This window comes from Bacillus rossius, chromosome 3 (genome assembly GCF_032445375.1).
Source record: "Bacillus rossius redtenbacheri isolate Brsri chromosome 3, Brsri_v3, whole genome shotgun sequence".
NCBI lineage: Eukaryota > Metazoa > Arthropoda > Insecta > Phasmatodea > Bacillidae > Bacillus > Bacillus rossius.
Genome location: NC_086332.1, coordinates 46,588,227 through 46,713,220, shown reverse-complemented (window position 1 = coordinate 46,713,220; position 124,994 = coordinate 46,588,227). Strand labels below are relative to the sequence as shown.

At 37.4% G+C, this 124,994-nt stretch overlaps 4 protein-coding genes across 15 annotated transcripts; 3 read left to right on the top strand and 1 right to left on the bottom strand.

The window, feature by feature from the left end:
• Positions 1 to 2,895: 2,895 nt before the first annotated feature.
• LOC134530610 (large ribosomal subunit protein mL51) lies at positions 2,896 to 23,940 on the bottom strand. Of its 2 annotated transcripts, none has more exons than XM_063365603.1 (2): positions 23,823 to 23,940; positions 2,896 to 3,531 (listed from the first exon to the last, which is right to left on the bottom strand). In XM_063365603.1, the coding sequence occupies exon 2, from the start codon at positions 3,522 to 3,524 to the stop codon at positions 3,027 to 3,029; it is 498 nt and encodes a 165-aa protein (XP_063221673.1). In that variant the 5' UTR covers positions 3,525 to 3,531; positions 23,823 to 23,940; the 3' UTR covers positions 2,896 to 3,026. The 2 variants fall into 2 exon arrangements, with proteins under 2 accessions (XP_063221673.1, XP_063221672.1); XM_063365602.1 differs by lacking the exon at positions 23,823 to 23,940 and adding an exon at positions 23,664 to 23,764.
• A 4,897-nt stretch (positions 23,941 to 28,837) lies between these two features.
• Positions 28,838 to 50,221, top strand: LOC134531434 (serine protease snake-like). 3 transcript variants are annotated; one of them, XM_063367138.1, is made up of 7 exons: positions 28,838 to 28,912; positions 36,129 to 36,260; positions 37,511 to 37,680; positions 38,728 to 38,843; positions 43,082 to 43,341; positions 45,115 to 45,293; positions 48,549 to 50,221. In XM_063367138.1, exons 1-7 carry the CDS (start codon positions 28,852 to 28,854, stop codon positions 48,570 to 48,572), a joined length of 942 nt encoding a protein of 313 aa, XP_063223208.1. In that variant the 5' UTR covers positions 28,838 to 28,851; the 3' UTR covers positions 48,573 to 50,221. The 3 variants fall into 3 exon arrangements, with proteins under 3 accessions (XP_063223208.1, XP_063223207.1, XP_063223205.1); XM_063367137.1 differs by having other exon boundaries at positions 48,098 to 50,218; XM_063367135.1 differs by lacking the exon at positions 48,549 to 50,221 and adding an exon at positions 46,839 to 47,328 and having other exon boundaries at positions 28,840 to 28,912.
• A 13,833-nt stretch (positions 50,222 to 64,054) lies between these two features.
• On the top strand, positions 64,055 to 78,765 carry LOC134530607 (uncharacterized). Of its 8 annotated transcripts, none has more exons than XM_063365596.1 (6): positions 64,055 to 64,157; positions 68,154 to 68,249; positions 71,671 to 71,934; positions 73,753 to 73,938; positions 74,131 to 75,069; positions 77,004 to 78,765. In XM_063365596.1, exons 2-6 carry the CDS (start codon positions 68,171 to 68,173, stop codon positions 77,396 to 77,398), a joined length of 1,863 nt encoding a protein of 620 aa, XP_063221666.1. In that variant the 5' UTR covers positions 64,055 to 64,157; positions 68,154 to 68,170; the 3' UTR covers positions 77,399 to 78,765. The 8 variants fall into 8 exon arrangements, 6 of the variants coding, with proteins under 6 accessions (XP_063221666.1, XP_063221668.1, XP_063221665.1 ...); XR_010074844.1 differs by having other exon boundaries at positions 64,060 to 64,157; positions 71,704 to 71,934; XR_010074843.1 differs by having other exon boundaries at positions 64,066 to 64,428; positions 71,704 to 71,934.
• A 5,032-nt stretch (positions 78,766 to 83,797) lies between these two features.
• On the top strand, positions 83,798 to 122,681 carry LOC134530608 (protein arginine N-methyltransferase 9-like). Of its 2 annotated transcripts, none has more exons than XM_063365600.1 (9): positions 83,798 to 83,972; positions 88,249 to 88,424; positions 90,727 to 90,853; positions 95,357 to 95,593; positions 100,424 to 100,591; positions 101,706 to 101,987; positions 102,584 to 103,396; positions 114,941 to 115,094; positions 122,153 to 122,681. In XM_063365600.1, exons 2-9 carry the CDS (start codon positions 88,259 to 88,261, stop codon positions 122,540 to 122,542), a joined length of 2,337 nt encoding a protein of 778 aa, XP_063221670.1. In that variant the 5' UTR covers positions 83,798 to 83,972; positions 88,249 to 88,258; the 3' UTR covers positions 122,543 to 122,681. The 2 variants fall into 2 exon arrangements, with proteins under 2 accessions (XP_063221670.1, XP_063221669.1); XM_063365599.1 differs by having other exon boundaries at positions 83,798 to 84,161.
• The last annotated feature ends 2,313 nt before the right edge of the window (positions 122,682 to 124,994 follow it).

Genomic DNA, 124,994 nt, shown 5'->3' with positions numbered 1-124,994 from the left:
CTGATGCATACTTATTACCATTGTGCAGAAGTACGCCTTTAAAACTTCTCTTTGACGAGTCAAGGAAAAGACGCCATTCATTGCTATTATACTCAATATTAAACATACCCATTAACGCTGTTATATTATGGCAGTAAACCAGTTCCTCATGCTGAGTGAAGAATGGAGTGAAATGTTTTTCACGGTTTCTGTACCAGTAGAAAGAAGTACCTGGAGCTAATAAATTTTTTTCTTTCAGTCGAGAAGATAGCAACTCAGCAGATTCTTTAGATAAACTTAAATCCCTGATCAAATCGTTCAATTCACATTGGGAAAACAGTTGAGGTTCACTTTGAGGTATATAGAATTCTTCATCACCTGAAACAGTGATTTCTTCTTCAGATGTTTCTGGTAGTGATATATCATCTAATGACTTTGGAGCAACGGGTACTGGAATATCTGGACCATGGGGAACAGGACGCATAGCACTCTGAATATTTGGATAAAAAATCTGTTTCTTATTAATCAAATTGTAACCTTGAATATCGCAAGAACAAAAATAGCAATCATCTGAATGATTACGAGGCTCTCTCCAGATCATGGGGATTCCAAATCGAAAAGATTTTTTCTTACCTTGGGTCCACTGACGAAGTTCTTCTACACAAATAGAACACACTTTATGTGGTGCCCACGATTTGTCTTGGTCCCCTAGCTTCATACCAAAATAGGCAAAATACGCTGTTTTCACAAAATCAGTAATATTTCTCTGTTGTTTTTTCACAATAAAACTTCCACAAATATAACAAAACTTATCAGGAGAAACACGACATCCTCTGGAGGTCATTTTATAAATAAATAAATAAGTCAGTGGTCAAAAAAACAAAAAACACACACAAACAAAACCAAGAGCAAATTAGATTTTATACGACTGTAAGACCACGTTAACTGTGTCAACACCAAGGGAACCTTCTTCTTCTACCTTGATAGTTATGGCCTTGGGGGGTACCCGTTCAGCCAGAAATGAGCGTGTCCTTATACGAAGCTTTTTTTTCTTTTATCATATCTTATCAATAAAATCTCTGTACAATTCGTCCATATTCGAATCATTATCATGCCCTAATCAATCAATTTGTAGCTTGTAAATAACACCCATGCCTTACCCGGGACTCGAACCCAGAACCCCTCGCACCGTAAGCCGGTGTGCATCCGACTACGCTACGGAGGTCGGCACACTAAGGGAAGAATGATAGAAGGAAAGTAAGAAGTGCTATGAACGAGAAGGACAGAACATGAAAAATCCTGTTAGAACCTGATTGAACATGTTCTTGGCTGTCTGGCGGCCAAGAACCTCTTCACCCTGGCTGCTCTCATTCCTCTACCGAAAGTCATCTTTATCACCTGCTCTTGAACTTTAATGCTTTTATACCAGAAATCTTTAAAACAATTAAAACTAATTAGACCCCGCAATTATAATTATAAATATACAAAATCAGAAAACATTAGTGTATGCATTTACTCCTGAGGGGAAAATTGTAATATAACAATTGTACGGTAAGTATATTTTGTAAAAAAACTGTACGTGATGGACTTTTTAAAATATTTTTCCTGAATTGAGCACACTAAAATACTTAAGAATCACCCTTTAAATTCCAAACAATTTTTTCATCGCAGGCCTGTGTAATTAATTAACAATAAATATTACTCACTGTTAAAATAAGCACACCATAAAATGTTATATTAAGATTTCAGAACCCCTGCTACAGCATGAAAACAATTCTAACTACAATTTATACACGTTTTAAAAAATAAATCAAATTTGATAAATTTTATTCTCAACCACATTTATAATATTACCCAGTATCACTCAGCAAAACCATTTATACAATTTAATAATAAGATAAAACAGCACAGGGTTTTTTGGCTTTCATTTCTTTTTTAAGTATTTAAGAATCCTAACTTTCTGGTATTTAATCGAAATTTGAATAAATAGAAATAAATAAATGAATGAATTAACAAAACTATTGCTCACAATAACAGCTCAAGCTATCAATAATTATTGATCAATATTAACAATTAATATTACTCTCTGTTGCAATACAACATATAGAAAATTTGTTTATTACATATCAAAGCTAGGATTGAGTATAATAAACTAGTTTTGCAACAATAATAAACTAGTTTTTAATTTTATTTTATATGATGTAGGACTATCGGTTAGACGTTATCAAGCATTCTACTAGACTGATTTTGTAGTTCTGCAAATACCACCTTATCATTGCATTATAGTGCAACAGATTCTGCCAATAGGCTACATAGACATAATGCAATGCTTTCATAGGCAATGATAATGTTCTGTCATTGAATGAATGAACAATGACAACATGTACACTGCTTCGCGACCGAATATCAAAACGGCACGGACTTACCTAATTCTTTACATTATAACCATATTGCCACAAAGTGAAAACAAAAATAATATTCCATGCACTGTATTTATTTAAACATTTTTTAAACTAGCATGGCAGGGTTAAACGCAAGGGAACGGGGTCCAACAGGTTTATGCACCGTCCGCAACCTATTAGTGCCAGAAATCGTTTCAAGGCAATGTTTCACGAAAAAGTTGCATTAAAATTCGGCCTTGAAATTTTACTCTCATCGCACCCAAAGAAGTTACACTTCAAAAATGTATCTAAGACTAAGAGTTAATGTGGCCATAACTGCAAATGTGATCTGGAAAAATTGCATAATTGTAGGTAAGCTTTCCAAATAATTTTAATACCAATTGATACATAATTGATGTCCTACCGGGTAAACACAAGAATAAAAAAAATTTGGAACTAGGGCCCCTGGGATTTTGCCACACTGTCCCTGCCCCTCAATGGCTCTGGGTTGACATACAATTAATAAAACCAGTAATTTTTATGGTAGCTAATCTTCAAACAAATCTTTCTTTTAATCTTTATTTTTAATTTTATTACAAACAAAGTTACACAATAGCTAAACATGGAACTCACTTGTTCTGAGAAAGTAAGTTAAGTACAACTAACTCACAGATGCTTGGAAAAACCAGTTTTTGTATGTCTGTTGAGGAAACGGTACAAGTATTCTATCCTCTTTGTGATTTCCTTCCACTTTGCGGGCCGTGCGATGGGAACTATGCCATGACGAAGCATCTTCCTCTTGCGCAACAACACTTGATACTCGTTGCCCTTCACGCCCCTCAGCCACGACGGAATGGTGTACAGGATCCTCGTGGGGTGTAGCGACTCGTTGCCGAGGATGTCGATGTAGTCGTTCTGGCCGAACAGGGCGCGTTTCTCGTTCCAGGCGTTTTTGGGTTTGTAGTCGGGCATGGGCAGTTTCTTGTCGCTCTCTACATGAGGCAGCAAACCACCCTGGAATATTGTTTCCTCGTACCCGTAGCGTCTCTGCAGCGGCCCTCGCTTGATCTTGTCGGCGTGGTAGCGGTACCTCACACACGACACCTGGGGAGTCCTCGCACACTGCAGCAACTGCCTCCAGCACCCCGCCACCGCTCCCGTCATGGCGAACCTGGCGCAGGGGAACAATCATGCACCCACAATTATCAGTTGTAAAATAGTACCCTTTAGAGTAGTTGCTCTTCTGAAAGCATACAAATTACAAAATTTGTATTTTTACATACTTCTTGCCTTGAAAAATGCTGTGAAGAATTTCTAATGTTGCAAACCCAGTCATTTTAAATGTAGCTGACTTAACCTAACCAACTGTTCAAATGATTATACAGTATATTAAATGTATCTAAGCTAACCTAACCAGCTGTTCAAAATGGTAAACTACTCAAAATATTACAATGCAGTGTAACAGAATTATGAAATATAATGAGAGAAATGCAAAAATACTACTCTCAAAATTTTTTCTTTTCACAAGAGCACTGACTCTAGAAAATTACAAAGCTCTCCTTCAGAAGTAACTTATCAGAATTAAGTAATAAAATTTTCAGATGGTAAAATTTTTTTGTATGAAGCCACACTTATTCAGTAAAAAACACAGATCCCGCTCCCTGGCTTTTCTATCTGTCACTTACTCAGCAGCAGGGCCATCGGGGGTGCGGCGTTTGTCCTAAAATCGTTTGTCCTAAAGCGTTTATCCTAATTTCGATTGTCCTAAAAATTAGGACAAACGACTTTAGGACAAACGACGTTAGGACAAACGACTTTAGGACAAACGACTTTAGGACAAACGAATTTTAGGACAAACGACGGAACAGCTTCAAAATATTTTTACTCTGAGTTTTAGGACAAACGACTTTAGGACAAACGACATTAGGACAAACGACTTTAGGACAAACGACTTTAGGACAAACGACTTTTAGGACAAACGACGGTTCCAGTATCGATAAATCCTTACTCTGAGTTTTAGGACAAACGACTTTAGGACAAACGACATTAGGACAAACGACTTTAGGACAAACGACATTAGGATAAACGACTTTAGGACAAACGACATTAGGACAAACGACTTTAGGACAAACGACATTAGGACAAACGACTTTAGGACAAACGACTTTAGGACAAACGACTTTTAGGACAAATGATTTTAGGACAAACGACATTATGAAAAACCAAGTTAGGACAAATGACTTTAGGACAAAAAACTTTGAGTCAAACTATTTTATTTAAAAAACACAGAGCATGTGAGAACTTACAGTAAAAGAAAACGTTTGAAAAAATAATGTTATATACTGGGGAAATACTTTACATTCTATGTAAAAAAAAATTCAGCGTTTACGATCGTTACAATTTTTAGACATCTAGGAATAAACGACTACGGTTTCAACGACCTAAATCTGTTTTTTTTTTGCCATATTGGATCCGCCATATTTAAATAGAGCGCCCCACTCATTATGATGAAATTTTCGTCATGACCGCCATATTGAATTTTTCTGTTCCACTGGAGTCCGCCATATTGGATGCCGTCGACTTTGTTTCTGTTCTTTGTTCCTAGATAGCGCCAGCAACGCTCTTGATTTTTTTTGTTCTTCTGGAGGCCGCCATCTTGGATACCGTTGACTTTGTTTCTGCTGTTTGTTCCTAGAGAGCGCCAGCCTAGCTCGTTATTTTATTTCTTTTTGTTCTTCTGGAGGTCACCATCTTGGATACCAAGGACTTTATTTCTGCTGTTTGTTCATAGAGAGCGGCAGCGTCGCTCTGATTCATCACATAAGGTCGATGTTCCATTACCTACCATAGCTATTATGGTCCTTATCGACATAATAAATTTAAATTTTTTAACAAAATATATTGGAAGCGCTGTGATTCGAACCATTGCAGCTCTGATCTCTAGGTTGAAAAATATAGTTTAAAAAACTAAAAAACATGCTTTTAAAGAATATCAAACTAAAAAGTAAAAAATAATTTTAAAATTAAATTTATGACAATAGTATATAAGCAATACTAGTATAAATGAGAAAAAAGCTTGAGGCGCTTTGTGCCATATTTTTTGAATATTAAGCGCCCCATGCTTTTTTCTCATTTATACTAATATTGCTTATATACTATTGTCATAAATTTAATTTTAAAATTATTTTTTACTTTTTAGTTTGATATTCTTTAAAAGCATGTTTTTTAGTTTTTTAAACTATATTTATTTTTAACTTTTTAGTTTGATATTCTTTAAAATCATGTTTTTTTAGTTTTTTAAACTATATTTATGTATAATTATCATAGGGAAATGAGTTACCGACACTACCTATTACCATCTGAGATAACTATTTGGAGTTGCAACGTCACAAATAAATGGTAAAGTCTCTACGAATCATTTGCAGTTAGATGTATGGATATAATATTAGAATTTACCGGGGAAAAAAAAAACGTATTTTTTCGGCGTGGCCGGGAGTAGAACCCACGATCGCTGAATCCGAAAGATGACGTCACAAAAGTCGCGCGCCTTAGACCGCTCGGCTAACGAACGTAATGAAATTGGTAGCACATTTTACTGTGATAAGCCACTCACTCTTAGTCGAAAGAGTTACAGACGGACAGACAAACAAACATACAGGTGAAGCTAATATAAAGCATGTAAAAACATACGCCTTTAACCGCACGGCTATCGAGACATTTACCAAACTGAGAATAAAATAAGGTATATATAAAAATAACATGCATATTCGGACTTGTAATTTCTTTGATTTGAAGTAATAATAGCACCACCTGTTCGAGACAGAACCACCATCATGTATTAAGACGTAACTGTAACAATTATCGTTACGGTCACAATTTTGAATATCCGTAATTGTTTTGTTAGAAAATAGGGAAAAAATTTAAAAATCATTAAAAAATTAATCAATCCAATTAAATAATAAAAATCTTAAAAAACACCGTTGCACTTTTCGTTATGGTCGCTATCTTGAAAAAACATAATTTTAATGCTAGAGATTCGAAAAAAAAATTTCTTATTAAAATACTGATTAATTAATTCGATTCCTGTCCTTGCTTCGAAACTATTAGAGCAAAAAAAACAGATCCTTCCTCCACGAAGCCACCTACAGACTGATCTCCGCCACCAATAGCAAGATATATATATCGTCATCTGGTATTACGACATGTCCGCCATCTTGTCTTTATCCGCTGGAGACCACCATCTTGTTTTCGTCTGCTAGAGTGTGCTGATACCATGTTAGTATAATATTATGTTCACCATAACTTTGTCCTCAACTGTTGGCATTGAACTTTGATTTTGACCTTGAAATTTGACCTTGACAGTGAAATTTTACTTTGACCTTGAAATACGATTTTACCTAGACGACCATCATGGATCTGCCATTTTGCGTTCAGTACATGCTACCAGGAGCTACCACCTGCTAGAGGTCATTGCCACCATCTTGTTTTCGTCTGCTGGAGGACACCATCTTGTGCGTGTACTCGTCTTATAGAGTATATTACCATCATACTTGTCTAAGTTTTACCCGCTAGAGTGCAGTAATCATTTATTATTACTGAAGTGCCTGCCATCTTGAAATTTGGGCGCCATCTTGGAATCGTGTAATTATTTAGCTAGAAATTCTCGATAAAATTACAAAATTTTTCAAAAAATTCACTTATTAAAGTAATGATTGATTATATCAATTCCTGTTCTTGGTTCGATCCTTGGATGATGCAAAAAAATAATTTTATGGAAAAAATAATTATTATAATAAATTATTATCCAAGTCCTAAAAGAGACTTAAAATCATCTATTACCATCATCCTTTAAACCATTACGACCGCCATTTTAGATATTTGTATTTATTGACTTATTAGTTCCGGAAAAATTCCAAAATTCACCGAAAAAATCACACATTATTTTACATATTGAATCGAAACTTTCTTCGATCTATGAACGAAGCAGAAAATAAATTTAATTTAAATACCAGAAAAATGTCAGCTTCGAGAAATAAAACACCGCAAGTTCTTTTACAAACATAATATTTATTACATTATTTCTATCCTACTAAAGGATCACTTGCGAAAGCCAGCAATTATATAAACATTTAGCCCTGCATAGACGTAAAACGACTAATTCTTAGCTCCAACAGCACCAAAAGCTCCAAATGCTCTAACAGCTCCAACAGCTCCAGAGGCTCCAAATGCTCCAAATGCTCCAACAGCTCCAAATGCTACAAAGGCTCCAAATGCACCAAATGCTCCAAATGCTCCAACAGCTCCAAATGCTTCAAATGCTCCGAATGCTCCAACAGCTCCAAATGCTCCAACTGATTTCAATTACATTTTACTATCGAACTTGACATGATTACATGCATGACTTTATTAATATACATTTTGGATGTCAGTGGTGACTTTTTTACAACTTCTAGTTATAAATTTATTTAGATATGAGCTTTCGAGAAATGATAAAATACATTTTTAAAAAAACTTAATTTTTCTTCAAGTTTATACACATGCAATTAATGGAAACCATTATTTTATGTAGCTAGCTTCCCTCAGTTCTTTAAGTATGAAGGATGTTTCTTTGATGCTCGAATAGTTTCCTGCACAAAGCGAACCATTAGAAGTCTTAGCCTGTCAACCAATATGTTAGGATCTTCCCATGAGGTATAATCAATCTCTCTGCTACGTTCATCTTCCGTGTATGTTTATAATAAAAATGATTATCCCTGGTGTCTTCTGTTTCAACACCAACCACCAGGTCACTTTCGTCATCGACCAGTGATTATCACAAGCTTGATTAGGATAATTAATTTGGGCCGGAAATTAGGCATTTCGTCACCTTTTTTTTATTTTTCTAAAATTTTAAATTTTTTTCTGGAAATCTAATTTTTTTAAATTTATCTGGTTGTTAAGGGGGTGATTTACTCTTTGTTAGGCCGCTGTACGCCACGTGTTTAAACTTTGTGCCAGTGGACCGAAGACCCTTTTCCCAGCGGGCCTATCTGATATTTTGCTGTCAAATGTGGACGTGGGCAGCCCAGTTGAAATTTCTCTCGCCTGCAGTCACGTCCTGAGTTTGTAATTTTATTTCTCTTCATGACCAAAATTGCATAGACTGGCTTCTGGGCTGCAAACTGCTTCTTCTTAGAGGCCTGCTGAGAATAGCAAGTCTCGTCACGAATGGGTCTCCAGTGGACCTTAGTGGCTATTTCTGTCCCCCCTTCCTCTCACTCCACCTCACATTTGTTCTGAGAAATCAAGTCGGGAGCAGTGACCTGATGTGAACTTAGCCAAGACGATGGGCTAATTAAAGGACTTTCTCCCTGGTCTTACAGAGACGTCCACGACATCTAGCGGCAGAAAAAGTAACCGCGGGCCTGGTCGCCAGCGTACAGAGCTCACCCTCGTGACACCTGGTGGCAAGTCAGCACACCGCCTCAATTATTTCCCCTTTACGCCGCTAGAAAGCAGCACCGCGGCGCCATAAGGCACTATGTTTCTTCTCGCGGCCTGTAGAAGTCGATTGTTTGTTGCCTTCTGTACTTGCCGGTAGAGAGTGCGCATGTCTGTGTTCTTGTCACGACCGCCTCGGACTCCTTCGCATAATTTCGGCCATGAGCCGAACCTTCCCCCTCTTTTTTCCTAGGGCTGACCACCCGATTTAATTAGTAGCTTTGACCATCATCGCCGGGACTCAGTAATCTGACCTCGGCTGCTGACCACGTCTTCTCGGCGTCCTCTGCGCTAAGAGGCTTTTCGCGGGAACGGCGATTTTCGGTTGCATAAAAGATGTAGTCAGTTGCTTAAGGGATGTGATCCCATTTGTACAGTAGCCAGGCAGATGTAGTTTTTAGAAAAAGTCATGTGTAGTTAAAATTTTTATTTTTTTTTATTCTTTAAAAATTAGTTTTCCTAACGCGCATCTTCTTTTTCTCGGTGCACGTCATCCTGAAGTCGGCGCGAGACACCTCGGAGGCCCTGTTTCCACACCCTGTTTGGTGAGTAATCCGTTTTTTCCCCCTCCCCATATTCCCGTTTGTTGGCCTTTCGCGCCGAATGTGTATGACTGTCTGGAAGCAGGTCTAATTCGTTTTGAATTTGACTTGTGTTTCAGACAGGGTCCAAGTTTCTGAGGAGAGAAATTGCTTCCCGCATGATCTTCGGGACCTCCAGCTGATTTCCCCCTTTAGAAGAGTTTTCCTCTCGGTCCGACGTCATCCTGGGAAGACCCGGGTTATATGAGCTATATATATTTTCCGCTTGCATGGAAGGAACTAAATTCATTAAAAAGATACCAGCGAGCAGTGCTTTAAGAACGTAATCCTAAAGAACATGTAAATCAAGGAAACTAATATATATATATGTAATCGTTGGGAGAATCAAATTTTGGTGCTATACTTGAAATTTTGTTAATGTAATAATTTGTTTGTTAAGGTGTAATATGTATTGTTTAAAATAATGTAGGGGCTCCCCCTTAAATTTGTTAATTACTAAGATCTTTATTATCATGTCGAAGTAATGCTAAAACAAAACTTCTTAATGATAAACCAGGAAAACCTATAGACCAAATTATTTATATAGTGTATTTATTTATCATATACCTTCTTCTACATAACGATCCACGAACTCCCAAGTTACTAGGGTGCAGGGAGTGTAAATTTTGTCGTGTTCACCGCCTCGTGTCCCCTCTGGTAATTAACTTTAATTTTCTTAATATTTTGCCCAGCAGTTTCCAAGGAGTTTTTAATTAATTTAAAATAATATATATTTTTTGGGCACGAGGGGCGTTACAATTTTATTACATCATTTCCATCGTTTTGATCTCAAGCCACCATCACTGTCTTCGCTCTTGACCGCTTTAGGTGCTTCAGCACAGTACTCAATTATGTCAGCATCACAAGCTTGATCAGAAAATTAATTTTATTACGTCGTTTCCATCGTTTTGGTCTCAAGCCACCATCACAGTCTTCGCTCTTGCATGATTTAGGTGCTTCAGCACAGTACTCATTCATGTCAGCCTTAGATTTGTCAGCACAGTCATCGATCATGTCAGCCTCAGATGTGTCACCACAATCTTCAATAATGTCAGCTTCAGATGTTTCATCACAGTCTTCGGTCTTGTCAGCTTTAGGTGGTTCTCCATCTTTCACATTTTCATGGAGATGACTAGATATTGATGTAAATATATTTTCATTTCTAATGAGGTTTCTACTTTCTTCGTTTTTTTTTTTAATTATTGTCTTGATATATATCAGTATTTTTAGCATTAGCTTTTTTACATTCTTCATAATCATTATTATCGTCTAATATACTGCCTTCGTTCCTCTTCCACGATGTTGGAGCACAGTCTTCGTTATCTTTATTCATCTTAGTTGTACAGTTCTTGAAATGTCTATCCAAGTAATATCTTCAACCAAAGGATTTATGACACTGACTGCAATTATATGGTTTTTGACAAGGACCCAAATTAAACTCCTTCTCTCATGTCGTTTAGCATTCTTTCTCAAGGTAAACATCTTGCTGCAGTATCTACAGTGATGTCGTTTTGATACAGCTACAGGCAACGAATCAGGGTACATGTTAGATTCTGCGACTAATGGCAGATGCAAACTAAGAGTTTTAAATTAAAACCATTACTTAAATAGAATTATTTAAATATTTCGCCAGCGAGAGTTAAATTATCTCATGCAAAAGTACTGGTTGTAAGTAGTTATGCTTTTCAACAACAGATGATGCCATTTGTTGCTGCAGGTAAATAATATTTATTTCTTTTATGCGGGATGCGGATGTTCACTAACGATCGCAAAAGAAGGATGGCTTTGCTAGACTCAAAGGAGAAGGAAGTTTGTTCATCCAGTTAGTGTTTCTCAGATTTCTCAGGGCATATTATTATTTGACTGAATAATGATATTTTTAAATTCCACCTGATAAAAATATTGCAAGTGGTGATTTAGTAGCAGAAATTCACTAATTAAATTTAACTTTGAATATAATGACATGTCTCATTAAAAGTAAAACTCCTTCATGGAGATTTCGGTTTCTCAGAAATAACCAGAAGCACTTGGAGAAACCATAGGAATGATCGCAAGCACACTGAAAAAAACCATCAAAATATTGACAAGAATAATTAGCAGCACATGGAGAAAACCATCATAATATTGACATGGATAATCGGGAGCACACGGAGAAAACCACCACACATTTTCTTTGATAAATTACAAAAAAAAATTAAACAAAAATTACAAAATATAAAAAAACTGATTCTGCTAGCTTATGAAATTCTCATTATTGAGCAAAGATAGAGTTCTAGTCCAAGCCAGAATCAGTTTTTATATGTTTTGTAATTTTTGTTCAATAGTATTAATTTTTTTTTGTAATTTATGAAAGAAAATGTGTGGTGGTTTTCTCTGTGTGCTCCCGATTATCGTAGTCAATATTTTGATGGTGTTCACCGTGTGCTCCTAATTATTCTTGTCAATATTGTGATGGTTTTTTCCGTGTGCTTGCGATCATTCCTGTGGTTTCTCAAAGGGATTCTGGTTATTTATGAGAAACCGATCTCTCCATGAAGGAGTTTTACTCTTAATGAGACGTGTCATTATATTCAAGGTTAAATTTAATAAGTGAATTTCTGCTACTAAATCACCACTTGCAATATTTTTATCAGGTGGAATTTAAAAAAAAAATCATTATTCAGTCAAATAATAATATGCCCTGAGAAATCTGAGAAACACTAACTGGATGAACAAACTTCCTTCTCCTTTGAGTCTAGCAAAGCCATCCTTCTTTTGCGATCGTTAGTGAACATCCGCATCCCGCATAAAAGAAATAAATATTATTTACCTGCAGCAACACGTGGCATCATCTGTTGTTGAAAAGCATAACTACTTACAACCAGTACTTTTGCATGAGATAATTTAACTCTCGCTGACGAAATATTTAAAAAATTCTATTTAAGTAATAGTTTTAATTTAAAACTCTTAGTTTGCATCTGCCATTAGTCGCAGAATATAACATGTACCCTGGTTCGTTGCCTGTAGCTGTATCAAAACGACATCACTGTAGATACTGCAGCAAGGTGTTTACCTTGAGAAAGAATGCTAAACGACATGAGAGAAGGAGTTTAATTTGGGTCCTTGTCAAAAACCATATACTTGCAGTCAGTGTCATAAATCCTTTGGTTAAAGATATTACTTGGATAGACATTGCAAGAACTGTATAACAAAGATGAATAAAGATAACGAAGACTGTGCTTCAACATCGTGGAAGAGGAACGAAGGCAGATTATTAGACGACAATAATGATTATGAACAATGTAAAAAAGCTAATGCTATAATCACTGATATAGATCAAGACAATAATTATAAAAAAAAAAAAAACGAAGAAACTAGAAACCTCATTAGAAATGAAAATATATTTACATCAATAAATAGTCGTCTCCATGAAAATGTGAAAGATGGAGAACCACAGCTGACAAGACCGTAGACTGTGATGAAACATCTGAAGCTGACATGATTGAAGATTGTGGTGACATATCTGAGGCTGACATGATCGATGACTGTGCTGACAAATCTAAGGCTGACATGATTGAGTACTGTGCTGAAGCACCTAAAGTGGTCAAGATCGAAGACTGTGATGGTGGCCTGAGACAAAAACGATGGAAACGTCGTAATAAAATAAATTATCCTGATCAAGCTTGTGATGCTGACATGAATGAGTACTGTGCTGAAGCACCTAAATCATGCAAGAGCGAAGAAAGTGATGGTGGATTGAGACCAAAACGATGGAAACGACGTAATAAAATTAATTTCTTGATCAAGCTTGTGATGCTGACATAATTGAGTACTGTGCTGAAGCACCTAAAGCGGTCAAGAGCGAAGACAGTGATGGTGGCTTGAGATCAAAACGATGGAAATGACGTAATAAAATTGTAACGCCCCTCGTGCCCAAAAAATATATATTATTTTAAATTAATTAAAAACACCTTGGAAACTGCTGGGCAAAATATTAAGAAAATTAAAGTTAATTACCAGAGGGGACACGAGGCGGTGAACACGACAAAATTTACACTCCCTGCACTCTAGTAACTTGGGAGTTCGTGGATCGTTATGTATAAGAAGGTATATGATAAATAAATACACTATATAAATAATTTGGTCTATAGGTTTTCCTGGTTTATCATTAAGAAGTTTTGTTTTAGCATTACTTCGACATGATAATAAAGATCTTAGTAATTAACAAATTTAAGGGGGAGCCCCTACATTATTTTAAACAATACATATTACACCTTAACAAACAAATTATTACATTTACAAAATTTCAAGTATAGCACCAAAATTTGATTCTCCCAACGATTACATATATATTTGTTTCCTTGATTTTATATGTTCTTTAGGATTACGTTCTTAAAGCACTGCTCGCTGGTATCTTTTTAATGAATTTAGTTCCTTCCATGCAAGCGGAAAATATATATAGCTCATATCACCCGGGTCTTCCCAGGATGACGTCGGACCGAGAGGAAAACTCTTCTAAAGGGGGAAATCAGCTGGAGGTCCCGAAGATCAAGTGGGGAGCAATTTCTCTCCCCAGAAACTTGGACCCTGTCTGAAACACAAGTCAAATTCAAAACGAATTAGACCTGCTTCCAGACAGTCATAAACAGTCGGCGCGAAAGGCCAACAAACGGGAATATGGGGAGGGGGAAAAAACGGATTACTCACCAAACAGGGTGTGGAAACAGGGCCTCCGAGGTGTCTCGCGCCAACTTCAGGATGACGTGCACCGAGAAAAAGCGGATGCGCGTTAGGAAAACTATTTTTAAAGAATAAAAAAAAAATTTAACTACACATGCCTTTTTCTAAAAACTACATCTGCCTGGCTACTGTACAAATGGGATCCAATCCCTTAAGCAACTGACTACATCTTTTATGCAACCGAAAATCGCCGTTCCCGCGAAAAGCCTCTTAGCGCAGAGGACGCTGAGAAGATGTGGTCAGCAACCGAGGTCAGATTACTGAGTCCTGGCGATGACGGTCAAAGCTACTAATTAAATCGGGTGGTCAGCCCTAGGAAAAAAGAGGGGGAAGGTTCGGCTCATGGCCGAAATTATGCGAAGGAGTCCGAGGCGGTCGTGACAAGAACACAGACATGCGCACTCTCTACCGGCAAGTACAGAAGGCAACAAACAATCGACTTCTACAGGCCGCGAGAAGAAACATAGTGCCTTATGGCGCCGCGGTGCTGCTTTCTAGCGGCGTAAAGGGGAAATAATTGAGGCGGTGTGCTGACTTGCCACCAGGTGTCACGAGGGTGAGCTCTGTACGCTGGCGACCAGGCCCGCGGTTACTTTTTCTGCCGCTAGATGTCGTGGACGTCTCTGTAAGACCAGGGAGAAAGTCCTTTAATTAGCCCATCGTCTTGGCTAAGTTCACATCAGTTCACTGCTCCCGACTTGATTTCTCAGAACAAATGTGAGGTGGAGTGAGAGGAAGGGGGGACAGAAATAGCCACTAAGGTAGTAACACAGGTCGACTGGAGACCCATTCGTGACGAGACTTGCTATTCTCAGCAGGCCTCTAAGAAGAAGCAGTTTGCAGCCCAGAAGCCAGTCTATGCAATTTTGGTCATGAAGAGAAATAAAATTACAAACTCAGGACGTGACTGCAGGCGAGAGAAATTTCAACTGGGCTGCCCACGTCCACATTTGACAGCAAAATATCAGATAGGCCCGCTGGGAAAAGGGTCTTCGGTCCACTGGCACAAAGTTTAAACACGTGGCGTACAGCGGCCTAACAAAGAGTAAATCACCCCCTTAACAACCAGATAAATTTAAAAAAATTAGATTTCCAGAAAAAAATTTAAAATTTTAGAAAAATAAAAAAAAGGTGACGAAATGCCTAATTTCCGGCCCAAATTAATTATCCTAATCAAGCTTGTGATAATAACTGGTCGATGACGAAAGTGACCTGGTGGTTGGTGTTGAAACAGAAGACACCAGGGATAATCATTTTTATTATAAACATACACGGAAGATGAACGTAGCAGAGAGATTGATTATACCTCATGGGAAGATCCTAACATATTGGTTGACAGGCTAAGACTTCTAATGGTTCGCTTTGTGCAGGAAACTATTCGAGCATCAAAGAAATATCCTTCATACTTAAAGAACTGAGGGAAGCTAGCTACATAAAATAATGGTTTCCATTAATTGCATGTGTATAAACTTGAAGAAAAATTAAGATTTGTTAAAAATGTACTTTATCATTTCTCGAAAGCTCATTTCTAAATAAATTTATAACAAAAAGGTGTAAAAAAGTCACCACTGACATCCAAAATGTATACTAATAAAGTCATGCATGTAATCATGTCAAGTTCGATAAAAAAAAGTAATTGAATTAGTTGGAGCATTTGGAGTATTTGGAGCTGTTGGTGTAATTGGAGCTGTTGGAGCATTTGAAGCATTTGGAGCTGTTGGAGCATTTGGAGCCTTTGGAGCTGTTGGAGCAGTTGGAGCATTTGTAGCATTTGGAGCATTTGGAGCTGTTGGTGCATTTGGAGCATATGGGGCATTTTGAGCTGTTGGAGCATTTGGAGCTGTTGGAGCATTTGGAGCATTTGGTGCATTTGGAGCCTTTGTAACATTTGGAGCTGTTGGAGCATTTGGAGCTGTTGGAGCAGTTGGAGCTGTTATAGCATTTGGAGGAGTTGGAGCTGTTGGAGCTAAGAATTAGTCTTTTCACGTCTATGCAGGGCTAAATGTTTATAATATTGCTGGCTTTCGCAAGTGATCATTTAGTAGGATAGAAATTATGTAATAAATATTATGTTTGTAAAAGAACTTGCGGTGTTTTATTTCTCGAACCTGACAATTTTCTGGTATTTAAATTAAATTTATTTTCAGCTTCGTGCATAGATCAAAGAAAGTTTCGATTCAATATGTAAAATAATGTGTGATTTTTTCGGTGAATTTTGGAATTTTTCTGGAACTAATAAGTCAATAAATACAAATATCTAAAATGGCGGTCATAATGGTTTAAAGGATGATGGTAATAGATGATTTTAAGTCTCTTTTAGGACTTTGATAATAATTTATTATAATAATTATTTTTTCCATTAAATTATTGTTTTGCATCATCCAAGGATCGAACCAAGTACAGGAATTGATATAATCAATAATTTCTTTAATAAGTGAATTTTTTGTTGAATTTTGGAATTTTTTCCAGAATTTCTAGCTAAATAATTACACGATTCCAAGATGGCGCCCAAATTTCAAGATGGCAGGCACTTCAGTAATAATAAATGATTACTGCACTCTAGCGGGTAAAACTTAGACAAGTATGATGGTAATATACTCTATAAGACGAGTACACGCACAAGATGGTGTCCTCCAGCAGACGAAAACAAGATGGTGGCAATGACCTCTAGCAGGTGGTAGCTCCTGGTAGCATGTACTGAACGCAAAATGGCGGATCCATGATGGTCGTTAAGGTAAAATAAAATTTCAAGGTTCAAGGTCAAATTTCAAGGTCAAGGTCAAATTTCAAGGTCAAGGTCAAATGTCAAGGTTAAGGTCAAATTTCAAGTTCAAAGTCAATGTTCAATGCCAACAGTTGAGGACAAAGTTATGGTGAACATAATATTATACTAACATGGTATCAGCACACTCTAGCAGACGAAATCAAGATGGTTTTCTCCAGCGGATGAAGACAAGATGGTGGACATGTCGTCATACTAGCTGACTATATATATATATACCTTGCTATTGGTGGCGGAGATCAATATGTAGGTGGTTTCTGTGGAGGAAGGATCTGTTTTTTTTTTTCCTCGAATAGTTTCTAATCAAGGACAGGAATCGAACTAAGTAATCAGTATTCTAATAAGTAACTTTTTTTTCTCGAATCTCTAGCATTAAAATTATGTATTTTCAAGATGGCGACCGTAACGAAAAGTGCAAAGGTGTTTTTTAAGATTTTTATTATTTAATTCGATTGATTAATTTTTTAATGATTTTTAAATTTTTTCCCGATTTTCTAACAAAACAATTACGGATATTCAAGATCGTGATCGTAACGATAATTGTTACAGTTACGTCTTCATACATGATGGTGGTTCTGTCTCGAACAGGTGGTGCTATTATTACTTCAAATCAAAAAAATTACAAGTCCGAATATGCATGTTATTTTTATGTATATACCTTATTTTATCCTCAGTTTGGTAAATGTCTCGATGGCCGTGCGGTTAAAGGCGTATGTTTTTCAACCTAGAGATCAGAGCTGCAATGGTTCGAATCACAGCGCTTCCAATGTATTTGTTAAAAAATTTAAATTTAATATGTCGATAAGGACCATAATAGCTATGGTAGGTAATGGAACATCGACCTTATGTGATGAATCAGAGCGACGCTGCCGCTCTCTATGAACAAACAGCAGAAATAAAGTCCTTGGTATCCAAGATGGTGACCTCCAGAAGAACAAAAAGAAATAAAATAAAGAGCTAGGCTGGCGCTCTCTAGGAACAAACAGCAGAAACAAAGTCAACGGTATCCAAGATGGCGGCCTCCAGAAGAACAAAAAAAAATCAAGAGCGTTGCTGGCGCTATCTAGGAACAAAGAACAGAAACAAAGTCGACGGCATCCAATATGGCGGACTCCAGTGGAACAGAAAAATTCAATATGGCGGTCATGACGAAAATTTCATCATAATGAGCGGGGCGCTCTATTTAAATATGGCGGATCCAAGATGGCAAAAAAAAAAAAACAGATTTAGGTCGTTGAAACCGTAGTCGTTTATTCCTAGATGTCTAAAAATTGTAACGATCGTAAACGCTGAATTTTTTTTACATAGAATGTAAAGTATTTCCCCAGTATATAACATTATTTTTTCAAACGTTTTCTTTTACTGTAAGTTCTCACATGCTCTGTGTTTTTTAAATAAAATAGTTTGACTCAAAGTTTTTTGTCCTAAAGTCATTTGTCCTAACTTGGTTTTTCATAATGTCGTTTGTCCTAAAATCATTTGTCCTAAAAGTCGTTTGTCCTAAAGTCGTTTGTCCTAAACTCGTTTGTCCTAATGTTGTTTGTCCTAAAGTCGTTTGTCCTAATGTCGTTTGTCCTAAAGTCGTTTATCCAAATGTCGTTTGTCCTAAAGTCGTTTGTCCTAATGTCGTTTGTCCTAAAGTCGTTTGTCCTAATGTCGTTTGTCCTAAAGTCGTTTGTCCTAAAACTCAGAGTAAGGATTTATCGATACTGGAACCGTCGTTTGTCCTAAAAGTCGTTTGTCCTAAAGTCGTTTGTCCTAAAGTCGTTTGTCCTAATGTCGTTTGTCCTAAAGTCGTTTGTCCTAAAACTCAAAGTAATAATATTTTGAAGCTGTTCCGTCGTTTGTCCTAAAATTCGTTTGTCCTAAAGTCGTTTGTCCTAAAGTCGTTTGTCCTAACGTCGTTTGTCCTAAAGTCGTTTGTCCTAATTTTTAGGACAAACGAAATTAGGATAAACGCTTTAGGACAAACGATTTTAGGACAAACGACGTGTACCCGGGCCATCTAGAAAGTATGGGTAATGGAAAGGGGGAAGGGAGCAAAATCCCTGGGACCCAGACACCAGGAGGGTCCAGTTACATTTCAAGAGTTTTTAATGCATGGATTTACCCTGATAGCAAGACAAAAATTACAAGTCTGGAAACCTTAAGTTATGCAATATGCACATATAATGTTTACAGTAGTGGCCACAGTAACTCACAGTAACTTTGTACCAGAAAATCTGCCAGAAAGAAAGTTATGATAACAGACTACAATGAGAGACAAAAGATATATCTATTTAGATATTTTGTTTTGTGGTAGATAAAGAAAAATCTACCGGCCACAACAGGTGGATGTTGCGTGAGGGAAATGTTATTTCAAGATAATGAGCGGGACAGCTTCTGTTGCAGCCAGCAACTCAGATTTATTTGTGCTCCTCGATTTGTCTACCGTGTTCATTCAGTTTTAGCATGTTACAGTAAGCACAACACACACATACAGTAGGCGAAGCATAATCATGTTATATATGTGTGTATTTTTTTTTTCAATCTAATTGTCTCCAGCTTGCTTGAATTATTAATTAAATGACCTGTAAGTACAAAGATCTGAAATCTCAACATGCAACAGCAGTGTCATCACTGAACATGCAGATAATAATTAGGGTAGCATAAAAAAATATTTGTTACATGAAATATTAAGTATACATTTGAAGTTAGAAATACAAGAGCAGATTTTTAAGCTCATCAATACGTGCCACTTTTTATTTTATCTACTATTTATTAACAATGCAAGTCACATAAAATATGATATGCTAAATTTTTCCCAGAAATTATGGAATATCATCATAAATTAGGTGCTCAAAAGCAGAAAGAAAAGGATCAAAAAGAAGAAAAGGCTAAAGCCAAAGCTACGCTATGTTCGCTATGTTTGTGATGTTCACTATGCCAGGTGGCCAGACAGATCAGTCTAGTTTGCGATGTTGGAAAAACGCATCCAGTGGGATTCAAGTGATGATAATATTCTGCTGACTCTCACTGTATGTAAACTTAAAAATAAATGGGTTCATGAAGTTAATCTAGAAACAAAAGAATTTTAACAATTTCATCATTTCATGAAGCAGCTGCTTGTGAGCATGCAACCAAATTTATGGATCTTCAGAATAAATACAACTCAGTTTGATAGTATTCATTTGGAATTAAATCCCAGGCATTGTCCTGCATATCCTGCATAAAAATATTCTGCCATCAATTTATTCAATAAACACAGATATTTTTGTAATCCTTCAATGAGCTTTGCAGTTGACATGACTGTTTAAGAACAATACTGAGAAAAATTAAACGTTATAAAAAGCAAATGCATAAGTATGGTATAATTCAGAGCAAAAACATATGTTTTTGCTTATCTACGCATGCGCAAAGTCAGCGACATTTATAAAAAATAGCAGATAACCAAACACCCGGCAATGTCACCAACATAGCGAACGTAGCGAACACTGCTTGGTGTGGCCAGTGACACATGAGATGCCGCTCATACATAGTGAACATTGCAAGCATAATGCCCTGTGTGGCCGTTGCTTAACAAAGGTCAAACCAATTTATTTAATATTGGGCTTGTGTCATCTATTGCAGACGAAAAACTAATTAAGGAGGCAAATAATTTGTTTCAAATTTCTCATTGTTTTTTTTAGATTCACAAGACTCACATTTCTAAATATACCTTGCAGCCTCTAAAATTGCTGAACAAATTAACAGAACTCAACATCGCTGATTTATTTCTGAATGTGAGTTTTGCACTGAGCACTTTCTGTGTACTTCCTGTTTCTGTTGCTCAAGTAGAAAGATCTTTCAGTGTGCTTAGCAGAATAAAGAATTTCCTGAGCTTAACAATGGGTCAACAAAGACTTATTGATCTAAGAACATAATGCATTGAACAAGACTTGCACGGACATTGAATTTTTAACCTATTATTGAAACTTTCATTGATAAGAAAGCGCGAAAAACTAATTTTAAATGATTATTGACTTGAAAGTTGCTCCATATTTAGTATGTTATAAATTTAAGTTCTTCAGTATTATGTTATAAAAATAAATATTTTGTCAAATTTTTTGCAAAGGTATAAAAGGAAAAAATAATGTTTTCTTGAGGGAAACATTTAAAAATTTTTCTTAAGATGCTGTTAAAAATAACTAGTGTAGGCCCATTTATACAACAATATAATCTCTTTAAGTTGTACAGTCTTTTAATTTTTTAAATAGTGTAGGTTTGAAGAGTTGTGTAAAAAAGTACTTCAGAGGGGGCCTGACAATATTATTTCTCTCGACGGCCCTGCTCAGCAGCATGCCCCACCCAAGGTCTCATGGTCTGCATCCAACACAGATGGGCCGTGCATCTTCCCCCACCTCTCCTTCAGGCACACGTTCACAACATTCCCCTCAACTTCTTTACTACACTTTCTCCACATCATTTTCCTCTATCAACAATACAAAATCATTTTGACAATTTTAGTTTAGCGGTATTTGCGGAAAAGAAAATGTTAAAAATCTGAATATACTTTTATTATATGCTCTTTAACTTCCTCTTTTCATTAAACCCGGCGGAGATTAGAAATTCCAAATAATTTAGGAGATATCGAATTTTTTAATTTTCATAGTTGGGTGATGTTTGTTAAAAAAAATTTTAAAAATTCCGAAAATACTTTTATTCTATGCTCTTTAACTTTTTTTTTTTCATTAAATTCGGCGGAGATAAGAAATTCCAAATACTTCAGGAGATATCAAATTTTTTTTAATGTTCATCACAATACCTGTGCATTCATGCGGCATTAAACATTGTTCCTTGTTTACGAGTTGGAATTTTTTTTACGCGATGTAGGTGAATGACTACATCATTTTCTACTAATGGCAAAGGAATTGTACCCGCCTCTAACTTAGGTGAGTTTTTAACGTTTCAAATTTTTTAATGTTTTATTTGTTATTTGGATATTGTTGTGCAAGTAAACAGTAAAAAAAAAAATTACGTGAGTTCCTACTATTCATCCTTTGTCCCGGTTTGTTTGGTCAGGTCAGTTTTATTATAAATATTTTAAAACTAAACAACCATTAAAATGAATTCACATTAGGTATTTTTAATGTCCTCTTAGTTTGAAAGTATTTATAATGTAACTGACCTGACTTAATTGACCATTTAAATTTATTAGGCATTCACGAACACACGAGGTTTGGTTGACTCGAGGTCTCTTTTTGACCTGTCAACTCTCGGGGCGCCCTTTTCCGGAAGCAGTATGGCGGATGGTCGTTTTACTCGCGGGGGCAAGTTGCTCTCAGGTCACTCAGGTCATGCTCTCGATGCTCCTCCTCTCGAGGAAGAGTTGTGAGGGCAAGTCGTCTGCTGGTTGTTTTGGCGCGACTTTGACGATGGAGTCAATATGTTATCAAGCTACATTTGGTGATGACAGTAATATTTTAATAGATGACGACATTTAAGCGGAAAAACATTTCAATATACCTAACTTATTTGGCGTATTTTATTTAACAATCACAAGATTTGCAATTTTTTCCTAGTACAGGTTAGCTTATGCATACCACAAGCGGTTTAAAGTCAAAAAGCAATATTTATATTTTTTACCTTCATCAAGCTCTCTCATAATTTGTAGTCCAATATATGGCAAATCAATAGCAGCTTCATCTTCAAATGAATCTTCATTTCCAAACAAATTTCTCATGATGTCTACTATATTTTCCGCCATCATTGTTTTACAACAAATAGCGTTTTCTTTGTGTATTAAAAGTTACAGACTCTTTTTGCCCTTAGGTCAACTTGCTCCCAACTCTTTCAACTCCCGAGGAGCACGAGAGACCTCGAGTCAAACAAACCTACGGCAAAATAAAAAATGTTGGCGGTCGAATGATTGCACAGGTCTTGTATTGCAAAATAAGAACGGCAATATCTCCTAAAGTATTTGGAATTTCTTATCTCCGCCGGGTTTAATGAAAAGAGGAAGTTAAAGAGCACATAATAAAAGTATTTTCGGATTTTTAACATTTTGTTTCGCAAATACCGCTAAACTACATATTTACCAATAAATACGTTCCTCTATTTACAAAGAAAAGTGTTTCAAAATTGGTACTGGTTTCTGAGAAAGTACCGTTTATGGATAGCCCGTGCAATGACGCAGCGGTCGCGATGTTGTGCTTTATTTATTGTTAGCGTAGCCCAGATTGTTTAAACGAGAAATTGCCGTCGCGGCCCTACTGTTTACTTGATTCTGTGTTTTTCTATAGTGTAGCCGCGGCGGTTTTCTAAAAGACGGGATGTTTAAAAGTTACGGCCGGGTACAAAACTGTTTGCCACTCTAACTGTAACTGTACAAGAAATTGAAGAATGTATCTTGAGCCTTTGTAAGTACAACATTAAATTTTCTACTTAAATTAATGTGTTTAGCTCATAACCATTACCCTTGTCTGCTCTATGAAGCATGAATGTAAAGTTCAATAATTGTGACTGTATTGATAGTTCATAGTGTATAAAATGATGCAAGTGAGTGAATTTCAACTATGATGTGAACTACAGTGACATGTGAATAGGACTAGAAATAGACGGATTGATTTAATTGAACTAATATTCAACAAACTCTGCTCATTAAAAATTATTTTAATTGTTTAACATAATATCCATTATTAGACATTTGTAATATAACTTTAATGTTAGATAATGCATATATAATACATATATTATAAATAGTGTATGTAATCATATACCTACATGTATTTCATAAATTTTGTAACCATGTTGACAAGCCCTATATTCAGAGAGCCACTGCTCATCAACTGAGTCTATTGGGTGCTAAGAAAATAAATAAATAAACAGTGCCTAAAGCTGTGCCTCATTAGGATGGAAAACATACTAAGGCATTACACTTACCTTTTAATTTCTAAATGTTTCGCTGTTTATATTCCTTTAAAATTCAACACTTTGATCATCACATTAAAAATAATTAAAAAAAAATAAAATGTAAACCCGTAATGTAAACATACTTATTATTTAACAAGCGTCTCTGATATACTCATACAGCCAGCTAATCTTCAATACTTTCAATATTCCTGATATGTAAATTTAGGAAAGTTCTCTCAACCATTATCATTTTAAAAAATTAATTTCTATTGCGATATTATTTATTTTAACTGGACTATAAAACGATGTAGGATTGTCAGAACGACAACAAAATAATATTTTATTATGGATCTGTCCCGACGACACAGTGTTATTTTTGATAACAATCTAATTTTTATAGTTAATCGTATTATCTTCTACTATACAGTATACTAATATATATTATTTACTAAAATTTTTAAAGGGCTTTTTTAAAAGCGTCGATGGGCTGAAGGTTTATTTTGATGGTTTAGAGGCATAGGTAGGCCGAAAGTTGATTTTGTTGGTTTTGGAGCGGGAATGGGCTGAAAGTTGATTTTGAAAGTTCCGTGGTTCGGGTGGGCGGAAGATGATTTTGTTGGTTTTAGAGCATAAGTGAAACAAATATTGGTTTTGTTGGTTTCGAGGCATAGGTGAGACAAAGTTTGATTATGTTGGTTTAGGGGTATAGGTGGGCCGAAGGTTGGTTTTGTTGGTTTCGATGTGTGAATGGGCTGAAGGTTACTTTTGTTGGTTTGTGGGTTTGTTTGCTCGCTGCAGATAAAGAAAAATTTTGTTACTGGCATGCCCAGTTAAGTAAATTCCTCGCGGAGGAAATCTGGATCTGTTTCCGCGAGTACTCCGCGGATGACGAATTATTCTAGTATCTTTCTAGCTGGCACAACAAACTGTACTCATAGCATAATGTATGTACCTGTAGCCTTATGGGTGGTGTGATATTGAGAGATTGTACCTATTTGGCACACAAATGGTGTTTTTGTCACAGTTATGCACTGATCAAGCGAGTGACATCCGGCTGTAGAGCTCTCGCTTGAGGACTGGATAAGTCTTCGCTGCCATCAGATACCTACTATAAGCTGTTTTATATAAACCATTTTAGCAGCCTGTGGCTGGCCCATGCCCTGTGCCCAGTGCCTCTTATCAAGTGTTTCGGGTTTAGGTGGCTGCTGGGTTCTGATTGGGGTGTGTGCATGTTTGCATGCATTTTCAGTTATTTCTGGTTCCTAACAAGGAGAAGAGCTCGCTTCACCCACTGACCATACCCCGGGACTAGTTAGCACAGAGGTTTCTGAACCTCGAGTGGCTACATGCGGTTTTACTCCTATGAAGTGTGTGGTAAAATTCTTCTATCCTCTTCTTGCCTCTTTAGGTCATGCAGGTGGTACTCCATGGAGCTCTAACAAAAGCTAAAGAGCTAACCTCTACAAATTTTCTGCTGATACATAATTTGCCATCCAGGCCATTTAGTGTGAGCGAGGCCAGAAACCGAGATTTCTATAACATGCTGACGTCGACCCAAGTGTCGCCTCGGCTCCTTCAGGCCATTATGCCTCGTCAACGTCCTCTCTTGCAATACCAGTGCAACCTAACTGCAGTGCTACGAGCAGGAACGCACCCGCGTGCGCCCTGGTACGTCAGCAGACGTCACAGTGTTTAATAGTTATGTTTTTATGCCTTTTCTTTAAGTGACCACGAGTCTCCACGAGTGTGTAAATGTTGTGTAAATACTTCTTTTGTATTAATTCTTTAACTCATCCAAGTGCTGTATCATATCATGTAGATCGGCAAGCCTGGCCCGCCGCGCGAGTCGCGTCTTCCCCGCCGTCCCGTTTCCCCTTCCTCCCCTCCGCAGCACACGCGGGCGGGCGGCGGAGCGTCAGTCAGTTGCCAACTGGGAGTCGCACGGAGCGGACCTCCTTCGCTCCGCTCCGCGAGAGGTAGTATGGTGTCCGGGTCGCAGCGTGGATGAAACGTTCGTCTACCGACGTGGTCGTCCAGGCTGTGACAGGATTCCTCGCGATAAGCCTCGTTAACAAGATCGCGTCTTCGTAACTCCGCAACTCATTCCGCTCGAGACGCACGCAGTGCTCGTCTGTCTTTTCTACGCCACGCCCCTTCCGCCTGTCACGCGAGCCATCTTGGAAGCGACGCCGCCGCCTGCTGCCGCGCGCACCACTGAAGGTGCCACGCCCCTTCCGCCTGTCACGCGGGCCACCTTGGAAGCGACGCCGCCTGCTGCCGCGCGCGCCGCTGAAGGTGCCACGTCCCTTCTGTCCATCATGCGGGCCACCTTGGACGCGACGCCGCCTGCTGCCACGCGCGCCGCTGAAGGTGCCACGCCCCTTCTGTCCGTCACGCGGGCCACCTTGGAAGCGATGCCGCCGCCTGCAACCGAGCGCACCGCTGAAGGTGCCACGCCCCTTCTGTCCATCACGTGGGCCACCTTGGATGCGACGCCGCCTGCTGCCGCGCGCGCCACTGAAGGTGCCACGCCCCTTCTGTCCGCCACGTGTGCCACCTTGGACGCGACGCCGCCTGCTGCCGCGCACGCTGCTGAAGGTGCCACGCCCCTTCCGCCTGTCACGCGGGCCACCTTGGACGCGACGCCGCCTGCTGCCGCGCGCGCCGCTGAAGGTGCCACTGGCATGATGTTTAATGTAAGTGAGGATTAGAGGCTTGTACGTGTGCTGAAATTTGAAGTGTCCTAAATAATCTCGGGTGAGGCATGTAGTGTAAAGCTGTGCGATCCTTTCCAACGAAAACCTTTAGAATATAGAAATTTCTCTCTCAAGGGGTAGCTAGTAGACCTGGAATATAAAATATTTACAATTTAATGTTATTTCTTGTATTTTGTGCTGTGCCATGCGATGTGTATGCTGCTGGCGACACAAAAGAATGGCAGAGAATTTTTTTTTTTTATCAGGTGAGCACCAAATATCACACTATTTCAGGGTGGTCCCATTCACACTTCTGTGGGCCCTCTGGCATACATGTTAGTAGCTATGTTCGGTTGGAGTATGGATGCATTTCAGGGCAATAGGTATATGTTTTAAGTCATAGATTTTATTGTAAAAAGGTTGCATGCATGATGCATCGCAACTGCAGCAGGGTTGTCTGGTGCCATGGCTGCAATTTTGGCCATGGGCACATCCAGAAGTAGGAAGAGTCAGATTGAAGGGCACAGGAAAACCAACAGACATGTAGAGAGTGTTGGCAAAACCTGTGCAAAAGTTGCGAGTGGAAAATATGTAATATAATTATTGGAGCAGGGTTTGGAAACAGTATGTTATGTTAGTGAACAAACGAAACTACAGCTTTGTGAGGGTTATACAGGATTAGGTATATGAAATGAGTCGGGGCCCTGCTGGTTTGTAACCAGGGTCGCAATAGTGGTGGTTTACAGAACTGAGCCACCCACCCGACAGATACCAGCTATCTCTCTGAAATGCAGAAAATAAGGTTAGCATTACAGGCACTTATAAAAAATATGAAGAGAGAAATTAAATAAATAAGTACCTATATGTGGGTTACAGCACTGAGGGCATAATATGCTCCCTTGATTGTTTGTTCATGGAGTGTGTAGGTGTAGGTGTTCGCATGCACTAAAGAAACAGGTCACTTCCAGCCAGGACAGAGCTGCAGATTGACATCCCTCCTTTTACTTGATCATGTGAAATATAATTCCCCTAGTACTATATAATATTATTGACAAAGTGGGCATTTAAATATGCCTAATTTAGTAATTTGTAATTTTTACAAAAGTAAAGAAAATATTAGCAGGGCTGAGAATATTTAAACCATTTGTTAAAATTTTGAAATATCCATTAGCGAAGGGTACTAAATATTATTTCACATTTTTAACTTGTAATACTGCCATAGGTATAAATAATGTTTTCATAAACCTGAAAATATTTTTTGTGCAATCACCTGATATAAAGTTTAGCTACGTAGCAACACACATGCAGCTGTAACTGGCTTACCCGCATATCGAACTTAGCACCTCATGTCTAGGAAGGCGGGTGTCCAGCGACCCAAGAAAGCATTGTGCACTCGCGACCAAGTTGCTGGCACTGGAACATGGTTTAAGTAGCGACCCCAGAATAGCGACGGCTGGAGCCCCAAGGATTCACAGCCAGCCGCGGATAAAAGCTAAATTCACAGGCTACATGGAGCCCTTTTGAACTAGCTTGAACCTTTTCGGTTTTAGGACTATTTTAGCCATCTCCTGCAATGTCGAATGTTTCTAAAGCATTCAGTTAGGTCCTTTTGAACCATTGTGAATTTTTCCTACTTTTTTTTTTAGCTGTTTCCTGCAATGTTGACTGTTTTGGGATGCTGCAGTTGGGCCCATATGGAGCAGGTTTGGATATTTATTTAACATTTTGTCTGCTTTTTGTTTTTTCACAACTTCATATGATAGTACCAATAGTTTCACGAGCATGCAATTATTAAATTTGTGACAAACCTTGAACTATTTGTACTTTTGAGATCTTGTTTTCTTTATGCATGACTTATTGCAAGACCAACTGCTTCGCGAACACATGGTTAGGTATTTTTGGTCTAATATTAGTTTTTTCTAATTTTTGTCTGTTTTAGCAACTTCTTACTGTGAAAAATTGTCATTATATATTTTTAAAATTGTCTAAATGAAAAATGCAGTACAGAAAATATTCGGTGGAGTGAGTACCAACTACCTTTCCCCTTCCTCCAATCGCTCTCAACGTGTACCGACCTTGTATGCAGCTATGAAAGCTTTAGAATGACACAGTCCAATTCTGCCTCACTGTTCCCATCCGAAAGCAACACGGACACTGATTGGTTAGCTGCCCCATTTGTTGCCACACTAGTCGACAAGGCCGAACTACAAACAGGGTTTAGAAAAGTTCTTTGAGCATAATAGGCAAAGATGGTATTCAAAGTTACGGAGGAGAATGCTTCTCGCATAATTTAAGTGACGAGTGTTGGCAATGTATATGAAAGTCAAAGTAGGCAGGAGTTTGGTACCAGTTGGAAGAAGAAAATGCTGCTTCTTACCTTAATGTTTGCCACAGTCGTCTGCAGGACGTTAGCGCAGTTTGAAGGTAATTATAAATGCGTAAATTACATTGTAGGTACAGGTAATAAGTAGCTTCAACCTAGGGTCCAGAAAATAAGTCGTGGTTTTAAGTACAGTAAGTAAATTTTGAGATTAAAAAAATTAACTCATCAACTACATACCTGATGCCAACCATTAGTGCTCCTCGAATCCGCACAGACCGCTATGGCGCATCGCCGCCTCGCCCCGAGCGTGTGCGACGTGAACGCACCTGGGTGCAGGGTGGTGCAACGCCTCGAACATAAGCTGCCCCGCCTAATCAACTGTCGCCCGCGCGAAAGTCGACCACGGGGGTACTGTTAGGTGACCTGATTATCTGGACTTTGAAATTAACTTTCAGCACTCTTAAAAACAATATTAATTGAGTAATGGCTATGTTTAAATATTATTTGTAATTCTGGACTTTAGCGCGATCAGGCGGCGTGCATGGCCCGGGATTACTTTTGCACACGACACGTTTTCGCGGGAGTGAGGCTGGGGAGTCATGCGGATGTCACAGCCATCGCGAATTGATCACCGCCCTCCAAAGAGACTAGTCGCGAGTCGCCCGCGGAGCCTCTCGACCTACGCCCTTGCCATCTCTACCGGAATTGCGTGAGTTTTCAACCCGTCAGTTCCGAGCCTCACGGACAGTCCGGCTAGTCGATCCGAGTTCACCCCTTACTTAATTCGTGCTCATCACCGGAACCCCCCAGTGTTACTTAAATACTGTTTCAGGTTAGTGGAGTGCGAAGTGTGGACGGAACATTAGGGTAGCGCGGCACAAGCCCATCAGAAACATGTCCTGTAGAGCGCGGCTCCCAGTAAGCGGGTCATGCACGACGCAGCGCATGTATAGTGTGCCTGACAATAAATCACTTTAAATTGAGTCTCCGCGTATTTGTTACAACGCCCGTAGCATAGCGTCCCTGGTGGCTAAAACAGCCGGGGTAACTCTGACGGAACGACCCTTACTGCCTGCCGGCCACGTGGCGACGTCACGCCCTGAGTCAAGAGTCTCGGCTACGCACTAGCTCGTAGTTATTATTGCTAGTTGGCGCCCAAAAGCAACTCCACACCCTCAACATCACCTCGGCAGAAGGCAGAAGGCATCATACCATATACATGAATAAAATATTGTTAATAGTATGTATGGGCATATTTATGTATTCTTAATTTCTCTTTTTAATCCAATGACCTCGCATTGGTTTATAATCAAAATTTAATTATGTTAACTTTTTTATGATTTTTTTTAGATTTTTCCCATTAAAATCAGATAAAAATTACAGATTTTCAATATGGCAGACAAATGTCAAAATGGTGGTAGTAATTTGTTAAAATTTTATTAACTAATGTATTTATTAATTTTAATTTTTTCCATTAAAATCATATAATAACAACGGATTTTCAAGATGGTGGCCATTACGAAAATTGCAATGTTCGTGGGTTGTGATGCTCGATTCCAAGATGGTGATATTCAAGATTATGTCTGAGTTTTCAGATCAAGGTCAATATAAAATATCAAGTTCAAGGTCAAATGTAAAGGTCAAATTTAAGGTCGTGATGTCAAAATCCAAGATGGCGACCGTAACAACAAATGCAACGGTGACGTCATCATCCAACTGCCATCGTGACATCACAATCCAGGATTGAGGCCGAAACGAAAAGTGCAATGGTGATGTCATCATTCAAGATGGCTATCGTGACGTCAAGGCGGTCGGTCATAGACCGTCCCCCGGCTCCAGAACATGGAACCTGCCGCCGGACAGCCTCTCTTATACTACTCTTAGGTCGCATTTATTCTAACGATATAAGCCAATAAAGTATTGACGTAAAGAGTTTTAACAGTGGGCGATACAAATTTGGTTAGAAATCGCGGAACCTAAAAGTTTCGTTATGCAGACAGGATGCTGGATTAGTAAAAACGCACAGGCATACTGAAGATAAGGAAGCTTGCATGTGGCATGACATGTGACCTGAACTTTGTGAGAGAAGAGGCGATAAGCAAGGGTGGCCCTAGGCCGGACAAGCAGCTCCTAGAAGGTCCCCCACACAACAATTTCTTTTTTCATTTTTCTTGTTTTTATAGTTTTATGTAAATAATAAAGATAAAGCTAATTAATGGGAAAAATAACATTGTAATGGCAACTAGCATGTAATTTAAAGTGCTGGTCAATACCATTCAGTTTTATATTATAGCTCTTCATGTTATATTATTAGGGGGGGGGGGGGGGGGAAACGTTGAAAGATTTTATTCCGTCTTGCGATTTCAACAGAGTTTGATAGTTAGCATATTTTAAAAAATAACCTGTGTATAATTTATAAGGAACGAATATCTAAATTTCTTAAGACTTATTAGCAAAACCATAAACGAAATTTAAGTTCCAGCTTGACTTTAAAAAAATGTTTCAAACAGTTTAATTTTCAAATTTTGCAGGGGCTATTCCTTCCCCTCTGCCAGACCCCCATTCAGGCCCCTCCTGGTAAGATATCCGGGCCCCTCAGAAGGTGTAGGCCGCCACTGGCGATAAGTGTCGCGTGGCAGCGTCGAACCTCGATGAGGTAGAAGCAACGGTGCGTGGCGATGAAGTTCTCCGTAAGAGGTCATCCCTTTTCCATAGTGTCCTCTACAGGCCCCGATTTAAAAACGGGTAAGCCGGGCGTTTGCCCAGAGCGCCAGTTTTTGAGGGGCGGGAGAATTCGAGGTGCAAAAAAAAAATAGACAAACAAATTGAGAGAATGGTAAGATTTTACTGTCCAGGGGCAATTTGAGTTTATACTAACTATTTCAGTGTGCTTAAAAATATTAGTCAAGCCAATTACTTTAGAAATTGATTTAAAACTCTTTTAATAATATAGGTACTCATGTTTTATTACTTTAGTAATGCAGCCATCTAAAACTGCAACAACCATTTATTAAATATAAATAAGAAACAAGACAAACAACTTAGGTATGTCTTTTAAAAACGTTAGTATTTAGTTGCATAGTATGCTGTTTTAAAACTGATGATAAATAAGCTTGAATTTGTAAAATTGTATGATGTTGGTAGGAAACTGTAAAAGGAAATTTCCTTAAGGGGCGCTCAATCAGGGCATGGTCCTCTACGTTTCTAGATCGCGAATGATCCGGACTAGGGCCGGGCCGGGCCAGAGATCGCCACAAGTAAATACTTCTAAGTACTTGTCTCCGGAAGTGACATCACGTAGTGATCTGGAAGTGAAGTATGCAAATATGCATGTAAACGAATCTGTGTACTTCTCACGTACTTCTAGTTGAAGAAATATCGGCAAAAACTAAATTGTAGGTTATGTATTGTACTCAACATTCAAGTACCTACCTATTTAAAATTTTCAAATAATTCATTTAATATTTTACTAGTATTAATACAATGAATAAAAAAAATAATATTTCAATATGATTTTAAGAACTTTTCAACAATTACATGCTCATGCATACATACCGATTGTCACAATGAAACGAAGGTAGAAACATAAAGTAAATGGTCGTAAATTTGTTTCACACTAATGAAATGTTAAAAAAAATATTAAAAAATTACTTATTTCTATTAAACGATTGTTTTCAATAAAATTTATTTTTTATTTTTAAAAAATAATGTAATCAACCAGTTTCGTTTGATGAGACCAACAGTGAACCCGTCTGGATACGTCTAGTGCGTCACAAGGGTTGAAGTAGGTATGTAAAGTTGCAAGTACACAGCTGCCTACCTACTTTAATTTCGACATGGCCTAGGATCCGCCTGAGATCAGATGATTTTTGTTTCTTGTTATTACTCTTAGTTATCTGTAAATTTAACACAAATAATCTCTTGCATTTGTTGTTTTTTGTCACAAATATTTTCAACTGATTTTTAGTGAGTATTGTACCTTGCCCATGCCCTGAAGCCGCTCAATCAGTTGAATGTGTAGTTATTTCAGTCTACTTCAGGAGTTGCTTCTCGTGATGTTTTTGTTACTACTCCACGTGTTACTAGTGATGTCACGTGTCCAACAAGGAAAGTAGGTGCAACGGTAGCCTGTAAGCAGTCGGCAAGTCTGGTTCTGAGTGTGTTTAACGAACTCCTATTGAACGGGTGACGCATTGTATTTTCGTCACGTATGCGGAGAAACGAACTACATGCTTTGTGGATAGTGTTCGGATGGCACGTTCTTAAGAATGCATTCAAGTTTTGAGGTAAAAAAGTCTCTTTTGCAATAATACTTTTCATGTTTCTACGTTTTACAGACAAATTATGCGTTATACTAAAAAAAATATTAGTGTTTTAGTGCAATTTTTATTAATTTAATTATATTTATAAACACATATGTGAGTTTTCACATAATTTTGTACATAATAATTTCAAAATAAGTACTTGATAAAGCACGGAACACGACGACGTTGGTTGGAACGATTAAAGGTTGCTCTTTTATTCTGTACTGGTACAACGATTAACACGTGCGTTTCACACCCATTTCGCTTGTACTTCAAAATTAAACGATAGAAATTAGTACCACTTACTTTTCTTCTAAGCTAGATAGGAAGCCGAAGAAAAATTGAATAATTGTATATACTATTGAAAAAACAAAACATTGCTTGGTTTACGCTCGTTTAGAGTATCGTTTTTTTCAGACCATGACATCCAGAGGAATGAAAGTTACTGGCGTAGGGCACACAAAGATATATATATATATATATATATATATGTGTGTGTGTGTGTGTGTGTGTGTGTGTGTGTGCATTCAATTATTTGTGACGTAATCATTTTACTTCTTCTAGATTGTTCTGAGTTTTGTTTTATTCCCTATGAAAATTTAGTTTAGATGTAATGCTGCGATAATGATATAGGCCTTGGCATGGGCGTAGATCTGGCCGGGAAAGGGGGGGAGGGGCTAGGGATTCTCGCTTGCGCTTGCAAAATCGTGACTGTGAAACGGGTTTGATGTAAAAACTATGTTTTAAGGATAACCTTCTGTATATTTTTAAGTTTCTTGCTTATCACATGCATATAGGCCAACATAAGGACAATTACAGCATACAAGCACCCTATCCAGACATGATTTGTGTCGTTTAAAACCCACGCGCAAAACTCTCGGGTATTGCGAGTCCCCGCCTCCTCCCCCCTCCACCCTTTCCCCCACCAAAGAACACCCTTTGAATTTCCACGGGCCATCCTTTGCGAATTACACACATTTGCACTCCTGGGCCAAGGAAATGTACAGCTTAATTTCTTGGCAAGTTATTTTAATTTTTCTTAAAATTTGAGTTGTAGTTATACATTCAAAGTAAACGTCGATCCAAAAATTATACATTCAAAAGTATTTCTATCCTACACGAAAGCTTGCTTCCGCGACGTAGTTGGTTTCACGCGAGCTTTCGATGCAAGGTGAGTCTGTACCACTCCACTCAACCATACACACCATACAGACTCAGTGACCAGGAAAATTACTATACCAAAAAAAAAGCGGGATTGATGTTTGGCTCATTGATATTGTATTTAAAAAATATATATATTTTAAAAAATGAGACAGTTATTACTGAGTCTTAGACATATTAGCCACGAAGCGAAGCAAGTGTCTTTGGTTTGAACCAAAACCATTGGCATTACTCGAAATTATTTATGAGCACCGTCACATTTCGACAGCCCTTTCAGATCACAAACATGCAGTTCACAATACTACCATCCTGCCGGAGAATCTCCATCTCCTCACTCGTCCCTCGTGACTGCCATCTTGAGTGGTTCGCAGCCCACTGTGATGTCATAATTTCCGTCGCCGTATGCCTCTATGCATATCCGAGCGACGTAAAATTCCAACAAACAAAAAACCTTCTCCTTCCACCACTATTTTCTTATTTGGGAAACCTACAACCTACTAAGGTCACCCACAATGAAAATATCGTAAAATCGTGAAAATGTAAGAATTCGCGCAAAAAAAAAAAATATATTCCGACCGTTGAACGAACGAGCGGTGAATTTCTTTCGGGAATGATTTGTGCGGTTTGGGGGGGGGGGGGGGGGGGGGCAGGTGGTTTGTCAGTGAAACCTGGGCTTCCTTTCCCTGGTGCTGCTGGAGCCGAGTGGGTGGTAATTGTAGCCATCCACCACCAGGGATACAAACCCAAATGTGTATTAAAATAATTAAAAAAGAGGACCTGGTATCCAAGTGCCCCAACCTTCACGTTGAAGACTCTCTTATTCCCCGAACAACTCTTCATCCAGACCATCTTCTGACTCCTCAATTCTCATACATTAATGAATGCGGATTGCACTCCGCCTATCTGTGCCCAGGGTTTTTCTTGTGTCTATACAGATTTCACCTGGGCCAAACTTAACATAATTTTAATCTAGATTTAAGATCGCTAACATGGCTGGTCAATTTTCGCAAAAAGCACACGATGCACGTGACCCTCTACCTACATGGATAAACCACAACATGACTAGGCCTGAGACGCACCTAGGTTCATCACTAACACGACTCCTTCTAAAAATACACTTAAGGCGGTATTCCAAGACATTCGGGTCAGGTAGCGAATAAGCACTGCCTTGCTGGGATGCAACCTTAACCTAACTCGCGCGCCGTATTACAGAATATGTCCAAACCGAATCCCAGTAAGGAAACCGATCGGCAGCCGTTTTAAAAAAAAACTGTGCCCTGCGCGAGGTTAGAAACTGGTTCCAATGCATTCTAGCGGACGTTTCGCATCCATCGATACAATTGTTACGGCAAAAATCCTATTGATAGCAGCCCTATCACCAAAAATGGAACCACCTTTCTAATTTTCTCAAGTATTTAAGTTGCGATTATTTCTGGTTATGGTCATTTAAATGTTCAAAATGTATTCCAAGATAATTTCGCTATTACAAAGTTTTATTTAGCTCACCTATACATTTGGTATGTCCCCAGAAGTTCACTAATATAAATATATACGAGATAATGGCGTCGGACACGGGTCCACCATCTGAACCAAAGAAACAGAAAAGTGAGTTCTGCGCATGCGCGGAATTTGGGCAACAGGTCAGCAACGAATAGGACACCAATATCAGTGTCCTAAAAATAAGGGACTGGTAGTGTCCTATCGTGCACTTGGAACATGGTTAGGGTGGTACAGGAGTAGCATATTCGACACGTAAACCCTTATTTTTGTGTCTTGGAATACCGGTCTTAGTTTTAGTTAGGCTGGAGCAGTCCTGGGGGAAGGTGTGCGAGGGAGTGTCGCACTGTCGCAGGGACCGGCTGTCGCCTGCGGGTTCCCGGGGTCGGTGCTTGCCGCGGGCTGCGGCGATGCGGCGGAACGAGGCTGTGCGCCGGCCTAGAGCGCGGCGTCCCACGACCACCTCCGGGGACCACGAGCGCACGCAGTGAGTGCGGCCCCTCCTCCCCCCGAGAAACACAAAACAAAAACATAGCTTCATCCCCTGTGTACCTGTACCTCGGAGGCATTGGACACTATGTCACAAAAAAAATATATCTTTTTCAAAAGAGTAGTTTCAAGAATTATAAATAGTGCCACATACTTACATACCCAACTATTTTCTACCCAAAATATGTGCATTTTTGACACATCGTAGATCTTAGTATTGTATGCCAATAGAAATAAAGTGAAACTGTGGCCAAGTTTGTGGTTAAAAGTGGATTTTGCCCAAAAGTGGACATCATGTCTTATGCCTCTGAGGTACAGACATTTCAACAGGAATCCAACAGGGACGAATTCTATTTATTTATACATTCTTTGAATGATTATCGCGTCATGTAACTTGTCTCAAGTTTGAAAGTTATCAAATTTAGTGCAATAGGTCTACATATCTTTCTGTCTCTGTTGTTCTGTCAACAGTCATTGTAAAAAAAATCTTCACGTGGTTGTCAGCGTCCATAAATAAACATTACGGATACTTCGCAAGTAAGTGTTGGGAAATAGTTACCACCGGTGATATTTTTGAGAGTTTTCAAATTTGACACAAGTTATTTGACACAGACTTTACAAGGTCAGGTGGAACTCCCACACCCCACAAACCTTTAAATAGTAGAGTGTATTTAAGGTAGAGCGCGCAGTGATAAATCTATGGGCATAACACTGTACGACTTCTTTGCCAACGGAACTGAAAAAAAAGTCCTCCTAACGTTACATCAATAGGAACCCACGAGGAACAAAACTTAATTATTTATACAAAAATGTTTTATTGATGTTTTAGAGTATCATAGCCGATAGCATTCTTTCCTGAGTTTTCGCGACTATTATAATAAAATAATTACAACACAAAATATCAACTTAATATTTGTTAGTTCAAATACCGACAGGTGTACTTCTGAGAACCATATTAAACAAATCATTAGCTGATTGGAAAATCATAAGCCGATGATAGGATCCTACGTTCTTAGAAACTTCCAGTATCTTACCATCGTGTATCTAAATATTATCGTAATGAGTCTAGAAGTAGTGTGGAGGATGTAGAGTCTTAAATATTTGTATGTAATTATTCTCTACCTCTTATTAAAGTTTATAAAGGAAACAAAAGTACCTGAATGAACATGTGAACTGTGCAGTTTATTAGTTCATTTATTTGCAGAAAGCCACATTGACTTTTCTGTATGCGTGTTTTCGCGTGTCCAGTGTGCAGGGAGCACTCTCTGGCGGCGTGGCAGCGAGAAAAGTCACCGGTGCTGCTGTTGGACGACAGCGAAGAGGACGCCACCTACTACGCTCCCAAGTGTGGCCTTCAAGACACGAGCCCTCTCATCATCGGAGGCACTCAGGCTCAACTGAAGGAGTTTCCTCACATGGCGAGTGCCCCTCGTGGCTATGGAGTATTGAGTACCCCGATTAAGTACTGAAGGTGTAAATATACTGACCAGTTCAAGTTTAAAACAATGTAACCAAGACGGATGGGTTTACATCAAGAGATAATGACAACACTAACCGAAACAAATAACGATTGTAGCCCATAACACTTTGCTTCGAGGAAGGTCTAAAACTACGCATCTCCGTACTGAATGTTTTGGCCCAAAATAAAATAAATAAAACAAAACAATATAGTCGAGATCAGTTCGTCCTGAACCCATGCATGTAATGCTTATTGCTTGAAACTCTTTCCTAGACAGTGAGGGTAAATAAAATACACAATAGAAGTTAACACATATATTTCAACGAGAGAGGCGAAACAATTCTAAAATCTTAGACTGGCACTCAGGTTGACCATGTCTCGGTTTCCATTCCAACCACTATGATTTCAGTTTTCCTTGTTTGCCCTAAATCTCTTCAGAGTAATACTGGAATGATTCAAGTAATATCGGATGTGGACAAATGTTCCCCTCAGTTTCTACCACTGTCTATAAGAAATGTAATCAAAAAATAAAGTTAATATATTACTGTACGATCTAAATAACTATTTCCATTAATTTTAAAGATGAATATATGATAATTTAATAAATCTACCTATTTTAATAAATGTAGTTCATTATAATAAACTATGAATATACATTATATCAAAATTAAATGCCTGATTTCCCGAATAGCTCTTATAATCGCAAGTAACACAGTACAGTGTAGAAGGTATACATGAAAATATATTAACACATGAAATTTCATATTGCCTGAAAGACTAAAATCATATAAACTTATAAAAGAGAAGTATTTAAGTTAATATTGTAATATTTTAGTTTAAGTTCTCTACATCATGTTAAATAATCATAAATCAAATGATGTAAGTTCTGAAAAGGAGTTATAACAACAATTATATAGGTAGCCCTTTTCCCACTGTCTTAAAATCGACAAGTCTACCAATAATACTCAAATCGCCAGTTAAATTGTAATCTGCATTTTCATTTTAGGCTGCAGTTGGTTTTGGCGAGAAGAATGACTCAATAGCATGGGTATGTGGAGGCGCTCTAATCAGCGAGTGGTATGTCCTAACAGCTGGTCACTGTCTTCAAGATCCCAACGGGCCGTAAGTTCAAAATTGTAATTTTGCATGCACTAATTTAACTGTGCGGTAAATTGTGTTATTCTAATTTTATTAAGTACTTTTTATGTTGTATTTATTTCTGATTATGAACATTAAAGTGTACAAAATTTATTCCAGAATAGTTTCGCTACCATTAAGTTTATTTTGGCACACCAATACATTTGGTACATCCCCAAATATTTATGAAACTGAATATTTACGAGTTAATGGCACTAGATGCGAGTCCGCCATCTAGGCGAAACCAACGAAAAAGTGAGCTCTGCACATTGGGAAACAGCTCGGCAATAGATAGGACACTAAATCTGTGCCCTAAAAATAAGGGACTTGCTGTGTCCTATTGTGCACTTGGAATACTGTTATGGTGCAAATGTAACATACCCTTATTTTTGTGTCATTAAATACCGGCCTTAGAGATCGGTGTAAAATCTTCAATTATGCTCTACCAGTGAAAAGAAGGAAATAGTACTTCATTACGATATCTTCAGTTTCTAATACCATATCACCAACTTCAAGGAGTGGAATGAATAAAACTAGTCAGGGACGAACTTAGTATTGACTTCTGGGTGGGGCACCATTAGTCTGGACCTAGTAGAAAACCTGTTTATTACTTCAGAAGTCGTACTTTCCAGTGCATACTTTAACCCTGGACCCTTCTAAATCCACCATTGAAACTAGTGACTAGTAGTTACTACTAGATAATTTTAGCATCAAATCAAATCGGTGTGAATAGACAGAAGCTAAAACTAGGTAGTTATAACTATCCTGGAAATAGTGCCATCTAGAAATTCTGAAGATACAACTACCACTAGTTGTAACTAGATGGAAGCAGTAACTTGACTTAGTCATAACTGTTGTCATTTCGCTTCCTCCTCCCGCACAGGTGTCCCTGTGTCAGTTGTGTGTTGACTTCGCTAGTAACACGTGGCCGGTTAATAAGAATGTCTAAATCTTTTTAATTACACAGCATTTTATTGTTTTATTTTTGTTTATTCGGTAATCACGCCTTCTAGTGAATATTCTGACAATTTCATAGACAGGAAAAAAAAAATACCCTGAATCTTACAGAAATCTAGAGTACCCTAATTTTGACAGAGAAGAAAACACATTCTAGATCAAGTAGTTAATGGAATACAGTATTGCTATAATAATTAAAGTCACTCAGTCGAAAATGAATAAAACTTCAAAATATGAAAAATCACTTTAAAACAAAAACTGATACTTAGACTTCGGGAAATAAAATGATTAAGTTGAAGGAGTAGAAAAAGCAGCTGTTAGTTCTGGGGGCCCGAAGAAAATTCTGGTTTACCAAAGTTCAGGATCGTGTTGCGTTAGGTGTACCTCAAGTAAACCATGAATGTGAACTAAACCCCAGATCTGCATACAGGACCATTGAATACCAGCAACTTATGTCCTTAATACTCACATAACAGAAATTTCTAAACCAACACACAACAGAGTTATATTATGAGACCGGGTGTAAAACAGGTTGGCTTGTTACAAAAATTGATTATTGATTATTTTTTTAAAGAAAGGCGCGATAATTTGTTTAAGTACAGAAACTACATTCAAATGCATGCAGTTAAGTTATATACTACAATTTTTACAGAATAAAATTCAACACATCCTGTTGCTTCATTTTTCCTTGCAGCTTTGTTTGAGGACTCTAGTTTATTCTCTGTCCAACTTCATCATGTTCGTCTCCACTTCAATCTACTTCAGACACTTCGTCCTCGAAATGGTCATTCGGATGTTTGACCCAATTGTGATACACGGCACTGCTTTTTATCACTTTGGTTACCAAGTCTCTGTAATGGATACACTTACACAGTTATCCAATAAAGGGAACCTCTTTTTCAGCTGACCAAATACATTTTATTATAATTATTTTGTCACTTGCATGTTTTTTGTTGAATATACATTGAATGTTGTTTACTGCTGGCGTGAAAGGTGAAATTTGCTAGGGATATATGCTTTAATTTGATTCACAGTGCAAACAGCCTGAACCATCATATAATTATATGATGTCCTTAGTATCGTTTCGTCACCATATTCTTGCATTATGTACAGAGTTCGGACACAGCACAACCACTAGTGAAATCTTCTTGCGCACAGTGTGACATGCACATTGATATTTGGATAACCCTTTTGGTTGATATATTCTTCATCGTGTATTTATAGTTTCTTAATTTCAGCGTGCTTGCAGTCAAATGCACCTATGACAGTCGGCAAATTATAATGTGTTTGCCACAACAACATTGCATAGTTCATTTCTATCACTGAGTTAGGAAAATGAATCTATTTGTGAGTTCTTTCAAGTTTATTGTCTAAATCTGTGTTATAAGTTAATGCCGGTACCGCTTGTCCCCCGGTTGTCGTCAATGTGGGTTGGGGCTCGGCTCGATCTCAGGGGTAGGTTTGGGCCTTAGTGAAGGGGGGAAGGGGATGGCTTGGCTAATGAGGCTGTTTTCACCTTGTAGCTACTTCTCCCAGTATACGCGAGCCAGCTCTCTCAATGGCACCTCCACTCGTCCTCCAGACAGAGAGCTGCCCGAAGCTCTGCCTCTCGCAATTGCTCCTCTGGCCTCAGCACCCTGATGACCAGGGCGACGTCTCGCTCGGCGTGGGTGTAGTATTTGTCAGGGCTGCTCCAGTTGTCGGTCCACGCTCTCACCACTTGCTCTGGCACTTCCACTTACTGACTCTGGAGCCAGCGGGCGCACAGTGGCGGGCCCTTCCCTCCCTCCTATGCCAGAGGGGGTGGAACTACGACTGACGCACTCCACTGTTGCCGTGCGGCAGTCGAGGGAACCTAGTTGCCGCACCTTGTAAACAGACAATTGTCACTTGTCCGCACACACACACTGGGCCGCTGCACTGACACGCGCACTCGCTCACTCCCGGTGCACATGGACAAAAGGGACGGTGATGGTCAACAGCGACCTTAGCGAATGAGGAAGGTACGATGGATGTCGTCAAAGTCTTTATGTTATTCGTTCTACATCAAAGTCTGCTGCCACATTGATCTGAAGTCCTGTGTTAGCAATGTAACACAATAATATTGCCATCCGATTTCCCGAGTTTAGTGCTTTACCTCTTGTTTCATTACTTTTCGGCAAAAATTAATTAGTTAAAAATTTATACTATCACATTCAAAGCACACAAAGGTACTTTTTATTATCTATGCCTAACTCTCATCTATAACTATAAATTTTATTTTCCTCACATGCATAAACATGGCCAATGTGACGACAACTTACTTTCTAACAAAAACTTAGTAAGGTTCCTCTCATACTAGAAAATGGGCTAGTTACAAAAAGGTAAAAAAAAATCCTAGAAATCCAACATACAACTAGAGGGCATTAGTAGTATCTATTTTTATTCATTAAAATGAAGTCACTACTTGAAAATATTCTAGAGTTAGCTTTAACTACCTTATTCAAACTCCACTTAAGAGAATAACTGGTCAATTTTGAAGCGACTGCTATTATTCTAAGAGGCGCATTCACAAAGTAAGTTTCTCACTCTTCCTACAGCTAGCAAACCTTATATTGCGCGAAGCGACTGCACATTAATGTTGGAGAAATTACATAGAATGGGGCATGCTCTTGCCATACTCTCCGCACTCTCACAGTAGCATCGTTGAAGATTCAGATATGCCGACTGTGAAATGCAATCAGTGATAAAGTTTTTGAATCAACAAAGCATAGCATCGATCGAAATTCATCATCAGCTGTGCTGGGTCTATGGGCCTAAAGTGATGAGCAAGCAGAAAGTACATGGCTGGTCCAAAAATGTTCAGCAGTTTGAAAAAGTGTGCAGGATGGGAAGCGCAGTAGGAGGCCATCTATAAGTGATCTCAGTGATTTTCAAATTTTCCTATACTTCAAGAAATTTCTGTCCAGCAAATATCAGCATTTTGAGGATGAACAGAGAGGTGGAGATGATTGTCACTCAGTGGTTTCAATCCCAGGGGGGAAGTCTTCTATGACACAGGTATTCAAAAGTTGGTCCCACTGTATGATGACTGTTTCAATTATAGTAGTGAATATGTTCAAAAATAGCTTAACCTTGCTCTATCAGTTGCGTTTAATATTTCAATTTAATTGTGTTTTTTTTTCTGTAAATGGGTCTAGGGGAAAACCTACCATTTGGATGCGCCTTGTAATATCTCTACTGGTCTCCTTGCTCTTCGCAGTTCATCGTATTTGGATGTGTCGTAGGGAAGGCGCCAGATGGGTATTGCTTGGCGATCTCACCCTGGGTGGAGACAACCCTTCTACTAGTCGCCAACTGTTGGGCGTAGCTGAAAGAATCGCGCACCCTCAGTACCGACGCCCTGTCAAGTACCACGATATAGCCCTACTGCGGCTGGAGCAGGCAGCTCGCCTGAGCAACGACGTGAGGCCGGCTTGCCTGCAAACCAGGACCTTCATCAACGCCAGGAAAGTCATCGCCACTGGTTGGGGCAGGACCTCCGCTGGTGAGCCATTCAGTTTGGTTGGCGCGGGCCAGGGCTTTTTAAGATTTATGTATCATATTTTATATTTTAGTATATGGCTAGACATTATAATATTACACTGGCATCTTCAGGTACTCGCTTCGTTAATGCATTTCAGAAGCTCATGCATGAAGATGGATTAAATAAATGGTGATTCAATCACACAAGTACCGTATAAGAAACATATCGGTACGTGAATTATATGGTAGTCATTTATATTGTGAAATATTAGTATCTCTACACCAGTACTGTGTTTGTTTTATAATGGAAGCCAAGAGTGAGTTTATATTGGTAATATCATCGTTTTACATCTTTCGGCTAACGACTATGTTGAATTTTTAATATGGTATAATTATACAGGAATGGACTTAGGATCTCTGTTTTAAACGAATGTGATAATAATGGCTTGCCTGGATGGTTTTTATAAATCAAGGTTGCTTACCTAAAATTTCATAATGCAGAGACTGAACTTCTTTTAATACAAACATCAATAAATTTAAATAATTTTTGTCTTTAATGGTATATGATCAGTATACTTGACTTCTAGGCAAATGTCATGAACTCGAGGCATTAATGATTTTATAATTTTTTAAAGTGGGCCCTTCTTTTCTATCACTAAAACTCTTAACATTAGATCTACCTTACCTTAACTTAACCTATTTTTCTATGGCTCTTGGGGGCCCTGGGCATCCTACACATTTTATACCCATACATCATACTCTAAAACACAATGTGAGTCATGGCTGTTTATCCGACGTGTTACCGAAGCATGGTGTTTTAGTTTTCGTACCCGAGATTTTTTTAAGGGAAAGTCATCCCCACAACCAACACCCTTTCAGAAGAAATAAATAAGCCAGAGGTGCCCCCCCCCCCCCAAACACTATGACTCACCCCCCCTACTAATGATGCGCCCCCCCCCCCCCCCCCCGCGAAATTTTTATGCAATTTTCTCAATGATTTACTCAATTATTTTATAATATTATACTTTTTTAGTATAATATTTTATCACATTTTGCATTAATTAAAACTGATTTTCTAATAATAATAATAATTTTGGTCATATCAGGTAATATTTCCATCCTGAACCGACAGATGCCAAACTGCTTTTGTTGAGGAAAGTGTGGGGTTGCCAATTTGATTTACAAGATCCCTTTCAATTATCAAAGCACCAGAAACGTATTTTCACATTAGAAGCTATAATTATGTAAATAATATATACATTTTTCTCGTCTTTTAACCACCCCCCCCCCCCCTGAAATTTTAATGACCCAGTCTGCGTCGTTACCCCCCCCTTGTGGGCACCCCTGAATAAGCAATATTACTCCTCCATTAACCCGCTACCCAGACGACCACCAAGGTTGCCTTTCTCGATCTCAACGAATGTAGGTTATTAACAAACGTCAATGTGAAGGAGGTTGGGAGGGGGAATATGTGGTGAGTGGGCAGTAACTGATTGTGAAAAGTTAGTCTCCTGCAGTTGGAAACCAGGATAAGAGAAAGATACTTATTTCCTTATTTCCTGGATTAAAAAAAAAGTTTTATAAATCTCACACAGATATAATTGAGTGTTAGAAACATTTGCATTTTTATTACAATAAACAAAATAATTTACATAATTTCACAATCAAGCAATATTTACATTGCCAGGTAAGATTTGAGTTAGATATCTTAAATATGTATGCTAAATTTTAATTCCACTGTAATTTTGCTACCTAGTTTTTCGCCATTCATTCTAAGATATATTTTTGTTTACAGAGCAACCTATTAGTGAAGACTTAATGAAGGTGGATCTGACATTACAACCGACTTTGCAATGCCAAAAGGCATTTAATATCACTCTGACTCCAAGCCTGAGGACCACACTTCCAAAAGGAATCCTTGAGGAATCCATGCTGTGTGCTGGTGAAATGGCTGGAGGAAAAGACACATGTCAGGTTGGTAGCATACTTAAAAGTTATTGTACAACTGAATATATTTTAAAAATTGCGAATTTGTTGCACAAAACCTAGTAGATAAAAAAGCTGAAAAGAAAAAAAAAATTTAGGCAGTTACTTGAAATATGATGTTCCTTTCGTCCCCATTTCTCTACAATTATTATTAATGTTCTTTATAAAAATAATTTGGTATGTGCCACCATACATATTAACGTGAAAATTCACAGACAGGCATATAAGAATATTTATATTAGATACATTCAAAAGCTGTTGGTTAATGCGAAAGTATGTCCAATATAGTTATACATCAGTTCAATAATGGTGCTGGAGGCAATGCTACTGCAATACCTATGTTTTTTTCAGCAAGGTATACTTATTAGCTAAATGTGATATATAAATTTAAGATTCGGAGTGTTTATTGAAAGTATAAATACTAGTACATCACAAATACAGGTTACATGTAAGTTATGTAATAGAATATATATATATATATATATATATATATATATATATATATATATATACACATATACAGGATGATCATGAATATGTGTTACACATTGATAGGGATGGTAGATGTAGATGTGTGGAAAACATTTTATTAAGAAACCCATGTCCGGAAATGCATCCTTATACCTACAACTGCGCAACAAAGTAACAGGGGTAGGGTGGCAACTAGGCGACAACAAGCCAGTTAAAACATGTTGTGTTGTCTTACCTACTACCCGATTTGACGATCAGTGAACGCACGAGTCACCATGCATGTGTTAAACTCGCTATTGTCGCAGTTGCAGAGGCGACATGGATGGCTACACACTGGCAGAGCTAGCCGATATCCATTTAGTGTATGGTGCAGCTGACGGCAATGGAAGAGAGGCGCAGAGACAGTATCGTGAGAGGTTCCCTAACCGACGGCACCCTGCACACACAATGTTCGCACGCATTGACCGCCGTTTGCGGGAAACGGGTTCGCTGCGCATCACGAAGCCAGCAAGTGAAACGAGAAGGACAATACGGACACCTAGCTTTGAGGAATAGGTGCTGGAACGAATTCAGGACACACCATCAACCAGCACACGGGCGATTGCACATGCCATGCACACCTCCTGTCAATCTGTTGCACTGGTATTAAAGGAACAACTTCTGCGCCCGTATCATGTACAGAAGGTACAGACCTTACAAGAAGCTGATTTTCCTGCACGACATGCGTTTTGCCGATGGTTGCTGCAGTGCTGCGAAAACGTGCCACAGTTCCTACAGCATGTGCTGTTCACAGACGAGAGCTGCTTCACCAGGGATGGCTTGTACAATACCCGTAACACTCACGTTTGAGCTGAGCAACACAGCCACACGACGTATCCAACCCGCCACCAACAGCGATTTTCAGTGAACATCTGGGCTGGGATACTAAATGACAGTGTACCAGGGCCACACATTTTGCCACCATGTCTCAACGCTGCAGAGTATCTGCTGTTTCTGCGCGATGTTTTACCTGACATATTGGATGATGTCAGTCTTGATATTCGCGCGTCATTGTGGTTCCAGTGTGATGGAGCACCAGCTCACTACACCCTCTGTGTTCGTGACCACCTGAACAGAGCATTTGGACAGCGGTGGATAGGACGGGGTGGTCCCATTGCCTGGCCACTGCGTTCCCCCGACCTCTCGCCTTTGGACTTCTACCTTTGGGGCCATGTGAAGTCCCTTGTGTACGCCACTCCTGTACATACCAGGGATGAACTGGTGGGCAGGATACATGCTGTGTTTCAGACCATAGGAAACTACCAGCTGTCTTCGCCGATATGCGACACAACCTGTTACGGCGCTGCACGACATGTATTGGGTGTGGCGGAGGACATTTTGAGCAGCAAATGTAAAGCGTACGAATAAACCTGCATAAATACAGATACACATGTGTCGTTATTGACATCCGACGTCACCGTCCCTGCCAGGTTGCCTACCTACCCCTGTTACTTTGTTGCGCAGTTTTCAGGTATAAGGATGCATTTCCGGACATGGGTTTCTTAATAAAATGCTTTCCACACATCTACATCTACCATCCCTATCAATTTGTAACACAAATCATGGCCACCCTGTATATATATACTCCTTAAAATTCAGTTTATAGTAGTATTAAGAAGCTTCAGAATAATGTGTGTAATTTGCAACTGACGAATCAAGTCACAAGAGTTAGTTACACCTATTTGCTCAGTGTGGCCATAGAAGTGCAAATGAAACAAACGTGTTGACGAAAAACCTGCAAAGAATCTTAATCTCCTCTCACACTGACAACCTTTATTCATATTTAATTTCTCTAACCTAAATAATAATTAAGTGTGTTTGGGAGAGGTCTATGTTAGGGAGAGACTAAGTGCATCTCAGGCCGAAGCCTATAGGCTCTACTCATGCTGGATTTAAGCCATGCAGGAGATGTAGCATGCAACATGTGTAAGAAAGGGATTGGCCAGCAATGGCTGCGATTGGCATCATAACACCCCTCACTTCTTAACTCTAGACTTAAACTAGATAAGTTGGGCCCAGGTAATACCTGCATAGACACAATGAAAACCCTGGGCCTTACATGCGAGATGCAAAATTTTATGCATTGATTACAAGCAGTTTGGTTACAGGAAACAGAGGGATGGTTCAGGAAGAACAGTTTGACATTGGGTTCGGTGGGCGCTGGTTTGTTCGGGAGCGAATAATTGTCGTTTCCTGTCAGGCTGCCAGCCAGCCTATACTTAACTAGAAGGGGAAAGGTATTTGTGTACACCTAACCTTTAATCATATATCTTTATCTGTAGGGCGATTCTGGAGGCCCACTACAAGTGCCGATGGACAAACATCACTGTATGTACAGCATAGTGGGAGTTACGTCTTTTGGAAGATCATGCGCTCGGCCGAATCAACCTGCTGTCTACACTAGAGTATCATTTTATATACAATGGATAGAGAGTTTTGTTTGGAAATTATCACTGTAATGATTTTCTATTGAGAAAGTAACACTTCTTAGTTTAACATATTGAAATAAATTAAAATATTGATTAGTTTTTTATTTATTTTCTTCTTCCTTTTGTGATTGTTCACTAAATTTCTATTTAAAAAGAGTATTACTTCTATTCTAATCAGAAATTTCTGGAATTTTTTTTAATAAAACACTAACAATTGCAGACCTGCCCCCTTCTGCTGTTGGTAATGATAATGTTGATTGCATGGGACACTGCTCTGCTTGATGTGCTGCGCGGGCGTGCTCAGCACGCGCAAGGCTTCAGCCAGTGACCCGACTACTCCTGGACCATCGATGCCTTCTCTTCAGGACTTCGCTTCGGCTTCTCCTTCTGCATCTACTTCGACAGCACCGACCATGGACATGGACAGTTTCATCAGACCTACTAAGACTGCTCAGCGACCCAGGGTGTACCCAGGCCCCTCTGCTGACCCGACTGCACTGACCAATACATACGATTCCCTTTCCAGTCATCCCGACACTGACGCCGACGATGCCGACACAGCTGCCTCTCTGGCTTCCGCTCCATCTGGGAAAACCAAGAGATTCAAGGCCCACCGCCCATCTGCTGCCTACCTCGCCGCCTCAAAACTTCCGCCCATGCCTACCCCTGCTCCTCCTTCAGGCACTCCTGGTCCTGCTCCGGACCCTCCTCAACGCAAGTGCGCCCGCATGCCACCCATTGACTGCGAGTATGAGGCTTGTGATTCTCCCTTCCTATCCGCCAAGGACTATCAGTCTCTCCTCACCGGTCCCATGACTCCCACCTCCATCAACTGCAAAGTCAGTTTCTACACCTCCTCCGCCGCCGACCACCAGACCCTCTTCGAGTACCTCGACAGTATTGGGGCTTAACCCTTTACCTACTTAAGACCGGACGAGAAGACTAACAGGGTCGTCATCAAGCAACTCCCACTCCATGTGACTGCTGACCAGGTAAAGACGAGCTGCTCCCCCTTGGTTTTCCTGTATCCTCCATCACCAAGATGAGGGTCTCTGATACCACCACCACTCAACCTTTCCTTGTTTGCACCTCCAAGCTTGGTGACGCAGCATCCTTCTGCTGCCTCTGATCCCTCAGCTGCTAGGTGGTCAAGGTCGAGCCCTATCGGGGTTCCAGCCGTGTTCCCGAGTGCTACACCTGCCAAACTCGTGGTCACCCCTCCACCCACTGCCGACATGACCCGGTGTGCTTCAAGTGTGCCGGACCCCACCGATCCCATGAATGCACCTCCTAGACTATGTTATGATGCAACTGCAAGTGACCCCACTATGCGATCTCTCCCGACTGCCAGGTCCTTCAGGCCTACAGACGACGACATCCTCTCTGCACAGCCCCGCCTCGCTCCAATGCGCCACACCCCACTGTCCCACCTCTCGCTGATGCTCGCTCCTTCCCCCCTGACTTCCCCTGCCTGGTCCCACCTTGCCCCTCCTCGCGACCCACCCTCTTCTGCCGCCCCTCCAACTGATGCTTCTTCCGACCTTTCCTACTTAGTCTCCACGTTTAAGGAGCTCCTCCAGCTGCCCTAAAGCACCTCCCACTCACCCAACGTACCCTGACTTCTCTCTCCACTTCACGGACTTCTACTTACAAACTCTGTATCCTCATCCATGCGCTCATATCATTCTTTGACACTACTCCTTAGACTCCCTGATTTGCCTCCTTGACTTCCGTGCTGCCTTATCACCGGCACTGCACCCCTTTTACTACATTGACCTACTTCAGACTTGGCACACCGCCCTAACAAGTAGCTAGACACTCTAGGACTTGACTTCGGAGGGGTTTGGACATTGTACTTGTTGCCAACTAGGCCTTTTTGCCCATATACAGTGTAATTTGTTCCTTGTATTTTTTATATGTGTAATAAATGATGTATTTTTGTAGGGGTGTCGGCAAGGGTACTCCACCTTAAAAAAAGTATTTTTGAGCAAATCCTGTCTGCTAGTTAACAGAGTTGATGAGACTGATTCCTCGGGGTATGTTGTCACCATGTGGCTGGTAAACAAAGGGGATGGTCCAGCAGAAATACCTCCGGCTGTTATACGCTACCAGGGATACTACGATAATGGAGGTTGCTAGTTACGGAATTATCACTATGGTAATCCTTGTAAAAAAATTTTTATTATACATACATCTGGCGCTGCTCATGACATAGCCTATATACTCCAGAAGCTGTAGCTTGGCGCGATATAATTCAACTGGTCATGTGGTTGTGACTATGGGAAAGTAATTAAGCTGGAGTTAATTAAGGGTCATCTGGCCTCAGAGCAAATGCTAAATGCAAAGGTGTCTCTTGCACATTGCCTCGATATGAAAACACAACACAAAATGGTAAAATATACTTCGAGACCTTGATCATAGTATGCGGCCTGGTGGAATATACATACATTGCACTACCCTTATATGTAGCGGTCATACCCAAATAGTTACACTACAAATGAAAAACCCTTAAACACATACCTGTGGACATATTGACGTCGTCCGACCGAAGGCCACCCTAAAGCCCGACCTGCAACCGCCAGTAGCAACCCCGCTAACGGAACGCGCCCCTAGCCATGGCCCACCCGAGTCAGGCGAGCCACCAACAACTAAGGTAGAACCCGGCCTCCCCCAAATAAACAGACCGTCACTTCAATCAACCACGTATAAAAACAAACACTAATATTAAACTATATTACGTAGTAATTTAAAGTCGATTGACAGAAGTGCGACGTAGGAGTGCCCGGGCACTCACGTGTGCAACTACATAAATACGCGTGTGAGTGTTCCCCTGGCGGCCTTCTGCCTGAATCAATCAATCAGACCTTATGACATAATTATTCAAACCTTGTGTTGCGTAATTAACCACACCAAAACAATCTGACAAGAAACGAACAGTCGCTGGTGTGACGTAAAATTTCAAACACAATAATTCTTAAATATAATAACTTTCAATTCATAGAAGGGGCAAATGACCTTAATTCAGCCTTTATAATTTATATAAGAATTTAACATCATTAAATTCTCTTATTAACTTATCAGATCAGAAATTAACGTAATGAGGTCAACCCTGGCGCGAGGGCCACCGAGCCTCGGCCGGACGCCATGACATGACGCCAGTACAGCGCGACTCGTGGACCGGGGCGGACGCACGTCCCACGGAGAGACATCATCCTTTGTCCACACCGAGTTCACTTCTGGTAACTATAGTCATTCTTCAAAACCTTTTTAATAATCTCTCCGTGTGTACCCGGTCCAGCTTTTCGGTCCAGGACCTAATCCGGCCGCATAAATATCACACCCCCTCCCTGCACCACACTTGGTCCGCGGGGTAGGTGCATTATCTGGTACGGGCCGACTCCCGAGGACAGAACTTTTGTTAATCTCAGTCGCTCCGGCGCTGACACTCCCCGTAAGGGAACTCTTGAGCGAATTTAGTTGCGGTCCGCGCTCCACTGCCGTGGACGCGAGCACCGCCTCAATACGCAGATTTACGGGATTGGCCGCCTCCAATCACCCTCACCCCTCGTTGAGCAGTCAGGCTCAGAAACACCTAGGGACACGATAATACGGAACAACTACTGACGTTGTAACATTCTTTTATAAACTTGTGCAACGCAACCTCGTGTAACATTTCTTTTGTAAACTTGTGCAACGCACCCTCGTGTAACATTCTTTTGTAAACTTGTGCAATGCAACCTCGTGTAACATTTCTTTTGTAAACTTGTGCGACGCACCTCTCCACGTAACATTCGTAAACTTATATAACGCAACCTCGTGTAACATTCCTTTTGTAAACTTGTGCTACGGTAATTCAGTAACTCTCAGACTCAGTTGAGTGTAATTGTGTAATTTGTATCTTGTAACGTCACCTATTGTACGACGTGGCGTGTAACCGACAACGTTACACCAGAGCCACTGTCGACTGAATAAATGACACACGTCATTTATTAACTCACTCCAGCGTACGCTTCTTTAAACCTGCTATCCCCAACCACCGCCGAGTAGGGAATCTCTCAGACCCACGTAACACCGCCGACGGTCCTAGTGGGCCACGCAGGGCAATCGACCCCACGACCCAACTACCGACTAGCACCAGAACTAGTCTGGTGCCCACCCGGACTCATTACATTCGCAACAGCCACTCCCGCTAGGAACCGCACCGGGACTCGAGCCCGAGACCCCGGACGACGGCAATATAAATAAACCACATATGGGTGGATGCACAATTATGTGATTACCAGAAGTTAAGATGCGAGAGCCCTCAAACTAGCTATTCGCCATGTGGTTGGAACAAAGAGCAGGCCCCAAAAGTCCTAGAGCTGAATTATATTAATGAAAAGATCCCATTACACTTGTCGCCTAAATGCTAAACGTCTTGATGACTAGGGTCCATTACATGATGACTGGGATGCAACCCATGCTAGACTTAAAATTATTGATTTGAATATTAAAAATTATCTCCCTCAAGTGTGCACAAATTATTAAGTGATGCGGCTCGTGTGTTCATTCCATGGCATGTAGAGCTATTCGCAGAGATGATAAACAAGAATTAGCAACAAAAAAACACTTCACTATTTCTGCGAATGTAGTAAACAAAGGTTGAGGGGCTCCGTAGTGCGTAATGTGCCTAGTCTCGGCAAAGATGGAAGGAATTGGGAGAGGCCCTGGTCTCCGGGCATCATTAGAGGCCAGTTCTCCGCGAAAATTTTCTTAGCACAAGAGTAATTCAGGCCCTTTTTTGGCTTAGGTATGCTAATTCATAAATGATTGCATATTTAGTTAATGTCAGTTCCTTGATGCACATTGTCTAACAATTACTGATTTAATAATAAAGTAACACCTTATCACAAAGAAAAACTCTGGTCGATTGCAACTCGGGCGACAATCGACACACTGGCGCTTGCACTTACTGCACTGAATTTCTGAAGGAATGTTCTGGTCGTACACTACGGCGAACACGTTTTAGCGAACCGACGATGCACAATAGCAGTCTGTGTGGATTGAAGGAGCACTGATGAGTGTCATCAGAGTATATTTTTATTTAATTTAAAATGTACCCGAATATTGTTATTATCTCTAAATCCATATTTATCGCAGAAAATTTTCGAGTTTAAACAACACACCATATTGCTGAATTGTTTTGAAGGTGCCATCACCCGGCTTCTGTGGAAGGCCCGGGAAGTACCTGATGGGCGCTACGGGCATCGCGGTGCTGCTGTTGTCCGGGGGGAGGCCAGGCTAGTAGGACACTAGGCTGTTGGTGATGGGTCGCGGGTACTCTGCCCCCGTGTTCCCCGCCAGGCACATGGCTGGAAATCTACCCTGAAACTCCCTACTTGGCTGTGAGGCCGCTCGGCCGTGTGGAGGACGGAATGGTGAGGAATAATCGTAGACAACACAGTTTATATTAAATTGGCTTTTAATCCACGGACTTCTCCGGTGGTACACATGGGTACGCTGTACTCCCTACACATACACTACGCGGTGGCAGAACTGCTACAAAAGCTATGATAACGCACTATGCTGCATCTGAGCCATTGTACAATTACACTAACACATGCTGATTACAAAACAAAACACGACACTAACACAACACTGTAAATTTGCCGCCGCAGTCTTGCGGGGACGTGATTACTAGTTCGCTGGAGACGGCCAGCGCCGAAAGTTATCTGTCTTAGGAGGGCTCAATGAGCGTGATCCTAAATTATATTCTACACTTACGTGAGGTTGTAGCCGGCAGGCGTATGCGCGGCGATCTTAAGAGGCCACTCCAGTGTTTCAGGGGCACTACGCAACCCGCGTTAACCTCATAAGATTCAATGCAATTTTCATTCTGCTTATAACTAATTAACTAATATAAATTTCGAAATGATGCTTGCTTGATATGTAAGACAACGATGCTCTTATCAAAGCCCCTTTCTTGAAAAACGTGCATAAATTATGGTTTTATACTAATCTTTACTAATATGCATAAGTGTATTGTCTAAGTTTGAACGATCGGTGGAACAAAAATGAAGGCTTCTCGCGGACACACCTCTTGACCCGGTGCGGAGTGGTTGGAGACTGCCGAACATGGCCACCTCGCATGGAGGGAAACTTTCACCTCCTTTGTGAGTCGGCACCAAAAACTTATATCAACTTAATTTGCTCTATTATATGCTAAAAACACGTTCCAGGTAATTGTTTGCTTAAGGCTTAACAACTGTTTTATAGTATTTAATTATTTGAATTGTGGCATCAAGTTGGCGACTGTAAATATATTAACATATTGTGCCGTTTCAGTGCTAATTTCAGGCACAAATGTACGATTTACTTAATTTTACGAAATTTTTAATTTTTTTTACTTTATCTTCCATATGATGTCCCACTGCTTTTTTTTCCTCATCGAGATAAGTTCAGTCAAGTGTACCGACAGGTTAGTTTGTTTAGCAGTCAGGGGTGGATACAGGATTGACTTCTGTGGGGGGGGGGGGAGGGGGGCACTGGGATTCTGGATCCCCCCCCCCCAAAAAAAAAACCGGCGACTGGTGAAGCTCCAACAGAATTTTATTTTAATGTTAACGGGTAGCCATATAAATACAATTTACAGTTTTATAAAACTTATGTGTTTAATAAAAGGATAAGGACATCAATAAATTACACAAGAGTAGTTTAATTCTTACACAGTAATTTAATCTAGTCTTAGGGATAGTTTTCTTTAATGTGACGTCGTCCGACCGAAGGCCACCCTAAAGCCCGACCTGCAACCGCCAGTATTCACCCCGCTAACGAAACGCGCCCCTAGCCATGGCCCACCCGAGTCAGGCGAGCCACCAGCAATCAAGGTAGAATCCGGCCCCCCCCCCCCCCAAAAATAAACAGACCGTCATTAAAACCAGCCACGTTAAAAAACAAACACTAATTATTAAACAATATTACGTATTTAATTGAAGTTGGTCAACGAAAGTGCGACGTAGGAGTGCCCGGGCACTCACGTGTGTAACTACATAAATACGCGTATGAGTGTTTCCCTGGCGGCCTTCTGCCTGAATCAATCAATCAGACCTTATGACATAATTATTCAAACCTTGTGTTGCATCATTAACCACACCAGAACAATCTGACAAGAAACGAACAGTCGCTGGTGTGACGTAAAAATTCAAACACAATAATTCTTAAATATAATAACTTTCAATTCCTAGAAGGGACAAATGACCTTAATTCAGCCTTTATAATTTATATAAGAATTTAACATCATTAAATTCTCTTATTAACTTATCAGATCAGAAATTAACGTAATGAGGTCAACCCTGGCGCGAGGGCCACCGAGCCTCGGCCGGACGCCATGACATGACGCCAGTACAGCGCGACTCGTGGACCGGGGCGGACGCACGTCCCACGGAGAGACATCATCCTTTGTCCACACCGAGTTCACTTCTGGTAACTATAGTCATTCTTCAAAACCTTTTTAATAATCTCTCCGTGTGTACCCGGTCCAGCTTTTTCGGTCCAGGACCTAATCCGGCCGCATAAATATCACACCCCCCCCCCCTGCACCACACTTGGTCCGCGGGGTAGGTGCACTATCCGGTACGGGCCGACTCCCGAGGACAGAACTTTTGTTAATCTCAGTCGCTCCGGCGCTGACACTCCCCGTAAGGGAACTCTTGAGCGAATTTAGCTGCGGTCCGCGCTCCACTGCCGTGGACGCGAGCACCGCCTCAATACGCAGATTTACGGGATTGGCCGCCTCCAATCACCCTCATCCCTCATTGAGCAGCCAGGCTCAGAAACGCCTAGGGACACGATAATACGGAATAACTACTGACGCTGTAACATTCTTTTGTAAACTTGTGCAACGCAACCTCGTGTAACATTCTTTTGTAAACTTGTGCAACGCAACCTCGTGTAACATTTCTTTTGTAAACTTGTGCAACGCACCTCGTGTAACATTTCTTTTGTAAACTTGTGCGACGCACCTCTCCACGTAACATTCGTGAGCTTATATAGCGCAACCTCGTGTAACATTCCTTTTGTAAACTTGTGCTACGGTAATTCAGTAACTCTCAGACTCAGTTGAGTGTAATTGTGTAATTTGTATCTTGTAACGTCACCTATTGTACGACGTGGCGTGTAACCGACAACGTTACACCAGAGCCACTGTCGACTGAATAAATGACGCACGTCATTTATTAACTCACTCCAGCGTACGCTTCTTTAAACCTGCTATTCCCAACCACCGCCGAGTAGGGAATCTCTCAAACCCACGCAACACCGCCGACGGTCCTAGTGGGCCACGCAGGGCAATCGACCCCACGACCCAACTACCGACTAGCACCAGAACTAGTCTGGCGCCCACCCGGACTCATTACATTCGCAACAGCCACTCCCGCTAGGAACCGCACCGGGACTCGAGCCCGAGACCCCGGACGACGGCAAATGCTTTCTGGCAAACACCTCAAGAACTTCCTCAGCTGTTTTCAAAGATACAAGATCTTGGTGTATGTGTAGGAGTGCCAGTCCGTTTTACCTCTCTTCAGTCATTGTGGCTCTTAGGTAAGTTTTAAGTCGTCTTAGTGTTGAGAATGAACGTTCTGCTGTACTGGATGTGACTGGGAGAGTGCAGATGATCTGAAAAAGTACTCTTAGATTTGGCAAATCTGTTGCCAGTTTGTATGCTTGAGCAAGATGTTTTGGCATATCATCGGGCTTAGATAACCACATTTGTTTCCAAATATTCAGCTCTCCCTTCACAGCAGAAAAACAAGGTAAATCATCCCGGTAAAGCTGAACTCCATGCAGAACAGAATCTTCGAAGTCCTCTCCAAAGTCTGGTGACATAAGTTTGTTTAGTTCGGAAATTCGCGTCAATTGTGATTTTGGAGATCTGGAAGAGAGTTCGCAGATTAGATAATCTAAGAATGGTACGTTAATACTGATTCGAAAATACTCTTCATCAGACTCTGCCTCAACATTTGATCGGTTTCTTTGCAATTTCACTACCCTTGGCTTTTTAATATTAGTCCCTAGATCATGAGCTAGATCTTCACATTTTTCGAAGATAGTTTTAAACTTTTTGTTGCTGTGATGTCGGTGCTCTTGGATGCTTGATATTGTGTCATTGACAAGTTCCATTGCTCTGAATACGTCCATGTATTCAGCCTGTAACTTTCGCGACAGGGGTAAAGTGTTCCCTAAAATATCGCCTAGAACAACAACAGAGATGATAAACTCCGATGATAGCATGCAATGTAACAATGCAAATGCATTGCTCCCTTGAGATGATTTTTGGGCTATTGCTTGTAGTACTGACGGTAGGACAGGGAGAACCTCTAGAAAGGTAAGTGCAGCATCATGCCGTTCAATCCATCTTGTTGCACACAGTTCCTTGAGAGTATGTTTCCCTTTCTTCAGCCTGTCTCCCATTTCTTGGTCTAATGCATGAATTCTCCCAGCGGATTCACGAAAAAAGTTTGCTACTGTAGAAATCACCCCTACAGCATTCCTTATGCTGGACACCGTACAAGCTTTACTTACAGCCAAATTAAGTCTGTGATTAGCACAGTGAGTGTAGAGGGCCAGCGGCTCTATCTGCATTATTCTAGCCTGAACGCCTTTAAACTTTCCACTCATATTTGACCCGCCGTCAAATGCTTGTCCACGACAGTTACGAATGTCCAGGTTCAATTTGGCAAGTTCTCCTAATACTGTACGGAAAATGTTTTCGCCAGTGAGGTCTACAACGTCAACAAACCTTATAAAGTCTTCTTTAATGGAATAAGTAGCAAGCTCGCAATAGCGAATACAGACAGACACTTGTTCCTTAATAGAATTATCTGTTGTTTCATCAACAATCAAGCTAAAATATACTGCATTCTTGATGTTAGCTGCAATTTTGTCTGTTATTATATCGTTTTGAGTAGTCTTGCTTATATACATGCTGTTTTTGCTACATGACTATATGTGACAATAGGTTCTTGTCTCCAGCATCTACTCGAAACTTCAATAAAGCCCTAAAATTCCCTTCTCCATAGGACGACTGCTCTGTTTTTAAGTCTCCATCATCCCTGTGTCCTTAAGTGGAATATTTTGAACACCACAAAAAATTAGCGTTTTTATGATATATATCAATTTCTTTTTGTTTTCTTCGACAAGAGCCTTTTCTGCACTTCTGATTTGACAAATCACATCATGAGATTTTCCCTCCATTACCATTACAAAATTTTGGCTTGCTACTACATTTGCTTTATGGTATTTGGTGTTCGAATGATGTTTTAAAGTTTCTGTTGCCTTTTTGAAAGTACTTAAAGGCTCTACAACCAGTTTACCTAAATGAACATCATTCGTACCACCCTCAGATCGTCCAAAGAGTACCCAACTTTTACACAATCCTCCGTTAAGCTTTTTGCTATACGCGAGCTATGGATAGAGTTTCAATCAGTTATACTGAAACGACCTATTCTTTTTTCCCTCAAGAATCAAAGGAATGTTGTAGTCAGTTGGAGGTACCCACGAGTTCTTCATCCATTGGTATATGTCTTCATTTGATAGTGAAATTGAGACACTTTCACTGTACAAAAGATATCCAAAGTCACGATCTTGCCCCGAAATTGCTGGCACCGGCACCTCACTACTAATCAGGTCTGTTTTACTTAAAGTAGATTGAGAACTAGTAGACAAAGAAGAGGAAGTTGTAGGCTTAATCTCATCCTGTTTATTCGAGGGTTTGGAGCAAATTGGTTCTGCCAGTACTTCGTGCTTCTCTGATTCTTCTACTATGCCCTAAAAATAAAAAAAATAAAATAAAACACAATGAAATTTAAGTTTAGTTTTGAACCAAGAATCAAAATGTGGTACAAAGCATTTTAAGGCTAACCACAGTTTACAAAATGTTTCAATGAAATGGCTTAATTTTTGTATACAACCACCTCTCGAAGTAACGCTCTAATTCTAATCCATTTCAAGAAAACAGATCACTCATTAAAACATCTCTAATCAAATATGTTTTCCCATAAGAGTGCATGTTAATCAAAATAATTCGTTTTTCTATTATCTAAATGATAACTGACTACCATTTAAATCAAAACACTTTTCCCCGTTTAAATCAATTTACAAAACTAATTTATATCGAAAGACATGTTAAGTTCATTAAATTAAATTTTGAATAGCCTGAAATTAAATTTAAAAAAATTCGCGTACCACATTGTTCACATAATAACGGCTTGGGCCACTTGGGTTTTGGGCCAACATCCCTAAGTAGGCGCAAAATAAATAATATTTTAACAAAAAATAACCGAATTCAAAATAACATTTTTTAATAAAGAAGCAATAAAAAGTAAAAAATAATTGCTTTATTAATGTACTTCTGTTTACTTTAATTAATTAATACACCTGTCAATGTAATTCCCGCATCTGCTTTCTAAATGTGTATCTGAAATGAAATGACCCACCAGCGCGATCTGGTACGTGAGGTAAAATAGCGCTGAAAGCTTCTTTTTTTTCACCAGAGCTGTTACTGATGTGGTAGATGGAGTGGCGTACTGTAAACATTGGCTGAACATGGAATGAAAATAAAGGAAGCGAATAGCTATAAAGGAAAGATCAAAATATTGTTAGTTGATTCGTCACATTTATTCGTTGCATTGTATTTATTTACTACACAAATGATTTTGCTATTTTGGGCGCACAGAAACAAACATTATCATAAAAGAAAACAGCGCTACTTTGAATCTATAGTTTCGCTACTTAAAATCATGCCCTAATTAATTGGCATTGTTACTTTAAAACAGTGCTAATCAAAACGCGTTACTTCGAGGGGCTTGTGTATTTTGGAATTAATTTTCAGTTTATCATAATGATTACGTTTCGCAGGTATGAACTTAGATAGTACCTAATTATTGTTATTGCAAAGTCTCACAATGAAAATAAGTACATACACAGCCCTATATAATTTTGGTATTTTCTTACCTTCGATTTTTGCAGAAAAAAGAATCCAAGCCCAGTTGTCTCCTCTTTTTCTTACTATTCATCTTGACAGCACTGAATTAAAAACACTAAATATTAACTAACGCATAAATAAAAATACTATAATGCTGTTGGGCGAGATGGTAACTCACTAAGCCACATAACCTGCCCTAGGTTATAGATACTATCCATTCTGCATGGATCCTAGAACATTCTTGGCCGTTCCCAACAGTTCCTAGCAATCCCTGGAGGCGTTAGCTGGAACTACTTGTACTACCTTGAATCGAGATTATCGATTATTAGAAGTAATTTCGATGTGCGGCTCTAATGAATAAGTACCGTAAAATGTAAACTACATGAACGTATTTTCATTAAATTACATAAAAATTTATTTCATGCACTAATTTATTCAGTGCATCTTTTAACCTTCTGGGGGGGGGGGGGGGGCACGTGCCCCCGTGCCCTTCCCCTGGATCCGCTTCTGTTAGCAGTCCAGTGCTCCCAACGCCGTTCCCAGCGATTAAGGCTGAGGTTTGCTGGCAACATGCTGGGCCAGCGATCGTCTCGTCTGGACCCTGCTAGGCGTTACGGGTCAAGCTGTTCACCCTAGATGGTAGCGTGACTAGAAAAGCTGTTCTCTGCTCCCAAAGATGCTAACTCCTCTTCTTGTAGTTGTGCTGAAGTTAGCTGCCCCTCTCACGAAATGGTGTTCCGTTCATCAGCCCAACAACACATATCGTCGTGTCGGACCAGCCTGTTCCCAGGACGGGTCAGTCACCGGTCGTACACCCCCCTTTTTTTCTTCTTGTCCACGCAGGTCATAACCCACAGCCGCGCCAATGCCCGGGATGAAGGCCACAGCCCCTCGCGCCACACACGACATCTCGCGGGAGTTTCGCCAACTACCGGGCAATCTCCCTCGCCTCTCCACCAGAGGACAGCATAGTCCCCTCCTATCCAAGCCAGGCCTTAAGGATCGACTTGCATCCAAGTCGAGAGGTCGTTTAGGGCTTGTAGTTATGTGCGCACTCGCCAGGATGCACTAGAGTGCGGCTACTCCAATCGGAACCATTCGGGTTCCCTTCGGGTTTCCCGAAGCCCCTCCCCTGGACAGGCGACCAAAAACAGTTTTAATTAGGCGAGCCGGCGCCATTTTTGGCGATTCGACGGGCAGCATGCAATACAGGCAGATCTCTCTTCGCAGCCCGAGACAACGCGCTTCTGAAAAGTCGTGAACGGCTTTCTCTAAAGCATGTAGTTGGTTATTGACAAGGCCATGTGCCTTAGCACTAAAGTTTTTATTTTTTAGCTGCCCGAAATAGTTTAGTTTTTGAAATAGTTTTTTTTTGGTCTTATTATTCTTCATGGCGACCGCGAACTTCCACGTCGCGTGTCACCTGGCCATCTCCAGGGACCGACCTGATCTACTCCACCCCGCAGCTTAGGTAAGTTGTTTCGTCGTCCCACACACAGATACAAAACATAGTATACTCGTGTACACTCTATATGTTAAAAATATAAAGCTCCAGACATTTACATCCAGCTATTGGCATGGCAATATTTGTTTAGAAGCGGACTTGCATAAGTCTGCTAGTAGTGTCTTCAAGCCTTTCTTATCATTGTGAGTGATGGTTAGATAGGTAGGGAATTAGGGCTAAATCCACAAAGCTCTGATCCTATCCTTACTTCTCGTGTTATATGAAACAGAAATATCACTATAACAACAGCTAAGTACTTAAATAAATCGAAACTTTCACATTTTTGGCTCAGTCATAACCACAATTGACACCATGAGCTCACCCCATCTAAGACACCAAGCGATATTTCTATGGACTTTCAGAGTGTTTATACAATGCCAACAGACCACATTTATGGTTAAGTGCGATCAACACATTAAAAGCATGCTTCATAGTCAGGAAGATGAAAGAAATTAAAATAATAGACTGAAAAACAGTACACTAATTGATATAAAGGATGTCCACGGATCCGAGGTTGAAATAGTTATGCTTACGAGCGGTTGTCTGGTGGCTGGTAACCGAAGGTGTTGATGGTTCCGAGATCGCGAGCGTGTCAAGCCGCGATGATGGCTGCGAGACGACTGCCGCGGCCTTGGAAGACGCATCGATGCCTGAGATCGAGTTCACACTTGAAAGAGCTCAGAGACTGGGAGATAGGACAGGCTATGGTCGAAGACTTAGTCGCACATTGAATTACAATAAAATAGTAAAATCTATGACAGTGCTTTAAAGAAAGGCAGATAAAAATTTTATAATTAGTTTTCAATTTAAAGATCGGGGGATGAATACACAAGTATGAGTCGACAGTGGCATTTGCTGTTCGTTGCACAAGGGCGGTAGGGGGACAGCCCTAGAAGAACATATAGGTATGGAATATAATGGCTTATGCGAGCTGGGTTGAGCACTGGCGGTTGTCGTCAATATGCGTAAATGAATACTGTGAAAGCTGTTCACAGAGTTATCTGAGATATTAATATAGATTTAAAAAGGCAGAAACCTCTAAAAAAATTTGTCCAAACCTGAATTTTTCCACAGTGGTAGAATCTACTATGCTTAATAACATACCGAATGTTCAACACTGTAGACTTTGAGAGTATCATCGAAAACATGCAGTCAAGTTGTAGATAATATAGATAAACAGAGTTCCATTAAAATACTTCCCATTTACGCAGTTTTTAATGTATACTACTCTCTACAAACTTACTGCAGTATGTCAGTATCCTCTAGGACTTAATTACATGTTTTTGGCGTTACACACAAATTTAGGTTGGTAAACTTTCTGTATGTTATTAAGCATAGTCTATTCCACCACTGTGAATAAATTAAGCTTTGGACAAAAAATTTTAGAGGTTGAGACCTTTGTTTTCTAGCTATAAATGCATTAAAAAAAACACTTTCCTTTTGGTAGCTGCCTTCATGGACCTACTCCGAAGCTCCCTGATCTCCTTCTCTTCGGTAGTCGACCTTCGGAACTCACTCCAGCCTCCTTCCCAGGTAGCGACCTTCGGATATGATCCTATCTCCTCCCTTACCCAACAATCCAGAGGGACATCTTAGGACATTAAAGGTTTACACCTTGACTCCCGCCTGACCTGGCAGCACCATGCAATATAGTGTGAGAGTGTCTAAAAAGGGAGTGGGCATTTTAAAAGCCTGTGTGCTGCCATACATGCTTAAATTCAGAATATATAAAACAGAAATTATTCTAGTATTGCTGTAAAAAGTGTGCTGAAACAGTTACAGTTACATCAGAATAGTACACACCGAATAATTAGAGGTTTGCCATATCTTACACATATTACACACTAATAAGCCCAACAAAACACCGATCATATAAGATTGTATACTAACCAGAAAAAAACAAATTGAACTATGCTACCATTTGCCAATGAACCATCCTGATTTGTGAACCGGGAGAATTATTGTCACCTCTGTTACCACTTACAAGGGTCCTAAAATAGCGAAAGAACTCGTGAATTGATTTTCTTAGACTTTTAAAAAAAATTAAGTGTATTAAATTTTAAAAATATAAAACTAATGCTGAACTTGAATAATTTAAGAAATGAAGTGATTCGTGGTAAACCATATCTATCATATTTAGGCATCCCAATATGTTAGTTGCATTAAAATTTTAATAATAATTAAATAAATTTGTAAAATTATAATTTTTTGAATCAAATATGGTGTATATTTCTGTTTCTGAAACTATTAAATGTTTTCCTATTATTTTTGATTATTAGTTTACGATTTTAACGCTAGCTTAAATTATTGCGCAAAAGTCAATACTTTTATGTGATAATATTACAATGTTTATTGTGTTATACAAACCTTTGTTTTTTTTTTTTTTAATTTAAATTATTTATTATAGTTTTGTTGATGGAATTACATTGAAGTGGCTGCAGTGTAGTTTGGTAGTCGGGTTTTTTATTTATGTTTATTTTTGTGCTGCCTAAATTTCAATAATTTTATAGCAGAAGAAACAGGCTTAGTTTAAAAGCCGCAGAGGTTGTTTCTTTGTCTAACTTCTTTAAGGTTATGCGAAGTGACAGCAACACTGTGAAGGTTACATATATTTCCAACTTTAATTTGATTTTGTCACCTCGTTGACATCGAGGTTATTAGATACAGAACATAAGTCAACATGATGCAGTTTAATTAGGGAAGAATTCGGGCATAGAAAAGGTCGTTTGCTAACTACTAATCTACAAAATAAATAAAGCATGTTAATAGTTTAGCAATTGTCAGTAATACAGACTTCAGTTAAGACGTCATATTAGCTATCATGAAAGTTTTCTTTTGAATAGCCATAATTCATATTTTTAATAAGTTTTGTCATTTCTCTTTTCATTGTGACTTAAATGACGAAACAAAATGAAAGAAACCAGTCTTCTGCTTTACCTGCTGGATCAAAGTGAATCGCTGTTAAGCGAGTTAGCATGTTTACACTAAGCAAGATATGTTCCAATGAGTTAATTCACAAGGGAGTAGGTTGTATGTCTGTAATGGAAGTTTTGACTACATTTAGTTAGCTTACTAGTTATTAGCCTGAAACCCACTCTTTGCAAATAATTACACACTATGTAAATACACTGCCGACTTACTGCATTTGTTGCTCTGGTTAGGAAAGTTGTCAATATTTTTTCACTATTAGCCATTTTTCAATTACTGTTTCAATCAATGCTGTTTTTCAATTAGTGGTCTTGAATATTTGAACACCAAAATTTAAAATAAAAATACCCAATGCATATTGGTTTTGTTCAACACTTATGCTGTGAAAAAAGGAATTACAATTTTTACCTAGAAAGTGCTTAAAGTTAGAAAAAAAAACTTCATTTATTGTGGACAAATTTCAGTGACACAAAAAAATTTAAGGAGTATTTTTAAAATTTTTAAATATGCCAAGATAACTAGTTTGAACACAGACATGCTGCACAGTGTACGAAAACACCCCACTCAACAAAAGTTGCATTCAAGATAAGTTGAACTAAGAGTTAAGGTCATTCCATATGAAATCAACCAGAGGCCTTAACCTCTACACCTTAGATTTTCATGTTTTTTTGTATATTGGTAATATCAACTAAATACATTATAAATATATTTTTTCTAAATTTTTTTTTCTAGTAGTTTTTTTTTGTATAAATTTTTGAAAATTGCAAAAATAGCAAATTTTAGCAATGTTTTGGATCACTCAATTACTTGTAGGTTTCCAACCAATGGTGCTAGAAGGCTGTTTGACAGCTAATTTTAAAGGTCATTGAATGGGCTTCAATTTGATATGTAACATGACCAACTTCAGAAAAACAAAAAAAAAATTAATTGTTTTCAAAATTTTTAATATTGAATTTCTAAAAAAAAACACTTTTCGATTTTTTTTAAAAAAAAGTATGTTATTCCTACATATATTGGTTAGATTTGTGCCAAATTTCAAGGTGGAGAATCGATGGGATCATGAGTAAATAAAAATGAGAAATTTAGTAGATGCTCAAGGGGGCGTAGTAGATAAATAAATGCTTTAAGCATCAGTTGGAGGTTATAGGTTTTTGGAAGACAACATTGAAAAATTGCAAAACAACAATCCTACATAATGTTATTTACCAACTTTATTAGCAGACGTCCCAAAATGACAATTCTCGAGCGTTGTTTCTTCCTCAGCAATTAAATGTTCGAAATTACCATGGCAGAAGTTTTGGCTTCAAGTAACATTCAGTTTTTAATTAATGCATTTATCTCTGGTTTAGATACCATGCCGCCTTAAGAAATAGTTGCAGCAAGGAAGAGTAGCATAATTTTACATCAAATTTTGACTTAGTAAAGTACCTATTCAAATTTTATTGTTATAAACTAAAGATTTTTTACAAATTATAAAACACGGATAACAAATCTTACCTTACATTCATCCAGTGTTCTTTGATTAAACATTTGATCAATATTATAATATAAAGCACGTGATCTTGCTGAACAGATGTAGCCTAAGTTCAAAGCACATGATCTTGCTGAAAGGATGTAGCCTAAGTTATAACTGACAAAACATGTAACTGTGAAATACGATAACTGGTGGCTTGCATGTATATTGGCAAAAAATGAAGTTATTCAGTTTTTTACATCCCAAAGGACCTGCTGCTTCCTTTTTTTATCCAACACCAAGAGCCAATATACTAGACATTAGAACTGAAGATCTTCTTAAAAAGGTTGAACCTTGTACAACAACTGGGAGAACTTATACACTCACTAAAGAAGAGATTGTGGAGACATTACGCCTGCTTGAATGAAGTATGCCACAACCTAAGTGAAAAATGTAAATAATTAAATATATACTAAACAGATTTTTTTCATGAGCAATTATGTGTTCTGTCAGTTATAACTTAGGCTACATCCTTTCAGCAAGATCATGTGCTTTGAACTTAGGCTACATCTGTTCAGCAAGATCACGTGCTTTGTATTATCATATTGATCAAATGTTTAATCAAAGAACACTGGATGAATGTAAGGTAAGATTTGTTATCCGTGTTTTATAATTTGTAAAAAATCTTTAGTCTATAACAATAAAATTTGAATACTTTACTAAGTCAAAATTTGATGTAATATTATGCTACTCTTCCTTGCTGCAACTATTTATTAAGGCGGAATGGTATCTAAACCAGAGCTAAATGCATTAATTAAAAACTGAATGTTACTTGAAGCCAAAACTTCTGCCTTGGTAATTTCGAACATTTAATTGCTGAGGAAGAAACAATGCTCGAAAATTGTCATTTTGGGACGTCTGCTAATAAAGTTGGTAAATAACATTATGTAGGATTGTTGTTTTGCAATTTTTCAATGTTGTCTTCCAAAAACCTATAACCTCCAACTGATGCTTAAAGCATTTATTTATCTACTACGCCCCCTTAAGCATCTACTAAATTTCTCATTTTTATTTACTCATGATCCCATCGATTCTCCACCTTGAAATTTGGCACAAATCTAACCAATATATGTAGGAATAACATACTTTTTAAAAAAAAAATCGAAAATGGTGTTTTTTTAGAAATTCAATATTAAAATTTTTGAAAACAATTAAAATTTCTTTGTTTTTCTGAAGATGGTCATGTTACATATCAAATTGAAGCCCATTCAATGACCTTTACAATTAGCTGTCAAACAGCCTTCTAGCACCATTGGTTGGAAACCTACAAGTATTTGAGTGATCCAAAACATTGCTAAAATTGGCTATTTTTGCAATTTTCAAAAATTTATACAAAAAAAAACTACTCAAAAAAAATTTAGAAAAAATATATTTATAATGTATTTAGTTGATATTACCAATATACAAAAAACCATGAAAATCTGAAACATGAAGTTTCTAAATTAATTTTTCATTGGTTGATTTGATATGGAATGACTCTAAAGAGTTAAACTTACTGTAACCTTAATAAATTAAGTTTAAAAATCACACCTCTTAACAAACCTCTTGTGAGTGAGAAGAGGTAAGACATAGTAGAAGAGTGGTCAGATTGCTGGCCTCCCAGTGAGGTGATCTGGATTCGATTCTCGGCGAGCTCAAATTAGTATTATTTACAAGAGGGAAAAATGGTCATTGTTGCCTGTGATGGTGGATTTTCTCATACTTTCATTTTCCCCACCCATTCATTTTTATCTACAAATGTATTCCATTTTCAAACTAAAAATTCCTTTTTATATTGTGCAATGTTGATCTTTGGATTAGAAAATATTTTCTGAGGACACAGTTTTTGTACTTTCACATTAATGTCAGGGGCAAGTGTTACTTAAAAGATTATACATCCTACTATAACATTACTCTTAAGGATGTTATTACCAGAAAGATTAAAATGTTAATATTCATAATTTTAGTAAAAAATTCAATCCAACTGCAACATTCTTGAATGCTGGTTATTTTGTTCTCTTTTTAGTCTACCATGAGGGTGCAATGGAAAAGAAATCAATATCTAAACCCAGTCTGAAATTAGCTCAGCGATCTACAACTAACCTTGAAGAAACAGTCAAAGGTATGACGTGTATTGAGGCTGGTGTCTTTTTATAATTATTATTATTAAGGTATTTTTTTCATTTGAAACTATAAATTATTTTGTGCGGGAGACAGTTTTCAGTAATGTAATGTTGTTGTTAACATATTTTAATTTTATTTGAATCTGTGAGTTAGTAAAAAATTGCTGATTTTGTTTAGCTCTGCATTTGTTTTTTATTTGCTTAATTAACACCAGGGATGGGGGAATTACAAAAAATAATTTTTAGAGCAAATTTTAATTATTAAAAATTCAATTTTTTAAATTTTTTATTACTGCTGGCCGCTGTTGAAATTGTGACTCGCTCATGAGTCGAGGAGAGCCCGCAAGCTGCCATCTACAAAACTATGATAGAAGACTGTATGAAATTGTATTTAAGTCATTTATGGGTGTACATTGCTTGGCTTTAATATTCCCTTAATATTAATGCTACAAGAGTTAATATACATATTTTGTTAAGTTATAACTTATAAAAATATGCATATTAACTTATCAAATTATGTATATTAACCCTCGTGGCATTAATAAAGCCAAGCAATGTACACTCATAAATGACTTAAATGCAGTTTCGTACAGTCCTCTATCATAGTTCTTAATGAGCTTGATTTTCTATCATTCGCTCAAAGGCTAAAATAAGCTAAAGTTCTTTGGGGTATCACATTCATTTTTTTAGCAGTGTGGCCATGTTTAAACAAACATTGGCATGCCCAATCCAACCGCTGGGAAAATCTAAAAATATGATAAGGTTCCGTTTAAACTCCACAATTTAGTGCCACTTGCCAGGCATAAAATAATTTATTATTATAACATCTTTTCGTTCAGCGTACAACATGAAAAGTAACTACAGTGAGAAATCTGTTTAACAAGGTTGAACACTGAAAGGTCACTAAAATTATTAGCTTCCAAAATATAAATTATTTTACTGAAATTTTTCACCTGTGGGGCTTAATTAGGCATAAAATTGGGCTTGTTGTCGGAATACTTGTGAGTCCCAAGCACACCAAGTAAAGTGGTCTAAACCATTAGACCACTCATGCAGAATAGTCACAGCCGTCTTCATACTGCATACTCAACACCCAGTTGCAAAGTCCATGATCGCTGAGCACTGAACTGCCCGCATGCGCACTCGTCTCTCGGCCCGGCCCCCGTACAACTATGCGGAGTCTCTCGCTGCCGTGGTCAGCTGGTCTCGTATGATGTCATTTCCATGTGCGTGCCGCATTCCATTTCCAAGAAACAGCAGCACGTGTGTCAGTTTTACACTCTACTGAATAGTGACGTCTCCAAACCAACACATTCAAAGACTCAAGCTTTTAATTAATCTTATTATAATTTTAGCCTTTTTTTTTTTTAAATAATTTTAATTACTGCAGAAATGATACTTGTATGTACAGAAATGAAGTTAATTAAACTAGATAAGTAAAACAAATTACAAAATGGTGAAATTAATTTAAAGCCAAATAATTAACAGTAATTAATTTATTTTATCTTAACAAAATCATTTTAAAATAATCTTTAAACTAAACACTTAAAATTATTAACAGAAAAACAAGTGCCAGAGTTCAGCTTAATTTCTTTCTTTTTTTATTTTTAACTTTGTTCCTGTCTTTTAATGCTTGTGTGTTATCTGAAGGGTATACAATTGAATTTTCTGCATTATATATTAGGAAGAACTGAAAGGTATGAAGCGAGGTGGCGCAGTTTTAAGACACTGGACTTGCATACCAGAGGACTCGGGTTGGAAAAACTCCAGACAAATGCTCTGGTCTGGATCCTCCCCCATAATCCCTGCATTTTTTCGTTGAGTGACACTGTCTCTAATGAACTCACTAATGACAAGAAATAAAACCAAATTAAAAAAAATGAAATAAAGGACATATTGTAAGGTAACATTACACTGGAAAGGATTGTGAACATGCAAAAATGGTGAAGTTCTATTCCAGTAGTAGATAGTCCTAAGAAGGAAAACAGTAAGTGGCTCTCCAGTGTGAGAGATTGAATGGCGGCACAGAATTACATCTAATTAACAGGCTGTTCTTTCAAAAAATTATAAAAAAAAATACATATTATAAAGGATGTCTACAGGTCACAAGACATGAAAAAAATAATGAAACTGGACTGTTCATAAAAGTCAAGAAAGAGTCCCCAAAACAGTAATGATACTGGAAGCCCTGAAACTTTAATTTCCAGCAGTCTTTTGCTAACTTTAATTTTTTTTTATGCCACATTAAATATGCATAGTTGGAGACTGCCCTCTTAAACAATGTGAAAATTATATTTAAATGTTTTTAGCTTACTAACATAAACATCAGCTTATTCTAGTGAACAGTAGATGTATTTCATTGTGGGTTTAATTTTTTTTTGTATGTACTGGGTGGCCTATAACTCATTAAGTTAAGATCAGTTGATAGGAATTATGGTTCTGAATCAAAAAAACCAAAATTCAAAAAGTGTTGTTTTCGAGTCGTAGGCATTTTTTTTTAAGTTTTTAAAATTCCTAACCTTTGCCAAATTATTGAATACAGTGAATAAACATTTTTTCTATGCGATCATACATAAAAATATGATGACAATTCAAATACAATCAAACATTCTGTACATTTAAGGTAAAAAATTATTCGGATGACTTGTACAGCAAAAAATTTGGCTAGTTATACTGTAAAAATATTACCTACTGTGCTGACTTAGAAAGTTATTTAATTAAAGCAAATAACTTGCTAAGTTAGCAAAGTAGTATTTTTGCAGTGCAAATAGTCATAGTTACCCGGTTAAAAATTTTTGTGGTATAGATCATGCAAAGAATTTTTTTCCCCTAAAGGTTAGCTTTTTTTTTATTATTTATGATAATGTAATAAAACATTTTAATCACAGTCTCTAAGTTGGTGAAGGGTGGGGATTTAAAAACTTACGAAATTTCTATACTAACTCGAAAACAACAGTTTTTGAAAGTTTTTTTAAAATTCAGAACCATGATGAATTGGCCTGTCACCATACTTGACTTGGCATTTAGTAGTGGGACATTGTGTATGTATATATAAAAATTATTCTGTGATATAAAAAATGTAAAGAAGTATTAAGATATCTTGAAATAGTCCTGAAATTGGTTCAACAAATAGTTCTACACATCCTGCATATGATAAATTTGAAACCAATGTTTTTTACTTTTTTACTCATTTGTTGGAATATGTTTGTGTGTGCATATTTTCATTCCTGGCCGGAGTGGTATTAAAGAGGCCGTACTGAGCATCATTTCACTGTAGTTCAGGGAGATATAGGGTTGCTAAAAATAATTTCCTAATTTTATTTTATCCCATTTACATCCCATTCCTTTCCTGATTCCTTTCCTGCCAGTCTTTGTGGGTTTTCTTAGTTTGTAATAGTAGTTGTGAATATTTCTTTCCAGAACCACCCACTGAGTTTGTTTCTGTCACAACAGGAGTTGAGACTGTACCGGAGGCATTGTGCAGCAAAGATGCTGGTGTGGAAACACACAACTCTGAAACAGACAACTTGGACGGTAAAAAGGCTGATGGATGTGACAGTCTGTGCGATGTGAAAAGGTTCCATGAAGATGACATCACAGATATTTTCGCTCCTGATAGTCGCGAGGTCGCTGTTGTTGTCTCCTGGAATTGGGATTCTTCGCAGAGGAATTCGAGCCCAAAACGTATGATACTTGTTGTTTTAAGCATTCTCAGGTTTCATGTTTGGTGGCTTTTTGTCTTATAGTAGTTTGAACAATAAATATTTTTTTACTAATTTTGATGGAACATTATTAATTTCTGTATGCCTTGCTTTGCAGAAATTTTGAAGTTAAAATTGCTATTTAAATTGTTAAGTTATGTGAGACATATTTATACTTTTTTTTTATGGTTGGCACATTAGGAAAGAATACCGTATTTACTCGCAAAGGAGTCGCCCCTTCGTATTGGTCGTACCCTTAATTTTAGGCCAAAAATCTAACTTCTTTTTTTTAACGGTAAGAGTCGCTCTCTAAATGAGTCGCACCATAAATCTATCTCCAGTAGAAGACAAGTGAATTCTTTAGGGTCCTGGTCTCGGCTTGTTGCCCCCTCGTCTAAGCACTATCTAACGAAAAATACAAAAGAAAAGTGTTTACCTTCTTCCCTACTATTTTTTTTTACCCGCCATCTTCCCCAAGAGAGAAAAGACCACACACACACAGTCCCCCTCTCCCCCTTCTCACCATCTCCCTCCCCCTATCCCCCCTCTATCCCCTCCCCCCTTTCTTCTCCTCTCCCCCTCTCTTCTCCTCTCCCCCCTATTTTCTGTTCTCTCCCCCCCTCTCACTGGTTTATTTTTAGATTCCCCCTCTTGCTGAGCATCACAACAGTCCAGCGGCAGCCACATCACTTGCTGGCGCCAGTTGGGTAGCCGCACGACAGGTGGCAGACGTAGCTAAAGACGCAGTTCATGATGCTTGCACATACTGCTGAGATATATTGTTATTAAACAATTTATATTTACTTGTGACATATTAATTGAAACCAAATGTGCGATAGTTATTTAAGCACATAGTCAACCACAACAGTGCAATTTTATTTTTTTTATTTTACCCAAAATATAAAATTTGCATACAGAACGCAGTACATTGTATTAAACCAAAAATCGGCATAAAATCTGCTACCCATGCGCGGGTAAATACGGTATTAGAAAAAGCAGGTTATCAGTGCAGTATTACTTTCATCATTATTACTTAGACTGTTAAATATGGAGTAGGTATCATTTAAATTTTACTGAAGGCATTGAGATCCTGGCATTTTTAGGGAAAATACATGGCAGTTGTATGGTTACTTATATGCTGGAGAAACAACTCTAATCCCACTTAAGAATGTTTCTTGCATATAAGTTTGAAGAAATGATCACTGGTTCTATAAATACATAACATTTTACCCTTTTAGTAACATTTCCGTGTTAACAAGTCAGCTAAATACCTTGAGAATATTCTTAAGAGATTTACTGTCATTTAAAATGTAGAAACAGTGTTTATATTAATTTGTAGTTTTGTTGACATAAAGTTTAACTTATGAGACATTGACTTAAAGTTTAACTTTTTTTAAATGATAATTGCCAAGGAACAAAGTAGGTGGTGGTCAGATGAGCAGGTTGTTAACGGAGTGCAGAAGAGAGGAGAAAAATGGAACAAAGTGAAGGAGTAGGAATGGTGGAGGGACAGAGGAAGATGGAGGCATTTTACATTGCTGACCCGGCCACAGGCTGGAAACAGTTGTTGTTGATGATGCTGTGTAGAGTATAACTGCTCATAGTTAATTAAAAAGAAGTATGTTAAAGTTCAGGATAATTATGTACGGTTGTTCTGGTTTTAGTTTTTTCATGAATTGCGGCTCTTATTAATGATGTTGTTTTATGTGCTGGCCACCTACAACCTTAAGATATTATAGCAGATGATAATAAGATCTGAATTTAATTTTCTATTTTTTTTTTTTTTTGTTTGTTTCTGTAGCCGAGAAGACCAAATCCACCACGCCACAAGGCCAAAAGAAGCGCACTACTAAATTATGTTCCCCACTGTTACGTGGTCAGCCTCCTGCAAGGCGTAAGAGACTGCTGAAGAAAGATCTGACAAATTCAAATTCATCTTTCGTATCTGAATTACGTGCTCTGTCTGAGAAGTTGCAGAAAGCAAAAGGTACGTACAATATTACAAATACACATTTAATGTAATTTTTAAAATATATATTTTTACAGTGTTTTGGGTTGCAGTAGTCTTGTGCATTAACAGCTTTTCAGTTTGTTTATTTAAACCATCTTGGGAAATAAATAATGAAGTTATTCAGAAAGTTGTAATTCATAACCAAAAAATTGAATTATTTTATTGCAGATAGTGTGCAGCTATCCGAGGATACAGAAAATGAATTGTGTTTTGAAATATCAAGCTCTAGTACTGAGAATATTAATTTCGTACAAAATCATGGTACCTTCAGTTTGGAAAATTTGGAGGAAATAAAGAATGACAGTTTCAAAACCCTTCTCGAAGATGTTGATGATGACTGCCTTATTCAGTGCTCTCAGGAAGTGGAGAAAAACTTGCAGGAGTTTACATCTCCGTTGAAGAAAAGCCCTAAACTTCAAAATCTTGGGGTTGTGAAATTTGACAAGAGTAGTCCAAACAGGACAAAAACCCCTTCCAAGGGCAGAGCATTAAACAACAATCTGAGGCGTTCTCCCAGGATTATGAATCAGAATCCTTCAGCAGCTTGTTCGGGGAAGTTTAGAAGTAACACTTCAACAGCAAAAAAAGGAGATAATGATAAAGTGTTAGATGAAGATTTGGTGGAATCCCTGTTGGATGATGAAATAGAATTGCTTAGTCAGATACCATCACCAAGTGCAATCTTGAGTGCAGAAAAATACAAATTGTACCCAGCACTTAGGAACAAGACTCAACAAATACCAACTAAGAATTCTAGTGAAGGGAATTTGAATGGCATAGTTAATTTATTTGTAAATCATTCTAGTGCCACCTCAGTACCAACAACTTTCAAAATTATCAAACAACTTCCAGAGAAAACTCAGCACATTGTACGTAGTGGCCATCCTGTTGTGGGAGTGGTTAAGCCAGTCATGTCTTTCACATCTGATGATGTGATTGAGAATAAGAACTGCATAATGCCTGAAAACTCTGCTATTGTAAATGAACAAGTGAATAAAAACAATAGCAAGAGAAAAGAAAGTCTGGCAGGCACTGAGGATAGAGTCAAATCATTTGATGATAGTTTTTGTGATCCAGCATTGTGCAATCTTCTGGATTCTGTGGAATGTAAGTACCTCATTCAGTAAATATATTATGAAACATTATCACATGTAATATAATTTGCTATCATAATAAGTTAATGAAGTATTGATTCTAGTGTAGATATTTAACTTACAAGCTTAGTTTCAAATTCAGTTCTGAAAAAATATGTAATTAGTACATACTTACTAGTTGTGATTGAAAATTGAATTGGTGCATTATTTATTTGACTAACTGTCAAGTTGTCAACTCCAATTCCTATATTGGCAATTTTCTGACTTCAGTTCCAACTCTGAACCCAGAAGCTAGGTACTTCACAACGATTTTTGTCTGGCACCAAAATTTTCGTGAGGATATAAATTTTGAAGTTCTTTATTGAAATGGCGTGGATAGTGGTATTTTTGAGTTATATGATTATGATACATTTACATTTCTGATTAATTGTATATTTTTGAAGTTTCAATGCTACATTTCTTTAACCTTTTGCTACCAACAGTCACATATATTTGACCCACAGTTTTTGCTTTGAAACCACTGTTTCATATGTGTGTCACTATTAATTTATGTGGGATGTGATATAAGAAAAATTCTTGGTCTGAGTAAGTTATATTTGATTAACATAGTGGTAGTGAACGTGTTAAACATTATGATTCAGACAGTATTGCAGAACCACTTAGGAAGTAAACCACCACCAGTACAGGTAGCCAAAATCTAACTTGTGACCAAACTTGCTTGATAAATCAAGTACACTTAGTCAGACGAAACATGGTTGGTTTACAAAATATGCTGTGTATGAACAATCCTGCTCGAAATGACCAAATATGTTTGGTGATAAAGTTCTTGGCATGTTCAAAGGTGCTCGACAAATGTAGCATGTTTTTTGTACCTATGTCACACCTGTGACAGGTAATAATGTAGATCATATATATATATAAATGAATATTTTGTGTGTTTGTCTTCTGTTTTGTAAAGATAAATATATAGATAGGAAGATATAAATATAGAGAAAGGGAGATATCCAGATGTGTTAGAGATATGAATGTGTGTATGTAAGAGAGCGATAGCGAAATATAGTGAGATTTGTAGAGGGAGAGAGCTAGAGAGAGATGCTTTGTACATGTGTACCTAATTCCTTCAAACAAACTACAAAAAAAAATTGAAAGAGGCATAGCAACGCATGCCGAGCATTATCTGTTAATTAATAATAATTGCTCGAGTTCGGTGAGAGACCACAAAAAAAGGTTATTTTTGCAATGCAAGCAAGTTCCTGTTTATTTGCTACTGTATTGAACTATCTGTAACATACAAGATTGTACATAATTTTTTTAGGCATTACAGAAACATATTGTGTGGTAAGCTGGCTTTACATTGTAGATTTTTGGCCAATTTTCCTGTCGTTATGCATCTTGGCCTCTAGCTGTTGGTGGGCATGTCACAAACATAAATAAAATTAATAAATAATTCCCTACTAAGCAAAGCAGGGATGATACAGACAATTATTTTATGTGTGTGGCTGTTTTTCTCAAGACCTCAGTGTCTGTGATTGTTGAAACTTCACTCAAGGCTGCAGAGTTCAATTCCAAACCCGAGCAATACTCAGTTTATCAGTGCCTTAGTCAATCGTAGTGGTTTGGAGTCCACTGTACATCTTGGTGCTCTTGACCCTTGTGTCTGTGCATGACAGTGCAACATAAAACCCTGCATTTAATTTGTTGCTTCTGTTCTTTTGCTCAGTGTTTGTGGTTGGACTTTATAGAGTACCATATTTCAATTGTATGTAGTTGAGAATCACTGTTGCTAGTTAACTTATTTCCTACACTACCACAATGCAGTGAACTAATTTGCATAATAATAATGTTTTCAAGAGACACGTAATTTCTCTCTCCCCTCTCCCCTTTTTTCCCCTTTTAACTTCACCATTCCATGCAAGAAAATTCAGCCTCAGTCTGTTTTGATTTCAGCAAGTGTATTATCCAGTTCACCTGCGGTGTCCAGCTCACCAGTGAAAAATGCTGCAAATAATTCGGTACAGTCGCAGGTTCCTAGTTCTCCTCCTCTGCGATGTACGCCGGAAGAAATAGAGAAAAAGAAGAGAGAAGCATTGGAGAGGAGGAGGAGGAGGAATAATTCTTGTAATAGTTCCTCCTCAAACTTGAAAAGCATGCACCATTCCGTTCAGCATGGTTCACGACAAGAGGAAAGGCTAAAAGTGCAACCGCTGGTTCCAAGTTCCCCTCCGAAACGTTACACCCCAGAGGAGATTGAAAAGAAGAGACTGGAGGCCTTGCAAATTAAAAGGCAACAGTCGTTGATTCGGACGACCACCTATTCCAGGCAAAGGTTACACAAGAAGTAGGTGTACTGAAGAGTGAATGGCTCCTCCAGTGCCTAATAATAGCTTTTATATCTTGTTGACTCTCAGTCCTGTAACTTTAAAAGTGAGATGATATGTAATAATTGTTGGAGATGTAGGACTTTACAATTTAAGAACATAGCAAACTGGTAAATTATTATATTTTATGATAGTGTTTATGATTGATTATTGAGATTTCCTCAGGAACTAATTGGAGTACGTACCGTATAAATATTTTGTATATAAATGTAAAATAAATTTTTCATTTTGTTATTGTATTTTTAAAATGCTCTTATACTTTTAAATAAACTGGATTGTAAAAGCCAGTGGACTTAAGAGCATAAGTATTTATGAAGTCACAAAGCAGAACTAATGGCCAATGCATGTGGGAGCTGGATTAAATTCATATTTGAGTAATATATACTGATACAATGTTTTTGCACTTTGATGGTAAATGTTAATCTTTTAGTAAGACAGAAGTAACCCTTTTATAATTTGTGAGGTATATTTTGATTAGAATGGCATGCTTAAAAATGTTTTTAATAATGAAATATTAATTTTTACAATTTTTGTTTTCTAAATTCTTTGTGGCTACTTGTAGGATCTGATTACAAAAGTCACTGAACAACTTCTGAAATCAACAGTAATAATGCTGGAAGTCAAAAACTTACATTTTGTTTTTTTACTTCTCACTTCAGTTTATAGTCACACAATTGAATATCTCTGCAGAAAGTATATCTAATTTGTATTTTGTTCAATTTGCTAAATATTCTATCAGAGAAATTTGATCTACTCTATAGTAATTTTTTTTTAAATTTAAGAATGCATTTATTGAATGCATTAGTGGCATTAAAATGTACATTAAATTATTTGGGAGCACAGAAATTAAGAATCCCACTTATGGGTTTCACAAGAAACGTTATTTGTAATGTACTGAAAATTTGTATATATATATATATATATTTTTTCTCTTAGTGTCTTTTTTCTTTATACTTTACACATGTGAATTTATGATGTTTACTACCATATTGTTTCTTTTGGAGAGCTACATAAATGACATATTAAAGTTACTCAAACATTCTTGACTGATGATTTGGAAAAATTGATAAGTATAGTTAATGTCAAATGGTCAGATAGCATAGTACCAATTGGAGTCCAGCAAGCAAGTTCATTTATGCATTGTTTTTGTGTTACATTGTGAGATTTTAATTTGAAGTGGTAAATTGTTCTTGAAATATACAGGTTTATCATCAGCCAGGATTTGTTAACTACACTGGTGAAATTAAAAAAAAACTGGAGGTAAAAACAATCTTTACGTTTGTATTGTGTAATGGTGAGACTTAGTTTTGGAACAAAAATTTCAAATCACATGTCTAAAGTTTTCTATTGTGTAAAGGCCATAAGAGGAATTGTTCCCTGCGGTCTTGGATTTTTAAACCCTTTTTAGTATTGTTTCTATTGAATAGTTTACAATTTGACAGATCATGGGTCCTAGTTTTGAATATTTATTGAAGCCTGTGTTTGTGTATCAGTGTCATAAATATGTAGTTGCTCAACTGAAATGGTAATCAGCCATTTCCTTCTGTCAGTCACAGGCTAGGAGCCTGTTAGTAAATATCAGAGTCTGATTTTCAGGATATATTGTCTGTCTTGCTATGCCAAAGTATGAATAACTCTAATTTGAAGAAATTGAATTAATTAATTAACCCAGACATTTTTACTGCCATCAGTTTATTTTAAAGCAAAGAGAGAGACTAGACATGGAGGTTTTACAGTTGCTTATATCCAAAAATCCAAGGAACATGTGTTTTTTTTTATTATAAGTGCCATAGGCTTGTGATATTCCTAGTAGTAAATATCAAATTGTAATCTATGATTTTTGCAGTTGCATTTTATATTCTAATTTAATGTATTCTATATTCTTAAAAATAACATTGCAAACAGAAAACCATCAAATTAAAAAATATATATATGTAAAATTTATAAATTAATTCAATGCCTATATAGTTTCAGACCAAGTTGTCAACTTTAAATAAATTTTGTTACCAACATTAACAAAACCTGATCCTGCAGATGCTGAACAGTGATTACACATTTTGTCATTTTTAATTTGTGCTAGCAAAAGTGGGATATTTTAATCTCAGCTTGCACTGCATCCTGGTTGGTTAAATTGTGTAACTGATTATTTTAGTATAAGTATTGTGAACCTTGTATATACTGATAATTCAGTGTTTATTTGCATACATTGATACAATTTTAATAACAATTAACATATGTTCTTAAAAATTAATATATTTTTGTAGGTAGTAATTAATTCAAATCTCAATAAAACTGAACTTGAAACCTATGGTAGGGAGATTTAACCAATTGAGTTAAGGTAGGTAGGTGTTCCTTATCAGCATCAACTGTCTTCACCCTCACTTGCTAGTAGTATTTAATTTCTGTTGAGTATACACATTTCTTAAGTATTGGTTGATGTTTTCTTTAAAAAAAAAAAAAAAAGCACATGTAGGTACTCTGTTGTAAGGCATTAACCTACCTACTTAAACAGTTATTTTGGCTATATGGGTTAAATATGCTTTCCATAAATCTAGAATTGAGAGGAAAATAAAAGGAAAGAGGGCAGTGAAGTTGCATTTCAAGTTGACCAATGCTTAAGAGTGGGCCAAGGTTGCCAACCTCTATGGTGGAAACTGTGTGGCCTTGAATTCCCATCTCCACGGGAGCCAGCGTTGTCACAAACACCTTACATTTTCCTTAGGTACCCCCTAAAAATGTGACAACAATGAGTGACCACACAAAAAAACTTTTTTCCTTCCAAAGTATGACAAGATAACCAATAAAATTAATATACACTATTAAAATATACTAATGTAACATTTGACATTGTACTGCCCTGGGTAGTAGTTGAAGTACCATTCCTGACTGCAGCGCTGGAGCACGTACCCTGTCCAGACTGCTATGGTCAATGGCTGCCTTATGTGATTTGCTTTCCAGCTGTTTTTTTAAGGTCATAACTGAAGAGAGATGGAGATATTGTCAGATGTGTTTTCTCATTTTCAGTTACAAAATGAGCAGAATGGCTGCCAGAGTTTTTGAATTGAATTATGTTCGTTACGTCATTTCCGCTTCATGTGCGTGGAAGTGGCGTCCAGGCCGGGTCACCAACAAAACAGAATGCAGGCACGAGGCACTTCACCATCTGTTTTTTCCTTTCCTATTTAGAACTTATCCATTTCATTAAATGTACAGTATGTGTTACGTTCATGGAGCTGAAGACAAGTACCTAGAGAAAGTGCTTCAGTGTTATCTTTTTGACATGTTTGTGTAGCAGAACTTCTCAGTGCCCTTGGCTTCATTAAAGGACTTTCGTATTAGCAACAGAACTCTGAGTAATCTTTCCACCCTGGTCACTGTGTCATTCTTGCTACGTTCATGTGAGTGTCAATGTACGGACATGTCCACAAGCCCACACACATGGACCAATGAACTGTACTTGCAAACTTCGAGTCATTGTAGTCGCTCCTAATGCAGTTATGTTCTCAGTGGGTCTCAAGAGCCAAACTATCTACACTCTGCTTTCCTGTAGAGACTGCTGTCAGCAAGAGCTGGCATGGGGCAACAATAAAATCCATTATCGCGAATAAAAATCCGCCAGATTTCTGCACTGCCGTGAAACAGTTTTATTTATTTAACTTGAACTTAAAATTAGGGACAGTGTACAATTCAAATACATTTTTGAGCTACCTCTTGTTTTGAGAGGACTCATAAAATCAAATCTGTATGATAAAGTAAACTCCCGATTATCCATGTGAGCTTGGCTAATTGAAATCCTGTAGGTAATGAAAAAAATAATATAAAAATCCTTTTCATGGTAAGGTCAGCACCAAATATTAGTCTTCAATAAAATTCTGAGCACAAGTGAAGCCTTTGTGATCTCTGTCTCAGCCTATTGGAACGTAAATAATACGGCACTGTCTCACCATGTGGTCTTTCTCCGTCTGCTGGAGAAGTGGAAGCCACCCCACTCCTCTCCCTACCTACCCCCCCCCCCCCCTCCTCCCCATCTGTAATGGCATGCTTGTATTAATTTTTTTCTACTCGGTGGCAAGTTATTCTTCCAGTTGTTTCTTACTCTTCCATGAAACTAGCACGAGGAATTTGGACCAGGCTGGAGGGAAATATAAGTAGCACTTCAATACACCAATTCTCCGAGATGTGCTTTTCACACACCTAACAGGGAAGTTTCCATAAATCAAAGAGGGGCGCAGCAATACGCGCGCAACTTGCAGAGTCATGGCTGCATTGTTTGTTATGAAATGTTGCAGTTACTAGCGTGGGAAATAATTAGCACGAGAAAATATTGTTGGCATTATGGAAACCTGTTGTGATAGACCAGTGAAGATTGTCTCCATGTACGTTGGTTCTCGGTCATTTACGATGGCCTAATGGGGAAAGTTAATCACATCGCCCAAGACAAGATTGAGCTGACCATGCGCGCACAAATTCTGACTGGGTCCCCACTGTCGGTGACACGTCGTGCACGGAGTGTGCGGAGTGGACGATAATCGGTTCGAACAGTTACAATTACAGTTTACAATTACACGACATACATTGAATTACCCTACGAAATTACATGAAAATAACACTGGGTACTCTGATGCACCATTACTAATTTAAACCCTCATGCGAGTCGAGGTTGATTGGAGACGGCCAATCCCGAAAATTGCTAATGCGGCGGTACCCAGGTCCACCTGTGTGGACCACGGTTCGCAGTTAAATTAAGTGCAAGTTCTATGCGTCGTTGGCGGTGACTGTGCACTCGACGTTTAATAAAAAGTCACTGGTTGCGGAAGTCGGCCCGTGCCGTATGGTGAACTGCCATGCGTAATGTCTAGTGCGGGGAGTTTATAGTTAAGCGGCTGGGTTAGGCCCTACACCGTAAAAAGGACCGAGGACGCACGGGGAGTTTATGCAACGAAAAAGGATTTGATTTAATGACTATAGTTACCAGCAAGACTGTTCAGAGGAGACAAAGGTGATGCCTCCCTGTGGAACGCATGTCCGCCCCGGTCCGCGAGTCGCTCGGTACTGGCGTTTGCCCTTGGTGCGAGGGAAGGTCTCAGCGTTCTCTCGTGCCAAAGTTTCTAAAGATCCGTTATTCGGAAATTATTATAATAACAAGAAACTGAGAGTGGCTCTAAATTCGTACATTATTTATTAAGGATTAATTGGCAGATACTATCTAAGAATTAGGTTTAACAACTTTACATAAATTAAGTTTAAATAATACGAGTCACAATGGAGACTGTTCATCACTTGTTGACTGCTCCAGTGGAGAGTTATACACAAAAGAAATGGGGAGGTCATAATTATGTTACACAATACTCTAATTCAGGGGCGCAACAACAAGGGGTGGGGGGAGGGCAAGGGTAATTTGCCCCCCCTCTGAAACCTTGAAGTGGGGGCAAAGAAAGTGCTGTGTAATCAATTTTTAGATAATAAAACTGCTTAAATAGCACCATTTTCCACCTTAAAATACAAATTTTCCCGGACCCCCCACTTCAATAAGGGAGATCGATGATTCTTTATAAAAAGGTATATTGCCCCCCTTTTGGAAATTTAGTTGTTGCGCCCCTGCTCTAATTAATTTAGACAGAAGGCCGCAAGGGGAGCACTCACAAATGTATTGACGTAAATCCACACATGAGTGACCCAGGCACTCCTACGTCGCACTTTCCTTGAACGGGGTTTTTAATAAAAAGTGACTGTACCATTAAATTGTGTTGGATTTATAATTAACTGGGTTCGAGGTGGCTGGTTAAATAGGGCATGGTCTTTGATTTTACCTGTTCCGGTGCTCACCTGACTCGGGTGGGCCATGGCTAGGGGTGCGTTCCGTTAGCGGGGTCGGATACTGGCGGTTGCAGTTCGGGCTTTGGGGTGGCCTTCGGCCGGACATCAAATCCAATGTTAATAAAAAGACACTTGCTACTACCGTCGTTAGTTCACAGGTCGCCGCGAGCTTCGCTAAGCCGATGGAGATCTTAAATATATTTTGTTTTTTGTGAAATTGTATATTTTGTTGTTTTTTTTTTGTGAAACTTTATATGTATGTGTATATATATATATATATATATATATATATATATATATATATTCCTATATGTCAAGTACATATAGGAATATATATATATATATATATATATATATATATATATATATTCCTATATGTACTTGACATGTATCATACCCCAGAAATGGGGTCAAAGGATATGAAAATAAATAAATAAATCAAAAAAATAAATATTTTTTTAGAGTGAATGCTTACTTTCCATATTTAGTCTACACTTAAATATACTTTTTTTTTACACACGTATTACTTTGTCAAGACTTAGGTTCCAAAACTTTACAATAATGTTGGAGATTTTGAACAAAATTAAAACGTCACTAGCGCAGTCGTGACTGGTCAACAAGTTCGTTAACCATTTTGTTGGTTTTATATTTTTATTTCAACGTGTAGTCTATGATTTGTATGTAAACATGGGTTGAGTTTAGTTCTTTTATTATTTAAAAGGTTAGGATAACCTTATTTGTGTATGGTCTTTATTTGTAAGAGTTTGTGTTCAGTGTTTAGAATGATATCTTGGGTGTTAAGAAAACAAATGTTAAGACTATTTTACTGCGTGCAGCTCTTTACTAAGCAAGTTAAAGCTAATATTGTAGTACGTCCTACAATATTTGGTTAGTGTGTTATAAGTCACAGGTAAGAGTAGGTGCTCATATGGGAAAATCTGAAAATGGTATTTTTAAGATTCTTTTATATTTTTTGATTTTGTAAAATGGCATTGCAATATTATTTAAAGTATTTTTGACCGTTTCAAACAGTTGGTTAGGTTAGGCTGATTACATATAAAATGCTGTAAAATGGTTTGAATAGTTAGGTTAATTCAGTGACACCTAAAATAATCAAAAATGGTGCAGAAGTTTGTTTATGTAAGTTCAGTGACGCAGAGGAGTAGGCATTTAAAAAAGTGTTTTGCCTGATAATAAAATACCATCAGTAAGTTAAAAAATACGGTAAATATTTACAATCGCGGTAGATGCCAAAAAAAAAATGCTAAAAATCTGAAAATACTTTTATTCTGTGCCCTTTCACTTCCTCTTTTCAAAACAACCGGCGGATGTAAGAAATTCCAAATACTTTAGGAGATATTGAATTTTTTAATTTCATCATATGTAGAGTCGCGGTATATGCCAAAAAAAATGCTAAACATCTGAAAATACCTTTATTATATGCTCTTCAACTTCCTCTTTTCATTAAAAGCGGCGGAGATTAGAAATTCCAAATACTTTAGGAGATATCGAATTTTTAAATTTCAGCACAAAACCAGCGCATTCCTGTGGCGTGCGTGCACCATTGTTTCTTGTTTACGTACGAGTATCTATTTTTTTATTGGATAATGATGTCACGTGATTGTTTGTGATAGGCCAGAATTCAAATGAACTAATACGTGATTATTTAGTTCAATTATTGTTTAAAACGGTGTTTAATTACCGCCTCCAACTTACGTGAGTTTTTAACGTTTCTAATTTTAAAGTCTTATTTGTTATTTTGATATTGTTGCGCAAGTAATAAGTAACAAAAAAATTTACGTAAGTTGTTACTGTACATCCTTTGTTACGGGTTTGTTAGGTAAGGTCAGTTACATTATAAATAATTTAAAACTAAAGAATAATTAAAATTAATTCACATTATTTTTAATATCACCTTAGTTTTAAAGTATTTATAATGTAACTGACCTGACCTAATCGACCATTTTAGTTTACTGTTCACCCTCTGTCCGGGTTTGTTTGGTCAGGTCAGTTACATTATAAATATTTTAAAACTAAACATCCATTAAAATTAATTCACAAAATAATTTTTAATGTTGGCTTTGGTTGAAAGTATTAATAATGTAACTGACCTGACCTAATCAACCATTTTATTAATTACGCATTCACGATTCACGTATTCACGAACACACGGCAAAATAACAAAAATGGCGCCGCTCGAATGGTTCCACAGGTCTTGTATTGCAAAATTAAAAAATCGATATCTCCTAAAGTATTTGGAATTTCTTATCTCCGCCGCTTTTAATGAAAAGAGGAAGTTGAAGAGCATATGATAAAGGTATTTTAGGATTTTTTACATTTTTTTTGGCATCTACCGCGACTCTACATATCATGAAATTAAAAAATTCGATATCTCCTAAAGTATTTTGAATTTCTTATCTCCGCCGGTTGATTTGAAAAGAGGAAGTGAAAGAGCATAGAATAAAAGTATTTTCGGATTTTTAGCATTTTTTTTGGCATCTACCGCGATTGTAAATATTTACCAAAAATACAAATTCCAATATATTTCGGGGGAAAGTCATGATTTTAGAAAATCACAGAATCACACAATCAATCAATTCACTGAATCACACAATTTCTTGAATGGTAAATATGTAGAGTCGCGGTATATGCGAAAAATAATGCTAAAAATCCGAAAATACTTTTATTCTATGCTCTTTCACTTCCTCTTTTCAAATCAGCCGGCGGAGATAAGAAATTCCAAATATTTTAGGAGATATCAAATTTTTTAATTTTCATCACAATACCTGCGTATTCATGCTGCAATTACCATTGTTTCTTGTTTACGAGTATCTATTATGTTTCTTATTGGACACTTTTGTCACGTGATAGTTCCGTGATTGGCCAGTATTCAAATGAACCAATACGTGGTTATTTATTTATTTATTAATGTTCCGTCGGAGGTATCGCGACGTAGGTGAACGACTACATCATTTCCTTCTAATGGCAAAGGAAATGTACCTGCCTCCAACTTAGTTGGGCTTTTAACGTTTCTAATTTTAAAGTCTTATTTTTGACGTGACGTCTAATAAATCGATGAACGCCGGCTGCACGCACGAAAAAGTGTCCCACTACGGATGTGTCCTATTTGCTCATTGTACGCATGCGTGGCATCTCTCTTCATGCTCATTGTAGGGCCTACGCATGCGTGGCATCTCTCTTCCACTCGATTGGAACGACCATCGATTTGACTTTTCAATCATATTTTCGTCGTTTGAATTATTAATATTATGTAATTTAACGATTGTCCACCGATTTTCAGCACAATCGGTACAGTTATTTAAAAGTAATGTTATATATTCAAATACGTTTTGAACCAACAATGGTGTTTTACATTTACACATAATAATGCAAATTACAACCGGGATCTTTTGCACAATGTTTTAAAAAATATTGTAACACATTTTAAATAAGTTTGGTGTATTTGGGATTCGTATTTGTTATAAAATTCAGTTATAAAAACGAAATAATATTATTCCCCTACCGTAAACAAAATTTTTATAAATGTATATATAACATCTGAAACTATTAATTATCGAATATGGCCTCGTGGGTGAGCGATCAGCGACGCTATCTTCTAATTGTAAGGTTGTCAGTTCGAATCCCGGCAGATGCGAATTTTTTTTTGTACTTGTAAAAATAAATACGGCGCAGCTAACATTTCAAAAGTAATAAATATATTTGAATAATGAATGCAAATAAAAGTAAATTTATTAATTAAATTGTACATTTCATTTCACTCCTTTGTATCCATACAAAATAGTGATAATTCAATAAAAAATGATTCAATTTTATTCATAAAAGTATGCAGAGGTAGATTTTATCATACAAAAGATAGAAAAATTTAAAAAAAATTTCTTCCTCAAAGAATATAATATTTTTAATGCCTAAATGGTTTGGTTGCAAAAACCTATTACGGCTCAGTCTCAGGCCGAATATGATATTTCCTTTTCTTCTAGATCAATCATTTCATCAATGTTTTGTTATGACGTTGTCACGTTAAACTATCATCCGTAAACCGACTTTACAGACAACCAATTTTTTATTTGGATATTGTTGCGCAAGTAATAAGTAACAAAAATAATTTACGTGAGTTGTTAATATCATTTGTCCGGGTTTGTTAGGTCAGGTCAGTTACATTATAAATACTTTAAAACTAAAGAACCATTGAAATTAAATCATATTATTTTTAATGTACGCTTAGTTTGAAAGTATATTCATAATGTAACTGACCTGACCTAATCGACCATTTTAGTTCCTACTGATCATCCTTTGTCACGGTTTGTTTGGTCAGGTCAGTTACATTATAAATATTTTAAAACTAAACAGCCATTAAAATTAATTCACATTATTTTTTATGTCCACTTAGTTTGAAAGTATTAATAATGTAACTGACCTGACCTAATCGACCATTTTATTTATTACGCATTCACGAACACACAGCAAAATAACAAAAATGGTGTCGTTCAAATTGTTGTACAGGTGTTGTATTGCTAAATTAAAAAATTCGATATCTCCTAAAGTATTTGGAATTTCTTATCTCCGCCGGTTTTAATGAAAACAGGAAGGGAAAGAGCATATAATAAAAGTAATTTCAGATTTTTAGAATTTTTTTTCGCAAATACCGCTACTCTACATGTTCAAAATTAAAAAATTCCTTATCTCCTGAAGTATTTTGAATTTCTTATCTCCGCCGGTTGATTTGAAAAGAGGAAGTGAAAGAGCATAGAATAAAAGTATTTTTGGATTTTTAGCATTTTTTTTCGCATATACCGCTACTCTAAATATTTACCAATATTTTACTGCATTGAAGGGAAAAAAAAGTATAATTTATAATTTGTGAGAATTCATGCTCGTATGCTCTGTAGGTACTTTGAGAATTGCAGATACTAGTCTCGACTATAAATCTAAGTACTTTTGTGTGTGTTTGAATTAATTTTCTATTTGTTTTTGATTAGAGAAATTTAAATGGATCCCAAGGCCCAGTTGAAGGTAGCACGTAATTCAAGAAAACAAGCCTACTTTTATTTGAAGAAGGGGAAGTTTGGGAGAGCTTTCTCTCACTTGCTGGTCACTTTGAAATTGGCTCCAAACTTGAAACCAGAACTGAAGGAACTATTTTCATCCACATTATGTAAGTGTGACATGTAGATATATACCTACTTTATTTGGTTGTGGTGTGAACCAGTGGCGGATCCAAAGCAGAGCAAGCAGGGCAACTGCAGTTTTTTTTTCTCCTTCATTTTCTTGAAATTTTAGTTTGTCTAATATTCTGTTAAAAACACGGAATTTTATGAGGATAATTTATCAAGAAAGTATATCAAAATATCCTAAAATAATTGAGCAAAAACCATCGTTGAGATTTAATTTACAGGTTGGGTTTGTTTTATTGCTTGAAAGAGTCTGTCTTTCAAATTGTCTGGGGGAAGGCCTCTATAAAAGTAAATAGTGCAGGGCCTCGCAAAGTCCAGGGCTGCTACTGGTGTGAACCATCACATAAACTTGAAACAAAAGCATGACAGTTTAGGTTTTTGCTAGACAAATATGCTGTTTTCGTCATATCAGCCCAATAGATGGCAAAATATATGTATAATATTATCATAATTTTATTTACTATAGCAACATTATTATTCTAAAAAAAACATACTTTTCATTTAGCAAACTTTTTTTTTACGTGGTTGAATGTGGTCAGAACCATTGCCTCCCATCTAGGCGATCCGTGTTTGATTCCCCGAGGTGGAGTGGGGGGGGGGGGGGGGGGGGGGGGGGGGTTGTCGCACTCAGATTTTTCTCAAGTGGGAAACTTGGTGGGTGTTCCATGGCTTGTGGATTTTCTCATGGTACTCCTGTTTCCCTTCATCTATTATTATTCTGTCATCGCTCGAATACTCCATCTCACCTCACGTACTCTTCAGGCTGGCCGGATACACAGGTCTGTCCCTGCAGGTCAGCCGGCTCGTGTGTGTCAGTTACATTCCATCCATGTAGACCTTGCCTCGGGCAGGGACAATTATATTGTAAAAAAAATAAACCTCTAGTGCTTCAAGATTCCTAATATAATTGAATAATCTTTGTCCCTTGATAGTAAAATAAGTAAAATACATTATTTATCTTTTAACTAATAAAAAAATTATTGTAGGATCACTTAATGCCACTAAGATATTTTTTGCATGATTCCCCTTGTGAATATAGTTTTGAGCTGTCCTATATTGGTTTATAGTGTATTTGGTACTGTTCCAAACTGGTGAATATGGTCTGTACATCATAATGTAATATAGGCCTAGACAGAGCTTGGTGCTTCATGCATAGTATTTAAAGGTTGAGTTCCTGTCAGTCAGAACACTTTTTGATATAGAACTTTGAACTGATTAATGCTTGTTACTTGGCAATAATTGAATTGAAACACTAACTATACACATCCAGTAAAGTGAAGTTAATAGAACATTCAAAAAGTATAGTTAGTAGCTCATGCATTCAGGGAATCAACATGGTAGTAACGTTATTATAAATTTGTTTTCTAGTAAGAGACTACGTTTAGATATAATGTGGCATTAATGTTCACTGGGAGGGACTTCGATCTCGATAGCATTTGTAAAAACTTTTATTTAAATTATTTTGTAATGATGTTTTAGTAAAATTATTTTTGGTGTGTAAACACCTTAGCTCTCTGTATTTAGCATTTGGTAGGAGTAATATGAAAATGGAATGGAAGTCGGAATGGAAGTCAAACGGAAATGTGGGACAAAAATGGCGAACCCAAGTGTGTCAACATAAACCCGAACTTTCGTAAACTTTAGGCGACATACCAAACGAATTGGTGTGTCAAATGAAACTTTATCTTAGTGAAAATACCTTGGAATATATTTTTTGCGCAAAGTGGTTTATTCATTCATTATTTTTGTCTTATAGATAAAAACGAGATTGAGGTAATTTCACTCAAGGTTTTGAATTTCATTATTGGTGTAATTTTTTCAAGGCCAAGGTAACGACCTCTAAAATTTGAATTTAATTTTTTAGCAGAGTTTTTAAGCCTCTTTACGGACATTCAAGCCTCCCAACATTATTAAACAGGAAATTTTACTTTCTAAACATGAATATTCCCTCAAAAATGTAAAATTTTGACACATTTTGGGGACTTTGAATCATTTTTGAGGAAAAGTGAAAAATTTTGATACTGAAATCCAAGATAGCTGCTGGTCATTGACTCCGTACCTCACACCTCAGTCTGAGGCCTGTCCCCAACTTCTCTGGAAGTAGGGGCAATGGAGGTTGAGTGGTCAGCTCATTCATGTTTTCTGGTAGGAAAAAAATGCTATTGTTACTTACATTGTACACAGCTGCTTTTTATGATTAGTTTTCTGTAAATTATTTTCGTTAGTTAAAGGAATGTGTTTTGGGTTATCCTCAGAGCAACAATCTGTGGTATTATGTTTCAGGTACGTGGGGTAAAAGCCTTGAGAACAGTGGGCGGTACAATGACCTATTCAACTGTTATGAGCAAGCGCTAGAAGTGTTCCCAGGCCATGAAGTCTTGCTGAGCAATCTTGGAGGCCACCTCTACAGGTCATTACAATCTATCCTACCTAGGGTGTTAAAGTTTTTTTTCATGTGTGGAGTGTATTAAGCAAGAGATTGTGTGTATTAGTGTAAGTTTATCACAGTTCCTGTTAAAGTTGTTGTAATGATACTGTTTCTGCTTGGACAAATTTTAACTCTATTTTATGCATGCTTATTATTTGGATTATTTTGTATGAGTTAAAGAATTCATATGTAAGCAATATTGTGTGAAAGTTATTTAAGTTTTTAATTGATAAGTCACTGTTGTTAAATATATCTTAAATGGAAGAGAAAAAGAATGCTGAATGGCTAGCCACCATGTCAGTTCATTTTCCCAAGACTACGAGGAAGTATCACGGCACAGTGGTTTCACAGCTGCGAGCATTAAGTTCGGGTATAAAACCAGGTTTTCTGTGGGACATCCCGATCACAGTTTCCGCGTGCCAGTTGGTCCTTCTGTTGGCCAGCCTGCGGCAGGAAGGCCTCGTGGCCGGTGACGTGCGTGTAGTTTTAGTAGCGGGCGACATTCTGTTGATGAACGTCCCCTTAATTAGGGAGAGGATCACAAGGCACTTGGATAATGCCATTGGGACATCAGTGTACCAGTTTGTGGACTTGAGTGGATCAGAATTGATGGCTTTGAGCCCTGAATCTGTGCTGTATACCAAAGTACATCAGATGTTGTCTTTGTTGCTTGCCCGTCTGGATCTACCAGAGAGCGAGGCAGTCATTAGTGTTCCTTTAGAAGATGATTGGTGCGTGAATACCGTAGTGGGAGTTCTTATCGGCTACCCAGTTGTGTACTGGTACTTTGGGAGCGAACCAGCCTCCTTGTCGATGGTTCCTCTGACGGTATTTGAACTGAGTGCAGAAAGCGAGGACAGGAGGTACGTCATATATGATTTCAGTATTCCCAGCAGCATTGCGGCCACGTTTGAGTTACACATCAGAGACTGGCATAGTCGTATGCTTGTGGAGCGGTCACACTTCACACAAATTAAGTTGGCCACCAAGCAAGTGACAATGCCGCACGTCATGTTTTGATTACATAAGTTGGTCGTACTTATATGATACATAACTTTGATTTTGAGAAAAAGGGACAAAATAAATATAAATTGTTCCTATGTAGATCAATGTTTTGTGCCCACAAACATATTTTGCAGATTTAAATAAAATATTTTGAGAACATCACTGCATACAAGATTTGCTCATTTAATAGTACAAGATATGTGAGAAAGTTATTTAAGGAACACTAATCTTCCACATATGAGATAAAAAACAATTAGCATTGTACCTGTCCAAAATATTTGTACTAATATGAACAAATTAAAAGTAATATTTGATAGATTTTTAAACATACCAAGATGACTTTTCTCTTTTCTTGGAACATTTTTCTTAATAATGAGACAACTGCCATTTTCATTCAGATGGAAAATACTGGCTTGCTGGTTGACTCATAATTATGTGTTATTTTAGGAGCAGATATTTTGTGCATGAAAGCTAACAAAAGCTTCCACAAATAAAGCATGCTAATGTTGATATCCCTCCCATCATTATTATATTTTACAAATATCTACAGGGTTTTATACTAGCAAATTGTGTCTGATGTCTGGCAAAAAAGACTGAATTATATCCCAAATCACTTGTTGAAATGGACTTGTTTTTATTATTAATTCTAATGTTTATAGAAAAAAAAATTGTGTGTGAAATAAACTTGTTTGGTAATTATCTATTTGTGTTGTTTATTTCCCTTAAATTTTTAATTTGTCCAATCTCAGTGAGTATTTATAAACAATAAATAATAACTAAACAGTTACATTTTTTTATTAGTTTCTTGGCACAGGATTGCAAACTGCATAAGGTACACAAATATGAAAAATGCTGGTAACTATGGGTTAGGTGTCTGTTTAGTTCCAGTGTCTGAAATGACAAAATACACAACAACATGGTGAATTATCCTACTAAACTTATTAGAGTGATAAGCATTAGTGAAGTTTGTATTTATAACTTTAGTTCAGTGATCTCCAACTATGTGTTTGTGATTTTCAGTGAGGATAAAACAGTTAAAAATTTAAATTTTTGTGAAAATACCACTAATTTTAAGCTTGCCCTTGCTATAAAAAAAATTTAGTTTATTTGTTTGTGAAAAAATTGACAGTTGTACAACCCTACACCAGGAATTAAAACAGTATAAATAAGTATATAAACTAAAGCACAGTAAAATTTCAAGCACCCTACAACTAGAAAATAAAACATTTGGAATAAGTTAGTAAAATTAATTTATTTCATTATATTATTCTGTATTGTATTATTTTCATATTTTGATTCCAATTTTTCGTGTTGATAGTAACAGGGGTGCAGAAAAATCAAAAATTTTATTTGACCTGTCAGTGATATTTTGATTTTAGCCCAGTCTCCATTTGAGGTAGTATTTATATTCCACTCCACTTATTGAGTATGATTATGTTCTTCCATTTTCTTCTTTTTTAATATTTTTTTAAAGTGTAGCCGTAGCATATCTTTTTATTCTAAATGGGATATATACATAATTCCTTTTTTTTTCATTGGAAATAGTTTCTTTTTTGGTTGAAATAGTTTGCTGAATATAACATTACGTTACTCGACTGCTACAATGTTGGCTGGATCTGAATTTCATATTCAAGCAAGTTAATGTACTAAAAATTCATTTGCACAAACAAACTTACATCCATTAAGTTAATTTCATTCTGAGCCATTTTCTTAATGTGTAAATAAAGATATCGAGACCAGCTGTGTGTTAAAACACCGTAGCACTGTCTGTGTTTTGTAATTGGTTGAGTTCCTTTCAGTTAAATTTCTGCTGTCTGCACATGAATCGCAGCCATTCGGTGCGATAGCAAACACATCCTGAATGGCCCTGCCAAACAGGGAAATGGCTTCTCTTGCAGACGGAATTACAAGAAAATGATCACTAGCGCGGTACCTTATTGCAGACTAATGAGTGTTCAGTTTTTTCATGGAAATATGTGCCCTTATATATAAGGGTAATGGAAGCAAAAAAATTTCAGATTTAGATCTATAATACTTACTAATTGCTACTGCAATTTACTTCTAATCATTTTGAATTAATATTCTCTTGAAGACAACAAATTGTAGATTAGAAAAAGTAATTGATTAGTTTATAATTGAATATAAGTATTTTGAAACTTTCTCAGAATCAACTAAATAACACTCTTGAACTTATAAGATAATATTTATGAAATATTAAATAAGTAAATAATTTTGTGCCTTGGTGCAAAGTATCTAATTACACATATTTGATAGTAATCCCATAATTACTTTCTGGCAAGCATGTGATTTTCTGTCATTAGGGCAACAATCTAAGCTGCTGTGATTTTAACTTCGATCACGGTGGGAGGAAGATATTTTAATTTTTTTTCACCATTGCAGTAAGCTCAGATATTGCTAAGCTGAAATTTAATGGGTGGCAGAAAAAAAAGTTTTGTTTGACTAAACAAATGTCTGCAAATGCAGCCCTTTAAAGTTACAGGTCTGAATAGTCGTATACATTAGAATTTGGCGTGTGTCAAAACACCACTCCACTGGTTAAAAGAACTGTTAGTTGACAGAAAGTATGACTAACTTTCTGACATCGTCACCTGCTTCTCGAGGAGCGCTTAACCATCTTTCAGCTCTGCGATCAAAGCTGTATTTACGGACAGACGTCTCTTAACAAAAATTTCTTGTTTTAGCATTTCTGACACCCATTAAATTTATGTCCAATTTCGGAACATTTGTATTTTGTCAAAATTTGTTAATCATAATTTTTTTCGTGCAATTCATTTGGAGTACATCTAAGATAAAAAATCACGTGCTTTTTTATGTGGGTTAACCATCAGTTAGCTATTTGTGTGCCACTATGGTGAAAGGTCTTAAAATCCGGCACGTTTGGGCCACAGCCATGCCAGGTTTGCAGTCTTGCTATATTATTAAACTAAATATGGTTATAATGGGAATAGCGAAGAAAAATTAACATATTATAGTACAATGGTATTAAAAAATAAAAAAAATTGTTATAAGCTGCTCTACGAAAGAAAAATACAAATGAGCATTAACTTTCTTCAAAAAATCATTACAGGAATTATCAGTGAAATGTAAAATGTAACATGCTAGAAAATGGGATACTTTGCATTAAAATGATAAAAAAAAGGTAACTATAAAAACTTAGTGAACTAAAAATCCCAGGAGCGCAGTAATGCAACCAAAGTCAACAACCAAAATGCACCCAAAAAAATATGAATGCATGTAGCTTGATCGGAGCTGTAATACAGAATGTGCCAAACAGAATGCTGTATAAAGACCTTTCACTGTTCTAACGAAATCATGCACATCAGTGAAGATGTAACTGACAAATTTTTCCCTCAGTCATATTGGTATGATGAAATCAGTAATTTTTTTTAAGTAGTGGAATTGAGCAGACTGACATACCTCTAAGTTACCAGTTGCTTAAGTTCTTCTCTAACATGTTAGGCTGGGCCACCTCCGGGAAGCGTGTTGCTACTTCCGCCAAGCACGCGTCGCGAACCCCAGCTACCTGCCGGCCATCTCGAACCTGTACAACTGCTGCAACCTGGCGGTGGAACGCTGGCACTACCGGATGCTCAACGACGGTTGCCGCAACGAAACTTATCGTTCCGCCATCGTTAAAGCACTGAGAGGGGGGGATAAAGTGGTCCTCGACATTGGCTGTGGAACTGGAATACTCAGGTAGTGTATCTGTTGGTTGAATGGCCGACGTTAAATTTCATACCTGATTGTTCCTGCTATAGTCTGTGTTTTGCAACTAGTCTCCAAATCTACAGTTCTTAAAAGTAGAACTGGTTTTTTAAATATTCTATCATGTGGTTATCAGTATTCATGAACTAACATTGTATGTTGCTTTGCAAGTGACGGTTGTAAAAGTTTAACACTGGTATTATGTACTTTGGAAAACTTTTGTTTGAAACACGTTAAATAGACAGTTTCTATTTCTTTTTTTTTAAGGGTTTGTAAGTATGGGTTAATGTTAATGGGAAGCAAGATGATCCAAACCACTCCAAAAGTTAAGTAACAATACTGTGACATTGTTTATTAATTCCATAATTTATTTAAATTGTTACAGTCTTTTCATGCGGATCCACCCAGAGGGTGGAGATAACAGCAGAGTTTATTTTAATTTAATTTTATTTTAATTTGTAACATGCCCACCAACAGTCATAATGGTGGGCATGACAAGTAAAGACAAATACATAGGAATCACTGCAAAGGTATGGACTCCCACCACCGTCGGTACCACAACAGGCAGAACAACCGCATGTGGCCAACACATGAGGGCAAAAACACCACACATTAACAGTGATTACAGATACACACACAGTAAATAAAGACAAACAAAAAAACACCAAATAATATAAAAGGACATAAAATAACACCAACGAACACAAAAATTGCTTATTCATAATTGTTTAAAATAACAGACATGGACTCAAAACTAAGCAGGTATAAAAGTTTTCACTTACAGTTATAATTATTAGAATTCAAATAATGTTTATTATAATTAAATATGTCTGTAAATAATATGTATCATTATTAGTACGAAGAGTACACAGGGTTGAACTTATGTGGGAAATTGGGGAATTCTCAAGCCGGTTTTGTCTAGAAGATGTAAGGAACTGAATCTAGAAGTATAAGAATTATGAACAAAATTTGCATCATGATGGGGCCTACTGTCTACAAGGGGAGTTAATTTAGGTTGCTGGAAATTCGTCAGAGTAATTAATTAGATAACTTTATTTTGAATGTATTCAATTTTTTTCAATTATCAGTAAGTTGATGCCATTCCAGATAATAGAATAATAATCCAACTTTGATCTTATAAGTGCCAAATAGAGTGAGATAGTTTAGTCTGAATTAGTTGCATAAGAAGTAATAAATTTTATAATACGTAGCTGAAGTTCTTCTAGCATGAGAGTATAAATAATCAACATGTTTGAGAAAATATAATTTATAATCTAGAATGCCACCAAGATCCGTTATGAAAGGTGATTTAGAGATTAAAGAATTAGCTAACTTGTACTCATATTCAATTGAATGGTATTTCCTAGTAAATGATATGATCTTGGTTTTATCTTTATTAAGTTTGACCAGATATTGTAAACACCAATTTATTGATTTCAATCATGTCTATTTCTAATTATAGGCAATTATTTAATGTAGAAATAATTTTATAGATTTTTTTAGGTCATCGGCAAAAGGTATACCAACAGAGTGGCTGAGTACCTTTGTAATATTGGTAATAAATGTATTAAAGAGGAGAGGTGAAAGTGTTATTGTACAGAGGAGATTTATGATTATTGCTAGATACAAAAAAGCATATATTGGTAAGGTAACTTGAAAAACTAATTAAAATAATTGTCACATAGGTCAAAATTGGATAATTTATTAAGAAGTAAGGAATGATTGACTGTATCTAAGGTTTTAGCTTAGTCAAAATAACATGCATCAGTCTGACCCCCTATTGGTAACTGTATTATATATAGGATTACGAAAAGTAAATAGGTTAGTAGTAGGCATTCCAAGCCTGAAACCATGTTGATTATCTAGATAACGTATTACAAAGTTAAAAATTTAGGATATTTTTTTTTTTTTCCAAAAATTTTAGAGAACACATGACATAGAGTAAAGATATTAGCCTGTAGTTGGAGTCATATAATTTTGTAGGTACCAGTTTTATGAATTGGAATCATTTTGGCCATTTTCCATGTATTGGGAAATACTTTTGTTTTCAAACTTATATTAAAAATTTGATGCAGAAGAGGTACTAAAAGGTGGAAACAACCTTTTAAAAAAATGGGGTATTCCATCAGGCCCTGTGGATTTAGGTGATTTTAAAGCCTTAATAGCCCAATATATTAGGCTTTCATAAATTGTAGGAACAGATACAGACTCAGAAGACATGACTGAGGTAGTCATGGGTGGAATATAATTTGGAGTCACAAATACACTAGAGAAATACTGTGCCAATTCATTCAATACTACTTACTACATAAGGATAATTAGAAATATCACCATTTACTTTAAGAGATAGTTGTTAATAATAACCATCTTTCATTAATATTACATACCTCCAAAAAAATTTAGGGTTTTTCTTAATATTATTGTTTGTAGATTGAGACCAATGGGTTTTGTCACACTTTATTAGAGATTTCAGTAATCTTTGAAAATGAGAGAACTGTGAATAGTAGAATAAATTATTGTTTCTTCTGTAGAGCCTGTGAAAATGTTTCTTAGATTTTAGAGCACATATTAATTCACTTGAGAACCAAAGAGGATATTTCAACTTGTTTTTTTAAAGATAGAGGAATGTAGGTATCAATATTTCTCAGAAATACAGTTTGTTAGTTGATTAACGAGGTCATTAACATCGGTAGAATTATAAAAATTTATTAAAGAAATTTTATAAAATAAATATTTATAATTGTTTTAAAGCACAATTTGTATGAATCAGAAATCTGTTCTTAAAAAAAAAATTTCCACTGACTAGATTTGAACCACATCAACTCCAGAACCTCACGCTCTGTCACCATGCTACAAAGGCTTTACAGCAGCGGCTCCCATTTTATTTTGGGCCAGGTAACCCTATGATCTATATTTCTTTTGGTGAAACCCCAACTCCTTCAAAGAAAGTTATTTGACAATAATTGTGCCTGATTAATATGACATTCGCCCTGACTCACGAACTCCCTTTGACCCTGCCACAGAACCCCAGGGTTCCGCGGAACACCTTTTGCGAACAGCTGCTCTACAGGTTTGTGGAAGAGACTATGGACTATCAAAGTAATGATGCAAGTTTTCTTATGTATTTTTAAAGATGTGATTACTTATTTTTATGACTATTAATGTTTACCAAATATATTCCAGGGTAGTTTCACTATCATCAAGTTTAATTTGGCACACCAATACATTTGGTACTTTCTCTAATGTTCACGAAAGAGATTATATACAAGTTTATGTTGCCACACGCAGGTCCGCCATCTTGATGATGGATATAGCAGAAAAATAGAACATGTTTTAGTATGGTTTTAGTTAAGACTTTGAAAACTTTTAAACCCAGAGTCACACCCCTTGGAAGGGTACTGAAATGCTACATACATGGAAGCAGGCACGCAGACATAAAAAAAAAGGCATGACAACTACTACGTAAATGGTTATCGTGTAGAACTGGCTTAAGCACTACGTGGAAACATATTTTCAACAGATAGTACTAGAGAAAAAAGCCACTTTCAAGGATATTTTTCAACCTCCTTGAGTCCGTGGTCATGCAGTCACGCACCTCATACCTCACTGACAGCTCCCAAAGCGATTGGCTGCCCATATACACGTGGCTTCTTTGTGTTTTGCAATAAGAAGATGTTTAATAATTATTGCTTGAATTGTAGATCTCTAAAAGTAGTGATGAGTTTATTAAGTGTGTTAATATACTTTGCATTCTGATTTGGTTTAATTGGTGGCATAAGCACAGAATGAAAGCACAAGACAATGTTTGAAAATTAATTATAGAATATTTATAAAAAAATTTTTGCATAATTTTTAAAACAGCAAAAACTTGCACGACTAAAAAGAATAAAAATATTACTTGATTTGGTTTTAAAAATTAAGTTGGTATGTATTTTACATAATATTTAAAAAAAAAATTATTCGAGTCATTATAAGAATTTAAAAAATAGGAATGGGCCAATCAAATCCTCAAAACTTAAATAAGTATCTTTGGTAGTTAAAATTTAAAAAAAAAATCTACATTGACTGATAAAATTAAATGATTGTCTTCATTCTTAAGAAATATCTTCAAATGTAATGTATTTACAGTCAGGCAGTAGAGATCTAACTCAAGAACTTATTGCTTACAGCAACAAAATATTTTTATCATATTTGACTGTTAGCTATTTAGTAGGAATAATAGGTACTGTTTTTGTTATTGTCCATCCAAATTTCGTTATAAACATATAGAAAATATGTTTGAAGTAATAATATTATTATATAGGCTACAATTTTATGCAGAATATTAATGAATTGCAGTCATCCAGTACAAGCAAAAATTGTGCTGTTAAATGCTCAATTTTGTTACCTGCATATGGCAACTACTACGGTTGCCCTAAATTTGGAGCTACTGCACTTACAGTTGGTTTGTTTGCATTGTAATTTGAAATACGGTTTTTCAGCCCCAAGGTTTTTTTTATTGATGTCATACTTCTTTACATGTAATGAAAAAACAATGTGAGTGAATTTTTACAATGTGTAGACACCATGCAAAGAAATCTTCACAGGTTGAAAAAAAGGCTACACACAAATAAAAATTATATTTGTGCTGTTAAATCTTATACTCAAGTGAATGATATTGAATACTGTTCCATATAATGAAAAAAAAACATTTTTTATTGTAAATACTTATTAGTGATACAGATTGTGTAAAATTGTGTATTGTGGCGGACCTCAGTTGAGAAAATGTAAACTGAATTAAAGCAGCGTAAAGCTTCGTCCATTATTCATTTGTTTGTTTAGCCTGTTTGCGGTGGAAGGGGACGCCAGCAAGGTGTACGCATGTGATGGCTCCGACACCATGATACAGATAGCAACACAGGTGGTGGAGAGCAACAATGCTTCGTCCAAAGTGAAACTGATCAACAAGCTTTCCCATGATCTGCAAATACCTAGTGATATACCTTCCAGGTAAAGATGCATCATTTAGCTTCATTCTGAGAAACACAATTATAAATTATAATATTTCATCTGAATGTCTTTTACATTATAAAGACTTTACCCTTTTATGACAAGCATCCGTACATTTGTATGTTTACTTTTGAAATATTTTTGTCTTTAAGGACTCACATTCCTTGCCTCATGTTAGTAAGTTGAAGTGATGACTCATCCTTCAGAAATAGGCTGTTCAATGGTGGAAAGGGGAGGTAAAATATTGAGCACCCGACTCTTCACCCTCAGGCAAACATTGCTGAAGCGACACTATATAGCTGAATTTTTTGCTATGCTGGAAATCACAAACAGAGTTCTCGTAAAAAATTGAATTAATTTAGAATTGTGAAAATTAGTTAATACATTTCCAAAAGTATTAGTAGTTTTTTTAGTATTTAATTGTGTACATTATTGTTTGGTTTTATCTGTGAAGTAAATTATTGAATGTTTTTTTTATCATTCAAATGAATTACAAATTTTGAGGTGTAACTTCACAATTTTTTCAGTACCTACATATTTTACATTCAATAATTGTATTTCAGTATTTGTAAATTTTTATATTTTTGCATTAGGTTCCTCACATTAATTTTCAGTATTATGTATTTATATTATCAATTAATAGTAAAACTAAAGATTTAGACATAGAAATTTGTTACAACTGAGAGTAAGGATGGAGTTTCAATTTTTTTTATTTGTTTTTTTCTCTCGCCTTTAATATTTGTGTTCATGGAGTTACGTGGTTTGCTATAGGCTAATATTATAATGGTTATAATTTTATCACCATATATATTATGCTATTTGCTATCTGCTGTTTGCGAAGTCAGGCAAGTATTTATGATTTACATATACTGTGTGACTATGTAATTGTGTCATGGTAATCAATGAAAGTTAATTTTCTGTTTTTCCCTCAGTAGGGTAGTGCATAAAACATAGGAAGTCACGTTTTGAATTATTTTTTTTCTAATTTTTTTTATCATAAAAATCTGAAACCAACCAAAAAAAAAAAACAGATCCTGCAAGGCAAGCAAGTCAGAGCGAAGTCACGTGCGCGAAGTGCGTGTCGCATTGCGTTACGGAGTGTGAATGCGCGCAGGGTGTCACTAGTGGTGACGGAGATCTTCGACGCGGGGCTGCTCGGGGAGCGCGTCCTGCAGACCATCCTGCACGCGTGGGACAGCCTGCTGGCCCCCGACGGCGAGGTGCTGCCCCGCGGGGCAGTGCTGTGGGCTTGCGCCGTCGAGTGCCCGCGCTTGGCCGCGAGGCAGTACCTGAGCGAGTCCGCGAGGGGCCTGCTGGGGCGTGCGGCACACGTCGCCTGCGAGCAGGACGAGCCTTACGGCTGCGAGGACCTAGCGTCGCTGCCGGGTGGCTTCAGGTGCAGTCACAGTCTGCTTGCTGTTCAGGGCACGCTTTGCAATTTATTTTCCCCTCTCAAACTATTAACAATATGCTATTGCAATGTGTCGTCATGAAACAACTTTTAAGGTGTGTGTTGACAATTCTAGGGTTAAATGAAAGAGCGAGAGCTATTTTTGCATTACCCATTCTATATATAGTCAGTATGGTTATATTTTTGAGTTTAGGAGTTAAATATAACTTTTTTTATTCTTATTCAAAGAACTGAAATTTGAAAAAAATATATATATTTGAATGTTAATGATTAATTTAATAGTGAAACAAAATTTCCATATTTTTGCAAAATCAGATAATAGGTAATAAAAAAATGATTTTTAATATCGCCAGACCTAATTAAAATATAGTATCTTTTATTCCTTATTTCATTTAGAGATGTTTTTACTTGCTGTTGAGTGGGACTGAAATGCAACTCTTATCTACTTACTCCGTTTCATGTTAGTTTGCATTGCTAGGACGGACAAAAATATTTTAACTCCTGAGATATCTTTGACTGTGTGTGTGTGCTGCTTGCCTAAGCTGTTGCCTGTTTCATGCAGTGCTGGGACTGTTCCTCAGGTACCTGACAAGCCCGGTTGTCGCGTGCGCGGTGAACTTCAATGACCCGGAGGAAGTGAGGTGCCTGCTGCAAGGCGACTCGGATCGTGACGTGGACGCGCAGTGCATGGAGACGGGCGTTGCGCACGCGGTGGTTGCATGGTTCACCCTGAGCTTGGGGGATGAGGAGCTGACCACCCGCCCCTTGACGGAGCGTCGGGCAGAGTGCTGGGACCAGGCCGTGTTTCCTCTCCCGGCCGCCCGCGGGCTGTCCTCCGGACAGCGGGTGACCCTCCGAGTGCGCTGCAGAGGGGGCAGACTGTCCGTGGGCATCGTCGGTGCGAGCGACGCCGGACCGCGTAGCTGTGGCAAGGATGGCTCCGTCGAGCGCGGGGCAGAAACGGACGGGTTGCGGAAGGAACTGGAAAGCTTGCAGCTGAAGGCGTCCTCCGAACCTACGCCGGTCGTGGTGGTCCCGCAGGAGGTGGTGAGTTTCTTGAACGACGAGCAGATGACAGGTTGCTTGCGCCAGGTGGCAGAGACACTGTGCGCTGCCGAGACCAGGGACGGCCTGAGCGTTCTGGACCTGAGTCCGTTCCCGCTGCTGGGGACGCTGCTTGCCGGCCGGCTGCCTCGGGCGGAGGTGTGGTGCACCGCCCAGTGCGAAGCCCTGGTGCACGCGGTTGCGGGCGAGAGGCTGCACTGCGTGGCCCAGACCCAGCTGGACTCGCTGCTCAGCTCCGGAACTCTGCAGTTCGACGTGATACTGGTGCATGTCCTGGATCCTAGCGGCAAGCTGAAGGAGGCTGCAGTCTCTCAGTTGCCCTTAGTTAGGTTCGTATTTCACTCCATCACTTCTTCACTTACAACTTACTGTTATAGAAACAGAAGGTTTTTAGTTAGTTATATTAAACTAAGAAAAGGACATGTTGACATTTCAGCTGAATGTAAACAATATGTATATCTATTTATCACTCTATATATTTTATTATGTATATTATTTATTGTGTTTGTATATGGATGATGGTAACACCCCTCTGACTGGTCGACTCTAGGTATCTATTTCTCGTATAATTTCAATTATTGTATGGGCATAACATAACTAATTAAAAGTTATTATAATTTATTGGGCGCCGTTGCTATGTTAAATGAGTGTCCGTTATATATGTTTGACGTAGTGAATTAACTATGGAAACAAATGAAATTAAAATAATAAAAGTAAAAACTATAATTGTGTAGAGTGAATGGGTATGACAATGTAAACAACACACAGTTTAATGACAAAAGACGTGCAAACAACTATAACAAATACACTGAACAATATTAATACTAAACAAATAATTACACAACAACATTAACACTTCTATTGCCACACAGTGGGAATTTAATGGTGTTGTTATGAATAGTGATAAATTGTGCAGATTATTAGTGAGAAAAAATTATGAATTGATCAGGTTAATTGTGGTTTTCTTGGTTAGGTTGACTGGTTAAAAATTGCAGGAGATACGTAAGCACAGATTTATACTAAAGTTCGTTACGTTGAAATTATCATTTGTCACAAGTAGGGATGGGACGAATCCACATTTTGGTCGAATCCGAATCCTTGTTCGAATCCTCAGTGTTTGTCATCGAATCTCGAATCCCAGTCCCACACTAAACTTCACCACATGTTATTAAAAAAAATCACACATTTATTTTAAAAAATTACATAGGCCTATGTAATAAAAAAAATCACATGTGTATTTATAAAATTATAAAATAAGTGCATAGTGTATACACCTGATATAAAATAGAGACAAATAACCTCAAAAACCACACACGTAAGTTTGCATCTGTCTAATTCTCTGTTAAATTAATCCTTCCTATGTTTTCAATAAAATATGTTTGTATAACTGACACCATTTAAAAAAAGTTACGTTTTTTTCTGAAATGTTATATTATTGAAGGTTGGAAATGAGAGTAGTTATGCTAATTGACAAAATGCAGCGTAGTTTATCTTATGTTTGTGCCATTTCCGTTACCTTTATAATATAGTTTAGGTATACAATTTTCTAGAGCTGGATGAACCTCAGTTCTCTGGTTTCGAACCAAACCTCATACAGAAATAATTGTTTTGAATTAAAATGAACCGATGACCAGCATTTTGGTCTTTAACTGAGTGGTGAGAAAGAAAGGTTCTCCAGCCATATGTAAAATTAAAACATTATATAGCTTAGCTTATATATATATACCAACTTTTAATTCGTGAAGAAGTTACATCTAAATTTCAAAAAGACTATATTCCTTTTTAACCCTTAGCCGGAGACGTGAAAATATTTGACATATCTGGTGACGTGGTGCCCCTCAGACCCCAAAATGTTTTGTAGAAGTTAACTGATTAGAAATTATTTTTGTTCCATGTAAAATTATTTTATGCATTTTTTATACTTATTAATTAAATTAAAAAATAAATTATTAAATAATTATTTACCAATTATAAAATACAATTTTTTCCATTGGTGCTTGCTCAAATAAATCTAAAAATGCCTATTTGTAATAATTGCTTTTTTAAAAAAAAATAAACAGATGGTAGCCTAAAAGTTTTATTTGCTATTCAATATAGATATAGTGACAAAACAAAATCTAGAAAACTTCTATGAATAATAAGACTTTTTCATAAAATCTACAACAGATAAATTTTCCCAAAAAAAGAAATTACTTTTTTCCCCTCCAAATATTTTCCTTGCATAACCAATGCTTAAACCACAACAATATATATAATCGAGCTAACTAGAAAGCACATGCATACTTATATATTTTGAAAATGCCATTTTTACATAAAATATATTAGCCGAACATTGTTTGAAAAAATTAAATTTGTACGAAAAGTCACATTTGTTTGCTCTGCAATCATCACACATTGCTTTTCCACACACACTTTGATAACTTAAGTCACTAAAAATATCTTTCAACCACTTAGAAATAGTTTCGTCATAATCTGGATCGCCCACACGTACACATGTTCGTTTAGAAGCCTTTTTATCACTTCTGAGATAGAAACATAACTGGTGACGTGGTGCCACTACGACCCCAAGTTATCTTTTCGACCTGATATCTAGCTCCAGACAGCGTAAACAAATCTGACACTACAGGAGGAGACTATGTGATATCCAAGCGAAAGGTAGATGGTAACACAAGCAAGTGCCTTGAACTGCACATAGATGGCAGCAAGTTAAAGTTTTGCTGGGGTCACGGAGACCCCACGTCTCCGGATAAGGGTTAAGTGTACACTAACCTTCATTAAAAGAAAATATTATAAAGATGACGAACATTCAGCATAAGGCCACATAACATATTATTGTGGTAGACATAACCTAACATTTTTAATAAGTAAAACTTTTTAATAGGACATCAAAAAAAAAAAAAGCGAATGTGAATTAAGTTACCTATCTACATTACGAAACCCGCTGACTGCAGTTGCTGTTTTCTTGGAAGAATGCTGCTCGTTAGAATAAACTTTAGACGTTTTTTTTTTGGGGTGGTTCTGGGTCATCCGGGTCGTCATTATCTTTTCTCCATTTGGAAAACTTAAACGACGTTAGCCTGCTTATCGCAAATCACCTCAAGAACAATAATATTGTAAACGTAACGTAAAAAGTGTGGTTATAGAAATTTAGGTCGGAAAAAAGAAAACACGAGAAATAATGATGGCTGCCGCGACTACGCTAGTCAACTTAGTACCGTACTGTAAAATTTACTGGACCAGTACTTTTAATACACAAGATTAAATTAATATTATCAGTACCTGACTGTTATGACCAAAAAGGCCAAAGAAAATAAATACATCCCAGTAATTTAAAATAGGTACGTAATTTGCGTAATCATTTCCTACCGCATTTGTCTTTTGTTAACTTGATCACGTTAGTTTTGCTGAAATACGAGAGTTCTCGTACATGCGGTTTAGTTTAACGTATGAGGTACACAATATTTGGTGATTTTACAACACTTCTCGTACACGCACTATAGTTAAAGGTATAATATACAATACATTTGGCATTTGTACGATAGTTTATATTACGTAGTACGACAAATGCATACAAAATTCTCTAAAGTAATCAAAAAACAAAGCGCGCCTATATGAAAAAATGCTATGCGAGTTATGCGACGATTAATAATTTTTTATTTTATTTTGTCTGCGCTTGAAACTGTTGATGCGACGATTATGCGATAAAAGTCGGAATATTACAAGTAATAGAATTTTGTTGAGCTGTTTTGTGAATGGTCTCAAATGGGGGTTAGAAAATTTGAAAAACGTAATTTTTTTTTAAACGAACGTTCGGTTTTTCGAATATATTTTAAGAGGTTTCGAACCGAACCGAACGTAAGGGTTCGTTTCGGTTCGAAATTTTCAAACTTCGCCCAGCACTACAATTATCAATTACTACCTAAAACTCTTAAAAACCCACATCGAATCCCACCTCGAATCCCACCTCGGATCCTACGAATCCTCGAATCCATAGGATTCGGTATATTCGACGAATCCAAGATTCGAAAATCCCATCCCTAGTCACAAGTTCTTATACGAGAAACAGTTTAATAGTTAATATATTCAAATTTCCGTAATTTAACGTCGATCAGTTTCAGTAAAATATACAAACACTAAATAATTATTATGAAATTCCTTCAATAAATAATATTGTCACCTCGGCTAGTGCTCAGGGTTAGCATAAGTTCTGCTTTCAGACCACTGAGTAGAATATTCACTATAAATCATTCTGAAATAATCATTCAAATCTGTAATAAAGTTCAAACGAATTACAAAAAAAAATGTTCAAAATTGTCCAAAATATATGTAGTTGATTGGAATATAATTATAGTGTTCAATAGTATTAACTTGTAAAAATCCGTGCTAGTGACGCTATCCAGCAAAAAAAATGGCAACTTTTAGCTTAAGCTATAAGCCACTAACTAATTTTCAGATAATTTATCTATTTGCTGCCGGATCCCGTTGTAAATACTCACGGTCTTAGTCACCACAACACAAATTAGTTTATAATCACAGAATTTATATTATCTTACAAGATTATGTTAATTATATAAATTTTTATAAGACCGGCGTCGGGATAGGCCCAGACGAAGAGACACCTTTTCTTACTTTTTTTCTTCTATCATAATTCACGGACGCACTTCCGCCCACGGCGGTATGCTATTATACAGGATAGCCTGTGGCTGTAAACACTGCAGCCAGGAACAGGTAATCTGATGTACATGATTACTAATCACATCAAAACAAAGTGGAAACACTATTAAATATAAAATATCTGTGGTGAGACCAAAAAAATACAATCAATAACAGAAGTGAAGTTACAACAATGAGTTAAATATTAAATCAGGTTAGGTTTGATGGTAGTATAGTCAGTTCAATGTTTATGAATGCTAAGCTGTAGCATGACAGTTCCGTAGTTTGAAGGTCAGATGTATTATATAAGTGTTAAACATCATAGTATTATTAATAATAAAGAAACACGTATATGATAATAAAACAATTAATAAGTAGTCTTATGTTGCTGTACGCGGTACCATGTAACCGTACAACAACAATTTTATTTTTTTTTTTCATGTTATTTCCTAACCAATAATTCTGTAGCATGAATAGAAATTTTTTATCAGCATAAAGATGAAAAGTGTACATGCAAAAATTATCAAGTCAACTGGTAAAGTTAGACTCACAATGATCCATCATGATAGTAGTTTGTTTCCCATCTGTCCATCAATCATGTGACTCAAATCCAATCAGAAGGTCTGAAAAATGTTGTCAGTTTGTCAAAAGCTTCCCAAGCTTTTTCGACAGACGGATGGAATTATAACTTCAAAATGTGAGCAAAGTAATGCCGGCAACCTTTACTATTTTAAAAGGTATTGGAATTATTTTACTTGGTTAGCTGCTTCCATTAAATGTTAACATACGTTTGAACACATATTACAGTTGGTGTTCGATACAAAAATTGACTGATACATAGAATTGTAGTTAGTTACATATGGTAAAACTAAAAATATATTAATAAATACCAGAAGGAAAAAAAATTGCGTTTCAGGATTTATTAATTCTTCACTTTCATGATCGTCAGTCTAATATACCTATACAAGATATAAATTTTCACAATTATTTAAGTCTTTTAGTCTGTTGGCAGCATCAAAATGCAAAAGCATTTGACGGAAGCGCGGATCATTGTGAACCCCTTGGCCTTGGCTTTTTGATAGTTTGGGTGGATGCGAAAGAACATTTAGACCACCTTAATTCCCATTTTGAGGTTGTAATAGTGAAATTTTTTAAAAATCTTGTATTGTGCTTTTTTTTTTCTGTACCTTACTCTATGAAACCACATTGCTGTGGCAACTGTGTTTGACTGGTTTTATGCATTTTCACCCAGTTATTACAAATCTTTAGCTGAGAATGTAGGTAAGTTAGAAAGTTATAATTTTTAGAGAGAATGTACATTTTATTTACCCAAAAATCATGGGACATAGTTACATACAATTATATATGCATATTTTAAAACCTAATGTTTCAAAATTTATTTCAGTTTCACGATGTTTAACTTTTTTTTTTATCTTCTTTAAGAATACCATTAAAATTAATGTTGTAAATTTGAATCATGTGCCCATTTTAATTAAAAATGGTATCCATTTAAAAGTTAAAACCCATTGGGATACACTTAGCATTAATTAAATGTTTTGAATAATGATTAACAATATAACTAATTCCTTCACTTATGTTATCTGCTATAATTATGAATAAATAAAATTATGTGTGTGGCAAAATTATTTATTTCTGATACTTATAAAATTCTAAAAAATTATCAAAATCTAATAATAAAATACTTTAAAATAACAGGAAACAAATACACCATTGATATATGTATATCTTGAAGACATGCATATGAGGAAGACATAAAGTTAAACCAAAGAGATATGGAGTGTGAATGAAACTCATTTTCTTTACCTTTTTAATTCGTACTAATCTTTCCGTGGAGGTAAGAAAATGGACATAAGCTGTGCGTTTTAGATACATATTAAAAAAAATAATGGTTCCCTAAGATATAGCAAAAATTTGTTACTAAAACCAGAGCACTGCAGCTGATGATAAGTACAAATGTACAGTTATAAAGTAGTTATATAATGTAGGCAATAATGCAAACATTGGCAATATGCAACTCCATATTGCAATGGCTATTGTGGCCTGTGTTACTATCGTTATCATCGTGAATGAAATTTAATATTTAATCACCAAATGACAGTGTTTTTAAGACTAAAATTTCTCAGTTCCCTTAACCTATCAGGCCTTCCATCTCGCTGCCTAAAAATAAAAGTTGGTAGGTATTTCAATTAATTTTATGCCTAACTTACACCCTCCCAACCAGTGCAATGAGACAAGATAGCAAGTTAAAGCACTCAGGAACAACATAATTAAAACTATCTCCTCATAGGACCAGCACTTTCCTCGCTTTCCCATGATCCCAACCGATTTACCTTTTCAATTTAAGTGACTACATTTCTTGTTGATTTTTCTTTTGCAATCATCAACAAAATCTCAGGATCAAACATACAAATATGTTGGTTTTGATCTGAGAAAAGAATGCTTTTGTCATGTTGGTCTGTCTAGAGCAGGGAGTGTGGAGAATCAGTATATTTTGAATCCATTCAGAAATAATGCAAAAAATGTAGTATACTCAGAAATATTGAGATATATCAGTTTCTGTAAAATTAAACAGGTCATTTATTCATCTCATACATCTTGAATGGGTACCTATCCTTATTCTTTTTTGTAATTTATTTTGCATTTGTTTGGAAGTTAGCATTAACTTAAATATAAGTTTTTATTATGATTCTTCAAAAGAGTTGTTTCTCTGTTAAAAATATTTATATACTAGCTGCCCGAACCGGCTTCGCACGGCTATACTAATGGAAAAAAATTAAGCCATATCTCCCATTTACAGTAATGGTAAATAAAAAAAATTCAGTGAAAATTTATTACAATGCTGTATAATGTACCGGAGAGAAAATGAATAGCACCGATGGTTTCCCAACTCTTGCACGCAACATACAACTGATGTACCCGTACTTCGCTACGGCAGTCTACAGGCAGATCACTCTTGCGCCGCTCATTATACATGCCCCTCCTTGTGGGTACGCCACTGCCGCGCGATGCCCGTTGCCATGGAGACGCAGAAGGCATCAACAATGCAAAATCCTGTTCTCATGCAGACAAAGTACCCACTGTTGCCTGGTTTTAACCACCCATGGGTAGGGCCTGGAATTTTTCGCGATCGCGAATTTCGCATGAAAACGCGAAAAGTAAGTACATTCGCGAAAACCACAACATTTCTATATTACACTGCGAATATATCCCCGAAAAGTACCATTACAGTAGAATCCCGCCGATGCGAGCCCCCTCTGATGCGTCCATTCCGTTTATATGACAGTTTTTTGAGAAAACATGAAAAATTTAAGCAGAGAAAGTCGAAAATTTGAGTAAAATCGGCTGAAAAACAAGTCTGTTACACTTTGTTGGGCTCTATGCGTTCACGTTTATCTTGGCGAGAGCTGTACTGTAAGCAGCCAGGCATACAAAAGACGTCTAAAAATAGATACCACCCCTCTAGACTGGCCACGCGGCAGTGTCTAGACGAGCTCGGCGCCTCCACTATCGCACGAAAAGCCATCTCAGCTGTCATGTTATCTTACCCGCCCGGCGGCTTGACGTCATACGTGATGTGACGTGACGCTTACCTCTCCCATCCCCTGCTAATTCTTCAAGGCTCATCCCTCCCAGAGCCACAAACCATATAAAAACAACCCACCCCCCTTTTTTTAACAGCTAACATTTCAACACATTCCCTCCCTTATTTCAACCTTCTGCGTGAGAAACTGTCAGCGTGTTTTTTTTCCTCTTTTTTTTTTTTACTGCGAAGGGAAGGGAAAAGATAATTGCTTGAGCTGTCAAAATAAACATCGCTGACGGCAAGGGCAGGAGCGCATCCTGTCGGTCTGTCGCTGTGATTATCTACTCCAAAAACATGTCACAGCATTTCAGGATAGCATTGTTCTTATTTCTTTCGTTTATAGCCGAATGTTTTCTACTTGATCCACACAAGGTTAAAGTATCCTTTAACCCAAGTCTTGTGTTTCGGCATAATTACCTTATTTTTACATAAGCAGTGTTTGTGTATGGTTTTGATGCTCAAAATTGATCTGGGGTATAGTTCACACTAAGTTTCTTCTCATTTGTGCGCTGGGGTTTGTTCAAGTGGCAACCCCGTGTTCCTCCACTCCATTAAATACGAGCATATCAGTATCAGAAACATGGGTTTTATTGTACTGACAATAGCACAGTGATGTGCAAATTTTGCAACTGTAAAGTTTCATGGAATAGAAAAGATTTCATTGACAAACACCTAAAGTCGGCAAAGCATGTGGCATTGGCAGCAAAAAAAAAAAAAAAAAAAAAAAAAAAAAAAAAAAAAAAAAAAAAAAAAAAAGTAGTTGCAAACATCTATAGCAACGTGTCTGTTTTGTGTAACTGTTTTGGATTTAATTGGCTGTTATTATGCATATTAGCCTATTCCTAGTATACATGGATTGTTTATTAAATACATATGTAAACTATTATATTCAATAACTGCACAATTTAGTCAACATTTAAAATACCAGTAAAATTTCCATTGCATAATGAAAATACCGACTTTAAACCACCGCTTTTCTAATTTGAAAGTACCGCTTTTTGCATATTGAAAACACCGAAATTTTCCAGGCCCTACCCATGGGATATAATTTTCGGAAAATGTCATCCTGCGTAACATAAGGAACATTACTGTGAAGTTTCAAGTCTGTAAAATATATATACTTGAAAAAAAGGGCAATAAAAAAACAAATTAAACACAGAGAGAGGGAAAAAAACAATAGTTTAGGTTTGCGATTTAAGTGATAAAAATTATTTAAATACTAATTGAACTCTTATGAGGGTACTGATTGCTTCGTTGTTAATATCACAAGGGGGTGTTTTACTTGTATGGGAAAATTAAGAATGATAAGGCATCTAGTGCGTGGCAACAATGTTAATAGGCAATCTAGCGCCTGCGGCATTGTCAACACACACTTCGTACGTGTACTGCATGTTGTATCTAACCCCCTCTAACACATTTGATTCTAAATTGGACTTTTAGTAAGGATCCCTAATGTTATTGATAATATAATATAGCATATAGCCTTCCTCGATAAATGTACTATCCAACACTGAAAGAATTTTTCAAATCGGACCAGTGGTTCCTGAAATTAGCGCGAATAAACAAACAAACAAACTCTTCAGCTTTATAATATTAGTATAGATTAGAGCAAAGCTGAGGCGTGTTGCTCTGGTTTACAATAACGTAACAAACCGTGGGAAAGGTTGATGCCTGTTATTTTGATCCTGCAAAAACTTTTGACACTTCTCAATCACTCTATTTTACCTGTAAAGTTATCAAATTTTGGTGTGCGTGATAATTGATAATTACTTAAATTGGAGTATCTAGCTATCTTAAAGACAGGAGTTTTTTAAGTATCAATAAACAACCACAATTCTTTGTTATACTATATATTTTTCAATATATATATTAATGACATAATTCAGGTTCTCAATCATACTACTGATGCATTGTTTGCCAATGACCTTAAAATTGACAGTAGATTAATTATTTGTTTAAATGATTGTTATCTACTTCAAAGTGACATTATTGAAATTGATAAATGTTTTAAACTTGTTTCTCTGAACAAAGCTAAAATTAAAATTATTTCCTTCACTTGAAAAATCAACCCAATCAGGTATGTTTATAGCCTCAATAACACTCAAATCTCTATATATCCTAGTATAAAAGATCTTGATGTCATTTTGGACCCTATATTATTTTTTTTCAATTTAATGTCAACTCTATAGTCTCCAATTCACATAAAACCCTAGCATTAATTAAATGCTTAACTTCTTATGAATCCAATATTGATTCCATTTTTCTACTTTACCTAGCTCTAGTTAGAGCAAAGTTAGAATATGATTCAGTAATTTGGAATAATATTAATGATTCAGATAGTGATAAAATAGAATCCATACAAAACAAAGTACTCAAATCATAAGTCTGAAACATTATCAGCTATCTAAATTAGATTCCCTTTTTGATTGTAGAGCATATTTAGATTCTTTTTTGTATACAAATGTTATAGTTCTGAACTCAGTTGTAAATATATACTTGATAATATGTACTAGTCTTAGAATTACGAAGTTCAGTAGTTGCTTACAATCCATGTTGTGTACCTTGAACAACACAGTCATAATGTATAAATTAATTACAATTTTTAATTAACTAGACAAAAATGTTGTATTTTAATTAAATTATATTCAATAATTTTAATTGTTTGCATTTGACTTGTTTGTGACATGTTTATGTATGTATTTGTTTCTGCTTTACTTTAATGTGATGTCCTTGCTTGTGTGCTGTGCCTGCTTGTTTGTTGCAACTTCTTGCATGTGTTTCCTACCTGCATGCAGGGCCGCAACTAGAGTCTCTGTAATTCATGCCCCCCCCCCCCCCCCCCCTTCTTCACACCAATAAAGCGGGGGGTCCGGGGGCCTCCCACGGAAAATGGTGCTATTTTAGCATTTTCCATACCTACATGTAACAGTTTCTGTGCTACTGTAACTTTCATGCATGAACCCACTATATCCATAAGTAGTCCGTATAATCACTAGACTTTTTCATTAAATATGTTGAGACGTTTTATTGTAAATCAGATTAGACATTCCTGGCATGCAAGTTAAAAAACTTTTTACCAGTTACCAGTTGGAATTACAATGCAAGCGATTTCGGTGCCCCCACAGCTGCGCCCGGGGCGTATGCCCCCCCCCCCCCCCTAGTTGCGGCCCTGCCTGCATGGGTAGTTTCCCCGTAGGTAGTGCCTACCTATGCATAGTGCTGACTTGCTAGCGGTGCTTGCCTACTTGTAGGGTTGCGTCTCTATTATGTATTTGTTTACCTTAGGTTTATGTATTGTTTGATTGTTTTATGCGTTTGTGCCTGCCATTAGAGTTCTTCAACTGTCAGTGGGCATGTAAAAAATATAAATAACGTATTAAAACACTTTTTAAAATCTTTTCTAAAAACAAACAAGCAATACACTTGGGCCTGGAATTTTTAAAAGTCTAACTTGACTGAAAATAATTAAAAAAGTTGAGATGAGTTGAGTGAAAATAATAAATATTACATAATATTGATAGAGATGTTGTAAAACAAATTGGTATATCATAAATGTTTTAATGTTGTGTTGCATGTGAAAATACAACTAATGCAAAATTATTTCCTCTTTTAATAGAAAATGTTTGAAAAAAGATGGTCTTTTCATCCCAAGAAGATTAACTGTTCATGGAAAATTGGTTTGTTCTGATTGGTTGGATAAAATGTCACGAGTGTTAAGTGATAACCTAACTTGTGGGAAAAAAGTCTCACAGTTCATCAATATGTATGCTGTAAGTACAGCCTATTATTTATCATTTAATAGGTTTTTAAGTATGTGTTTTTTTCTTAGTTAAATTTGTTGTAAGTTATGCATAGATGTTTACTTCTATGAGATGTCTCATTTGTGAACTTGTTAACATTAACTTGGTTCGTAAACGAGAATATTTGCTAACCTTTGATGTGCATAATTTTAAAATATTTAAATGCTCTAAGGACAATGTTTGGCCTTCCTTAACCTGTGTACAATCATTGCTAGAGACTTAAAATTATTATTCTTGTGGGACAGAGGAGTACTTAATCTTTCATTAAAAAGTTCAGCGAGTTCCAATTTAGACAAAACATATCAAAAATGGGGGGAGGGGGTGTTTTTTAAAGAGCCATTAAAAAATTGTCACAACTGCTATTGAGACACTATTGAGTACTTACTACAGAGATATACGTACTTCTTATGTAAGCTGTAACCCTTTATATATGGCTTTGACACTAGCAATGTTATTATTATAACAAAATGTTAGTATAGATCTATTTAAGCAAAAAAACATTAATTCACTTCTAACTTTTTATCCATCATTTAAGATCAAATAATGATAATGATGTCTTTAAAATAATTTGGATAAAATTCAAAAAGCAGTGTATAGTGTTTGTTTGTTTGTTAATATTTAAGAAAATGACATAAACTTAATCATAAATTTACTAATTCCCTTCAATTTATAAATTCCCCTTCATTTTCACTATAATCTCTATGCTATCTGGCACCTACCTATCGACACTTTTGATGTAGTAGGCCTGTGTGATTATTCAAAATTTCAAATATAAAAATGAATAGTTTAGTATTTGTATTTGATTAAATTTCAAATACTGACAATTTTTAATAGTGATTATAAAACTATATTCAATTTGTAGTTGTTTAAGTTAAGGCTGTGCGGTAATTAGAGGTGGGACGATACCACACTTTCGATACTCGATTCTGTATTGTTTTTTCAGTTCGATACTCCAGGAAAAAAAAAATTCTGATTAAGTAACAATTATTACAAATAACATAAATAAGTTTTAAACTATATAAATTCCCTCTTTATTACAAAAATACAAACTGCAAACAATTTTAAAGACTTGAGTATAAAAATTAATATAAAAAATAGAAGCTAAATACAAACTATCTTCAAGAGAGTTAGCCCTTTATTTTCCAGTACACTTTTTTTTTTCCACGAACAAATGTAAATAAAGATAGCGCTCTCTTAAATAAAATTGCTGCAAACAATGATAGTTTGCGCTGGTGGCGCCAATTTACATCACTATACGACCGCTGCAATTGAAAACATTCATAATATCAATACAAATCTCTGGTACTTACCATACACGAGAGACGAGACATGTACTTACTCTATGATGTTGACTGTTATTACTAGGCGTGTTATTGTTACTATTGCGACGGATTGCGAGTGGAGTCAATTAATGTGAATTTTAAGTGCTCGATATTTCTACAATTTTTTTTTTCTTTCTTTCTTTCTTCAAATTTCCTGTGAATTCAATGTCAGAAGTGTTACGTACGAAAAACGTAACTTCTTGAACACGAAACAAAAACAACTTAACCTTACTTTACCGTTTGTTTACTATTGGCAAGTTGCAGTAACGACTTATATAATTATAATTTATTCTGATGTAAGCCTATTGGTTATCATAATTACGGATAATAAGCTGTTCTAGTACAGTAGAACCCCTGTCATACATTTTTCAATGGAGGGCACAAAAAAGGTGTATTATGATGCGGCAAAGTGTATGAAAAGGGAATGGCAATAATAATTTTTTTTTTCAATCTAGCATACCAGCACAATGTCAGATTAAACTTAAATACATAATGTGTAAATAATAAATTGCATTATATTAATGAAAGATATGAATTTATCATTATATATACATATAATAAAACCACCAGAAATGTAAAATACAGTCCATAATCAAGAAAAGCTGACATGAGAAACAGTGGCCTTACAAAATGTTATGAAGTCCTTTCTTGGAGGGGGGGAAAAGTCACCAAGCCTAAATTAGAAATTAAAAAAAATTAGGCTATTGTAAAAAGAAAATCAGAAATTTTTGCTTGTTTGTTTCATTTTACAAACAACTTTATGCAAAAGAACAATTTTCAATTAAATTTTAACTTGAGAAACGTAAAATACAAAACAATCCGATCGTTAGAAAACAATAACAAACGGGTATATTCAGTTCAAAGATTAATGAATGCACAAAATATGAGATCCGTGCAGTGATGTTAGATAGACAGTGCTTCTGTAATGGTACTGAGCATTCAAAATTATGGTACATTAACATTGGTTAAAAATATGGTACATAAAAAATGTTTAAAATCTAAATTTTGAGTTTTCATTGCTCAACATATCATTGAATTTTACACTAATGATATAAAAAAACCTATAAATGGTATAAATATATATAAATTAGCTCATGCTTTTAAAATCACAAAATTACAAACATTTGGCACTGAAACACTGGCCCAATGATTATTCACTATCAGAATTAAAAGAAAATATGTCTGTGACAGCTGGTGTGTTATCGTGTGTAGGATGTTCCTTGGAATCAGATTCGGGGTACAGGTGTGTTGCTGTCATCCTCTTCAACATCTCGTCAGATGGCTGAAAATTACTGCAGCAAGTACCAGTTTTTTTTTTTTTTCACACACTGTGATGCTAGCACAATTCCATTAACAGTCTCTGTTACATGTCGATTCCTGGTCTTGGTCTTGATGAGATTTATCTTACTAAATATGCGCTCACAATCAGCATTCGAGTGGGGATGAGATAATACTGTGAGAGCAAACTTAGGCAATGCTGTATACAAAACATTCTCATCTTCATTCTTGAATTTCAGCAACTTATCCCAGAACTTGTCAGGTTCTTCCTCTTTAGCGATATCATCTGCTAAAGTTTCGAATGGTAGGCGCCTCCATTCATCATCAATTTGTTGCATCTCGCACATCTCCACAGGCTTTGCTCTCTTTACTTGGTTTGCAAGATCCAGAAGAGATGGAGTTGTAATGCGTTCCTTCTGCGACAAAGCTTTCTTTGGATGCAATACAGAAATGGAATCATACATGGGATCTGCAAAATCAAATCGTCGTTTTATTCCTTGACACCCTTTTATGAGGAAGTCTCGACATTTCGTCCGTAAGTTTTCGATCAGATCGGGCCTATCTTGAACACTTTGCTTATTTATTTCTGTCATTACACCTACACCAAGATATATGTTTTGAAGTTGCAAAAAATGCTGTTCAGACTCCGGACAGATAGACCACAGAGGTGTGTGTGCCACATAATCTTGTTCCATATATGCACAAAGTAATTTCCGGTAGGAACTTGCCATCTTCTCTTTTAGAACAGTAAGTAGTACTTTTTCAGACTGGAAGTACTTATTCACTGAAACAAACTTTGGAAGTACCCACTTCAGGAAAAGATAAAACAATTTCATGAAGAGAGAATTGAATACAGTAGAACCCCTGTCATACACTTTTCAACGGAGGGCACAAAAATGGTGTATGATGCGGGAAAGTGTATGAAAAGGGAATGGCAAAAATAATTTTTTTTTTCAATCTAGCATACAAGCACAATGTCAGATTAAACTTAAATACATAATGTGTAAATAATTGCATTATATGAAAGATATGAATTCATAATTATATATCCATATAATAAAACCACCAGAAATGTAAAATACAGTCCATAATCAAGTAAAGCTGACATGAGAAACAGTGGCCTTACAAAATGTTATGAAGTCCTTTCTTGGAGGGCAGGAAAAGTCACCAAGCCTAAATTAGAAATTAAAAAAATTAGGCTATTGTAAAAAGAAAATCAGAAATTTATGCATGTTTGTTACTTTTTACAAACAACTTTATGCAACAGAACAATTTTCAATAATATTTTTAACTTGAGAAACGTAAAATACAAAACACTCCGATCGTAAGAAAACAATAACAAACGGGTATATTCAGTTCAAAGATTAATGAATGCACAAAATATGAAATCCGTTCCTTAGTAAAGCGCGTGCACCATTTTCATAATCATTGCTAGTTTGCGCCACTAGTCTCGCTTGGTGCTGGCCATAGATGCTACTAGCGAAGTGCACAGTCTTCCTGATACTATCAATATCTATGGTGGGATAAAGTTATTTTCTTACGTTTGCAAATGTAAACAATGAACGTTTTTCAAAATAAAAGCATTAAAACGTAGTTTATCAGGAGGAATATAACAAAAACATTTGTGAATTTTGGGCTTTTACGCTTCGTAAAAACGTATGAAACGGGAAATTAATGATTTTATAAGTGTATGTTCCGGGAAAGTAAACCATTGTAAACATAGTACTTTCGGCGGGACCAAAATTAATCGGCGTATGACACGGGAAAATGTATGAAACGGGAACGTATCATCGAGGTTCTACTGTATTTCTTCGGCAGCAATGGTACGGTCTTCTTGCCACTTATCTGAGAAAAATAAAAGCAGTGCCTCCCATTGTTCTATTACCCTCTCCACTACAGCAAACAAAGACAGCCATCTTGTTTGTGCAGGGTGTAATAACTTATGCACCTTAATTTCCATAAATTTTTGGAACTCTGAAAGTTGAGATTGCCGTTTTGCACTACATTTCATGTAGTTGTATATATTCCTTGCGAGATCTTCACATCTACGTGGCAGACATTCACATGCTTCACTTGCACACCGATGAAGAGAGTGGCAAACACATTTCATTACAATGATCCCTGGACAAGATTTTTTCAAACGACTTGCCACCGAATTATGTTCGTCAACCATTGTTGAAGCAGAATCTGATCCAAAACCGATTATATTTTCATTTGGAATGCAATAATCAGAAAACGATTTCATTATGATCTCGTACAGATGTGCTCCTGTTGCTCCTTGCTCAGCAGAGGCTGCATCACAAGATGGAAACACTTCTGCGAGATCCCAAAACTGGCTTACCACTCGCCCAATAAACAAATCATAAAAACGCACGACAACACATGAAGTTTTTGTAGCACCTATACCAGTTGATTCGTCTGTCAAAATTGAAAACTTTAATAGCTTTTACTTTTCTGAAAGTTCGTGCTTATGTGTAGCACCAATAACATTTTTCACAACAGCAGTAGCCTTATTTCTTTTCATGACCATGCCTTGGGCTATTTTAGAGTCAGGGAAATTCAGTTTCATAACTTCTACTAAATGATCCATCGCAGAGAAAGGAATATTGTGTGCAGCAAAATATGCTGCAATCCTTATTTCTGCTTCTTTTACCTGGTTTGGATGAGGTGTAACAGATTTACTCTGGTTTAAGATAAAGATAAAACTCATACAGTTTACTGATTTCATGTTCGCATCCTTCATAGATTTTGAATGTTTGCCCGAGTTTCCATGCAGTTTTAAAACAGATATGTCTGCTTTCATTACAACATTACAAATTTTACATTTTGCTTTAAAACAGTCTCCCAGGACTGGACTCACCCACAGTTTCATGTCATCCAATTTTTCCCATTCCCGACGATATTTCTGAACACTTTTTTTTTTTTTATCACTTTTGAGAGCACATTTTTTCTTAACAGGAGAATGTACTCCAGGATCATCACTATCTTCTCCGCATGAACTCATTATGTTAGCACACACTACCTCTAATCTCTAAAAACAACACTAAAAAGGCAGCTAGCAATATAAACTTTTGATGTATAATTCCGATAATTCCGAATTTATAAAATATAATTACGGAACAGATATCACTCCACCGGCGAGGCGAGGTAACTAACTACTGAAAACAATCAACAATGTACTGTAATTCATTTCATGTTCAGCGTGATAAACTTTCCCGCGTATCCTTCCGCCTTCCCTTTAAAATTTTAGCAACGCGGGAACTGCCGTCATATGATCTGACAGTCCCAGCAGCCCATTTGGAGTATTATATTACAGATAAGTAAGTAGGCGTGTAAACAGGCGACACTACGAAATTAGAATATACACTGGGCACATTTTATCTACAAGGAAGCCGATATGGCGAGTATAATATACAACAAAAATCGCCAGAAACTTGATGGATAGTCGGATTATGGTACATTTGCGTACCATGACGACCTCACCATGGTACATGGTACACTAGGTCCAATTATGGTACAAGTACCATGAAAATGGTACGTCTAACAACCCTGGATCCGTGCCTTGGTAAAGCGCGTGCACCATTTTCATAATCATTGCTAGTTTGCGCCACTAGTCTCGCTTGATGCTGGCCATAGATGCTATTAGTGAAGTGCACAGTCTTCCTGATACTATCGGTATCTATGGTGCGATAAAGTTATTTTCTTACGTTTGCAAAGGTAAACAATGAACGTTTTTCAAAATAAAAGCATTAAAACGTAGTTTATCAGGAGGAATATAAGGAAAAAATTTGCGAATTTTAGGACTTTTCCGCTTCGTAAAAACGTATGAAACGGGAAATTAATGATTTTATAAGTGTATTTTCCGGGGAAGTAAACCATTGTCAATATAGTACTTTCGGCGGGACCAAAATTAATCGGCGTATGACACGGGAAAATGTATGAAACAGGAACGTATCATCGAGGTTCTACTGTAGTTGTATTTTGTACGATGGCAACACAAAACTTAATTCAATAGAAATGAACAAGCATTCCGGTATCGAAAAAATGTATCGAACTTGCAGTTTCGATACTTTGCGATACCGTCAAGTATCAAAGGTATCGAGGAATCGATGTATCGAAAATCACATCACTAGCGGTAATCTATAATCAAGTTTTATTTATCATCGCAAAAAAATCTAAACCATACTTTTTAAAATTGTATTTGTAACTATTAATGTTAAATAATAATATTTATTACCATTTCACAAACACATGCCTAGGAATTTGTTGAAACAAAACTTAAAACTGTTATAAAAATGTTGTAAGAAATATTTTTAGATTTTTACCTCTTATTATTTGATATTTGTATTTGAATACCTATGTTTCAAACGGACCCACTCGTCAGTCGTCAGTTACAACCTGTGATAGTGAGCTTTGCTGGTGTGTCAGGTGCCGGAGCATCGCGACTTCCACCTCTCTGCCGTCCACCACGTAGCGTACAGCGACCCGGCAGAGCTGCTGCACGTGGAGCTGGCGGAGCCGCCCGGGCGCAGGGCGGGGGCCACCGCCCACGTCCCCCTGACCCGCACGGGCCACGTCACGGCACTGCCCTACTGGTACAGCCTCACCCTGCTGGAGGGCCTGCGCGTCTCCACGCTGCGCGACGACTCCCACGTCCGGCAGGCCGCCGTCGTCCTGCACCCCCACCTGAAGGTGCGCCAGGGACAGGGCGTGCAAGTGAGGACCTCGCTGGACGATGGCTTCCTGAGCATCCACGTCTCCCGGCCCCAACTGGAACATGACGACGACGACGACGACGACGACGATGATGCTGCCTGAGATCGTCAATCACAGCTTTGTGTTCTATACTCGTGTATATATGACCCTTGTAATTATTTCTTCTGTGCAACTACCTCTTTGTGCGAGACACTAGAATAAATTGATTGACACATACAAGTGTTAAAGAGTTGAAACAAAATTATGACTTTCCATCATACTATTCCATACTTCTGTGTTGGCATTGATCTTTGTCACATGGGTTTATTGTTAGAGGATGACTGTGACCTTAAAAACAAGACTAATGTTATTAATTCCACCTGCTCTGTTGCATGCTTATTTGAGCTGAATCCTTTCTAGGGCACCTAAGTAAAATGTGATTTTTATTGAAAGTAATATAGTAGTACAGGGAAAACTATTTATTCAGATGCAATCTTAATGTAAATACAATACATGATAGGCTTAATAAAAAAACATATAAAATCATCTGTTAAGCTTTATTATTATTGCAAAGTGTATTTTTTTTCTTACAAAACAGTTAGATGTGCCCTAGAGCAAAATCCCGGGGACCGCTTCAGTGAAGATAGGAGACCTACAGCGTAATCCCGAGGGCCGCTCCAAGGGGGATAGGAGACCTAGAGCATAATCCAGAGGGCCGCTCCAGAGGAAGAGGAAGGCTAGAGCGTAACCCCGAGGGCCGCTCCAGTGAGGGATTCTAGAGCGTTTTCTCGAAGGCCGCTCCAGAAAAAGGAGTCAGAGAAGGTGTGGGGATAGGAGATTGCAAAAAGTAGTAATAATATACCATTTCTCTTGCCACTGGCTTTTTTATTTATTTATTTATTTATTTATTTATTTTTATTTTAAAAAAAGACTACCTTCATTAGTCCGAGGCATGATACTATATCTAAGACTAAAGGTTGATGGGATTGTCAGTCATTCCGACCAGGTATGGTGCTACTGACCGTAAAAAGTGTTGGGGAAATCCTTTATTAATTCATTGGGGCCATTTTTCATTGGTTCTAGTGTTCACCCTTTTTTAGGTGGCATGGGTGAACACTACATTCCTGTGTGTCAGGTGTCTTGATGAGTGGGAAAAACCGGAGGTCCCAGCGTAAAAAACCCACTGACGTCATGCCGAGTTCTTAGAGGCTTGTTGAGTGCCAAACTTCTAGTCGTGTAGATGAACCTGGTAATCTTCTTGGAGGTGGTCCACTGTAAATGGAGCTATGATACTGCCGGGTATAGGTACGGCTAAAGCCCGGATGAGGGGATTGTGGTGGGCTGGAAGTCGGATGGCGACGCGGGCAACTTGACGACGAAGGTAGTAGGGGAGACCCTGGATGTTCGCCTCTTCTAGCAAAATGCGCTGAGAAGTTCGCCGGGGCAGTCCTAGGAGAAGCCGAAGTGCCTGGTAGAAAGCAACATAGAGAGGGCGAAAGGCTGTTCGCCTGGTGGTAGTCCAAATGGGGGCAGCGTAAGTGAGAAGCGGTACAAAGTACAGCATAAGAAGGTTCACACGTAGTGGCAACAGTAGTGGTGTGCCAGGCTTGAATACCGGGGCGAGGGTGTGGAGGGAGCCCTTTGCCTTACCTCTTGCGATCCTGATGTGGGTGTGGTAGAGTAGGTGTGAGTCCAGCGTGACTCCCAAGTATTTGGCAGTAGGCGACAGAAATACACAGCTTGTGTCTTGCTTGTGTTGAGTCTGATGCCGATGGATGTAAAGAAACGACTGACGTCCCGAAGGTGGTGCGTAGGCGATGACTGAGTTTCTCATCCGTGTAGCTGCGCGCAATCAAGGCAGTGTCGTCTGCGTACAACATGATTGTCGTGAACATCGGTACAGGGATGAGGCGAATGAAAAGAGCAAATAGGAGCGGGCTGAGAAGTGATCCTTGTGGGACCCCGGCAGCTATGGTGCGCAGTCGAGAGACGCAGTCCTCCACTCGAACGCAAAAGGTGCGGCCATTGAGGAAAGATTGAAAAAGTCGTAGGAGGTGGTGGGCAATGGCTGCCGCCATCAGATTCGCGAGGACGCCGTGGTGAATGGTATCAAACGCACACTTAAGGTTCAGCATCACTAAGCCGCACCGCTGCCGTTTGTTGAAGGTGGTACAAATAACTCTGGTCACACGAGCGAGAGCATGGTTTGTTGAGTGGTTGGGCCTGAAGCCAAAATGAAAGTTTGGCAGTAAGTGTTTCTCTTGCACCACGGTGGAAAGACGACAGTAGAGAATCCGTTCGGCGATCTTCAAGACACACGAGAGAAGGGATATCGGTCGATAAGAGTCCGGTAGTTTCGGGGGTTTGTCCGGTTTGTGGATTGGCACAACGAAAGCAGTCTTCCACGCAGTGGGGTACACTGTGAGCACTATCATGCTGTTCAAGAGTTTCGTGAGGTACACAATCCCTGCCCGTGGTAGATGCACCAGAAGAGCATTGGGAATACCATCCCTACCTGGGGCTGTCGAAGTGCGTAGGCCCAAAATGACCATCTGAACTTCGCGCGGGGTGACAA

What these genes read in the sequence shown, in the direction of transcription:
- LOC134530610 (XM_063365602.1), bottom strand. Translation starts at nt 23,725, where the DNA reads ATGAGCAGTGGCTCTCTGAATATAGGGCTTGTCAACATGGTTACAAAA. An exon ending in ACAAAATTTATGAAATACAT is followed by an intron (nt 3,532 to 23,663) that starts GTAGGTATATGA and finishes CCCCTGCGCCAG; the next exon opens with GTTCGCCATGACGGGAGCGG.
- LOC134531434 (XM_063367135.1), top strand. Translation starts at nt 28,852, where the DNA reads ATGCTGCTTCTTACCTTAATGTTTGCCACAGTCGTCTGCAGGACGTTA. An exon ending in TGAAGGAGTTTCCTCACATG is followed by an intron (nt 37,681 to 38,727) that starts GCGAGTGCCCCT and finishes TTTTCATTTTAG; the next exon opens with GCTGCAGTTGGTTTTGGCGA. An exon ending in GAGGAAAAGACACATGTCAG is followed by an intron (nt 45,294 to 46,838) that starts GTTGGTAGCATA and finishes TTGTGGTTCCAG; the next exon opens with TGTGATGGAGCACCAGCTCA.
- LOC134530607 (XM_063365596.1), top strand. Translation starts at nt 68,171, where the DNA reads ATGGAAAAGAAATCAATATCTAAACCCAGTCTGAAATTAGCTCAGCGA. An exon ending in CCTTGAAGAAACAGTCAAAG is followed by an intron (nt 68,250 to 71,670) that starts GTATGACGTGTA and finishes ATTTCTTTCCAG; the next exon opens with AACCACCCACTGAGTTTGTT. An exon ending in GAAGTTGCAGAAAGCAAAAG is followed by an intron (nt 73,939 to 74,130) that starts GTACGTACAATA and finishes ATTTTATTGCAG; the next exon opens with ATAGTGTGCAGCTATCCGAG.
- LOC134530608 (XM_063365600.1), top strand. Translation starts at nt 88,259, where the DNA reads ATGGATCCCAAGGCCCAGTTGAAGGTAGCACGTAATTCAAGAAAACAA. An exon ending in ACTATTTTCATCCACATTAT is followed by an intron (nt 88,425 to 90,726) that starts GTAAGTGTGACA and finishes ATTATGTTTCAG; the next exon opens with GTACGTGGGGTAAAAGCCTT. An exon ending in AGTTCATCAATATGTATGCT is followed by an intron (nt 115,095 to 122,152) that starts GTAAGTACAGCC and finishes CTGGTGTGTCAG; the next exon opens with GTGCCGGAGCATCGCGACTT.